Here is a 127,913-nt window from a genome sequence, read left to right as displayed (position 1 = left end):
GACATTTAACAAGTTACACACAGACATCAGCCTAACAGATCACGTACTCTGGAATATTTAGTAGGAGAGTGAGTCACCTCAGACCTTAATACAAAGTTTATATTATTCAGTTATGACAATAATTGTTCCTAATTATCTCAGGTTTCAAAAAAACTTAAATCTATGTACAGAGAACAAAGTCGTATAAAATTAGACAAATTAGACACGGGTAGGTTATTTGTACTTAATGCTGCTCCAAATGAATAATGAAACTGTTTTCTTCTTCCAATATGTTTAGTCAAGTGAGAGCTTGTATTCTAATACAGATTTCTGAACTAAATTGTTATTTAGAATGTTTCATTAAAAATCTTCTAATCTGAAACATTGAGTGAGTATGTAAATGCGAAAGGAAAAACAGGGTAATAGGAACAGGCGCCTGGGCCGGGCTCCTAAATCTCTTCCTCCCCGTCTCTGAGCATTTATTTCTCTTTGGGGCTGTCACTATGTGGTCAGTAAAGATAATCATTTGAAATTTCAAATATCCATTGAAGAAACCATAGAAGAAACTGAAGAAATAATAGGATCGCATTAGTTTGATTTTATAGAGCAGCATTTTATGCAACGGAGGTTCCAGCGAAACACCGTATATTTATATGTATTTGGTAATTCCAATCATGTGTCAGATTTTGTTAAAGTGAGGACATACATCCGCAGGAATGCCGGTGGGTTTTAGGGGAAAAGGCACTATTCTGTGATTTCTAGTACTACTACTTTTATTTTTCAAAATTTAGCAAAAACCCACTGGCTTAATTCTGACTTGGTCCCAACCTTGAGAACATAGGATTCAACTGAGCACAGAATTGTCTCAGAGACGTGATTAAGTCCTTCACATATCCATTACATTTTGGACTACAGATCTGTCAGAGCACCTCCCAAACACTGATAAAAATCACAACCTCCTTCAGTAACTATAAACTGTATTCTGGTTTCAGAAGCGAAAACCAAAACCTTTTGAGCTATATCCACGTACAGTCTACCCAGAGAAAACAACCCATTGTTCTGTCTATACAAATGAGTAATTTGACTAATTTTCCCCCCTGACTTGGCAGAATCTTTTATTGAACTGATTGAAATGACCAGATGTTTTGGCAGCTTCTGTAGACATAATCTAAGCAACTTGATAATTGACTTAAGTAAACGTATCAGGATGTGGACTGGCAATAGAATCGGGGATTCTCTTCTGTGATGACTTCAAATTCCATTTTAAAAGGCAGGCTGCTTGCGTAATTGAAACGCAGAGAATTGGCACCATATCATTCATTTACTTTAGTAATTTATAGCCCCTTTAGATCTGAGCATCCTAGCAGCTTTGGAAAGTAATGAAGGAAATGCCACAGCATTAGAGGTTTATAAAAACTGTCCTCGTGGCTGTCTGCTCAAAGTGAGGTAAAATATTTCTCTACATAAAAATCCCCAAATGGAAAAACTTAAGCAAATATTCACTTGACTCAGATGATCATTTTCTTGATGACATTTTGCATTTTCTTAAGTTTTTGAGTGTTTTACCTAAGAATATTCAATACCAGAATTTTCCATATCGTTTTTGGTTTCTGTATTTTGCTTCTAGCATATTTGCTGTGTTATTATAATTTCTGCTGATGTAAAAGCATTCTTTATAAATAGCTCACAGAGGTCAATTTTCTCTTAAAAGCCTACGATTATAAGAAATATTTCAAATTGTGGAATATTTCTTAGAAAGGGAAACAGTCTACTTTTCTTTGCACACATGAAAGCCTGCTAACCATGGCTGAGCACAAGACAGAAAGATACTACACATGTGAAACCTCAGGCTGGACGGCTCCCTCAGCTCTCTTTTCTTTTTTTCCCCCTGTGAGACTGAGGACTCCTCTTGAATTTGTTTAATAAACACGATTTTCAAGTGTCTTTCTTTTCCCTTTTTATCACTTCTTTTTGCCCTCTCTTTATTCTTTTTTTTTAAAAAAAAAAAAAAAAGAAGAAGAAAGAAAAGTTACAAAGTATGCACAGGGCGCATATGTGCAGGTATACAGAGAGAGACACACACACTCATGTAAACACATACGTCTACACTTCGACCTAAGTAGATGATTAGCACCCGTGTCCGGGAGTGTGTACAAACTTCCTCCTTCTTAGGGACTTGGAGTGCAGAGACCATTACATTCTCTGATTGGCATATTGCACCCAGTGTTCTTTGTAAATATTGTTTTGTATCAGCATAGTAACAATTATGCCAGCAGATTTCATTAATCATCCAAAGCTCTCTTTGAGTGTTGTTTTTCCTTCATGTGTTCAGAAGGCGGACTGGCTCCACAGGTCTTTCCCTGTGCTGCCTGACACGGGAGCCTTCTTGTCCTTCATAACAGGCAATGCTAATGACTGACTGCCCGCTTGTTCACTTTGAAATCCTGTCTCGCTGGATAAGGGAAGACTATACAGAAACAAAACCTAACCAAGGACTGCTTGAGGCCAAGGACAGAATGAAAATGTTTTATGAGATGATTTAATGTGCTGTCACCCAGTGGGTGCAGGATCATGGCATTTTTTTGGCAGACAGAAACTGTCAGAACTACAAATGACCCAGTCCCCTGTGAAGTGCTGGTTAGACTAATTGACACCTGCAGATGTGCTGAGTCTGTGGCTGTGGGGCCAGATGTTAAATAGCACTTAGGGACTCTCACAGCCAGGGCCATTTCCTTCAGTTAACCATAGTCCTACCCTCCTACTCCTGCCCCTCTCACTATTTCTTGGCTGATCCTGAGTTCTGAACATGGAACAAAACCCAACCTCACACACTTATGTATCAGCAGAAGCTGGCTTTGGTACTTTTTAAAATGCAGTTTTATTTTGTCATGGTTTCTGATAGCAAATTGCTTATTTTATTGAAAAAGTAAAGGTGGTGAGGAGACTGGCATTTCATAAGTTAATGTCCTGTACACAATCTCCTGTGAAATCCTCCAGCAAACCCTGAGTTGGCTGTCATTATCCACATGACATGGTTGAGGACTAGAGGTCAGGGAAGTTACCAAGTAAATGTGCTAGGAATAGAACCCAGGTTTGCCTGACTCAAAAGTTCTTTCCTGTTACCCCAGGCAGCCAGGACGCTGTTCCATTGCATTTTTATAAAAGTGCTGTTTCTCTCGTGTGGCAGCTTTCTCATTAGTGAAAGGATATCAGGTGGAAAAAAAAAGTCAAAACCAACGATGCCCCAAACATTCATATTTATTTTCACAATATCATGAGAAACTTAGGAGAGATTAACTTTTATTTTCCTGGCCATAACTGTTGGAATAGTATAAGGGCATGGAGTATTGGCAGAAATATGGCTGTTTGATGTCAGGATAGCACAAATTTAAAAGGGAGACACTCAGCAAATTTTAACCTGTATACCAAGCTTCTAATAATTTAGAAACATCGGAATGATTTATTGCATTTTTGTTCTTTGTGCAGATGTTTGGTGGTCTGTAGAAACAGCCATTGCCTTTTTTTTCTCTCAATTTAGACTTTTTCTCCAGAAAGATGTTTTGAGAAAGGATAGAAAGATCTATTCATTCCTTTCTTTGCCATGCGCAGTGGCTCACGCCTGTAATCCCAGCACTTTGGGAGGCCGAGGTGGGCCGATCACTAGGTCAGGAGTTCGAGACCAGCCTGTCCAACATGGTGAAACCCCATCTCTACTAAAAATACAAAAATTAGCCAGGCATGGTGGTGCGCACCTGTAATCCCAGCTACTCAGGAGGCTGAGGGAGGAGAATCGCTTGAACCTGGGAGGCAGAGGTTGCAGTGAGCCGAGATTGTGCCACTGCACTCCAGCTGGGCAACAGAGTGAGACTGGGTCTAAAAAAAAAAAAAAAGATCATTCAGTCCTTTCCAAGCCCATTTGTCAAGTGAATCGCATTTGTACTTTCTCTTAAAAAGATGGTTTACAGTGTATGAGAGCAGTTTTTGTAAATTAATATCATCATTAAAAACAAGCTGGCCTCCACATACACCTCCTTTAAGTTGTTATTTGAGGCTGCTGTGCTGAGCTCCACAGACAGCAGTTTTGGCATGGCCCTGGGGCCCAGGGGAATATTAACTTACAAGGCTTTCCCTATTTTGCTTTTACTTGTCTGAAAGTATTTCAAAACGTAGCGACTGAAATACAAGTTGTTAAGTACACTTTACTAGAATGTAAGAAGTATTTTACCTCCTCTCTACTCTTTGGAGAAAAATGGTTGGGGAGTGAATTAGTGTACTTATAAGACATGTCCCGGCTGCTTCTGAATATCTATATCGACACATAGCCCAAAATTACAAAAGGAGAGTTAAATTAAAAGTCAAGCCAAGATCATCTACAGTTAGATCCTAGAAGCAACTTAAGTGTCACCCTAGGATTTTTAAAAACCATTTTGTTTTATTAAACTTCGTGAGTTCTAACAGAGTGGAGATGCCTTGTGTGAGTTGAAATGATAAAGAGGAAATTCTTTGGTTTCCAGTTGACAGAAAGCAAAGAAACCAAATCTAGAGTTTCCAGTCCTAACTTTGCAAAGATGTCCTTGTCCCCTTCTCTCTGGTTGGGCTGTGTCCCTAGGAATCAGGTGCTAGAATGGGGATGTGAGTGTGAGGGGCTAGGGGTTTGGAGCTTCCCCTGAAGCTCCATGGAGGGTGTGAATTTTTATCCTTTCCATGTCTGCCTATGTGTGGCTCAGGGCATACCCGCCTGTTCCTCTGTGTGTGGTGTGTCCCCGCTCCTCCACCCCAGGGTGCAGGACAGACACTGCCTGGGTACAGTCACAGGAGGCTGGGAAGTGTCTGTGGGTCTCCAGCAGCTGGAAAAGGTTTGAGTCCCGTTGGCAGATGTTTGCTGTTCCAGCCACTTCATTAATGCTGGAAACAAAACCCCTCACCATTCTGACCAAAGCCCCACTTCATGATTGACAGCTGGGGTGTGCTTCCTCCCACAGAAGCCCTTTACAGTCTGAAAGCAGGAAAGAGGGAGAGGGAAAAAGAAAAGGGAGATGGGGGCAAAAAGGGAATTGGGCTAGATGCCATTGCTAAAAACCTGAAACGAAAGAGGCTCATTTAAAGAGAAAGACAAACTGAGTACAACTAGTTAAGATTTGATGTCCCATCTAACATACTATTTTCCCACTCATTCATTTATTCATGACACATTTACTGAGAACCCACTGTGTGCTCTATGGGTATTGGTGATACAAATGAATAATATAACATAGGGCGTAGGCCCACCTGGTCATTGCCCAGTGGGTGAAATAAACATGCAAAAGACAATACAGTATAGGATATGCCACCACAGAAGTAGGAATCGGCAGCCTTGGGGAGTGGGGAGACACTTCACAAAGGAGGTGACATTTGAGATAAGTCTCTAGGTTTTGGGGCAGACAAGGAGGGGACAGGATGTAAAGGGCATTCCAATAAAAGGGAACAAACTTGTATAAAGGCATGGATTATGAAAGCCCATCCTTGTGAAGTAGGTTTTGTGGTCACCATTTACAAATGAAAAAACGGAGGCTCAGCTTAGGGAGTAAGTGGCAGAGAGCGCAAAGCTCTAGACTCCAAGATCGGGAATCTCTCCCTCTCCACTGCACAGCGGACTTGTGCCCGCAGACCCCTTCTGAGATTTCTTGCCTCTGCAGCGCGAAATAGAAAAGATGGAAAATCCAAGGAGGTGAATTGGAATTTTTACTTCTTCACCTATTAAAACACTGCAGATTTCAAATCAAAGAACTCGTCTGCGGGAGTGTCTGGATTTTGTGAGTTTTGTGCCTGTGGCCGAGTGGAAGCGGAGAGGAGTGAGAGCGCTGGGCGACGCGGCCAGCCAAAGCGAGGCGGGTCCCTCCTGGCGCCTGGTCTTGGGCTCTGTCCCTGCAGCCTTCCGAGGGGCGGCACCGCGACCAGGAACACGCGAACGCGAGTCCAGACCAGGGTTTGGAAAGAGAGAAGAAGGAGAGGAGAAAGGAAGTTAAAAAGAGAGAGAGAAAACGAGGACGAGCGATGGGGAGAAGGGAGGGCAGAAGAGAGAAAACAGAAGCGGGAAATTCGACGGAGGAGGAGAGGCCCACACGGGCGGGGAGCAATGCGGGGAAGGGAGAAGTGGGAGGCAAGAAGAGGAGAGCAGTCAGTGGCGGCAGAAGGAAGGGGAAGAACCAGAGAGAAGAAAAGACGTTAAGGAAAAGCAGAGCAATGCAAAGTCGGGACCCCGAATAGTGCAGCATTCCGTGGGCACACGCCGGGAGGATGGAAAGTATAAGCGCGACGCGCTCGGCCCCTCGTCGGGCGTCCTGGTGCTGTCGCTCAGGTGCTGGTCCCCAGCTCCAAGCCCGCCTCGTAGTCGGCGCTGCGGGTGAGATCGCCTGCAAGCACTCAGTTTACTGGCGGCTCCCTACCAGCCGCTCACTTTCCTCGGGGCGCCTAGAGCTCCCCGCCAGGCATTGCCCTGGGAGCGAACGCTGAGCCCCTGGGCCCCAGCCCCGACTCAGCGCAGCGGTTTCCCTCTCGGCTTGCGCCCGGGAGATCCCCCTGCGTCGTGGCGTCCGACTGCGTTGCCAGGGCTGAGCGGTGAGCCGTCCCGGGTCCCGCGCTTTGACCGCGGACCAGCCTCAGGGTCCAGCCGCGGAAGCAGGTGGCGCTCCTGGGGCCAGCCTGGAGACCCCAGAGTCCGGCGGCAGGACCCCCGGCGCCACCCGGGCACCTGGCAGCAGTTCTCGCCTGCCCTTCAGCCGCCTCTGCATGGAGAAAGAGAATGAAAGAAAACAATTCTAGACAGAGGGGAGGGGAGGCCAGTTTGCAAATACTTCGGGAATGAAGTTCCTCAAAGACGCGTTGCGGGCCTTGTCTAATGCTAGGCTGTGACTTGACCTGTTAACATCTATTTTCTCACGCCTGTAATCCCAGCACTTTGGGAGACAGAAGCGGGTGAATCACGAGGTCAGGAGTTCAAGACCAGCCTCGCCAAGATGGTGAAACCTGGTCTCTACTAAAAAATACAAAAGTTAGCCGGGCGCGGTGGCAGGCGCCTGTAATCCCAGCTACTCGGGAGACTGAGGCAGGAGAATCGCTTGAACCTGGGGGGCAGAGGTTGCAATGAGGCGAGATCACGCCACTGCACTCCAGCCTGGGCGACAGAGTGAGACTCGGTCTCAAAAAAAGAAAATATCTATTTTCTCTAACAGCCTAATGATTAGTCCTCTGGGCGTGTCCCTCCCTCCGAGTTTAATCACCGGCCCAGGCGCCCACATTTACTTGCTTCCGCGGCCACCAGGGCCCCCTGGGCAAGCAGCTCCGCGGAGAGCCCGCAGGCACTCGCGGACGCTTCTAGGCTGGGGGCGGGGAGGAAATGTCACCGGCCCCAAACTCGGTCCTAGGGAAGGCCATCCGCGTCTATACTTCTCAGTGTCCCTGTCGTGCGTTTTCCTTCCAACCCCGTGCACACTCATTCCAACATAAAGTCGTGGAAACGGGCGTACACTGGGCTGTTCCCGCCGAACACCGGGCGCGAGTCAGGCTGCCGGAGGCTTCCCGGGCGCGGAGGCTCGGCGGGGTCCCCTTTACGCAGCAATTCCAATGAACAACTAAAGTCCGTACAGATTTTGATTGGAACAGACCCTAAGACTAGGAGCCTGGAAAGAAAAAGGCAAATCACTCAATAAACACCTGTCTTCGTGACTCTCTAACCCGGTCGTATCGCGAGGGATCCGGAGATTGAAAGCCCCTCTGCCGGAAGACTCGGACGCTGGGAGAAGCCCGAATGGGACAGGCTGCCCCAGTGCCCGCCGGCTCCCTAGAATCGTGCAGCTTTGGCCCTTTCCGACGAGGAAAAAATGTTTTCATAAACAGTGTTTTTAAAAACACCGCACACTTTTAAAAAGTCAGAATCTCGCTCTTGTCGCCCAGGCTGGAGTGCAGTGACGCGATCCCGGCTTACTGCAGCCGCGAAATCCTGGGCTGAAGATTTCCTCCTGCCTAAACCTCTCCAGTAGCTGGGAGTACAGGTTTCCTCTTGCCCCAGCCTTTCCAGTAGCTGGGACTGCAGGCGTGCACCACCGTGCCTGACTGTTTTTAATTTTTCTTTTGTAGAGACAGGGTCTCCCTATATTGACCAGGCTGGTCTCGAACCTCTGGCCTCAAGCTATCCTCTCACCTCGGCCTCCCAAATGTTGGGATTACAGGCGTGAGCCACCGCGCCCGGCGATAACTCACATTTTTATTAGTTTTTCTTTTCTTATCTTTTTATTTTCCTTGTCAGTTTCTTATTAGGGTAACGGACGGGGTCAGGGTCATTTATAATTTGGGATCTTGGAGCAGTCAAGTTTGCAACTTCAGCGCAAAAGTCTTACGCTCCGAGAGCGCAGGCTCAGCGCGGGCTGCGAGGCTGCGAGTGGAGGGCTTGGGAAGCCGCGATCTTCGGGTAACCGTCAACGCGGGGAAGGAGAAAGGCACGGTGGGTCCTCGGGGGCACTGGCTCTGTGGCCCGAAGTCCCGGGAGCCCAGTGAGGAGTAGACGTCTTTCGAGTAAGAGACCTGAACATGCCCTCCCGCTGGGTTGCGGACATTGGGAGCCGGGCCGGCGGGTGGCAGGACAGGCACTAAGGTGCGCCTGGGGGACACTGCCCCGGGGAGCTACCGGCCTGGGCCTTGGCCGCGGGCTGGGGCGGCGCGCGCTCCCCGCACCGCGCGCACACTCCGGCACACACACCTGGAGCGCATCCCGGGGAGGGGGGGAGGGGGAGGAGAGCCAAAGCGAGCGTCTTAAAATAGAGTCAGGCAGAGGAGCGCGAGACACCAGAGCGGGAGGCAGCGAGTGAGAGCCGCCGGGCACTAGGCGCGCAGGTCGGCGCCAGAGTGGCACGGGCGGGCGGGGGCGGGGTGGGCGCGGACGCCCCTCAGCACACACTCCGCACCCGGCCCTGCAGGAAGCTCGCGCTGATTGACAGCTGCGTTGTCCCAAAAAGGCTCAGCGAAGATGCTGATCTGCGGGTGGGTCTAGACGCGCGGCAGGCGCGCCCGCTACCCGCTCTCCTCCGCGCGCCACCCGAGCCCCGCCGCCTCCCCAGCTGCCGGGAGCGGGGCCCAGGCCCCGCAGTCGCGCCAGCCCCGCGGCCCCGGCCGGCCGGGCACTCGCAGCCGCGCTCGGGCCGGCGGTCGCTCGCCCCGGCTCACCATGCACTGCCACGCCGAGCTGAGGCTGAGCTCGCCGGGCCAGCTCAAAGCAGCCAGGCGGCGCTACAAGACTTTCATGATCGACGAGATCCTCTCCAAGGAGACCTGCGATTACTTTGAGAAACTTTCCCTCTACTCCGTGTGCCCGTCGCTGGTCGTGCGACCCAAGCCGCTGCATTCCTGTACGGGTAAGACGCTCTGGTAGGGGATAAGTGGGGTTCGGTAGCTTTCACGTCCCTGTCGGTCGCCTGTGCTTTGCGACCCGAGGGCGAGAGGAAGGGTTAAGTTAAGGGATTCTTTTCCTGCGCCTCAGCAAGCGGTGGGCATTGCAAAGGCATCTGCGACGCGGCCGGGAAGGGCCACGCAAGGTGTGGATCGCACGAGTGGAAATAAAATAAAGGCGGCAGGGCCTTAGGAGTGGGCTGCTCGCGCAACGCCTGATTGCCCTGCTCGGAGGAGAATGCTTCCTCATTCCCTGCTGAAAGTTCAAACACTTGACCAGGTTCAGCGCCTAAATCATTGTTTCAGGAAGTGGTGGTGTGAATTTCAAACTTGAGCTTGGCGGCCTTGCATCTCACCTTGAGTTAACTTGTCCAGCCTCCTACTGTCTCCACTGTGAATTTTACGAGTAAACCAGTATCCTGAGGTTCTCAACAAAATCCCGAGTTCACTGAGCTTTGCTTAAAATGATCGCCCTCTGCGAAAGTAGTTTTGAAATACATTGTCTTTGTGGCACAAGCCGAAAAGGTCACCCTCGTTTGTCTTAAGTCAAGCCGAAAAGGTCACCCTCGTTTGTCTTAAGTGACCAAAACCAACAATGATAACAATGAAAACATTACTCACACCTGGTTTTCTCTCTTCACAGGAGCCAAGAGCAATAGTAAAGATAAAGATAACTTAATACATGTATTGAAAACGTAGTAGAGTTTCTATCGAAAATAAATCCAAGGTACTTTTAAAATTTTGAATGCATTAAGAGAAGATCTAAGTTTCAAAGTATCTCGGCATTGTTGGGATTTAGGTTATGGAACATGAGTATAATACAACGAAAAAGAAATAGGAGCACTTTTTATCAGAAAAAAGTTATTGAGTGTGCTTTCCATTAAAGGTAAGCATAAAGTACTTCCAAACCAAAAGAACCTTCGAGATTATGTTAGTTGCATGAGAGGCATGAGATAAATTAAATTACACTTACAATGAAAAAACGAAGGGCCAACAGTTCTGGAAGATATTTTTTGGAACATTCGAGTTGTTAATGCTCAATGCGTGGAATCTTGTATTTTCTCTTGGTTCCATTGATAGTCCCTATGTGACAATCAGTAAACAGACGATAAATACATACAGTGAAGTTCTTTTAAAACCAAATTGTTCCTACATGTATTTGGTTGTAAAATGTGTACTGTATTCAGTTATGCCTTTTTAAAGTTAATTTGTCTGTAAGGTAGAATTAGGCCTGATATCCCGTAACAAGCCTTGTAATACTGAATTTTTAAAACCAAGAAATATATGAAACAAGGAACAAATAAGAAATTTCAGAAACAAGATAGATCTCCTGAGAATTGATATTTTTACATTTGTGTGTAGGTGGTTGTGGACCCTTGGACACATATATACTGAATGGGGGTGATAGGTTGAATATTGTTTTGAGCACAAACCATCCTTTGCTATAATAACTCAATTCCCTTTGAGGAAGAAGAGAGGATCTGTTTCAGTCATTAACATTGCGTATGGGACATTCCCAGGACAAAACAGAACAACTTCTAAGCACCTAGGTAGAGCCTAGTGCCGGCAGAATTTTCAGTGACTTCGCGCTCTGCGTTGACTTGAAGGCAGCTTTTTCTGGCTTATAGGAGTCACAGAATTGGATCATAGAAGAAAACGTGGCAGAAGAGGAGTAATAAATAGCTGCAGAGAATAGTCATTCAGTCAGAGGTGGCTGAGTAAGTGCTGTGTTTTATTGAACCTTGTGTGGGAAATAAATCAGAGGAAAATAACATGATTCATATGTAGTTTTGTGAGTGTTATAAGTGAAATGCACGTATGTCACAGACTTAAGTATCGCTCAGTCTTGTGCTTTGCAAAGTCCGCTGATGGTTCGTGGTAGAGGGTGGTTGTTGGCAATGGTTTTCTGGCCCCATTATTCCAGTACTTTCTTCTTTCAGATTGTTAGTTGAAAATGTGTAGTGATTTTGCTCTAGCTGAGAATTAAAATATAGAAACTGGGATTTGCTGGTGGAATTAAACCCATAAAAACTGGCTACAGTAGTTCATACTTTCAGATCATAAGCCTTCAGTGGGTTTACAATTACAGTTAAAGCCTTACATGTATTAGATCATGGGAATCCCATTAGTGTCTTCTCAGGGGTTTGCAAATACCATACTTTAAAAGCATTTTTGTTTTTAACAGTTAAGGTCAGGACAAAAATCTTTGATTAGATGAATGTAATCTTTTTTCTTATTAATTGAAAAAAACAACAATAAGTTGCTGGCATCCCAAAGGACACTGTAATTTTTTTCTTTTCTTTTCTTTTTTCTTTTTTTTTTTTTTTTTTTTTGCTAGATCTAAATGTTGAGCACTGGTGGTGGAAGCAATGCATAAAAAGTTAAGTGAAAGGCATACATTGGAATTGAAGTTACTGAACTTTCTCAGCCTTTCATTTGCTGATTTAAGATTTAAATAAGTATAACAGAAGTGAATTGTGTCAGGTAAAATAATGAAAACTAAGAGAAAAAAAGTCCTCAAAATTAAAAAGTTACCAGCATGTACAATAAGTACATAAAATTGGGATGGAAAGAAAACTACAGAATTAAAAAAAAAACACTGCATAATGAAACAGTTCATGCTGTGTGGATTTAGTAACCTAAAGGCCAATTTATGATACCAAATGTCAGGCAGAATAGCATGTATTCAAGCAAACTGAGAAATGGAAATAGTTTTCATCTGAGGCAGATAATCACCTGACAGGAATTTATTGTTAGACATTCTAGCCTTGATGGAATCTTCACCTTCCAAAAATTGTTGTTTAACAGACCCTTTCTTATTATAAACACAATAATTTTAGTCCTAGAAAGCTGTCTCTAAATTTCTTTCGGTTTCCTAGTACGTCTCGTAAATCATCCTAATAGACACTGCAAAAGGGAATCCCTCCCTGTAAGCCCCACCGCAGAAAGGTTTATCATTACATTTAAACTAAAATTTAAACAGCTAAGCCCAAAAGAATGCCTCCATTTGAAAACAATTGTGTCATTCAGGCCATTGGTGAGGGGTGGAATATGCTTAGAATTAAGTTAGTATATAAAAAGTTGGTTTTATTTTTAAATCTGTAAACAGTAATCCCTCCTCAGAAGGAAGTGTAATGCCAGTGAGAAATCAGCAATGAGCTCTCAAACTTCAGAGCATCGACCGTCATTACAAAGGCCAAAAAAGAGGTGCATTTTAGAATATCATAAATACGCTTAACTTTAGGATGCTTTAGTTTTTTTTCCGGTTGTGATTAATGTGTCTTGGTGGAAAAGCTCACTTGAAGAAAGCTGGGGTCGAATAGTTTGTGGAAGCATCGGCGTGGTCGTTTTTGAAGGCTCTGCCTTTCTGTCTGATCTTTAGAATCAGGCAGTTTCTAAATTTGAGGCGTGTTGAGAGTAAATGGATAACTTGCTTCACAAAAATAAGGATTGTTACAATTACCCTAAGGGTTTTCACATGAAGATACTGATAAATGAACCTATGGTACTGATTACTTTTACTACAATTTTTATACTTAGAACCTAGAATTACTTTACATTTGCACATGCATATTTGTGGGGAGGTGAGTGTAGATACTTGGACATTTTACAACCTGCGAACAGGATGAGACTTTTAATTATTCCACTAACCTGTAATCTAATTCCTTTCCCCTTCTCTGGCAGAATGGTTCTGTTGAATCTCTCACCTCTTTCTGATCTTTGGTGGTTAGACCTACAGAGCTGGAGGGGCTCATAAAATCACAGATCAATATCCTCAAGCAGAAGGTATTTTTTTGCAAAGTGCCAGGGTCACATCAGTGCTTCGGTATAGTTTCAGTCCACTCTATGCCCCTCTCCTCCTTGTCCTAGAACTCAGAAATCAGGAAGAGTTTTCCAACTTGGTTACACACCCAGGACTAACCCGTGCAGTCACACCCAGGGGACAGTCAACCAGCCAGTTAGAAGGGACATTTGGGGAAGGGTGTTTATCTTTTAGGAGGTGGCATCGAGAACATTTTATCCTTTGGTGGATCCAAGAGAAGCAAGTGCTTTGGGGTAGTGTCCTTGGGTGCATTTTTATCACAAACATTGGGTGTCATCCCAGCAAAAAATTAAATGCGGTGCAGGCATGTATAGTGTCTCGTTTGGGAGTTAGGGAGCTGGCTGGTGCTTCATGGAGTTGGCTCCGGTGACTCTCCAAATCTCAGCTTGGTCTTTTTCAGTCAGAGACCCAAACCCGTAGGATCTTGGGAACCTGAGAGTTGGACACTGGAATGTTAATGGAGAAACATAAACCAAGGTCTGGGAAAAATGATCGTTATCAACAAGCGTTTGTATTTCTGCCAGAGGCACATAAGCTTTTATTAGCAATTACTCATAACTGCTTCTCCTGTTCCCATTGTAAGGGTAAACAAATAGAGGGATGCACGGGATCTGGGACTCATCCAGGGTCAGAATATATTTGGAACTGAGCTCTTCTGGGATCCTTAGCTGTTATGTCACTACTCTTTTGTTAGAGATGCCAAGGGGTTCCTTAGGAGTCAGTTTTTTGTTTTTTGTTTTTTCAATAGCGGGATCTCGGCTCACTGCAACCTCCGCCTCCTGGGTTCAAATGATTCTCCTGCCACAGCCTCCCGAGTAGCTGGGATTACAGGCGTCCACCACCACACCCAGCTAATTTTTGTATTTTTAGTAGAGACGGGGTTTCACCATGTTGGCCAGGCTGGTCTCGAACTCCTAATCTCGTGATCCATCTGCCTCGGCCTCCCAAAGTGCTGGGATTATAGGCATGAGCCATCGCACCTGCTGTGGAATCAGTTTTAACTCATGAATAGTTCATTAGCAGTGTCTTCTCTGGCTCTGATTTTTCTCAAAGCAAATGACAAAATGATTAGAAATTTCGTTCACGGGTTGAAATGCCCCTCCAAATGTCCACTCTTCACTATCATTTAATTCAATAATTTCATTCAACAAATATTTATATTTGCTTGGTGATGGCATTGTCATGAGTCTATTATTTTGAAACTTAATCTAACTGTTGACTAGCAGTTAGGGTGTTTAAAAAAATCCCTCTCAACTGCTTGTAGAACCATTGCTAAGCCCTTCTTTGTTTGTTTTGTTTGTTTGTTGTTGTTTTTTCCTAGTGTATGTGAGAGGCAGTTCGGAATTGGGATAGGGGAACATTTAATACTTTTGCTTACCGTGTGGAATTTTCTCTTTGAACTCTACCTACAGGGTCTTATCACCAGCAAAATTGTCAAATCAACTTTGCTACATACAACTCAAGTGAAACTCTATTATGAGGCTGATTTCCTACAGATATGTTTGTTTTTTGCTGGTTGTATTTCTGGATTCAAGACTGAATTTGTGATGGAAACATGGATAGTATAAAGTTGTTAGTTTTAGGATATCCTAGAAATCAGAGTGAAAAGATTAAATGTAACATATCCCAAATATCTATATGAAAAGGAGTAAGGATTGCAAAGGATTATTTCAATTATAAAGAGAGATTAAAAGGAAAAAAAGAAGGGAAGAAGGAAAGAAAGAGTGGGTTTCTTTGAGATTCTTGAGGCTGCACAGATTCAGCCTCATAGCACGGCGTTCCTCTGAAGGGCTGTGCAGACAAAACAAAGGTGGCTTGTGAAATTCTGTCTCTCCATAGGTACTAAATGGCTAAAGTTGATTCTACTTACACGCGTGCTGGGGCCTCTTCAAGGTTGAGATCCAGAGCTTAAGCTCTGCACAGCATTTAGGCCTTCACTCTGGAAGACTGTGTAAATGTTAAACCAGAAGGAATTTTAGGTGTTATTTGCATTTTGTTTTGAGGTCAGGTAGGAGGAGCAACAGAGATGCAAAGGTAGGTACATCACATGGGCTGAGGCCTCTTCATTTGTTTTTGTTTTATTTTTTTGAGATAGGATCTTGGTCTGTTGCCCAGGCTGGAGTGCAGTGGGGCGATCTTGGCTCACTGCAACCTCTGCCTCCTGGGTTCAAGCGATCCTCCCACCTCGGCCTCCCTAGTAGCTGGGACTACAGACGTGTGCCACCACACCTGGCTAATTTTTGTATTTTTAATAGAGACGGGGTTTCACCATGTTGCACAGGCTGGTCTTGAACTTCTGACCTCAGGTGATCTGCCCGCCTTGGCCTCCTGAAGTGCTGGGATTACAGGCGTGAGCCATTGCACCCAGCCGAGGCCTCTTAATTTGTACTGAACTTGTGAACATGCATGCTGTGGAGCCTGAGGGTCTTCCTTGCCACACGTCCTGCCCATGACTGTAGCTAGCGGACTAGAGTTGGTGGGTCTATGGCTAAGCCCACTGACAAGCTCTCAGCTGGAATATGGTTAGAGGGCTGCAAGGACTTAGGTGGGATGCATAAATTAAAGCCTCATTTTGCATCCTCTGTTGGGCGTGCAGTTCTGTTTTACACTCTAGTCTTGTGGAATTGGTGTTTCTAGTGTGGCTCTAGGGATACACTCACAGCTGGATTAGCCACCTTTTACCTGAGAAATTGCTAAAGCCCACAGGTGCTCAAGGGACGGGCAAAAGACCACTGTGCTGCAGGTGGCACTTTCTCTCGGAAGCAGCACGACAATGAGAAGAAGAGAAGGACTGAGGGCATTCGCACCAAGACTGCACGTGTGGAAAAGCACGTTGGGCCTGCCTGTCGATGCCTGCCTCCATTTCAGCTGCCTGGGAGGATGGAACAGTAGTTTTCTTTCCACAGCACAGATGACAAAATCAGAATTCGCATTAGGATTTATTAGTAACGGGATTCAGACCAGGGCTTTGTAGAAACTTGGTGGCATTAACAAATACTCCCCGGGAAGACAGGTGTTTTGTTTGTTTGTTTTTTAGCCAGAAAACCTTTGCAAACTCTCAGGATTTAATTTATTTTTATTACAGCTTAATAACAGTTAGAAGAAGAAAAGTCTTGTTAAAATAAATGCTCTAAATAAAAACACAGTTAATTTTCCATTACCGTATCTAATTACTCATCATCACCAGGGCATTTTTATATGGCAATTTAACTTCTTGAAAGTGGAAACTTGGCACACATTTAAGGAAGAAAGCCATGCACCTAGATAGATATCAGAAGACGGTCTAATTATATTTGGGCTCGAGTTGAATCCTACATATGATTGTTCTGAAGAAGAGAGAAGAGAGGGCCTCTGTCCGTAGTCACTAAGGAGAGACTCTGGTTTCTTGAGTGCCAGTTGAAATTGAATACAGAGGGAGAGAATTCTGAACATTGGGTGATGTTCAACTACATCTGAAAAGGGCCCCTGCCAGTCACCAGTTGAAGCTGATTTCAGGGCTACTTGAGAGGTCTGGAGGGCAGCTCTGTAAGCTTCCTCCTGGCAGAGTGCACACAGATGACACAGCCTGCTCCATGCACAAGTCAGGTTCCATGTGCAAGCAGACATGCTTGCAGGACTCCTTTATATCGCGTCTCTCCAGCTTACCAACCTGTCCTTAGGAACATATTCTTCTGGGCATTGAGGAAAGATGAGTATTTTTTGTTTTTTGTTTTTTTGTTTGTTTGTTTTTGAGACAGAGTCTCGCTCTGTTGCCCAGGCTGGAGTGTAATGGCGCAATCTCGGCTCACTGCAGGCTCCGCCTCCCGGGTTCAAGTGATTCTCCTGCCTCAGCCTGCCGAGTAGCTGGGATTACAGGCATCCGCCACCACGCCCGGCTAATTTTTGTATTTTTAGTAGAGACGGAGTTTCACCATGTTGGCCAGGCCGGTCTCAAGTTCCTGACCTTGTGATCCACCCGCCTCGGCCTCCCAAAGTGCTGGGGGCCACCGCACCAGGCCAGATGAGTATTTTCACAATGTGCATTGAATAGGATTGGCTGCTGCCTAGGTGATGTCAGAGCACTTCTGATCTTTTTTTTTTTAAAAAAAAAACAACAACAACATATGCATTTGGTAAGTGATGTGATGATTATCCTTTGGTTTTTCTTATTCAAGGATTACTTACCATGTGGAGAAATGGAGTGGTCTTAGGCCTGATGAAATTTCATGAAATGGTGGCTCTATTTCTGTCCTGGGAGGTACCTGGTACTGGCAAGTCCCTGATGCTGATAACCTGCCAGCCTCCACTGCCCACCTCTTTCTTTCCCAGGGTCCTTTTCACTCGGTGAATTAACCATCACTGAGACTCAGGATGATGGGCTTTTCCCAAAAGAGGTCACAGTCTCGTGTGGATTGAAGGAAGTGTAACTTCCATGATTAGTTTAAGCAATATCTAGGGGAGCTGACTTTGCACAGTTCCTTAATGGTAACTTACAGACAACGGAATGCTGATACTGTATCTTCTTATCTTGAGGAAATATCATGGGCAAGAAGAGTTGCTGAGACTCCTTTTTCTGAGTCTTACAATACTTATCCAAGGGGAAAACTTGAGAGAAATGCTAGAAATACTTTATACCCTAAACCATGTTCATAGACATGGCAATAATAGTAACAGTGACTTTTTAGAAATTACCTAACATGTAATAGACACTAGACTCAGTGCTTTTTGATCAGCTTCAAAATATCCCTATGAAATAGGTTTATCATCTCCTTTGGTAATGGTAGAATCCTAGAAGCTAAGTGACTTTCCTGAAGTCACAAGATATAAAGAGAGCGCTTATGAAGCAATAAGAAAAATGGGCAAAGGCTGCAATCAGGCAATTCACAGAAAGGAAGATCTCAATGGCCAGTAAACAGGAAAGGATGCTCAACCTCGCAGATAAGTGGGAACACCCGAATTAATATGAGATACCATTTCACACTCACCGGGTAGCCCAAAATGAAAGGACAAAATCGGTTGATGACAAGGAGATGGAGCAACAGGCAACCTCCACACTCCGGCGGGAGTGTTGTATGGTACGATTACTTTGGAGAGCAATTTGGCAACACCTGGCAAAGCTGCAGACGCACATACCCTAGAGCTCAGCAGTTCCACTCCTGGGTATGTGCCTGGAGAAACCAGTGTATGACGGTAAAAAGATACCTGTAAAAATGTTCACCTGTGTGTTATGTTAGTAAAAAATCAAAAACCATTTAGCTGTCCTTTCAGAAGGAAAAAGGTTAAAATAATATATGCTATATCCATGCAATGAAATTCTATGCAGCAATTAAAATAAATGAACCAGATACACTTGTATTAATATGGATACATTTTAGGACTACGATGTTGAGAAAAAAAAGTTGTAGATTGATACGTACTGTCTGATACCATTTATTTAAATGGTTGAAAAGGCACAAACTAATACTACATATTGTTTAGAGAGGCAGGGGCATGGGAGTGGGGAGTGCTAGCCACAGGTTTTTCTTTTCCTATGTAATTTATTTATTTATTAAGACAAGCCTAATGTAAATATGGCTAAGTATTATGATGTGACGAAACTTGGGTCATGGCTACATAGAAGTTATTGACATTATTCTTTGTACTTTTCCATACATCTGAAATTTTTCATAACATAAACATTGAAAAGTGATAGCACAAGAGACCACACATGTCCACAGAACTCTTAATCTTGTGGAACTTTTGATCTTTTTCTTAATAGCTTTTCTATCCTGAAACAGTAGCTTTTAAATACAGAGCTTGTTGTACATAGTCTCACAGTGGGAAACTGAGAACACTTTATAACTAAACATATGTACAACTCACACTGAAACAACCACTGTGGCTTCTGAAAGTTGCTTTTGGATCTTACTAACCTTGCCTGGCTAGTTGAGGGTATTATTTATCACCAAGATAACTGCTGTTTCTCCAGTAATGCTTTGGCATAGAATAAATAGTCCCTGAGTTGGGTACATGCTCTTGAAGGATGACTAGTGAAGTATTTGGTCCCCCAGTCGTGCAAGAGAGAGTTGTCAGGGTTTTTCTGCTTCTTCTTACTGATGTTTAAAATCATTATAAACTGCCTCTGATTGCACCTTGCTTTTATGAGTATTTGTTGATATGACAATATACTACCCTTAGGATTTCACCAGTGGTCCTTTGCTATTGACAGTTTCATTTACAGAAATTATCTAAGGACAGCTGTGATTGAACCAAATAATCTAAAAATGTTAACATGTAGCTTCTTAGCTACATGATATTGGCATATTATCTGTCCAAGTTCTCTTTATAGTCCATAATTATGATTTGATTTTAAAACTTTGTTCAATATGTGGTATTGGGGACTGTTAGAAGGGGTGAATGTTACCATGGTGATCTCACAGCGATGTCTGTTACCAGTAATCAGTGGGCATCCTATTGTTTGGAGGAGTAAACTTGGACCACGTTTTACTCCCTAATGACAACCATAGTGGCAGAAACTTTATTCAGCCCAACACCAAAGACATTTTTCTTTTCTCAGCAAAGTAGTCCCAATTTAGAAATGTTGCTTTTAGACATTTTGGCAAAAACATGGCCTTTTGGGAGCTCTATCTTTCTGTGTCCTTCCAAAGGGAAAGTATTAGTGTGGAGGAAACAGTTTGCACAATCCAGAGTTTTCCAAGGCATTTCCGCTCCTGCGACCCCTCCTGTCTGCCTAAATAAATACACAGACAAATAAAGAAATTAAAGCTCTGGAGGGGGGCCTCACCCCACCCACAGGATCTGTGGCCAGTGTGGCCAGACTTTCTTTGGTGCTAAGAACGAGGACTGTCCCCAAACTGGACGGGATGGAAAGGATGGTGGCTCTATCAGTTTCATTACCAGGGTTCAGACTTTCGCGGGTTTCGGGACAAAGTCCTTCTGCATTTTATGATACCCAGGTAGTCGCACACTCTGGCTGGGATCAATTAAACAGACTGACACTTTTGCTTGTGCCTTACTCTTTCGACCTCCTGGAACTCTCCAGTGAAACCTTATTCCTCGTAAAACGAACTAGCCAGGCTTGGGGCTGTGAATGTAGGAAACATTATCAAGGAAGATATTCCAAAGAGCTGCCGTGGGACTACATAAGTCAGAAAAAATGCGGAGGACTTCCTCCTGCAACCCAGGAGAGTCTGTTCACTGGCCCCAAATCTGACAGATCCACTTTTGAATCCTCTGTCTGGAACTACTTGGGAAAAGACAAGCAAGGATTTAGGATATTTAGGGTAAATTTTAAACGTGTTTCACTGAAAGAGAGAGAGAGGAAGGTGTTTTAATATGGTTCCAATCTAAGACCTTTCTTTTCCATGACTAAACATTTTACTGAAATAATGGGTAAGTCACCCCAGAGGAGATATTTCAGGAAGGTGTTGGTAATATTGTTATCCCTGGATATCATGGTAACTCATTAATTAACCTCAGCACGTTAGACAGCTGTGGCTATTGGAAACCTGTTTTCAATCATCAGTTTAGAGCAAGGCATGAAGGAACATTCTATTGGGGTGCTTGCCTTTTTTTCTACTGGGAGATTGGGCCTTTGCTGGTTAGAACAATCAGCGCTAAACAGCATGTTTCATTTCTTAGGGAGCTGCTAAATAGGAGTAAAAACAATCATACATGGTAACCATGTGCCCAGCACTGTGCTAGGTGCTTGTATACATAAATGTGTTCTAGTGAAATAGTTACTATTATTACCACTGCTTTTCAGGCAGGGAAAGTGAATCTCAAGGAGGTTAAGAAATGGGAATGGGGTCACATGAATAAGTGGCAGGGTTGAGATTGGAACTTGCATCAGTCTCTTTCAGTATAGACTCCAATACTGGATACAATTATATGAAAATGTGTAAATTAGAACATGTCTGTCTCTTTACATATAGGCAACATACTATGTGTGTGTGTGTATGTGTGTGTGTAGATATAAAAAATATATATGGCAAGGTCCAATTAATGCGTCAGCTCTGTTGGAACTTATTTGGAACCTGCCAACTCTTTTACACATATTTATACTAATTTAATGTGTGCCAGTTAGTCTTTCATTTCCTGTGGTGATTGGGGTTTCTGAATGATTCCAGAGGGATTCCAAGAGGCAGTGGGGTTTGGGGGGGAAGGGAGGTGATTGGGAGATTGCAGACCTGTTGCCATCTGGCTGTGTGACTCTCCACTCCTCACTGCCCTGGGGTCTGTGTCCGTGTCTGTGTAGCATTCGCTACCACTCTCTGGGTCACGGTGCTTCCATCAGCTGTCATTCTTTGAATAAAGCTTTCCTAGGGGCATCAAGGGTGGAATTCCTACTCATTCATTCATTATAACTAGAGAGAAAGTGCTGAACAACTAAAGCCAACCAAATGCCTTGAGAGTTAACACTTCAGATATTTTTCATGGAATACTCATTAGGTTCAGTGAGAAAAAATGGCCGTTGATTGGCATCACTTAAAAGAATGAGATTACTTTTTCATGTTATGTCTGGCTGAGCTGGAGTGGATTTTGGGAATCTCTATTTTTACAAACCTTTCTGTGTGATTACAATGAAAAGTCAACTCTGGGAACCACTATAATGTAGATAACAGCTTACATATGAGATTGATGTAATTTGCACCCCATGACTCAAATGCATGAAACCATTTAGTGGAGTAATCCTGCTGTTAGGGTTTTGAGTCAGACGGTCCTCGGTTTTATTGTATTTTATTGCCTGTGTGACCTTAGGTAAATTACTTAACTTCTATGACACTCAGTTTCCTCATCTGTAAAATGAAGATAATAATATTGCATAATAGGGTTAGTTGTGGAGGTTAAATGAGATAATGTATATAAAACTCCTAGTATAGTTTGTGGTAACAAAGTGCTTAGTATTTGATAGCTTATATTAAAAATAAGTATCTTACAATAGTAACCTCATCACAGAAGTACAGCCCTTTAGGGAAAGATTACCATTATTGGTGAATTAAACTTAAGAAAAATTAAAATCTTAAAAAACCCCACTTTACTCCAGGGCATTTTTCTGGGTTACGGCAACACTAGCTGCTTTTGAGACCCCTTGCAACCTGGGTGGTCTGTGAGTTGTTTGAGTTCATGTCTTCGTGAATTAGGTATGTTTCATTCCTCCCACCTTTCTGTTTTTAATATGAATTCAGAATTTTATAAATTCATAAATGAGTGGCACAAACAGGTCAATGCTACAACATCACAAGATGTGCTTTGTTACTTTATTTATTTATTTATTTTTTACAAGAGTTGCCTAGGATTAATTGCCCCTAGGAAATGTTTCATCACGCAGCTGTAAGATTCTCGAGAACTGTCCTAGAAAAGTGGCAGAATTTCTCAACACGTTTGATTTCTTTTCTTCTTTCAAGAGTAGAGTTAGGGATAGTCTTTTCTTTTGGAAAAAAATGAAACTATTCTTTTTTTCTTATTTCCGAGCACTGAGAGAGGAAACGAACTCCATTGAGACGTTCTTTTCCAATTAGGTAGCATGGAAAAAGGTAGCAATCTGGCAACTAATCACTTTCCTAGTATATTATTGGGTCTGTGATTCAGAGTGAGTTCCAAATGAAGTGCCTTTGTGACAGCTTTTAAATTACTGGTGGGGCTAGCTTCTGAATGCATTCTAAGTGGTAATGATGGATGGCTGTCTTGTGGAGGAACTGCCTGAGGAAGAGTTCCATATGGATTTTTTTGGAATTGTGTTTCTCAGCTGATCACTGGTGTCTTATGGAGTTTAGTATCTGCTGGTGAAATACTTTAACTGATGAATCCCCTCCACAGTGTGAGAAGAATTCTGTTGATGAGGAGTTCTCACCTTCTATGGTGCAAAGGCATCGCCAGCGAACAGGGCGATGCCTCTGTCCAGCCATTTATAATGATGATTCCGACAGGCAATCTCTAGTGGCCTCATCCAGGTTCTGTGGTGGGTGGCGGCCAGGTGGGATAAGACAGGTGGATGTGTCATCACCACTGAGACGGAGTGGCATGTATTTATGAAGAGTGAGAAGGCCGACTTTGTCCCCTAGGGTCCTCAGAACCATAGAGTCTGAGTTTTCTGAATTGTTGAAACGACTCAGTCAGAGACATGGATCGTTGGCATCTTGTTGAGAATATTCTGTTCAGCCTATGGATTCAGAAAAACAAAATGCATGTGTTTGTGTTCCAGTAGGAGGGGAGCTGGCAGGAATGGGGCGGGAGTGGAAAAGGAATGTTGGCCAATGGGGAAGGGAGAGTGAGGGGTAAGGAAACAAGTTAGTCCACTGAAACAGGCATCCAAATGCTTGCTCAGCATTTGTTGTCTCCAGGAGAAAAACAAATTGAAAAATGAGAATGGAAGATTTCATTTGGAAATGGCCCTGTGAGTACGTGCTTATTTGCAGAGGCGTTCCTCATAACTGACAACAGTCAATGACTTCTGATTGGGCAATGGCTTGCCCAGCCACACAGGTAGCCCAATCATCATATGTATTAATGGTGCATTCAAAAATTTCATCATCCTGGGTCACAAAAGATCATGACGATTGTATTATAATACAATAATGGTATTCATGCAGTGGCGCACAGAAAATTGTGTGTACTTGACGCACAGGCAGCGTGGAAGCAGGATTTAAAGTAGAACTCCTGTCAGAAACCTTTCTTCCAGAGGCTCCACTGCCTCATTCTGTGATGTTTCAATACGTCAGTTTCTGCTGTTGGTAAAACACACCTTACCTCCCCAGTATGTTGAGGAGCAGTGATTGATGAAGGAGGATTAATTTGCTGCTTTTTGGGAGGGACTCCGTGCAGTCTCCAGGGAATTACGTGTATTATGGTGTTTCCAGAGAAAGCTAGACCAGGGATTGGCTAAATCTGGCCCACTACGAATTGTTCTACTGCCACAAGCTAAGGATGGTTTTCACATTTGTAAATGGAGGAAAAGAAATCAAAAGCAGAACATTTTGTGACCTGTGAAAATTATGTGAAATTCAGAGATCAGTGTCCGTACATAAAAATGTTATTGGAACACAGCACATGCACCCGTCTGCGTGTTGTCTGTGGCAACTTTCATGCTGTCACAGCGGAGGGAGAGGTTGTGACAGACACAGCATGGCCCATAAAGCCTAAAATATTGACTTGCTGGCTCTTTACAAGAAAGGTTTGCCAACCCTTCAACTAGACTGTTGGAAGCAAAGCTCCTCAGCTACGAAATAAGGTTTTTACTGATCCACAAACTATGATGTCATTCCAGGGCACAAAAATACCTCCTTTGATCCAGGGTTCTGTTGTCATCCCGTGACATGAGAAAGACCCGACAGTGGGAGTTTAGTGGGGAATTTTGCAAGGACTCTCTTAAAGTGAGATCAGCCTCTGGGCTTTAAGGATAAATTTCCAGACCTTTCTAGAAGTAACACAGGATTTTCTGCACGGAGAGGGGGGTCAAAAATATTTACAGTAAAGTGATAGAATTCAATAAAGTATTTTTGGGACTTTCTCTTTGCTGCTGCAGCCCTGACCGGTTTTCCCAGGAGGAATCTGAGGATGGCCCCTGACGAGAGGCTGGGTGTGTCAGCATCACTAGCATTTTTCAGTTTGAGATTTGGGTGACAGTTTATATGCTTCTTAATTGACTTTACCTTGCTGCCCATCCCTAGAAGTAATAGTAATGGTAATAAAAGTTACACAATCACATCGCCACAGCTCTGTCCTGAAGGGCCTGCATAGCTGGATGGAACACTTAATTGGGATGGTCCATCTGCTGGGGAAGTGCATAAGACTATGTGCCTTTGGAATTTTCAACTCTTCAGGGTCAGGAGCTGCCAGACCTCTCAAGAAGGATGAAGCACGACTCTCTCTAGTTGCTCTCTTATTTACATTGAGGCTCTTGGGTCAGGGTGAGGCTTTGCATCTCCAAGGTAGCCTTTGAGCTAATGAAACCCACTGGGGAGTGAGAGATGTGAAATTAACCTGATTTGCTGCAACTTCCTGTGCACTGTCAGGCTTACCAGCCAGTAGGCTGAAGAACCCTTGAGATCTGGCCCTTACCATAAAATGGAGAGGAGTGTGCACAAGTGCAAGGTCGATTAATGTCAGAGGAGATGACTGATATTGGTAGGTAAAATTCCACTTCCAAGAAAAGTATGTGTGGTACAGGTGACACCTGATTTTCTTACTCCAAATCACAGATGATGTTGAAAAAACAATAATAATAACAACAATACACACACATAACAGAAAACACTGGTATAATACTATGTGCCAGGAACTGCTCTGAATGCCTGATATGAATTAACATTTTTTTGTTTGATTCTTACTTTTTGAGACAGAGTCTCGCTCTGTTGCCCAGTCTGGAGTGAAGTGGTATGATCTCGGCCCACTGCAGCCTCTGCTTCCTGGGTTCAAGCAATTCTTGGGCCTCAGCCTCCTGAGTAGCTGGGATTACAGATGCGTGCCACCATGCCCAGCTAATTTTTTTGTATTTTAGTAGAGATGGGGTCTTGTCATGTTGCCCAGGCTGGTCTTGAACTCCTGGCCTCAAACTCCTGGCCTCAAGCGATCCACTCGCCTCAGCCTCCCAAAGTGCTGAGATTAGAGGTGTGAGCCACTGCGCCCGGCTAACTTATTTAATTATACCACAGTCATATGAGGAGATACTATTATTATTCTCATTTGACAGGTAAAGAAACAGATAGAAGGCCAGATATGGTGGTTCATGCCTGTAATCCTAGGACTCTGAGAGGCCAAGACAGGAGGATCATTTGAGCCCAGGAATTTGAGACGAGCCTGGGCAACATGGAGAGATCTTGTCTCTACTGAAAATGAAAATTAAAAAAAATTAGCTGAGACCAGAGGATTGCTTGAGCCCAGGAATTCAAGGCTGCAGTGAGCTATGATTGCATCACTGCATTCCAGCCTAGGCAACAGAGGAAAACCCTATATTTAAAAACAACAACAACAAAAAGAGTGGAGGAACAGAAGACAAATCCGGTCCTGACCATCCTTCGGGAACTCTGTTGTCTAATGTGGCTTAGACTCAAGAATTTCTTATCTTGAAAAGTATGGTGCTGGGTACAGAGTAGATAGATCCTCAGTAATGCTTTCTAAAAATATTAAATATTAAATATTTAATTTAAATATTTTCTGATTTTCTATTATTACTGATTTGATTTTCCTTATCTAGTTCTTTCTTTGTAGGCCATATAAAACTATCCCTAGAATGATTAGGATGTCCTTTTTTTTTTTTTTTCCTGGAGCAGTAAAGTTCCTACATAGCTGAAGTTCTAGGGAATGTATTAGTGTCCATATTTGCAAAGTGATTAATGACAGGGACACAGTTCAATATTTTATCCACAACCTTAGGAACTATTCCAGAATGGCTATGATTTAAATGAATTTTATCTTACTGTTAATATTTTTTAAAATTAAATATTGAGTAAGGAAAATGTTTATAAAATATATGTATGATAAAAAGAATAGTAATACAATGAACACTAGTGTCTACCCACCACCCAGTTAAGAAAAAGATTTCAGCTAGGCAGGGTGGCTCATGCCTATAATTTCGACACTTTGGGAGGCTGAGGCAGGAGGATTGCTTGTGGCCAGGATTGAGACCAGACTGGGCAACATAGTGAAACCTCATCCCTATAAAACATTTAAGAAATGAATTTAAATAAAAGAAAAAGAACATTTCTTCTGGGTTGCCTGGGTTCCCCTCCCTGATGCTGTCCTCATCTCTCCCCCATTAGAGGTCACCAGTATTTCAGTTCTCAGCTTTTCTCTGTAGTTTTGCCACGTGTTATCCCTAAATCATATATTGTTGAGCTTTGCTCATTTTTGAACTTTGTATAGATGGAATCACACTGTACTTTTTGTGACTTGCTTTTTCACATAGCATTGCATTTCCCAGATTCCTCTCTGCTGTTGTGTGTACCTACGGTTCACTCATTTTCATTGATAAGAGTGTCCAGTGTGTACATAAACCACACTGTGTATCTGTTCTGTTGATGGGCTTTGTGGTTGTTTTTGCTGCTTTGTACATGCTTGTTAAATTCCTTTTTAGAAAACTAATGATCAGGCAGACTCATTTAAGTGAAATAATTTTTCTATGAGAAAAATAGTTCTACAGTTTAATGAAAATTGTAGGCCGGGCGCGGTGGCTCACGCTTGTAATCCCAGCACTTTGGGAGGCCGAGGCAGGCGGATCACGAGGTCAGGAGATCGAGACCACGGTGAAACCCCGTCTCTACTAAAAAGACAAAAAAATTAGCCGGGCGTGGTGGCGGGCACCTGTAGTCCCAGCTACTGGGAGAGGCTGAGGCAGGAGAATGGCGTGAACCCGGGAGGCGGAGCTTGCAGTGAGCCGAGATTGCGCCACTGCACTCCAGCCTGGGTGACAGAGCGAGACTCTATCTCAAAAAAAAAGAAAAAGAAAATTGTAATATTTGCTCCTTGAACAAACAGATGTAGTTTTTATTTTGGGACACATGCTAACTACCTATGAAGTGGGTTTCTTTTTAGTGTCTTTTTTTTGGTTAATTTTTTTCCCCAGAGTTGAACAATGATTTATTTTAATTTCTAAACCAAATCAAGGCATTTATTGTAAAACCACTAGAAAATAAGTCTTCCTAATTTAACAGTATACGTTTTATAAATATTTTAATAAAACGAATTTCAAAACATTAAATAATTTTAGTTAGAATGTGAAGTACTTCTCTAAATTAAACATTAAAAAAGCTTTTTCATCCAGAGTAACAAAAGAATTGCATTATATAGGTAAAATGGCCTCTGCCCTACTCACATTCATTTGCAGACTGGAAAAGAAATCTTTATTTCTAACATTTTTTAGCTTCAAAGGACTTTAGAAACCTTTTGAAATAATCCGCAGAGCTGTGCAAAGGCACCGAGGTTTAGGACAGGCAGGAAGCTATAGTCCTCTCAGCATTTTTTTTTTTTTTTTTTTGACTGGAAAGAAAACCAAAGCCGAGTAATTAAATTGCTCAACCAAGATCACTCCGAGGCTTGCAATGCCTTTGAAATACAATGACTCTAAAATAGCTATATGAATCTGTAGTGCCATTTCTAAATTAGAAGCCACAAGTTGCTTTTTATAATAATATACTTTTTGCTTCTGTGCATCTTAATTTATTTCATATAATTTAAAAAACAAAGTCACTAATCAAATCCATAACGACAGTTTGGGATTTGATTTTTAAAATGCTTTTCTCCACCCTGTTGACTGCGCCGAGCCTAGAGAGTCTATTTAGTTCCCATAGGCTGGTTTCTGGGACTGACAATATTTCCATTTTCATACAACTCTGCTGTCGCCAGTGATGTTCGAGGACCAGCACTACCCTTGAAGGATCCTGCTGTTGTGTCAACAAATAATGGCACAGGCCTCTCTGACAGCTTGTCCACAAACTATCCTGAGGCTTTCCGTCTGAAGGAAGCAGCAGCTTTGCAAGAGTGATTTTAATGAGGTCGTCGGATTAGATTGAGTTAGTGGGCCGTGAGTTCCCTGCATTTAGGGTTGGGTGTGAGGCTTTTCGTGTTCTTAGAATCTCCTCCGGCCCTCCCGGTCACACCCCTCCAGTGCCACGTTCAGCCTTCTCTCTCTGCGCCCATCCTGAAATAGCCATGGTTCAACATGGAAGAAATCTGCTCCTCTAATCCCTCAGTGCTGGTCAGCTCTGCATTTGCCTAGGGGTGGGTTTGGACTGTCTTTTCCTTAAAGAGAATCTCTGCACATGTAAAATCTGTCTCAGGAAAGTAATAGGAAGGCAGCAGGACTTGGAGCCTGATGGTTTGGATTCAGCTTCCAGTTCTGCCTCTCACTGGGTGACCTGGGCAGGCTGCTCATGGTGAAATGGGTATAATAACACCCGTGCTCAGGGTTTGCTATAGAGATTGAATGAGCTCGGTCTCCTGAATCTCGTATGGACAAAAGATTTCACCTCTGAAAAATATAGAATCCTAGATGTTTCTGTCTGTTTCTACAGCAGAAAGCCAGGGAACACAATCTGCAAGAAGCTAGGGGTGTAATAATAACTACCAGATTCATCCATCAGCTGCCCTGTCTCTGTGTGCTCTGGTAGCACTGGCTTATTTAATGCATGAGATTGACTGTCTCTCCCGTGGGGCTCTGAGCTTCCTTCCAGCAAAGACTGTTCCTTCCTCTTGGAGCCCCTCCCACCAGCATGCATTTTTGCACTTAGTAGATGGTCAAAATAGTACGGTTTTGAACCTTACTAAACTGCTCGTGTTTCTTTACCGCCCTTTTCTTCTCTTACTTGACGTAGGTAATATGTTTTCTCTTACTTGACGTCTCCCGGCTTTCTCCTCACAATTGAACTTTCTCCTATTTAGGGATCGCCCTGGCCCCACACCTGTGGTTTTCTGATATTGCCACTCCTCCCCACTCACCTTCTTTTTTTTTTTGTCTAAGTATTTATAATATGCAGTTTGTCACACCTAGCTAGTAGACTATATTTTCTGCAGTGATCTCTTCCAGCTTGGGAATTCCTAATTTAAAGGATTTATTTGTAGGTAGTGAACAGTCTACTTTTTAAGAAAATTCTCTAAGTTCATATTGTCTGTACTTCATCATGAGGGACAATGGTTCATTTCAAGTTAATCTACATGACTAAAGTGTAACCCATGTGGTGGATGGGGGGACGGGGTGAGGTGGCAGCTGTTAAACAGTGCATAGCAACTCTTCACAACAGTTTAAACATGAAAAAGGAATTGGAGTAATAGAATATGCTGGAATTTGATGAGGACACTGAGAGCTACAGGACGTGGGATTTGAACTTGCAGCTGTAGACAGTGACTGTGTCTTCTAGAACCCCTGAACTCTTTGCCCCAAGATGCCCCAGAAGAAAGACTGGTGGAGTTACCAGCTCTTGGATTTTATATCCTATCTCTTCTCACACACAAATGAACTCCCATAAAGTAGAGGCTGAGTAGTTCTTTTTTTTTTTTTGAGACAGAGTCTCGCTCTGTCGCCCAGGCTGGAGTGCAGTGGCGCAATCTCGGCTCACTGCAAGCTCCGACTCCCGGGTTCACCCCATTCTCCTGCCTCAGCCTCTCCGAGTAGCTGGGACTACAGGCGCCCGCCACCACGCCCGGCTAATTTTTTTGTCTTTTTAGTAGAGACGGGGTTTCACCGTGGTCTCGATCTCTTGACCTTGTGATCCGCCCACCTCGGCCTCCCAAAGTGCTGGGATTACAAGCGTGAGCCACCGCGCCTGGCCTTTTTTTTTTTTTTTTTTTTTTTTTGAGACGGAGTCTCACTCAGTCACCCAGGCTGGAGTGCAATGGTGTGATCTCCACTCACTGCAGGTTCACGCCATTCTCCTGCCTCAGCCTCCTGAGTAGCTGGAACTACAGGCGCCCGCCACCAAACCTGGCTAATTTTTTTGTATTTTTAGCAGAGATGGGGTTTCACTGTGTTAGCCGGGATGGTCTGGATCTCCTGACTCGTGATCCACCCGTCTCGGCCTCCCAAAGTGCTGGGATTACAGGCATGAGCCACTGCGCCCAACCAAGGCAGAGTAGTTCTTGTCACCTTAGTGTCCCATAAAGCTGATGATAAGAATAACGAGAAAACCTTTAAAAACTAACAAGGCTGGGCACGGTGGCTCACACCTGTAATCCCAACACTTTGGGAGGCTGAAGCAGGAGGATTGCTCGAGCCTGGGAATTCAAGACCACTCTGGGCAACATAGTAAGACATCATCTCTACAAAAAATCAAAAGTTAGCTGGGAGTGGTGGTATGCGCCTGTAGTCCCAGCTCCTTGGGAGGCTAAGTGGGGAGGATCTCTTGAGCCTGGGAGTTCCAGGCTGCAGTGAGCTGTGGTCATGCCATTGCACTCAGCTTGGGTGACAGACGCTGTCTCCAAAAAAAAAAAAAAATTCAGAGATGAAAAGTGCTAAGAAACTGAAGTAATTAAGTTATCTAATGCATATAACTAGTATTAAGCATCTTTTCCTGAAAGAACCTGGCTTGTGCTAGTAGATATTGGAAAATGCCCTAAAAATGTTTAGAGTATCATTTAACAGTGCTGACCCATTTGAAATAAAATTATTCATGAGCTCACTTGCCTCTTTTTGTGCACAGGAAATTGTGTAGGTGGCTATGATTATTTTTATAAAAAATTGGATTCTAAACAAGTTTATCAAGTACGTAGTATCTACCTTAAAAGCTTTCACGAATTAAATTTAACCTTTAAATGATGCAGTGATCCACACCGAACTTTCTGATTAAAACAAAGGAAAGCTAACAGCACTTATCATTTCAACTAGAGTTCATTAAAAAAATAGTGGAGCATTTACCCACCAGGCACTATGTGAAGACTGCACAGATGATGGTGATGTGAGCATCAGAGCCCCTGCCCTCGTTCCTGTGGGAGGCACAGATGAGTAAATACACAGTTACCAGAATCGTATGACCAATTCCATGATGGGGGAAGGTGGGTGTGCTGAGGGACACCTAACTGAGACCGAGACTTGGCCAAGCAGTTGGCAAGGGCCCAGGGAGGGCAGCCTCTAAGTTGAGACCTACAAGATGAAAAGGAAGGCTGCGAGGAATGATCTAGCAGAGGCAGAACATGTCTAAAATGAGTTCTTTTTCTGAACACTATGTTGAATACAGCTGAACATTTTCTGATGGTTGAGGATCTCATGACCTTCAGGGTAATTGTTTTTATCACCAGTCTTTAGCGATCTAGTGCTGGGGATGTCATTGTATAAGATGTAGTAGGCTATTAATGATAACACGATCTCAACTGCATCTTTAGAAGTTGCGTTTTTAAAATGAACCTGTGTAAACTCAACCTAATACTTGTATAATGGAAGCATGATGCAGACTGTGATGGTGACTCAGGTGTTTTTGTAGTTATGTGGTTTTGGACTTACTGTTGCTCCATACATTTATAGCTGTTTTGTTTTCTTCTCTTCATCATTGCTGCCTTGGAGGGTCAGAGTATGATCCATGTCTCTTGATGAAATTAGGTAGGGCTTTGTGTTTTACCAGGAAAAGAGGCTCACTCAATTAGGCTGGGTTTACTTCTAGTTTTGTAACGTGCCCCTGGAGTGGCAAGGATGAGTTGTTTCACTTCTTTTGAACTCTGTTTCTCTTTTTGGACAGAGATATTATGCTAATTAGTGTAGTGCCTGAAGATTCTTAAATATCCAATAAGACACTTAGGAAAACACCAGATATGATTATGTGTGAACATGTGCCTATTCCAAGCACATGCTCAATAAATATTTGCTGACATAATTCTAATGGAGAGTTTAAACATTCACAGTTCATGGCAAAGCATTGGAATAGTTGCAACAGGTGAACTAACAAATAAATCTTATTGCTGTTCCCATTGGAAATTTAGAACCCCATGTTTGAGTATTTTTGATTCTGGTTCATCCATCATTTGGTTAGCTAGGTTTATCAAAATTCTGCATGGGAGGTCAGGAAATGTGTTAGCTCACTTTGTGTAGAACACAGTTCAGCATTGTTAGTAAAAGCTAAGTTTGATTTAGTTCCAATAGTTGGCTTTATAGAACCTTAGGAGAACCAACTAGCTAAGCAGGGCAGTGAGAGAAGGGATCTACGTGGCTGTGAATTTGCTTGACCTCAAAAGCCTGGGGATAACTGTGTTTTGTTCCTTTATAATACAGTTGCTCAGAGAAGGTCATGCTGTACTCTTTACCTCCATGAGCACCACTCTGGAATTGCAGTTCAACCTAGGGATATTTTCAGCAAGGGAAAAAGCATAAACACTTTTCTCAATGTTCAGGGAACATCATGACAGATTACCTATATGATGGTCACCTGGGTCAGCTCAGATTGGCCCAATGGATTAGCCTGTCAGTGGAATACTGAATTCATAATATATAGAACTTCAGTATTGTAGGCTCTCTGGGAGTGCAGTTAATTAGACAGCTTCTTACTTGGATTGCTGTTCTCATGGGAAGACCTTCATATTGACCAGTGAGGTAAAGTGGGATGACAAGTCGTCTGGAGTGTCAACAGAGCAAGTTTGACTTTAGGTTTGCTTCTGCTTTCTGCTTCTCTTGAATCTAGAGACTTTCTCTCTCTCTCTACCTCTCTGTATCTCTCTCTCTCTCTTTTTAAACAAGATGAGGTCTCACTATGTTATCCAGCCTGGTCTTGAACTCTGTGGCCCAAGCAATCCTCCTGCCTCACCCTCTCCAGCAGCTAGGATTGACGTAGGACAGGTGAGCCCCAGAACTGGGGCTTAGTCTGGGCGGGTTCTTGGCTTTGCCCAGAAAAGAATTCAGGAGTGAGCTGGTGGTGTTAGATAGCACCTTTTATTGAAGTGGCAGTGTACCGCAGCAGCAGAGGGATGGCTCTTTGCAGAGCAAGGCTACCCCGTAAGCAGTGTGCCCAGAATAGCAGCTCAGGGGCAGTTCTACAGTCACTTATACCCCCTTTTAATTATATGTAAATTAAGGGTGATTTATGCAGACATTTCTAGGAAAAGGGTAGTAACTTACAAGTCACTGGGTCATTGCCATGGAAAGGGGTGGTATCTTCTGGGTGCTGCTTGGCAATGGTAAACTGACCTGGCACACTAGTGGGCATGTCTTATGGGAAGCTGCCTCCCACCCCAGACCTGTTTTAGCTAGTCCTCAATTTGGTCTGGTGTCCAACTTCCACCTGTGGTGTCTGAGCCCTGCCTCTGGCCTCGAGTCCCACCTCCTACCTCAGGATTCCGGGTGTGCATCACCATGCCCAGCTGAGACTTGGTCTTTGATTAGAACCATAGACCTTTAGAGCCAAAGGATACTTATGACTGCTCATATAGTGAGCACCTTCATTTGGGAGAGGAGAAGCAGAAGTTTAAGTCAGCTCTGAAAACACTCATTGAGTGCTTACTTTTTGCCAGGTTGAGGGAGCAGCTATAATGATGCATTATCCTCTCAAAGAGTTACTGAGTAGTAAAGGGATACAAACATATTAGAAGTCAATTTAAATACCCTGGGCAGTGCTGTGAAGGTAATAAGCATGGCGGCACCATGGGAGCATGAAGGAAGTGGGACTTAGCCCAGTCTATGGGGGAGGCTGGGGAAGATCTTCTGGATGAGAAAACCTAAGCTGAATCTTAAAGGATAAGTGAGAGAATGAGACTTCTGGAGTGAGGCTTTGGACATTCTGAGAAGAGGGGAAAATGTGACCAAAGATAAAGTGGTTGGAAACAGATAGTATGTGTCTGGGAACTAAGGGTAGGCCAATATTAACAGAATGTAAAGTATACATTCTATGCTCAAGAAGGCTTGTGCCATGGAGATTTTATTCTGTAGGCTCTGGGGAATCACCGAATGGGTTCAAGCAAGAGAGTAACATAATTGGATTTGGGTTTGGGGAGAATCATTGTGGAGGATGACTTTGACAGGGATAAGACTGAAGGCGGGAGAGCCTGTTGGGAGGCTCCTGCCATCATCCAGGCAAGAGATGACCCAGGGCGGTGGCAGGAGTGGGTCAAGGATGGAGCAGAGGGACTCCCAGCATATAATGGTCCGGAGAGAATTAGGTGTCTAAGCAAAAGCCTACCCAGAGAGATAAAGAAAGATTAGAGAAGAGAGTCAAGAAGAGAATTTCCAGAGGAACAAGTGATCAGTTGTGTTAAAGGCAGCTGAGGGATCCAATGGGATAAAGACTGCAAAGTGGTCAGAGCCATGCTCCTTAAAATGTGGTTCATGGGCCAGCAGCCCCAGTGATATCTGGGAACTTGTTAGCAGTGCAAGCTCTTGCTCTGCACTAAGAAACATATTCTGGATATAAAAATGGTTGTTGACGACCTTGGCATTACCACCTTCATTGGCATGGTTGAGACAGAATCAACATTGCAGTAAACTTAGGAGTTAATGGGAAATGAGACGGTGGAAATTATATAGTCTTGCAAGAAACTTGGCTAAGGTAGGAAAGAGGGAAATAGAGATGGATATAAGTTAAGACATCGTTTTAGTATGGCAGAGACTTGAGCACCTTTTTTTTTTTTGCTTAAAGCAAAGTATAGACAGTTTGAGGTTTACGAGGAAGTTGGATAATGGATGTTAGTGAGTCCTGGAGGAAACCAGAGGGGTTGGAAAATAGGTAAAGTGGCTTTATTTCTTTAAATTTTTGTTTTAAATTTTACACTTCAATAATTTAATCATGCAATTTTGTGGTTGGAAAGAGGTTGTAGTGACTATAAATTGACATAGGATATGTAGAGACAAGATCAGAAAGAGCAACTAACTCCAGCCTGCAGTTTATACACAGAGGTTTCTGCAAGTTGATCCATTTGGCCAAAATTGTCCATAGCACTTGTAGGTAGAGACTTGTGATAAGTGGATCAAGCACTCAAAGAAGCCGGGCCTGGTGGCTCACATCTGTAATTCCAGCACTTTGGGAGACTGAGACGGGCAGATCACTTGAGGTCAGGAGTTGGAGACCAGCCTGGCCAACATGGTGAAACTCTGTCTCTACTAAAAATACAAAAATTAGCCGGGTGTGGTGGCGGGCGCCTATAATTCCAGCTGCTTCAGAGGCTGAGGTGAGAGAATCGCTTGAACCCAGAAGGCAGAGGTTGTAGTGAGCCAAGATCGCACCATTGCACTACAGCCTGGGCAACAGAGCAAGACTCTGTCTCAGAAAAAAAAAAAGCATTCAAAGAAATGAAGGCCAACTTCCAGAACATGTGGTTGACAGTGTTTTTTTTTTTTTCAGGTAAAATAAATATGCAAAGACATAAATATCCTTACACAGAAGTGTATGAACAAATATAAATCATCATAGTGTATGGGATGAGGTGAAATGACTGCCGTTTTAGAGGTGTGAAGCTTGGCTTTCCGTCCAACTGTGTGTATTAGGGTTTCTTTAAGAGGCATCGCTGTATACCAGTAGAAGCCTGCAGCTCTGGGGACGCAGACCTCTTGAATTCTCAGTCCCTTTTTTTTTTTTTTTTTTTTATTATACTTTAGGTTTTAGGGTACATGTGCACAATGTGCAGGTTTGTTACATATGAAGAATTCTCAGTCCCTTACTTCTTAGCATGTTAGCTTGGGCACATTGCTAACACTAACAGTGTCTAACACTCTGAGCATTTGTTTCCTCATTCCAAAAAAAGGGCATACTGACTACACAGGATTGTTATGGTGATTAAAAGACAAAGTGTACATGTAAACTGTCAGGGGCACCACACCATTATAGGCCTGATAAGCATCCAACAGCTGTTTGAATGCATAAATGAGTGAGTGAATGTAAAAATCAGTGCATGACTAGACAGGCCGTTTAATATTGAAATGTCACTGTTTCCCCATCTGTAAAAGAAAGGGCTAATAATGGTGCCCTTTCATTTATAGGATTTTATACAGAGAAAAATGAGCTATTCATGAAAACACTGTTAATGAAATTTAACGTTTCAGAAATTAAAGCAATCAATCCACTATTTTGTAAATAGTGGGGAGACTTCAGTGGTCAGAGGATTAACTGGTTGGTTAACTCGCTTTGTCTCAGGTTCCCAGCAGATCCTCTAAAGGAGCAATCAGTGAATTAATCACTCAGTCAACAACTGCTAATTGAATGCCTAAACTATGGAAGATGGCATTGTAGACACAGAGGGAGATCCAAACCAAACAAACAACAGCGCAAACCCCAGGAGTCCTCGTCCTCAAGGAGCTTAAAGTCTATCAGAACTTAAGACATTCCAGGAAGGAAGTGATTCAGGCCAAGTGAGGAGCCAAACAGCACACAGTGAAGAAAGTATTCAGAGATGGAGAATGGTATTTGCAAATCAACTCTATATGCAAATGCATATTTGGAGAAGTAGGCATGTAATAAGACCAGGTGGAATGCTAATGGTGTCCTTGAAAGAATGCTCAGCTGTGTCCTTGTGTTGCAATGGCCTCACCTGCGACTCTGCTGCTTTACAGAGCTCCCAGCTCAAATGGGTTTTTCCAGCCTCTTTGGGTTTCCCAGTCAGGTGGCCACTGTCAGCCATTTACTTAGAAATTGTTTCTTCTACTCCACTCCTTCTTGCTTACAAAATAGGTGGTGGAAGAAATTGAAGTGGATATATTAGGGCAGTGTTGCAAACTTAATTTTTATCATGGGAATGAGATGGCCTTGCCCTAGATCATATTTAAAGGCTTGTGTGAAATCTAGATGTCTCTGGATGTTATTCCTAGTTCCTCCAGGAGGCTGCTACTGGTTTCTCAGCCTTCAGGAGAGGCAGCCTTTACTCTTGCACCACCACTTCCCAACATGCCATAGGCCACAGTCCCCACTTGGCACTCTGGCAGTGTTTCCCCAGCTAGAGGTGGTGGTGCCCTGCTTCCCCACATGACTGTCCATTTTATGTTTGCCATACAACTGGCTGGCATTTCCTGCTATAGATTTTATGTGGAATTGCCAGTGCCTGGATGGGAAAACAGTAACTTAGCCCTCATCCTGCTTCTTGCTGAAATAGTCTTTCGTTGCTTTCATTACAATTGGAGTTTGGATCACATGGCAAATTATATTTTTAAAATATTTTTTAGAGACAGGATCTCATTCCATTGCCCAGGCTGGAGTACAGTGGTGTGATCATAGCTTACTGCAGTCTTGAACTCCCGGGCTCAAGTGATCCTCCTGCCTTAGCCTCCTGAGTAGACAGATGGGACTACAGATGTGTGCCGCCATGCCCAGCTAATTTTTAAAATTTATCTCAGAGACAGGGTCTTGCTATGTTGCCTAGGCTAACTAGTACTTTTCTGAAAGGCACAGAAAGGTCAGCAGGTATAAAAGGACACCTCCAGAATAAGGGTTTGGAGTCCTGCACTGGAAACCCACTCTATTGAATGATTCTATCCAAGATTTCATGAAAAATAATCCAGTATCTATATTGTCCTGAAATTTTCAACAAGGAGCACTGTGGAGACCCATACCTACACACATTGCTGCACAGCCATTTTGGTCACGGTTCTGAATGACGTTGCCACGTCCTGAAGAAAACCCCAGTCAGCTTGGAGAGGGCAGCAAGGGAGGCTGCAGGCTGACGGGGTGAACAGCGCACCATCCACAGATTACAAAGGCATGCCTGTCTCATGCACCAACCAAAACGATGGTGGGAATCAGTATCACTCCATGTGACACTTATCACCTTGCTTTGGGTGATTAGAACCAATTAAGAGGGTGACACATAGCAGAGGTGGAGAAAGAAAACACAAGGGCATCAGTTTTTTCCCTTTTGCCGAAGAGAGGAAGCAAGCGTCTGCCATCTGCCCACTTCCTAAGTCTGCTTTCAAATTGCTGGATAACCTTTGGTTTGTCAGTTGACCTTTCTGGGCTTTTCCCTGCCTCCCACTTGGTTCATAAAACAACAGTGATGTTACCTGTCCTGTGAGAGTAATGTTGTCTTAATAAGCCTGGTGGGAAATTCTTTTCTCTTCTGAGAGCCTTGCTCTTATTTCATGTTTCATTCCCAGGAAGACACAAAGCCTGTCCATTTGGTGTGAGCAGTGAATGGAGGGTTCCGACAGGTGCCCTTGCAAGCTTCCTGGTGGAGGAGCCATTCCGAGGGCATCAGTCTTGTTTTGATCTTTGCTCAGATGGAAGGCTTGAATGGAGCACTCTCTCAGCCTGGTTAGGGGGCTCTTTGATCTTGCTGTGCCTAATAGGCAGAACTCTCTTCTCTTTTTCCTCTGAGGACAAAAATAAACAGAGACGCTGAGTTTGCGAACAGCTGCATAAACAATGCAATTTGGAAGTATGCAAAAAATATGTGGGTTATATATACATCCATATGTATAGCCCCTTGATCCGACTTCTGCATCCTTGTGACCACCGCTTGATCTGAGAGACTCTTCCATCTGATGCAATGAAATCCAGTCCCTTTTAATGCTCTGAGGGATTTAAGGCCTCAGAGCATTTGGACAGAAGCATTTCTTTCCTCTGGATATGGCTCAATTCTGGGATATCCCGACTACAGTACAATAAAATAACTCTCCTCAATGTGCCAAGAGTAGGCTACTCACACTCTTGAGGGTAGTTGACTTGGGTTAATTTTCTAGAAGGGGTGATGGTAGAGTTTGCAAGTCTGAAACCAAACTCATCACCTTTCTGCTACTGCTGCCTCCTAGGGAACCCTTTCTTTCGACATCCATTCCTATTTATTTAATGGGACCCCCATTTATCCCCTCACATAGGCATGGGACTCCAAGTACCCTTTATTTATCTCCTTCACTCCTTACCTCTGATTAGTCTTTATAAACTGTATAGTTCTTTTTTGTCTATTTCTTCATTGACAATTTTAGTTCAGGCCATTATTACCAGCACTAGTATTGTGGCAGTTCCATAACTGATAATATAACTTTACGCTTTAAGATGATAGATAAAATGTGATTGTTTCGGGAATACAGATGACAGAACAGAGAGTGCTGACATATCCTTTAGGCTCTCGGGAGAACACAGAAGAAATGATGGCTTGCAATAGGCAAAAATGGTTTAAAGTTTAGAAATTCTATTTTGCATTCTGACCCTAGTCTCCACGTCATGCATGGTTTTGTATTTGTGCCTCTGTTGCGATGTCCCCTCTCCCTAGAATGCTTGCAGTTCTTCCTTCTACCAATCAGAGTTCTCTCTGTTACTCAGAGTCCACCTCATATAACATCTCCTTCCCTGACCACTCCAGGCAGAAGTATTTGCTCTTGCTGCTAATTTCTAGAACGCTTATATTCTTTAGTCCACATGTAAGTGATTGTCTTGCTTTATAGGTACCTATGTATGTTACTTATCTATCTCATTACTAGATTATGAATTCCTGGACAAAGAGGTTTTTTTCTTAAACGTATTTGTTACCTACCGAGCATAGCACAGTGCCTTGCCTATGGTAACTCTAAATCAATATTTAAAAAATAATAAATGGATGGTACTAAATCATGATAAACACACATTCATCTGAAATTCCTTGTGCCCATTATTTTAAACAAACATTTAAGGAGCTCTTCGTTCATAAAAGTCACACAAATCTCATTTAATTCTTACAGTAATCCTATGGCAAGGTTATTACTTTTGTCTTTATTACTTTTGTCTTCATTTTCACAGTTTAGAAAAATGGCTTAAAGAGACTAATTCCTTCAGGGCTACCCAACTTGGTAGTAGCAGAGTCTAAACACGAATTCAGGTCTACCCGACACCAGAGTGCACACTCATATTCCCGGGCTGTATTGTTCCTTGGGTGACCTATGTAGAGATACAAGGTGAATAAGGCACAGTTCCAGCTTCTAAGGAGCCTCCAGCTAGTGGGGAGACAGATGTGCAAGCAACAGTTGTATTGCAGTAACATAGCTAGTGTAGGAGAGGTGGCTGCCGTGACAGTGCTTGGGGAGGTGGAGGAGGGAGGACACTGCAGGCACCTCCCAAGGCTCTGCTGTCTGAGAAGAGACCCTGAAGGAGGTGGACCCCCAGTCCTGGGCTAACCAGCCTCAATGGTGATTGAGTTCATAACTGCCTCTTTAGTTCAGCTGAGCCTGCATGTCATGGCAAACTAGGACATCGACCCTCAGGTTTTGGGTTCACATAAAATAATTGATGATGATGATGTTGATGATGACAGAATGGGAGCAAAGGGACCAATGGAGTAATTAAAGAACCAGTTTTATAGGAATATTTTAAAAATCAGGTTAAAAAAATGCAACTGTGACTTTCTTTTGTTTTCAAGTATCCAACCCATGGAGTTGGAAGCAGTTAGTGGGCAGCTAATTAATAAAGCTGACAGTGGTCTACTTTATATCCTACTACAGGAAGGATATTCTAGGATATGTTGGGCACACACCTCTGCTCTTGCGTATATTCCAGTATAGACTGTAAGTCCTACAGCTTGCTGGATGGGACCTCAGAAGTCACTTGTTTAACCTCCCGCATGCTGCAGAGCCTTCACCCACAGAGCCTCCACCCACAGAGCTTACAGAGCCTCCACCCACAGAGCTTACAGAGCCTCCACCCACAGAGCTTACAGAGCCTTCACCCACGGAGCCTACAGAGCCTTCACCCACAGAGCTTACAGAGCCTCCACCCACAGAGCCTACAGAGCCTCCATGGTGGTCTCAGCCTCTCCATGGTGGTCTCAGCCTCTGCTTGAATACGGCTGGTGGAGAGGACAGCTTCCTATAACGCTACTCAGTCACATCAGACCAAACTCCTACATCTTCATGTAACACATTTGAGAAACCCAAGTTGAGCACCTGTTTTGTGTATGACGCTATTTACTAGGGATACAAGTTGAAGAAGACACAGCTTTCCCCCACTAGAGGCTCGTTTAGTTCTATTAGCGATTCCTTAGATGACATTATTTCCAAACCCATCCCTGTTCTCAATGCCCTCTTCTGCAGTTACATGTCATTTAAAACCTGACTTCAAAATTGGACGTAGCACTTTATGCACAGTCTATGTTTTCCACTTCTGTTGGGACTTGAGCTAGGATCAGCCCAAATCCCATGTTTTACTCATCCCCACTTCACAGACAGCTGTGAAATCCGATGTTTTTCATATTATACTCATTAGTGGATAATACAGTTCAGTAAACTTTGAGTACCTGCTAAATATTCAGCACTCTACTAAATGTTGTTCCGAAAATATGGTTCTGGACTAAGATGCAGTTTTTGGATTCAAGTTCAGTCCAGTAGGAAAGACATGCATAAACAGAAATTATCCATAGAGTGTGGTAGGGGTGTGATAAAAATGCATGCAAGATGCTCGTCAAACACGGAGGAAAGGCTCTTACCCCTCACTTGCACTGGAGGAGGGTGTGGATGGGGTCAGAGAAGCACCCTGGAGGATTTGGCGCCTCTGTTAAAGGATGGAGCACAGGCCAGGCGCAGTGGCTCACACCTGTAATCCCAGCACTTTGGGAGGCCAAGGCGGGCTGATCACGAGGTCAGGAGATTGAGACAGAGCAAGACTCTGTCTCAAAAAAAAAAAAGGTTGGAGCACAAATGAAAGCTAAGCAGGTGAAGAAGGAGAAGCGGGTAAACAGAACAACCTTTGCAGGAGTATGGCATGAAAAGGCCTGGGGCGTTTGGGGCACTGACAGAAGGACTAGAACAATACATTCAGTGATTAGAGAAGAAGCTAAAGAGATTGGATTCCCGAAAGTCACTGGAAGATATATCCGGTTCTGTTGATGTTAGTCCATTTTAAGCTTTAAAAATCCCGATGATGTCATGCAATACATTACTTTTTTTGTGACATGAGATTTGATAGAATACCTTTTTTGTTTCTAGACACATTTTAGTAAAAATATTGAAAAAGGAATAATAAAACAAGGACCACAGCCCCTCACAGGCCCTAGAAGATAGCCATGAATCAACCCGCACATGGATGCTTAGTTCACAGTGTGTCGGTTTTGTTCCTGCATGACCTGGCCCTGCCTGCCTCTTCCCTGTACTTCATCCACATCCTCTTTGCTGTTCCTAGAACGTAAGCTTTTCCGTGTTTCTGGTTCTTAACCTATGTTGTTCCACTGTCTGGAACAGTCTTTCTCTGGCTGGTGCTTTTCAGCCTTTGGATTTCTTCTGAAATGTCTCCTCTTTGGAGACTATCTCAGCCTCCCCACCCTCAACCTCACCCAGACATGCTCCATCACTGAACCCTGTTTATTCCTTTCATGGTACAGTATTTACCCCAAGTCGTGATTAAATATCTGTTTCTATACTTCTTTATTGGATTATTTGTTTGTCTTTCTCTCTCTAGACTGCAAGCTCCTTGAGCAGACCATGTTTATTTTGTCTACCACAGGTGCTCAATAAATATTTTGACTATTTATTACATGAGAAGGTTTCCATGCAAATACCCATTGAATACGATTGAACTTGAACCCTAAGAGATGGGCTGTGACCTTTGTTGCCCCCAAACTAATCAAAAGGGAGTGGCATTCACCATCCAGAATCTAGAATAACTTAGACCTTGTGGGCCGGGAGATACCCATATGATCATAGAAGAGCTCTCAGAGAAATCATGGAAGTTTTGGGCAATCTCTCTCTCCCTTTGCAAATTGACTTTTCAAAACCGAAGTATAATGGAGTAACTTGCCCACCTCTCAAATGTCAGCATGCTCCGAAATTTCATGTCCTCTCAGGGGAGAGATTCATGTTTTCCATCCCACCCACCATTCTCTGCCTTGTGTTTAAGGAAGTGAGAGATAGTCTATCTACTAGTCTAGGATGCTACTAAAAAGTAAAGCAACTAAGTATTTGCTTTGAGTGAATTCTTCAGTCTGTTGTTTTTAAGGGCTCAAGCACAATTTTTAAACGGCCTGTTCTAGGATCTCTACCATCCCCCACCACATACACATTCCCCTCACCCTCCAGGGGCTTGGTAACCAAGCTGACTAAACCATAGGCTTGTTTCTCTTTTATGAAACAGGAGCATCTTTTAGATGACGTGGTGAAAAGTGAATATATTTGATGGGATAATTGCTGTCCATTCACCATTTTTAGGATTGATAACTTTGGAAGAGCTGGTAAAGGTTAAGTTCTGCCTTAGAGAGACTTTTACCAGTAACTGTTCTTTTATTGTGCTTTTATTGTGATATCAAAAGTGCACGTGGCCTGGTTTGATTTTTTCCCCTCTTTGGAAACTTTTAGAACTTGATTTCCATCCTGTTTTCTGAAACCTTAAAATGATCTGCATTTTGGTGAGTCTTTTTTCATTCATTGTTAAGTTGGCCGATTCATCTTATTCACCTGCAGTTAAGAAATATTCTATTATAGTCTTTCATTTATAATTTCCTCCATCATTTTTTCTTGGAATTTCTACCAATTGGATATTACAAGTCCTAGGTTGATCCACTAATTTTCTTGTCTTTCTCTTCCCATTTCTCTACTTTGTATTCTGACTCTGTGTCCTATCTTAGAACCTTAACTTAACTTACGTGGGCCTTAATAGCCTCATCTGTAAAATGGAATTATTGATGGTACCTTTTTACAAAGATCAAATGTCAATGTACATTTACAAATGAATAGAAAATGTTTATGGAACAGTACCTAGTATTGTTGTTAATATTACTTTCTACAGATTTGTCTTTGCTCTACTATTGTTAATATTATATTCTATATCCTTGTGTTTTAATCTATTTTTTATTTTTTCATCAATTTGATCTTCCAGCTGTCTTCTACTTTGAAAATTCAGCTATCATATTTTTATTTTCCAAAAGTACTTTCTTGTTCTCGAATTGTTTCCTTTTTGAAATCACATACTATTTCCTGGGTACAGTATTTTTTTCTCATCTCTCTGAGGATGTTAATGATAGCTTTCTTTATAAGTTTTTCTTCTACCCCCTGAATTGCCTCTGATTATGCCAGTTTCCTTTTTTCCACCTGTTTGTTTGATTTCTGTCTTTCATGTTTGAGGCTTTCCTCAGATGTTTAGTGACTTGGGCCATCTCTTTATCTGCAGGAATGAAGCTCTGAGACACTGAGTGGGAGGGGTGTGTGGGGCTGTGTGTGTGCATGAATGAATATGTGCACTCCCTGTGGGCCAGCAGGCCTCCCTGTAGGGTCCAGGCAGAGAGCAAGCTGTTAGTTGGAAGCCTATAAACACCAGTGCAGTAGGTCATTTGCAGTGGCCATTTGGTTCCACTGGAGAAGAATCCCCCAGTTTTCTGGCAGCATGTGGGGTGAAGATACATGTCTGCTTCTGGGATTGAGAGGGCTGAGTCACAGCAGGGTTCACCCCACAGTTCTGCACACAGCCATCCATTAAACTCTCCACCCTCTGCTGTGCCTGACTCTGCCTGGTCCAGAGCCTCTTCAGATCCTGAACTATTGAAATCATGTTCTCCTCACAGTGTACACTGTGCAGCCACAGTATAGCCAAGCCCAAATTATAACAAGATTCTTTCCAAGTACATTCTTAGACAGGCTTGAAATAGGTCTGTAATACACAGATGTCCCAGTCTCTCTGTTGGTGCTATGGTGACACTCTATGTGGAGCGGAGTGTCTAAAGAATAGCAGAGTGGGCCGGGCCCGGTGGCTCACGCCTGTAATCCCAGCACTTTGGGAAGCCAAGGTGGGTGGATCACGAGGTCAAGAGTTCGAGACCATCCTGGCTAATATGGCGAAACCCCATCTCTACTAAAAATACAAAAAATTAGCCGGACTTGGTGGCAAGTGCCTGTAGTCCCAGCTACTCAGGAGGCTGAGGCAGGAGAATGGTGTGAACCCAAGAGGCGGAGCTTGCAGTGAGCTGAGATCGTGCCACTGCACTCCAGCCTGGGCGACAGAGTGAGACTCTGTCTCCAAAAAAAAAAAAAAAAAAGAATTAAAAGAATAGCAGAGTGGATATTACTGAGAATAATATGGACATGAAGAAGTTATGCTCAGCAAATAGCACTTTCAGGGGAGCTTTGCTTACATGGCAATTCTGTAAGTGAATTGCGGGCTCATGGACTGGATGGTATCAGGAAGAAAATAGTAAGAATCGGGATGAAGCCCACGTAAAGGAAAGTTTAGAGAAAAAGGGTTTACATACCCAAAGACAGAAGCGCTGAGAGCCTTCATTATAGTCTGCAACTTGCCAATTAGGAAGTCAACAAGAATTTGTTGACTTTTGATATGTGCTGAGTGCTGAGTTACTTCTCAGCTCTGGCTACACAACAGAATCACCAGGCCCTGCCATAGGCCAATTAAATTAGAATCTCTGCGGGTGGAGCCTCAGCATTAATATTTTTTAAAAGCTCACAAGGTCTTTTGAATTGCAGCTGGGATTGAGACTCATAGGAATGGCGCCTCTCTGGAAGAGCATCAGATATAAAATAGGACTCCCGTCCTTTTGAGGAACTCGGTTGGAGCTTGAAATTTAACACGCAAAATTTAAGCAACATATAAAGTGTTTATAAGTGCCAAAGAAGTAGTTTATGGCCGGGCACGGTGGCTCACACCTGTAATCCCAGCACTTTGGGAGGCCGAGGCAGGCAGATCACAAAGTCAGGAGATTGAGACCATCCTGGCTAACATGGTGAAACCGCATCTCTACTAAAAACACAAAAAATTAGCCGGGCATGGTGGCAGGTGACTGTAGTCCCAGTTACGGGGGAGGCTGAGGCAGGAGAATGGCGTGAACCTGGGAGGCAGAGCTTGCAGTGAGCCAAGATCGCGTCACTGCACTCCAGCCTGGGCTACAGGGCAAGAATCCGTCTCAAAAACAAACAAAAAAAAGGTAGTTTATAAAATATAGGTAGATGATTTTGAATAGGGAGTTACTTTGGTACTTGGAATGTTTATGATTCAAGACAGGCAAGACCCCCAAATTGGGACTTAGCCTGGAAGGGTTCTCGGCTTTGCCTAGGAAAGAATTCAAGGGCAAGGCAGTGGTATTAAACAGCAACGATGATTGAAACAGCAGTGTACAGCAGCAACAGAGGTCCTGCTCCTTGCAGAGCAGGCAGTGTGCCCAAATCAGCAGCTCAAAGGCAGTCTGCACTCACATCGATACCCACTTTTAATTATATGCAAATTAAGGGACAATTTATGCAGAAATTTCTAGGAAGAGGGTGGGAACTTCCGGGTCATCTGGTCATTGCTGTGGAAAGGGGTGGTAACTTCTAGCTGTTGCCATGGCAATGGAAAACTGATGTGGCACACACTGGTGGGTGTGTCTTATGGAAAGCTGCTTCTGTCTCGGCCCTGTAGCAGCTAGTCCTCACTTTGGTCCGGTGTCCAATTCCCACCTCTTACCTCAGTTAGGGACTATTAATTGAGTGCCAATTATATGTCTGGCCCTAAAATAAGTGAAGAGGTTCAGAGGAGAATAATACACAGTATATGTTCTCAAGAAACTTTTATTTTGGGTAGAGGAAAACCAAACTATAAAGCTTAAAAAGAACCAGAGAGCTATTTGATGCTAAATTATGTTTGGAAACTTAAGTGCAGTAGGAGTTTGAATTCTTAGGTATGTTTGGAAAAAGTTTCTAGTTGTAGGTAGAATTTGAGTTTTGCCTTAAAGAACTGCAAAGAATTCATTTAATTTAGTAATTTAAAAAGTGAATAATGAGTACATGCTACTTCCCAGGCACCGTGCTAAGCATTTACATGAATTATCTCATTCTCACAATATATTTTTGAGCTATGCATTATTATTATCTCTGTTCTACAGGTAGAAAAACCAAGGCTTATCAAACTTAAAGAAATTTGTCAAAAGCCACGCAAGTTAAGTGGTGGAGCCAAACTCAAAAGCCGGGCCGTATGGCTCGTGAGCTGGGCTTGTAACCACTATCTGTAGGACCAGAGTCGGCAGCAGAGAGAGGCCAGAGCGTGGCAAATGTATTTCTTGAATATTGAGTAAGTGGCAGGTTATGCTGAGTAGATACTTGGTTGGTAAGGTGAATTGGGGCCCAGTTCAATTTGTCAGGGGTTTTGACTACCGTTTCGTGGAATTTAACTTTATTTTCTGGACCCTGGAGAGTTCAGAAGGTTTTTGAGGCGGGGAATACAATGTTGGAAAGCATTTTCTAGGAAACCATAAAGACCAGAGACAGGGGAACCAGGTAAAAAAATATCTCAGTGGTCAAGGCATGAAGCTTAGGGGCCTGAGAGAGGCGGGTGGAACGGAAAATGGTGGGAAAGGTGTCGTCGGCACCTTGGAGAAGAATGTTCTGTATTTCTAGAGACAGCAGGGATGTGAGAATGGACAGTAGGCCGGCCGCAGTGGCTCACGCCTGTAATCCCAGCACTTTGGGAGGCCGAGGCAGGCGGATCACGAGGTCAGGAGATCGAGACCATCGTGGCTAACACGGTGAAACGCCGTCTCTACTAAAATACAAAAAAAAAAAAAATTAGCCGGGCATGGTGGTGGGTGCCTGTAGGCCCAGCTACTGGGGAGGCTGAGGCAGGAGAATGGCGTGAACTCGGGAGGCGGAGCTTGCAGTGAGCCGAGATCACACCACTGCACTCCAGCCTGGGTGACAGAGCGAGACTCCGTCTCAAAAAAAAAAAAAAAAAGACAGAATGGACAGTCATACCGCAGGGGTTATTTAGGTTTGATATCAGTTTGAACTTCCTTACCTTACAGTGACGAAGGGAGGTTTTGGAGTTTAGAATGTATTAATACATTCTTCAGAGACTTTTAAGGAAAAGGCAAATTGTGATTTTTTTCTGACATGGTTTAACTTCTATCTACATTAGTTCTAGGCTTGTAAGTATTGTATGACCTTTGACTCAATTCAGTTCTGGATATAATTTAATTTAGGCCCTGTGACTAAGCTGTTTTAGATGGCTTATCTAAGAGCTACTGAGATAAAGGATTTACATAAGTACAGTCTTTCATTCTAATGTTGGACTCTGGTAATACTTCTCAGTATGCCAGTAAACCTTATTTCCCGTTCCCCTGCCTTCTTTCCTTTAGCATTAATGATAGCCACTAGGTTGGGTGCAGCTCTCAAGGCCGTTCTCTACTGGATGAGGTTTTCTCCGAGTCTGAGATGAGAAACTTCCATAAATCCTTTCCCTAGACTTCCATAACACTATGGCTACACCCAACCCATGTCCTCAAATCGCATATTAGCACGGCATGCAAATGACGGCAGTGGGGAGAAACAGGGAGTGAATCAGAGCCTGTTGATGGCTCTGTTGTGATTGCAGCCATGGGTTTGCTTAAGAAAGATACCGTGCCTTCATTGTGACTGGCATCAAAGGTATGTGAAGATACTACCTAAGCTAGGTGTGAGAAGCCCAAATACATTATTACTAATGATTTTCATAAGGGCTAAAGCGTTTAGGCCAAAAATAATTAAAGAGAACAATAGTGCTGTCAATAAAACTCCTAAATAATGAGATAGTAATTAATGGATGCATGGCCTCATTGTTCTTTTTTGCTCTAGGCATTAAGCATCTCATTTTAAAAGTCATGGTAAGTAATGCAATATTGCTCATTTATATTTTTATTTAGTACTGTTAATTTAATTTTAATTTATTTCACTTTTTATTTAATCTTAAATCTTTTATTTTAATATAAAAATTGGAATGATCCTCTCCTTTCCCCCATTATAAATTTTCCAAGCAAGAGTGGTTTTGGTGCTTTGGAACTTTCTCAGTTAACTCCCTATGTTAGGTCCTGTAATCAGGCTCTTACTACATGTTTTGATGGTGTTATTGATGATAATGATGAGTTTCAGGTGTGTTTTTGTTGCCTAATAATACAGATTCTTTGGTGTTTTCTATGACTCCATTGTACGGGGTCAGCCTGGCCATTTCTCCTCATGGTTCTTTCCCCCTTTAAGCCCCAGAAGCCATCAGGAAAAGCCTTTCACCTTATTTTTTCAGCAAAGCCTGCAGGATGCCTTGGGGGATACTCTTACAGGACTATTCCAGGCAGCAAGCTTTCTTCATACAGTGGTTCAGAGATTTTGGGTAAGCAATAAGGATTGTTCTGCTGGGCCCACTGGTCATAACTTGGCTATTAAATGTGTCTCCCATTACTCTTGATATGTCTCCCTTCTCCCCAGGAAACATCAGATGCTTGCAAACCATTTTCCAAACCACAGAGCACTGGGCCCTGGAAGCTTTCTTTGGCCCCTTCTTAAGACTAGATTGCTCAAAGAGTTGTAGGCCAAGGAATGAATGTATCCTGTGTTGCACAAAATACATTTAGATATTTATCAGGACTTAATTTAATGAACTTTTCTTCCCTTGCACCAACTTTCCTTTGTATCCCTCCTCCTGAAGAAAAGGTGCCAACATTCCACTTTAAGTCTAAGCTGAAGTCATAGATGATCCTAAGTGTTTTAGAAGTAAATTGGTGACTTAAGTCCCACTAATTTTCCTCTATCTTCCAAACGACACTGTTTCCTGAGGCTTCTGATGGGATATGACATGACTAGGGCTTTTAGCCCCCTTCTTAGGCTCCTTAGAGTCCATGCTGAGAATGACTCAGCCAATTTCAGAGATATAGATTCCTTTTGAAGACCCCTGTTTCATCTTTGACTTTTATAGGAAGGATTGGATTGGATGGGCTGGCTCTTCTCTGTGTGGGAACTTAAAAGGCAAGGCCTTCGAACTTGGCCTTCAGGTGTGTTCAGGGCCAGGGACTGGTACACAGAGGAAGTCTGGATGTGCTTTTTAAATTTTAGCACTGTGACTTGAGTTTTGCCATTCCATCTTGTAGTGTTTGGGAATTGTGTCGTAGATTGTTTACCTAGCCTTGACACTCAGTGGTTGTTGAGGAGTGAGTAGGGTGTGGTTAGGGGGCGGAGGCAGGAATGTTGGTTGAGAAAGACTACCAAAATGTTAGTGTGTTGAGAAGTAAGAGGAACAGTGCTTGGGCATGGAAAAGTTTGGCATGACAGCTTCTTCCTACAGAAACTTTCCCAGAAATTTCTCAGGAGGAAGGAGTTGGCTCAGAGTTTCCAATGGATTATCTTTGGCTATGATGCCCAAAGAATCTTGACACTAAGGATTTATAGCTTTTACTAGTTCTGAATACTAAGAAATAGTAGAGTCCATTAAAAATGCTTGGAGTTTGTTGATATGTTGGGGGCTGGTCATTTCCTCCTTGAACTCTGATCTGCTAGAAGCTCTAATGAGTAATGAATGGGCTAATGAGTTGTCACCTTTAGTTTATATTTAAATACTACCTTAGAGATGTGAAAACCTGAACCTGACTCTAATAGCTTCATTATGGACCCACAAATGTAACCGACTAGATGGATGGTTTCCACTGAGATTTTGGCCTGGTGTAATTTGGCTGCTGCTTGAGGCTATTTTTGGAGGCTTTTGGAGTATCGTAGGAGTACATCTATCCAGTGTCTTTATTTTTTTTTTAATATTTATTTATTTATTTATTTTTGAGACAGAGCCTCGCTCTGTTGCCCAGGCTGGAGTGCAGTGGCGCGATCTCAGCTCACTGCAAGCTCCGCCTCTCGGGTTCACGCCATTCTCCTGCCTCAGCCTCCCGAGTAGCTGGGACTACAGGCGCCCGCCACCACACCCGGCTAATTTTTTGTATTTTTAGTAGAGATGGGGTTTCACCATGTTAGCCAGGATGGTCTCGATCTCCTGACCTCATGATCCACCCACCTGGGCCTCTCAAAGTGCTGGGACTACAGGCATGAGCCACCGCGCCTGGCCCAGTGTCTTTATTTTTATTTTAAAAGATATTACAGCACTCCTGTCTTCTGCCAGTGCTTTGCTAAGTTGTGGGATAATAAAATGGACACAGCTAGATGGGAAGGGTCACTGCTCTGCCCTGACTCAGCTCCATTCCCCAGGACAGGGAGGCCACGTCCCCGCAATATTTCTTATCTCCTGCTCTCAGCTGCGCGGTGAAGAGGGAAGGCAGATCTTTCCTGAAAGGATCAGGTGGCAGCTGGATGGAGAGTGGTGGGCTTGGGTCACTAGAAGAGAGCTGGGGCCCAGTGAAAGGAACGCGTGCCTGCAGGGCAAACTGCATTTTAAACTCTTCTCTTTCAGGGCCTAAAAGTTGCTTTTGTCAAAAATCCTCTTTTCTGTGCCAAACCTGAATAGCAGAGATGAAAGCAGACTGCAGCTGTTGGAGGGGTGTGGGTCTGCTGCAGAATCAGAGTCTGTGTTGGTTGTTATACTTGGTGTGGGAATTGGGTTCTCCGATGCTGACTGCAAGAGAGGAGATGTTTGGCGAAGGACTGTGCCAGTCCAGAGTTCCTGTGTCAGATAATAACAGTAGCCTCCATTTGTATGGCCTTTGCAGTTTATAATAGTGCCTATAAAATAAAATATGTCAACTATTACATTGTCATTTTCATAAGTTCCTGTTTTCTGATGCAGTTTCAAAACCTTGTTCTGATACCCATCTTATTAAGTAGGCAGAAGAGATCTTACATTTTAAAAATAGATACTTTAAAATTCTGTGCTTCAAAATAATCTTGGTAAAATTCGACACTGCAGTTTATTGACCTTATTTTTCTTTGTGTAGAAAGAATGATGATTTTTGACCCTGTAATCCTGAGCTTAGAATCCAGGGAGAAGAGGGAGCATTTATTTGTTTTTGCACTTTGTTTTGTACCACATTTGGTAGCTTGTTACCAGCCGAGGAAGTAAATTGACTAATTAGGGGAAACCCAAAGCACTATTGATATCGATCTCTAGGCGTAATGGTTGCAAGTTCTATAAAAAGGCCTCTCTGCTTCTCATGTGGTCAATAAGGAAATGGCTCATGGAAAATGAGAAAATACCTGAACAGCTGGCTGCCAATCTGAGTTCTCTGCCCACGGGTGTGGCTTGGCTCAGTTCTTTGGACTTGGTAATGGGGTCATTATTTCTGTATTCGACGGATTTCAGAATGTCATGTTATTTCAGCCCAAGTGGTTTCCCAGGAAACACAACTATTTGCCCTCTTCTTCCCAGCACTGAAACTAGAGTGCCTTCTTTCTCCCAGTCGGGGAGAAACCTCTCCAAATGGGGCTTCCTTTATCTTGTAGAAGTTGCTTAGTTTTTCTGTATGTGGGAACATACATAGCTTTTTTTGGTGTATACATTTCTACAGTTTGAAATTTTCCACATTGAAACATTTTGTTTCCTATTGGGAAGAAGTTGATGTGATCTCTATCACAAATGAAAACATATCCTTTATACTGCCTTTTTCTTTTGGGAATTGTGCACCCTGTCATGAGAATTATGGGGACCTATGCTCATGTAGTATAACCAACACCTGGCATAGCTCATTAATGCACCCTACAAGATTTTAACTATGTTGGAATGCACATCAACTGCCTGGAAGACAGAATGTCAGAAAGAAAAGTCTCTGGTAAGTTGTACAGAAAGTCCTCAAACAACATCGTTTCATTCAAGTTGTTTCATTATAATGTTGATGAAAAAAATTAATCTTGGCCTGGCCACTGTCCATGTGGAGTTTGCACGTTCTCTCCATGTCTGCGTGGGTTTTCTCTGGGTCCTTCAGTTTCCTCCCACATCCCAAAGCTGCGCACATGAGGTGAACAGGCGTGTGCCTACATGGTCCCGGTGTGAGTGAGCGTGGGTGTACATGTGAGTGCTCCCTGCAATGGGGGGTGTCCCGTCCACGGCCGGCCCCCGCCTGGCACCCTGAGCTGCTGAGACAGCCTCTGGCCACCTGCGCCCCTGAACTGGAATAACTGGGTAAATACTTATCCCACTTGATTTTATTACTCATTCTTCAATGTTTATATAGTTCATATTTATTTCAGTGTTTAATATTAGAAATGTCTTGGCCTTTGTTTAGAAGTTTGATGTTTTTGTTGCTAGAAACGTGCTGTAGGAACTTCACTCGTTTATATCAATTAGCCTGTGGGAAAATTGGTTTCTTATATTGGTTCCGCTTAAAGCCAAAGTTTCCAAGAACCTTTCTGTAATATTAAGTGAGGACTTTATTTTAGAATTTTGGGAGGTAGCATGATACATACTTAAAGGAGGATGGCCATGAATCAAACAGACTTCTGTTCAAATCTCAGATGTGTGACCTCATGATTGGATAATTTCTGTGTGGAGTGAAAGATGTATGTGCGAAGTCCAGCCCCTAGTGGTGCTCCGTGAGCTTTCCTTCCTTTTGTCCCTCTGTCCTTGGCCTTGAGACTTGTGGGGGAATCTAAAAGACGCCAGGCTGATTTAGCGTCTTGTCGAGCCTCTCTGCTTGTGGGCGGTTGACTCTTCCTGAGGCCCTCACCACAGGTGCAGCATTACTAGCAATATTATTATTACTATTATTGTTTTTGAGATGGAGTCTCACTCTGTCGTCTAGGCTGGAGGGCAGTGGCACAATCTCGGCTCACTGCAGCCTCTGTCTCCCGGGTTCAAGCAATTCTCATGCCTCGGCCTCCCAAGTAGCTGAGATTACATGCATTAGCCACCACGTCTGGCTAATTTTTGCATTTTTAGTAGAAATGAGGTCTCGCCATGTTGGCCAGGTTGTTCTCTAACTTCTGACCTCAGGTGATCCACCCACCTCGGCCTCTCAAAAGTGCTGGGATTACAGGTGTGAGCTACTGCAACCGGCCTATCAATATTATTTTTTAGTGAAAAAATCAGTGTCAGTGCTGTGGGCCTTTGGGTTGTAATGCAATCCAAGGTCTACTGTTCCTTTCCCCCTCTCCTCCTAAACATATATTAGCCAAATTTGGGGAAATTTTCCAAGCAGAAGCTTTTTGGATTGGCTGTTAATACATCACATCGTTAGCTGTGAATCTCAGGTACACTCAAGCTCTCCCAAAAATAGGCCACATGAAGGAGGAAAATAAGAACCCAAGGTCATGCAAGCACTCAGTATTTGGTGGCTGTTGCCCAGAAAGGCAATACAGTGATGTGAACAGAACACTCGTTCTCTCCTCTGGAGGCCTGAGCTCTGTTTCTAGTTCAGACCTCAGCTTTCTTCTATGTGACTTTGTTTAATGCCCTCTGCCTCATCCATCAAAGACTGGATTAGAAAAAATAACCTCTGTTCTGTTATTTAGTGTGTTGTTAGCTATAAATCACCTAATTGCAAAGTCTTAATTGTGCATGGTGCAAATATAGTCTTTTGCCTTTCGTAGTTACAGTCTAGATCACCCATGGGAATATCAGGTAAGTAAATAGTTTATAGTTTATCACTTCACTTCCTCGTGAACTGAGATGATTGAGCAGAGCTGGAGAAGTTTATACGCATGCATTAATGTTTTGTTCTTTGCACACGTATTCAACTAATATTCGTTCAGTTGATATCCTGTGCAAAGTACAGGAAGAACACTGTGGGAGATAGAAGTAAAAGGCAAAGACTTTAAATGGGGCTGAGAAATATTAGACAGACATATTGTTTCCTAGTGTAATATTAGTCCTAAAATCATTGTACCTTGGTACCAAAAAGGGACCTTCAACATCATCTCATTCCCTCATTTACAGATGAGGAATATTCGAGCAAGAAAGACCTCACTGTGGCCCAGAGGCTGAGCAAGTTTAATGAGGTTGTCAAGGCCAGAGTTCAACCTTCATAGACAGGATTTGGCTCCGTGCAAGGGAAGAGAAAGGCCTTCTTGCTGTAGGGAGCAACTGTCTTTGGTCCTGGTAGCCAGTTGGATACCATGGTCTGCGAACTGACGTGCATTGTGTTGCAAAATCTTATTGCTGTTATTCCTATGGTTACCCCTTATTATAGTAGTGTCTTCAAGGGCAAGACTCAAACATGAGTAAATATTGATGTCTCATGTAAAAATTTTCCCTCAACTGTTTGGGGATACACCGGCTGCCATTTATTCTTAACAGCTTAAATAAAAGAGAAAGGGAGAGGAACTCTCATTCTATCCAACAAGATCCTTCCATCAAACACAGAGCTTCCCTTTCCTCCTTACTTCAACAGGTAGATTCCTTCAAAGTTGGAATCCTTTTTGCAACATAGTTTTATGACCCCTGTGTGCATTAGATGCATAATCACTACGGATACACATCTATCAGAAATTAATAGAATACCAAAAAGAGAAAATCAATGGGATTCCGTAGAAGTCATACAGCTGGCTGTGTGAGATGGAAGTGTCCTGACGGAAATGCCTGTATGATGCCAGTCATCATAGCAATGGGAAATCTTCTGATTACTGACTATATTTTGGGGGCCTTGCCAGACACTGGTTTGTTTGCAGGTGCTCCAGTTTAATGACTTGCCTTCATGTTCCGGCAAAGAGCTCTTCCTGCTTGTCCTTACTCTGCGGAACCAATTCCAACATCAGAAGTTGAAATGAGGCACAAATGCCTTTTCCTCTATTTTCTCTACTACTCAGGTTTTTGGTTTTACTTTTTTTTTTTTTGGACAGTTATAATTTGGCAAATTTGTATACTTTTATACCGGCATATCTTAAACTTTTACCTGTTGCTTTATATCATTCAGTTTGGATCACATTGGAATCTCAGCTAACCTCATTCTTAGAATGTCAGTTAAATGCCACTCTTTCATGAGAATCCTGACAGCCTATACTTGGTTACATCTTCCTGAATACTCTTTTCTTCCCTATAGAGATGGGGTCTTGCTATGTTGGCCAGGCTGGCCTTGAATGCCTGGCTTCAAATCATCTCCTGCCTCATCTTTCCCAAGTGCTAGTGTTACAGACATGAGCTACTGTGCCCAGCCCCTAAATACTCTTTATAGCACCTGACCTACTACTTTTTAAATCATCTGCCATCCTGGCTAGACCCTACGCTGGACAAGGAGCTGGTCTGTCTTTTATGCATTTATTTAATTAAATTTTCTTCCTTTTCTTTTTTTTAGAGATAGAGTCTCACTCTTGACACCCAGGCTGCAGTGCAATGGTGCAATCATAGCTCACTGTCTCCTCCAACTCCTGGGTTCAAGTGATCCTCCTGCCTCAGCCCCCCAAGTAGCTAGGACTACAGGCACACACCACCACACCTGGCTAATTTTTAAAATTTCCATTGAGATGGGATCTCGCTATGTTGCCTAGGTTGATCTCGAATTCCTGGCTTCAAACAATCCTCCTGCCTCAGCCTCCCAAAGTGCTGGGATTACAGGCGTGAGCCATCGTGCCCAGCCAGGACATGGTCTTCTCGTGTATTGTTTTATCCCCAGTTGGTGTGTAGACCTCTTGTGTCTACAGTAGGGATTCCACAATTTACGTAGTTAAATTGGATTTTATTCTCTTTCTTTTTTTTTTTTTGAGATGGAGTTTCGCTCTTTTCGCCCGGACTGGAGTGCAGTGGCACCATCTCGGCTCACGGAAACCTCTACCTCCTGGGTTCAAGTGATTCTCCTGCCTCAGCCTCCCAAGTCGCTGGGATTACAGGTGCCCATCACCACGCCTAGCTTATTTTGTATTTTTAATAGAGACGGGGTTTCACCATGTTGGCCAGGCTGGTCTCGAACTCCTGACCTCAGATGATCCACATGCCTTGGCCTCCCAAAGTGCTGGGATTACAGGCATGAGCCACCCTGCCCGGCCAGATTTTATTCTCTTTTATCTCCCTTTGTTTTTAATTATTTGCAGCTAAGGCAAGCCATAGAGAGATTTAAGTCAGGATTAGAATGTGTAGGGAGAAGAATGAAATCAGATTGGATTTTTTTTTTTTTTTTTCCCCAAGACGGAGTCTTGCTCTGTCACCCAGGCTGGAGTATAATGGCGTGATCTCAGCTCACTGCAACCTCCACCTCCTGGATTCAAGCAGTTCTCCTGCCTCAGGCTCCCGAGTAGCTGGGATTACAGGCACCTGCCACCACGCCCAGCTAATTTTTGTATATTTAGGAGAGACAGGGTTTCACCACGTTGGCCAAGCTGGTCTCGAACTCCTGACCTCTTGATCCACCCACCTCGGCCTCCCAAAGTGCTGGGATTACAGGCTTGAGCCACCACACCCGGCCCAGATTGGATTTTTAAAATTACATATTTTTTTGCATAAAATATTCTGAGTTTGGCAGATGTATTCTTCTGGGTAATCAGGAACTTGCCTGTGGACCCAGGGGGCCCCATGCAGAAAGGTAATCTCCAGTGGCTTTTTCTGGTAACTGGGTCCAGTGCCCTGACATTATGCACATCTCCCCAGCATGCCTGGTGGAGATTCCTAAACCAGGACTATAGTCCACTTCCAGGGCCATAGTCAGAGAAGGGGAGAAAGTTTCAAAACTTTTGTGAAAAGGTTAATGAGTAACCTTGTTGAATGTTTATCATTCTTGAAATTCTCTTTGGCCATTTTTACTGGTCCTGTACCCTCTGGCTTGTGCTGCTGCCTCTTACGCTGTATAATGCCTGTCTCTTCTGTTGATGATTTCCTTTTCCAGCCCTGTTGATGAAGAGGTACTCCAAGGTCCAGTCCTTCATCCTCTGTTTCTCTTTTTTTTTTTTTTTTTTTTTGTTGAGATGGAGTCTCGCTCTGCCACCCAGGCTGGAGTGTAGTTGGCTCACTGCAACCTCCACCTCCTGGGTTCAAGTGATTCTCCTGCCTCAGCCTCCCGAGTAGCTGGGACTACAGGGGCCCACCACCATGCCTGGCTAATTTTTGTATTTTTAATAGAGACAGGGTTTCACTATATTGGCGAGGCTGGTCTCGAACTCTGACCTTGTGATCCTCCCACCTCGGCCTCCCAAGGTGTTGGGATTACAGGCGTGAGCCACCAAGCCCAGTCCATTCTCTTGTTTCTTAAATCTTTCTTCCTGGGAGATGAATTCTGCTTTCAACTCTTCAACTTTGGTTTTGAGTGAATTTATGCATTCATCTCAGAGCCCTTCTGGGGAGCATCAGCTTGTAACTGTCTCAGACACTTGGATGTGTGATTGTCACTTCAAACTGTAAGCCTCGTGTTTTCTCCCAGAACATTCCCACATTGCAGACATCAGATTTCTCTCAATGGCCCTAAATCCAGCACTCACCGCGAGCATCTTGAGTCTTCCCCTTCTTGTGTGTCTGCCTGTCTTCTCCCCACCCTGCAGGTTGTTTCCAGATACTATTGGATTTTCCTCGACAGTGCCTCTGGAATCCATCCCTTCCTTCCCCTCTTGGAACTCGGTTCCTGCTCTTTTCACAGCTCAGCCTGTCAGCAGGCACTGTGCTCTCTAGAACCCAGCAGTCTGCCCTGAATTCCTACACTTCCTACACCACTCAGGCTTTGCCACATGCTTCTTCATTTCCCTCTTTACCTTTAAATAATTAGTTTTTTTTGAGGGCAGAGATCAGGAATTGCTTCTCTTCCTGTCTCTACCAGTCAGCACAGAGCTGAGTAGCTGTTCAACAGAGTTCCCTAATGATAATTACAGTGAACTAGAGGATTCCTCCCAGGAAACTTTGTGTGTGGACTTTGCCTCCGTGAATGCCAGGACGTCAGCTAGAAATGATTGAGCACAAGCTATGAGGCAGAGGGATGGATGAGGTTAGCACAACAAAGCAGTGTTGTGACTTCTTAGTGAATAGAGACATCTTTACAATATGGAACATTCATTGGGTCTGCTAAGTTGGGTGTTTGAAAAAAATCAGTGCCTTTTTTGGAATAGTTCTTCATTGTCTTTCATACTCATTTGCAATGTTATCCCCCAGCAAGCTTGTAGAGAAGTATTAGTATTGCCTTTTTATAGAAGAGAAAACAGAAGCTTTGAAACATGACCAAGGTCATAGAGCCCAAAGGTGTCAGAACCACATCTCTAGCCCTGATATCCTGATTCCAGGTAAAATCAATTCAACAAAGCATGGAGTTAAGCACCAGGAAGATGGAGTTTCAAATTTTTTTCCTAAAGAAGTTTTCAATCTCGTGAGAAACAGATGGGTAAACAACTTAACTCCTAATTCAAGGTTTTAATTAAGTAAGAGTGAATCAGGACACAAACAGAATGTGTGGGTGCATGAAGGTAGGAGTGAGTGATTCTGTCTTTGTACTAAACAGCAGCTGTTCCTGGCAGCTTTCCGTCAGGGAGTGCTTGTGAAGCGTGGATGAAAGCAGGTGTGAGTGTATATGGAAAACAGCATGGCCGGGAGGAGAAAGACCACGCCATGCCCATGTGCTCATTGGCCAACGGAGGTGAAGGGTGGCGGAGGCTGCGGGCCGGATGATGACCGAATTAGGTGATGTGACATTTTAGGCAGCATGAGAAAGTCTAGAAACCTCCCTGTTGGGCTGGCTTAATTGATCTCACTTAGCTCCCAGCATTGCTGAGTGGTTTTATGGGTGTCTACAGTTCTAGTGATATTGCAGGGATAAGGTGATAAGACTTGGCTTGTCTCTGCAAAATGAAGAATCTGAAAAGGTGTGAAGCAATCAGCCTTCCAAGGTCTCTCTGATGTCCTTTGCTTATTTTCCAAACTTTCTTCATTTTTCTAAATCTCCTCAATCTTTTCTCCCCACTCCGCCTCTCTGCCCTTTATTTTTAAACCTTTGTAACCTTCTTAAGTTTTTATTTAACTGGAGGGTTATTCCAGAGTCTCTATCATGGTAGTCTAATGTGGATTTTAGAATAAATTTATTCCATGTTTCTAATTCATTTACATTTAACTCACAAAATACCCTTCCTCCTTTTTTTTTTTTTAATGAGGTAGTTAATGGCCAAGATATTTTGTCAGCCTTTGAGTTGGCCTCTTAAAACATTTTCTGTTTTCTTCAGTCACACAAAACCGGAATCTGTAGACAGTGCATCTGTTTCATTCACTCTTACTGGACTAGAAACTTGGTGAACCACAGTTAAAAGGCTATTCAGAATCTCTTTGTATTTCCTGCCTCCCTCTGTCCTCCTCTCTCCTGGGCTTACACATTATACGTATGGGGACACGGTCATGGAACTTTCACATCTGGTGACCACCAACACTCAGCTCGCTCTCAGCATAAGACAGGGCAAAGTAACTTACTTTAACCACCCTGTATCTGTTCTCCCTGCTGTTTTTTGTTTTTGTTTTGTTTTGTTTTGTTTTGGTTTGTTTTGTTTTGTTTTTTGAGAAAGAGTCTCACTCTGTTGCCCAGGCTGGAGTGCAGTGGCACAATCTCGGCTCACTGCAACCTCCATCTCCCGGGTTAAAGCGATTCACCTGCCTCAGCCTCACAAGTAGCTGGGATTACAGGTGTGCACCACCATGTTGGTGCACCATCAGACTGGTCTCGAACTCCTGACCTCAGGTGATCCACCCGCCTCGGCCTCCCAAAGTGCTGGGATTATAGGCGTGAGCCACTGCACCCGGCCCCGCCGCCTGCAGTTTTTAGAAATTGGCTTTGGTTCTGTCTTGTGACCCCCAACTCCATCCTTCCTTGCCTGTTACTAACCTTGAGAAGGGCCGTGCCTTGGGACCCTCAAACTTTTCTGTGGATTTTTTTTTTTTTTAACAGCTCTACTAAACCCAAGTAACTATTTGGGGAGTGTTGGTAGTTTTAGGAAGATGTCCGGCCAGGTGAGCCCTTCCGCTGACTTCTCTGAGCTCCCTGGTTGCTATCAGTCTGGGTACATGGCTGCAAGGGCATTGGAAGACTTCCATTGAGCAAAGAGAAACTGGTCGACTCTGCTATTGCTGAATCTTGCTTTGCATGTGAATGCACAGATGATAAGAAGATACGTATGCATGCTTCACAAGTAGGTGTGCTTTCTTTGGCTTTCTTGGATAAGAATATTAATCTACTGTAATTTGGCTCAATCACCTGAGCATTACGAAAACTAAGTGAAGGGAGGGAAAGAAAGGGAACCAAGTGCCCCCTGGGCACTTCAGATACATTAATGCTGTTAATCCTCACAATAATCTAGGAGGGAGAACTGTTATTGGCCTAACTTTATAGGACATTGAAACCAAGAAAGTTTTGGTAACCTGCTCAGGGTCACTGTGTGAGTCAGGAATAAAGGCCTTATTTTTTCCACTACTCCAAATTACCAGCCAGTTGGTAGGAATGGGAGCTTAGGGGAATACTTCGGTGTGGGTGATGTTATGTTTTTTTTTTCTAGGAAACTCAGCTATAGCTGCCCAGTTGTCCATGGCGTCCGTCTTCCAGGTTATCTGCATATTTCTGGACCAGTGTCTTTGTGTGTGTGTTTATGTCCCTCTGAAGCTTTCTGTGTATATATAGGTCACCCATTCCTGCAACGTAGAGCAGTCAAGCAGGCAGCTTAGAAATTCTTATCCATTCGGACCTTTGGCCCTCGCTTGTGTAAACCGGAAATGTGGGTGTGGAGAGTCAATCTGGGGACTAGAACGTTGGAAGAATGGAAGAGAAGCCCACAGGAGGTGTGTGAGAGCAGAAACCGTACTTGGGGGATTTTGCTCTGAGGTTCAAGTATGGCTGTAGCTGCAGGGACCTGGCTTCTGCCATGAAGGAGGACTTAGATGGAGGAGCTGTGCCAGGAACCAGCAACCCTGGAGTGGGTACATGCCTGGCCCAAGCATGTTCACATGCACGAGTTCACTGACAGCTTTCAGAACCAGCATGACTGAAAATACTCTGTTTAGCCTACCAAGTGTTCCGCATCTCCCCAAGCTCCCTGGATGTCTCCGGCATCCGCCAACCACTCATGTACTCAGGTTTTCCAGAACCCAAAAACAGATTCTCAAAAAGGCCGAACATTTGGCAGGGAAGTATTTCTAGGTAAATGATACACACAGTTATGTGACCTCCATCCCAGAGGGAAACATTGGTTAGGGAGATTGGTTGAAGAAAAACAACTATTAGAAAATGTGTTCAATGGGGTCATGTTTACACTCCTTCTGTCAACTAAAACTGTGTGTTTAAACAATGTCTTTGGTTTATTACAGTCATCACATTCTCAGTAGCAGATAATGTGCTTGAATTTCACAAGTGTATGTAAATGATCTAGGGTAGCAGGGCAGCTGTCCCCAGTCAACGTTTTCACATTGTGATAATTCTCAGGAAAGAGACATACTTAAGAGTTGTACGTTATCTGTCTTCTCAGTAACCAAAGTGTCTCCTAATATATGCATTAATTTATAATTTGGCACTGTTTTTAAAACCTGGGTTTGATTTTTAGTCAAAATACAGATTTATGGTGGGATTTATTTCACAGTACTTTTTTGCAAGAGTAGGAAATGTTGGAATGCAAGCGCTTGGTGAAATTAAAGCTCTGGGTCAATGCTACTTTGTTGGAAATCAAGTCATATATTAAAATTAGAAAAGACAGCGAGCAGCTGGCTCAAGTATATTTTGTCTCACTTTTCTGCTCCCCATGGGTTTGCTTTTCAGGAGATCCAGTGGTTTGTAGCACACACATTACCCACCAACTCCCATTCCAGCCGTGCCTGTTCTTCAGAACTTTAGAGACATAGCAAATACCAAGAGCTCAAGACAGTGCCTCATCGCGATTCTATTTATTGACAATGGTGATCCTTTTAAGATCCTGAAATGTTTCTCAGCATCACAGCAGCTTTGTGTGTGCACCTCCAACTTCAGGGGGGTGCTCTCAGCCAGTGGAGGAGAGTACACTCTTAGAGCGGAATTTGCATCGGAACATTGGGTCAAGATTGCTGAAACAATGGACTTTGGTGATTAGGATGTTGCTTTAAGTCGATTGCTGAAACAATGGACTTTGGTGATTAGGATGTTGCTTTAAGTCACTATTATTTATCAGAAGTTGTGTTTTTGTTTTTTTTCCATGAAGATTTTTCATTAGGTTTAAGCTTTATGGAACCAAATTGCCCAGATCTCTAGAAGTCATTTTTAAATAACCAGCAATGGCTTTTCAGCCTACTAAAGGACAGGATCATCAGTAGAATCATTTCTATAAATTAATCTATAAGGTTACAGTAACTCTAATCAAGTTTTTAATGGGACTTTCTTTAGAGTCTAACAAGTTGATTTCTAAAGTTCAACTGGAGGCCGGGCACGGTGGCTTACACTTGTAATCCCAGCACGTTGGGAGGCTGAGGTGGAAGGATCACTTGAGGTCAAGAGTTTGCGACCAGCGTGGGCAACACAGGGAGACCCTGCCTCTAAAAAAAAAAAATTAGCAGAGTGTGGTAGCACGTGCCTGTAGTCCTAGCTACTTGGGAGGCTGAGACAGGAGGATCGTTTGAACCTAGGAGTTCAAGGTTACAGTGACCTACGATTGCACCACTGTACCCCAGCCTGGGTGGCAGAGGGAGACCCTGTCTCTAAGGAAAAAAAAACGAAAGTTCAACTGGAAAAATAAATTAATGTCAATAGCCAAGAAAATTCTGTAAGAAAAATAAAGAGGCGACTCATTCTACCAGATAAGAAAACTCCCTAAAAACCCACAGTCATTAAAGTGGAGTGATCCTATAATAGGATCATGTATTAGTTCAGTAGAACAGAACAGAATCTGGGAATAGACCCATGTATACATAATATAACCCAACTATTTCTAGGGCCCCATATGGCCTAGTGGATGTAAATCAGAAATATGACTATGGCAGCCTTGAATATGAAGATCTTTATTTTACTTGTTCTTAAAGGAGTATATTCATGGATTTCACAAAGTATACTCCCTAAAATATTTTCCAGAAATCTTGTCTAAATAGCCTTCACTCTCCTGCAAGGTGCAAACTCACGGCAGCCTCTATAAATGTGTCCCCATCTCTCGTGGTTTTCTAACTTTCTCTTCCCCCACCATTCCCTGCCCCCCCCATACACTGTGTTCCCAATTTGCGACCACCTCCACAGAGGGCAGCCCTTGGGAAGGGTAGTTTTTTCCCTGGTTTGGCTGCTTTTCTGGAGAGCGGGAGATTCCCGGAATTCTGCTGATGGAAATTCCCCAGCAGACTCCCAGAATTCTGATGAGCAAAAATTCCCAACTTCATTTCTTTGGGAATTTACTATATCTTAACCCTGCCATTTTAAGTCACTGAACTAGTCAATATATGGTGTTAGGGTTTTTGGCTATCCATTCAGAAAAAATAATGTGACACATTTATATTTTGTAAAATAAGCATTTTGTAACTATAGATTTCAATAGATTAACATACATATTACTGGATTTAGGTCATATATATACGTACGTAGGAACAATTCTGTAAGTTTATCTCTAAGATACGGGATTGAAAGTAGTGAGGGGAGTCTTCTACTTTATGTAGTTTTGAATTGTTTTAAATTTATTTTGTAGCAAATGTGCATAACATTTTAATTTCTTTTGAAATTTCCTTTTAATTTATATTTAGTAAAAATTCATTATTTTGGTAGAAAAACAAGTTTTGACAAATACAAAAAATTATATAACCACCACCGTGGTTAAGATACAAAACAATCTTAGCACCTCCCCTCGCATTTCCTCCATCCCCAGCCAGTTCTCCTGCGCTTCCCCTTTGTGGTTAAGCTCTTCCCCAACCCTTAACCTCTGGCAGTCTATTCTCTATTCCTAGTTATGCCTTTCCCTTAATGTCCTATAATAGAATCACATAGCCTTTTGAGTCTGGCCTCTTTCACTTAAGCATAGTCATTTGAGATTCATCCACTATTTATCAATAGTTTTTTGTTTTGTTTTGTTTTGTTTTGTTTTGTTTTGTTTTTTGAGACAGAGTCTTGCTCTGTCGCCCAGGCTGGAGTACAGTGGTGTGATCTCTGCTCACTGCAACCTTCACTTCCCGGGTTCCAGCGATTCTCATGCCTCAGCCTCCTGAGTAGCTCGTATTATAAGCATGCACCACCATGCCCGACTAACTTTTGTATTTTTAGTAGAGACAGGGTTTTGCCATGTTGGCCAGGCTGGTCTGAAAGTCCTGGACTCAAGAGATCTACCGCCTCAGCCTCCCAGTGTGAATCAGTCATTTTATTGCTTTATATTTCTGAGTAGTATTTCGTTGTGTGTCTGTACCAGTTTTTGTTGATCCATCCCCAAATGAGGGACATTTGGATTGTTTCCAGTTTTTGATAATTACTAATAATTCTGCTGTAAACATCTGTATACAGGGTTTTGTGTTTTCTTTTCACTTGGGTTAATATGTAGGGGGGCGCGTTTTGCTAGGTCATATGGTAACTGTTTGTTTAACTTTATAAGAAACTACTAATTCTCTTTCCAAAGAGGCTGTACCATTTTGCATTCTCACCAGCAATGAAGGATAGTTCCAGTTGTTCCACATCCTCACCAGCACTTGATATTGTAAATTCATTAAAAACATCAATCCTTCTAGCAGCTGTGTAGCAGTATCTCTCTGTGGTTTTTAATTTGCATTTCCTTCATTCGCATCTTTTCATGTGCTAATTTGCCATATATAGAACCTCTTTGGTAAAGTGTCTTTTCAAAACTTTGGCACATTGTTTTTTTTAACTCTCAGACTTTGAGAGTTCTTTATATATTCCAGGTAAAAATCATTTGTCAGGTGTGAGATTTGTCAGGTCTCACAGTGTGCAGCTTTTTTTATTTTCTTAACAGTGTCTTTTACAGAGCAAAAATTGTTGATTTTGATGAAGACCAGTTTTTTGCCTTTTTATTTTATGCATCATGCTTTTGGTATCATGGCTAAGAATTCTCTACCTAACCCAACATCACAGAGATTTTTCTCTAATGTTTCTTTCTAAAAATTTTATAGGTTTGTGTTTCTACTGAAGGACTATGATCCATTTTGAGTGAATTTTTAAAACAATTTTTGAGGTCAAAGCTCTTTTTATTTTATTTATTTTTATTTTTATTTTTTGCATCTGGATGTCCAATTGCTCCAGCACCGTTTTTTAAAAGCAATTATTTTTAAAAAATTTTTATTTTATTTATTTATTTACTTTTTGAAATGGAGTGTTATGAGTGCAGTGGCGTGATCTCAGCTCACTGCAACCTCCGCCTCCCGGGTTCAAGGGATTCTTATGCCTCAGCCTCCCAAGTAGCTGGGATTACAGGTGTGTGCCACCACGCCCAGCTAATTTTTGTATTTCTAGTAAAGATGGGGTTTTGTCATATTGGCCAGGCTGGTCTCAAACTCCTGACCTCAAGTAATCTGCCCACCTCAGCCTCCCAAAGTTCTGGGATTACAAGTGTGAGCCACCACACCCAGCCTCATTTGTTGAAAAGACTATTATTTCTCCACATTAAATGATGTTTCTTTTAAAATAATGAATATGATTCAAGAACCCAAACATCTTTTGACATAAAGGGAGAAAATTCTCTAGACCTTTGGATTCCGAACGGGCTAAAGAGCCCCCCTTTCCCAGGAGAACACCGACAGTGTTTGTTTTACTAGAAGTGTCATAAAACTAAACGTATTTTATACTCAATTTCTGGGATTTCTAGACTGATTTTCTTTGCCTAGCTTTTAGAAGAAGTTTTAACCACTCCTTGGGATCAAGGGTCAATGAAAGATTATTCTTTTTGACAAACTGAACATAAAATTAAACTTTAGAATGGGAATGAAACTTATAACCCATTTAATGTAACTTTCCTTTTTAAAAAATTAAAAAAAAAAGATACGCACCTGTGCAAAATGCGAACAGTGCAGAAGTATCATCTAGATTTGGGGATGCTGAGGGACATGGGCTTTCCTACTGCTTCTCTGTCCACTCCTCAGTGTCTTTGGCCGGCTCCCCTTCCTCTCTGTGACCTCAGATGTTGGCGTGCCCCAGAGTTCAGCCCTTGTGTTTCTTCGCTTTTTTATTCCACTCACTCCCTTGGTGATCTCACTCAATCCCATGGTCCAATATGCCACATCGGCTCCCAGGAGTTGTGTCTCTAACCCAACCTCTTTCTGACTGAGTCCTCAACACGTGCAAGATGTTTAATAGCAACTTGTCTAACACAGAAATCGTGGTTTTCTCACTCAATCCTGCTTTTTGCCCAGTCTTTCCCATCTTGGTAAAGGGCACCATCCTTCCTCCAGTTGCTAAGACCAAAACGTCAGGCCTCTCCTGGCAACTCTCTCTCTCATACCTGACATTCAGTCCTTCCACAAGTCCTCTCAACCTTAGCTATAAAATGCACCCCCTCTCACTGCTGTAGCTGCTGCCTCTGGTCTAGAAGAATACAGCCTGGCCTCCTCACTGGTTTCTCTGCTCCCACCCTGGCCCCTGCAGTCCAACCTCCTTAGGGATGGTTAAAGACATCAGTCAGATCATGTCCTCCCTCAGCTCACATCTTACCAATGGCTTTTTTAAAAATCACATTTTGAATAAAACCCAAGTGATTTGCTCTGACCTACAAGGCCCTGTATAATCTGGCTCCAACAGCTCTCTTCCCATTTTTCTCTCCTGTGACTTCCGCCCTTGCCTGCTCTGCCTTTCTGCTGGTCTTTCAACCCATGCTCATTCGGCCTTTAGGGCTTTGCCTGTGCTGGTTCTGGGGCTGGGGTGCTTGTCCCGTGACTTCTCCAGGCCCTCCTCTGCATGGGGGCACTTATATGCAGAAGGGTCATCTTCCCACCGTGGCCTTCCCTGACTCCTCATCCCCAATACCTGCCCTCTGCCCCACCTGCCCCATCTTCACACTTTGCTGTATTTTTCATCATAGTTTATCACTACCTGGCACTATTTACATATTTACTTGTTTATTTGTTTGCTGTCTGCCTCCCCAAATGGATGTAAGCTCCATGAAGGTGGGACTTTATAGTATTTGTTGCTATCTCCCCAGCTTCCAGAGCAGAGTGTAGCCCATAGTAGATGCTCAGTAAATATTCATGGCTGGATTGAATGCAGGATTAGATGCAAATGTGTAGATTCCTTTTCACCCTGTTTTATTCCAAGCCTTTCCCCAGAGGTTATCACTGTTAATAGTTTGATAACTAGCTTTCTAGACTTTTAAAAATACATTTATAAAGGCAGACAAAAAAAAAATCATAGTTTTAAAGAATAATACAAATGATTTTACATCATATTTTTCTCAATAATATATTAGGTATTTTCTCGTATTAGTTTATATATAGTTTATCCATCTATTCATCTCTTTTTCTCATCAGTTTATATCTTTTTTTTTTTAAGAGAGAGAATCTCCGACTGGGCACGGTGGCTCACACCTATAATCCCAACATTTTGGGAGGCTGAAATGGGAGGATTGCTTGAGGCCAAGAGTTCAAAACCAGCCTGGGCAACAGAGACCCTGTCTCTACTTTAAAACAAACAAAACAAAACAAAAAAGTAAGTAAAAAAAAAAAAAAAAAAGTGGAGACATGGTCTCACTCTGTTGCCCAGGCTGGTCTTGAACTGCTGGCTTCAAGCAGTCCTCCAGCCTCAGCCTGCCAAAGTGCTGGGATTATAGGCATGAGCCACCACACCTGGCCTAGATAGTACTTTTTAATGGTTACTTTGTAGTTCATACTATGGATGTACCACAATTTATTTAATTATTTTCCTGTTGAGAGATATTAATATATAGGTTATTTCCCCCTCTCATGATTATAAGCAAGGCTGCAGTGAATATGCTTGTACATAAATCTTTGTACGCGCAGACCTCAAATTGTGAAATTCCCTGTCAGTGACTTGGTAGATGCTGCTTAATTTGTCCTCAAGGATTATACTGTTTTACACTCCCACCAACAATATATGAATGCCTATTTCCCCATATGCTTGCCAGTGCTAGATATTACCACACTTTCAAAATATTATTCAATGTTGGTTAAAAAAATGTTTAACTCTCTTACAAAAGAGAAAGGTGATACAAAGCCTTACTTAGAGGTGGATTGTTAGCCATTTCCTATAATGATAAGCTTCTTCGTTTCTAGATTACACATTAGCCTGCTAAAGAAAGATAGTCTCTTTTGAAAGAAGTGACAGACGTAAAGGAGTAAGGTGATTTGAGATGAGAAACATCTTATGCCTTTTTAAGAAGCTTCCAACTTCTTTTTCAAGAAGTATCATTTCAGGATGTGTGCTGTGAGATCCAAACCACAGGCCCACACACCCTCATTTTCTTGCTCTAAAATATCATTCCCAGGTGATGCTTTTCTTCTTAGAAAGAATCCACAGCACAAAACGTCAAGTGTTGGAGTTGGCTGGAGAGTTAATGGCAGTTGTAGCAAGTGGTGATTTATTGTTACTTAACCACTTTGTGGTTTCTGCTGGGCCTTGCTAGAAGTGTACTCAAAGAACAAGAGAAGTTATTTGTTTTAACAACTGTGACTAGGGGCCAAACAAAGGCATGGGAAGGAATAAGAAGAGAAATGCCAACCCAGAGAAGAGAGCTGGAGCACAGGTAGTACCTGGATGCTTCTGTGATGTTAGTCGGTTTCAACTCAGAACTAGTGTGAATGTTGGTTGGCTCAGATGCTGGCTGTGTCCTTGAAGTCACTTTTCAGGGCTGGACTGAGTCCCAAAGGGCAGCCCCTGGGTCTTCTCCATTTTCATCAGATATCAGATGGGGAGGATGAGAGGTCCTTTTGTGGCATGAGTATATTAGAGCTTGAAGGATTCTTTGGAATCAGCTACTTTTCTTACTCACCTTATGGATGATGAAACTGAGAGATAAAATGATTCACATAGGTAATGATCCAGACATTTTAAGCTCCATGTTGAATAATCAAAGGAAAAAGCTCTTTACTTGAACTTTACAGATTTAACAGATTGTTGGACAGAAAAGGACTCTTGCCTTCAAATTCCTAATGCAGGAGTGGCATATAACTGGTATGTATGCCACCATACCCTGCCCTGGCCACATGCCCGTAGCAGACATTGTTAATCGACCCCAGCACCCTTTCCTCAGCGAAGCGCTGGCCAGCCTGAGAATCCTCCTTAACATAGTGCTGGAGGCGCCAGTCATACCGATCTGACCTTTCATGTTATTTAAAATCTGTTTGTCTCCCTCTTCTAAATGATGTATCCACGTGATTCATGATGTGCTGATAGCATGGGACTTCAAGCCAGAAGAACTTGGTTTGACTCCTCCATCTGCTTCTTCCTAGTTACGTTATCTTAGGCAACTCACTTAACCTTCCTGGGGCAATTTACTCCCTCTGAGATGAGAAAGTTGAATTAAATAATCCGAAAGCATCCTTTCAAGCTCTGAAAAATGCTATGATTCAAGGTACACAGACTTCTCAGGAAGAATTCATAGCTACAAGCATGTCTTTTTATAAAGACCACAGGTGGTTCTCAGGAAGTTTGCATATTACAAATCTATTTCGGGTTTCTGAAATATGTGTCTCTAGCTTTTCCTGACTACTTCTTTTCATCTGCCTGGTCCCATGGACCAAGAATTTAGGGATTCCGAAGGGAGAGAGAGGGGAAGGGTCTGCTTAAAACCAGAGGACTTGCAGGAACCTCTTCTGGGCCGTGGGCTTCATCCTCCCACACTGAGCAGAGCAGATCTCTGTGCCTGCCCTGCAGCTGTAGGTCTTGATTACTTCTCCTTCCCCTTCCTCCATCTGTACCTCCTTAAGGGCAGGGCCCTCCCTGTCAGACAGACCTCAGCCAGTGGCCCTCCGCAGGTCCTGGCCTGCTTCCCCACACCGTTCCCTGTGGTGACCTGCCTCCCTGCTTCTTTTCCAGGCTCCCCTTCCCTGCGGGCATATCCGCTCCTCTCGGTGATCACCCGCCAGCCCACCGTCATCTCCCACCTGGTCCCCGCCGCCCCGGGAATCACCCAGGCACTGTCCTGCCACCCGGTCACCGAGGCGGTCTCTGCTGAGGCCCCAGGGGGCGAGACCCTAGCCAGCAGCGAGTCAGAGACGGAACAGCCCACGCCCCGACAGAAGAAGCCCCGCCGGAGTCGCACCATCTTCACCGAGCTGCAGCTCATGGGCCTGGAGAAGAAATTCCAGAAGCAGAAGTATTTGTCTACCCCAGACAGGTGAGGACACAGGGAAGGGACTCTCCGCGGTGAAGGCCCTTGAGAACGGGAGACTTGCTCACATTGTGGGCCGTGGAGCCAGAGCACTGTTACAGTGAGGCAGGACACTGTGGCAGGAATCCACTCCTTGGCTCAAGTCATCTCAACCTTGGTTAACAGAACCCAGCCCACATGAATCCACCACACGGTCCCTGGAGCCTGCCTGTGGCTGAACTTACACTCACCACTCTGTCTCCATATTTGAACTTAACTATTTCAGTATCATAAACAAGGTTAAGTTTAGCAAATGGTTGCTCAGGCGGTCAGCTGGGAAACAGGCTTGGTTTTTAAGCCACTCACTCTTAGGATTGGAGGCAGCAGGACTAGATTTGGAATTGGGATTCATGATCTTCTCAATCTTCTCCACGGCCTCCAGCTGATTCCCCACTGACTCAGTTTGCTGGCCTGGCTATTGCTTGGGAAGGGCTGGAGTGATCCAGTTGAGGAGGTCAGACATTTTGGTGAATTTGCTGGATGTCAAGTCAGAACCATTTGACTGAGACCCAGGAGGACCTGGCTGAGAGCCCCTTCTTTGAACCCGTCTGAGATCCATGTTGGGGAGGCTGTGACCCTTGCTTTCTTGGAGGCCTCAATGCCTCACCTCCTTTTCTTTAATTTACTATTTTAACTGAAACATATGCCAGAGTGTGTGTCTGGGCCGGGTATTGTGGCCCACACCTGTAATCTCAGCAGTTTGGGAGGCTGAGGCAGTAGGATCGTTTGAGGCTAGGAGTTTGAGACCAGCCTGGGCAACGTTGTGAGACCCCGTCTCTACAAAAATTAAAATATGAGCCAGGTGTGATGGCATGCACCTGTAGTCCCAGCCACTCAAGAGGCTAAGATGGGAGGATCACTTGAACCCAGGAGTTTGAGACTGCAGTGAGGTAAGATTGCATCAGCTTGCATCGCTGCACTCTAGGTGAGACTGTTTCCTAAAAAAAAATAAAAAAACAAAAAAATAGCTAGGTGTGTTGGCTCATGCCTGTAATCCCAGCATTTTGGGAGGCCGAGGCAGGTGGATCATGAGGTCAGGAGTTCAGGACCAGCCTGGCCAAGATGGTGTGAAACCCCGTCTCTACTAAAAATACAAAAATTAGCTGGGCGTGGTGGCAGGTACCTGTAATCCCAGCTACTTGGGAGGCTGAGACAGAGAATTGCTTGAACCCAGGAGGTGGAGGTTGCAGTGAGCCAAAATCATGCCACTACACTCCAGCCTGGGCAACAGAGCGAGACTCAGTCTCAAAAAAAAAAAAAAAATGTGTATCTCAGTGTCTCATCTTGTTCTTTCCAACTGACTCTGGAGATGGCTGAGCTAATAATGTGCAATCCTATTTACTGGGGAGATTTTTCAGGTCCTTTTTCCTCTTCTTTTGCCTGTTGCCTTGGCCATATCAGCTTGGACACCAGTCCTATCAAAAAGTAGAGGAAGGAACCTCAAATGAATGTCTTAAGCTGTGTAGTAGCTCTTTGATACAAATTTAAGTGACAGAGGAGTCTGCATATCGCCGACTAAAAGGGAATTTAGCTTCTGATTCTGTTAATGAGGCACCATCAGCTGTTTGGTAAGGGTCTTCTGGGTGCCACTGGAGCACTGTGGCAGGGATTACGGGTCCAGAAAGCAGTCGAGAGAGTCCTGTTGTGACAGAAAGGGATCATGGGGAAGGAACGACTACAGGAACAAAGACGCAGCAAGCCAGGCGCTGGTGCCTGCGCGGTGCTGAGTGCAGTAGGAACACAGGATATTGCTGAGCGTGGGAGACGGGGTTAGGGAAGGCTTCTCAGAGGAGGTAACATTTAAGAAGAGCTTTGATTCCAGGAGGGACAGGGCGTCCCACACTGAGGGGTTGGCACACACAAGGCAAAGAAGCATGTCTCGCCGGGTATGTGGAGGAAACTGCAAGTAGCCAGGACATCTCCAGCTTAAAAGGTGTGAACAGGCAAATGGTGGACCTCGTATGCCTGGCTGAAATGTGAACTTGGTTGTTTAAGCAGTTGGCACTGCCTTTGTGAGCTGGAGGTGACATGATCAGACTTACATTTTAGAACTGTCTCTGAGGTGGCACCATAAATGATGGATGAGAGAGGCCAGACACGGAGCGGGGACCAGTTAGGAGAGGATCCGGTGATCATCACTGAAGACTTGAATTAAAGGGTGGCAGTGGGAACAGAGAGGCAAGAACAGAGAGGAGGACAATTTTTTTTATTATTATACTTCAAGTTCTGGGATACATGTGCAGAACGTGCAGGTTTGTTACATAGATGTACACGTTCCATGGTGCTTTACTGCACCCATCAACCCATCATCTACATTAGGTATTTCTCCTAATGCCATCTCTCCCCTATCCCCCCACCCCCAAACAGGCCCTGGTGTGTGAGGTTCCCCTCCCTGTGTCCATGTGTGAGAAGAGGACAATCTTGAAGAGAGAATTGGCAGAATCAACATTGCGGGAGGAAGCAAGAAGGAAATTGAGAATTCTGTGGTTTCTGGACTGGGCCAGCAGGTGGATAGGGACACCATGAACTGAAGCTGGAAGACAGAGGACAGAGTAGACGTAGGTGGGGAAAGGTTGCGTTCTGTTCTAGACCTGTGCATTTGGAGTGTCTTTGGGCAGATGAAGGAGGCAGGTCTGTGAACCAGAGGTTAATAGATGGGATCTCCAGGTGTGACATGGCTGTTTCCACTTCCCTAGCGTATAATTGAGAGCCTCATGAACTTGTGCACCCAGTGGAGTGGGCACCTTTGTCTATGGTAGCACGGTGGTATGTCAAACGGGCTTCAGCAGGCATGGCTAACATTTTAGGCTGATTTTTCAGAAGTCAGAGAATTTTTTTTTTTTTCAGAAATATTAGTTCTTCTTAAATCTCCTGGGGCTCCCTGATACCTGCCCAGGCATCGCTCAGGTCACCTACACAGGATTGACTCGCTTGTCTAGGAGGACACCATTGGCTGGCATGGAAGCTGCCATCTTCACCCGCCCTCTCAGATGTTCCTCGCCTCCCTACGTGACCAGGGCCATGAGCACTCCCTCCTCCCACAGCTCTCACCCTCCTCCTCTGTGTTTGTTTCTCCAGTTTCCTAGGTGACCCCATTTAAGCGAATATGCAAGGAAGTGAGAATTTGTAACGGTGGCAGGTAATGAGAGAAAGCTGATGACAGTGAAGCATGTTTCTGTAGCCAGAGTGAGTCAGGGCTGCATTTTTCCCAAGTGAGCTAACACTGTTGGCTAATGCAGTTGCAGAGCTGTGAACTGAGCCTTCCATTGACTAATGCACCTGATGGCCTCAGGTGAACTGGGCTCGGGAAGGCACCGCCAGCCAGAACCACGGAGGACCCATCTCCAGGGAGGCCTTTGAGACCAGAAGTCTGTGGGGTGGCCCCCTGGGTTCTTGGTTCTCAATGAGTGACTGCTTGGGAAGCAGTGCTTCATTTGTGGGAAGAGCCAAGTGCTGTTGGCACTGGGAATTTATTGGCTTTAGCCTGTTAATCGCTTTCAATAAAACTGCCAGCTTCTAGTAGCCCTTCTACAGGGATTACCAGATGGATGTGAGTACTGATTTAAGACCACTGCCAGGGTCGCCTGAAGGAACACTCTGTGTATTACTGGGGCTTTAAATTATGCAGCCTGGTCAGAGCAGGGCAACTGGGCAGCTGCACCTGAGACTGTCAGGGCCGGTCCCTGTGGGCCTCCCTGATGGTTAGATCTCCCCAGGTAGAGAGCTGCAGCTGAAAACCCACACCTGAGGCTCCCCATGGAGCAGGCAAGTGAGACTGACTGTGGGCCCGAGATTCACAGACGGCAATCCTCAGAAACCTAGGGCCTTTCAAAAAGTGGGGGTCGCTGCCCAAGCTCTGTCAAGGGTGGTTGTCCCAAGTTGCTGCATTCAAAGTCCACACTGCTTTGCTGAGCAGGGCTGGCGTGGCAGTGAGGCAGCTCATGTTGACTTAAGGAGGTGGCTCTCCAGTTGGTGCTGAGGTAGACCTGGGGTTCTGATCCTATTAGGTCAATGGTTGTTGTCTCAAGGACTGATGTCGGAAGTCTGACTGCAGACTTCCCTTTCTCATTCTACTTGTCCCACCTGGTTGTTTGCTGCTTCCTGGGATGAAGCATCCCTGTGATTCCCTTTGACAGGTTCAACTTGTGCAGATACATTGTGAGTGGGTGTGAGCCCCAGTGCAGGAGCTGGCGTACAGGTCGGACATCGTGGGTTTGAATCCTGCCCCACTTCTTAACTCTACGATCATCTGCCAGAGGTCGGTAAAGGTTTTCTGGGCAGAGCCAGACAGTAAATACTTTACACTTTGTGGGCCATATGGTCTGTGACAACTACCTAATTCTGATATTGTGGCACAGAAGTAATATTTATTTATTTATTTATTTATTTAATTAGACAAAGTCTCACTCCATTGCCTAGGCTGCAGTGCAGTGGCGCGATCTCGGCTCACTACAACCTCCACCTCCCAGGTTCAAGCACTTCTCTTGCCTCAGCCTCCTGAGTAGCTGGGACTACAGGTGCGCCACCACACCCAGCTAATTTTTGTATTTTTAGTAGAGACGGGGTCTCACCATGTTGGCCAGGCTGGTCTCCAACTCCTGACCTCAGGTGATCCACCCGCCTCGGCCTCCCAAAGTGCTGGGATTACAGGCATGAGCCACTGTGCCTGGCCTGTTACAACAAAACTTTATTTACACAACCAGGTAGCAGACAGGATTTGGCCACAGTTGCTGAGAGAGTCTGATCTCTCCAAGCCTCAAATCTCTTATCTGTAAAATGGGAATAATTATACTACTTCACTGTGTTGTGAATGGGATAGATAAGACAGCATGTCAGGGGCTTACCATGTAGCCTGGGATGCCGTGGTGCTCAGGAAATGGTGGGTGTGTTAGATTTAGCCCCAGAAATGGCTTTGACTTTTAGGACTTTTCAGAAGACTACAGAGAAGTACAGCACCATGATTAGCAGTAGAATGGAAAACAGGAAGGGCTGTGGATTTAATGTTTCTTTTGGAATCTTTATAATATTTATTTATAATTTTAATTGTTATAACAATTTAGGACAGCTACAGCGATTGAATCAATCCATTAAGAAGTATTTTTTGAGCACCGGTTCTGGATTTAGCAGTGTGATGGGCACTTTCATAGGTAGAAAAGAAGTGCAAGGTATACGCTGCCCTGGCTGCTGAGTTAGGGAGGCAGAAATAACACAGTCGGAGTGATTAGAGAACAGCGGGAAACGAGGGACCATCTCGGTGACTGCTGGCCTGTGGGAAGGTGCAGAGGAGACGAGCTATGGGAGCCAGGAGAATCACCTGCCAGAGATGGAACTGGGGCTAGGTCTGGAATGATGAGTGGATTCCCATCAGCAACATCTGGTTTTGCCTTTTGTTTCCAGTTTGGACGATGGGCCAGAGGGTCAGAGTGAATGCTCTTGTCAAGCCAGGAAAAGGACTGTGTGATGAAGGCCCAGGCATCCTTCTCAGGTCCCTTGCAGACCATGAATGTTTCAGGATGGGGACTGGCCCAGGTGTCCTCAGGCACGGGCATCTGTTTCTCAGTTTCTCAGCTTCCCAGAGTTTCCTCTGTTGGATTCTTGGAAGGAAAGAAAAGGGCTTTGGGGAAGGCCTTGTTTAATGGGCAAGGTCCGAGCCTTGGTAGCCAGTGCTGGAGCCTGTCTGGAGCCTGTCAGCAGGATCCCATCTCTCCCGCTCCTCCCCATCCTGCTCACCTTTCCTTTGTATCTTGTGCCCTCCAGGTTGGACTTGGCCCAGTCTCTGGGACTCACTCAGCTGCAGGTGAAGACTTGGTATCAGAATCGCAGGATGAAATGGAAGAAAATGGTAAGAAAGGAGTGACTAACCATGATCCCATCTTGATGGGAAGGACTTTTACTCCAGGGCTGTTGGGAGGGAGGCTGGACCATGTGGCAGTTTGGGCTGCAGAGATTGGAAGGCCTTCTATGCTGCTGGCTTGCGGGGAAGCTGTTGGATCTGTAGGTTGAGCTATTCGTCTTGACCTGGATTTCCTAAACAGAGGGATATTCTTTTTCTGTTTCCTTAGAAATCAAAGGAAAAAAAGCTTACAGGCTTTTAACTTGCTAGTTTTTTTTAATTATTATACTTAAGTTCTAGGGTACATGTGCAGAATGTGCAGTTTTGTTACGTAGGTATACATATGCCATGGTGTTTTGCTGCACCCATCAACCCGTCATCTACATTAGATATTTCTCGTAACTTGCTAGTTTTAACCCTACCTGCTAGCCTTTTCAAACAACTTCCTTCTTCCTCCCACCAAGAGCTAAAAATAGAAGTCGGTACTCTTTGTTTATAATGACATAGAGGATGCATCTGTTCTTTTGGCTGTGCATCCTCTAACACAGTGATCCTCAAACTGGTGGGCCTCAGAGTCCCCTGGGTAGCAGGTTAAATGCAGAACTCTAGGCCCCCTCCCAGATTCTGGTCCCAGAGATCTGGGCCAAGGCTGGGAATGTGCGTGTTAACAAGACCCCTGGTTATTCTGAAGTGCCTGGTATCATGAGCACAGTTTCCATCATCCTGCTCTAGTGCCTAGCTAATGAATATTTCCATCTTTGATTTTTAAGTATTAGAATATATACATCCCTACATTGTGAGGAACTCAATTTCATTATCATTTATTTTTTTTCATTTAAAAAAGCACTATTAAATCAAAATTTTCCAAAGCAGTAAGACAGAGATCCCAGTTATGTGTTCAAACACATGGATATTGCATGAGTCAGCAAATATATATTTTGTGTCTCTTGTGAGCCATTCCTTGTCCTAGGCACTATAAGAAGTAATGAAATAAAATATCACCCTTGCCTTCATGGAATTTATGATCTAGTCAGAGAAACAAGGCCCAGGAGGTAGCTGCCAAGCATGTTATAATTAAGTGCTGGTTGTTACGGATTTATAAGCCCATGGGAGTTCAGAAGACAGGTAATGGAGAAGGTGGCCGGGAGAAGTTGAAATTGAAGGAGGCGGCCGGGCACAGTGGCTCACGCCTGTAATCCCATCAGTTTGGGAGGCCGAGGTGGGTGGATCGCATGAGGTCAGGAGTTTGAAACCAGCCTGGCAAACGTGGTGAAATCCCACCTCTACTAAAAATACAAAATTAGCTGGGCCCGGTGGCAGGCGCCTATAATCCCAGTAACTTGGGAGGCTGAGGCCAGAGAATCACTTGAATCCAGGAGGCAGAGGTCGCAGTGAGCCAAGATCACACCATTGCACTCCAGTCTGGGCGATGGAGCAAGACTCCATCTCAAAAAATAAAAATAAAATAAATAAATAATAAAAATAAAATAAAAAACCAAGAAATTGAAGGAAGAATGGATTTGGTTAGATAGTCTTCCAAAAACTCTACAGTGCTAAGCACACATGGACACCCTTTGGGGGAGTGGTCTCTAAAGTACTAGACTTGGGAGTGAGAAGCACCAGGCTGTGTTCCCATGCCTGCCCTTCCCAGGCTGATTTTGGGCAAGTCCCTTCACTGCTTTCTGTGCAAGATCCACCCACCACCCACCTCCTTCCTCGTCAATCATCAGCATTGAAATCAATGCCTCCTAAGTAGCAGAGGCATTGTTTAAATTGGTTATCAGTAATCTTTTCATGAGTCAGATGATTAAGGAATCGACAGGCAGCCTCCTCTGCCAGCACCGCCCAGTGCCTGTGGGACAATGCGTGTGCCTTCGTCTCTGACGTCACTTGTTTTTCACCAGCAACAGCGTTGCTGGCACGGTTGTGGGCCAGTTATTGATGGGTATCAATGCCATGTAAACCAAAATGGAAGTAACTTAGCAGATTTAACCTCAGAACATTCTGCAAGCCAGTCACCTTCAGGTCCCTTTAGGAGCCAAGAGGCCCAAGCTCTCAGTTCACTTTTGAGATAATTCATTGAGCATTTAACACTCATCGGGCCATGGAGATGCAAAGATAAGACATGAGTCTCTCCACCAGAAAATAACATTATAAAAAGGTGCTCAGTCAAGTGCAGGAGACAGACCTGCGAACTGGTATTATTATTACACAGAGCAGTCAGGGCAGCAGCAGGGAGATTTGTAGGATCAGCGCAGAGAGTGGAATAGCAAGGCTGTGTTGTGATCCTGATTGCTTCATCTAGTTTCCCAGTAAAACTCTTTCAAGGCTATCTGTTTAGGTACTAGGGAGGAAAAGAAAAAGATAATTGGGTAATAAAGATGTCTCAAGGCTAGTAACCTAATTGGAACTGGAAAAAGATTAGCAGTTGATTCTCAGACTTATTCACATGGCTGCCAAGGGTAACCTTGCCAGAACCAAGATAGCGTCTCTGACGAGTTCTGACCGGTCAGCATTGGTAACCTATAGCGGGTTGGGTAAATTTAATCTTGCACATTAACATGGGATGCTCACCCTCTATTCCATGGCTGTTGGCTTTAGTTCCCGCAGGACCCACAGTGTTTTGCAACAGGCTGAAAGAGCCTCATTATTCGGTGGTCTCTTTGAGCTCTAAAATGCAATTCTGTTCTGTGAGAGGATCCAAACAGATACCTCCTTTCTCTCCTAGTCACAGAATTGGGTGGGCCCCACACTATTCACGGTCATTATCTTTCTCATGAAAAGTCCCCAAATAGTTAACAACTCCATGAATTATTACCAGTAGCTCTCTGTGTAATCTTGGGCAGGTTACTTAACCTCTGTGTGCCTGTTTCCTCTCCAGTAAAAGGCCTAACACATACCTTTTAGGGTTGTGTTATTAACTGAGCTAATCTCTGTAAAACACGTAAATAGGACCTGCCATATAGGATACAGCCAAGAGATGTTATTGCCATTATTATCATTATTAGTATTTTTATTACCTATCCACAAAATCCGTGTCTTCAGAGAATCCAAATATTTGGAGGCCAGGATACATAAGCCAAAAGTGAATTCTGTGAGTTTCAGGGACTCAGTGCAGCCCTGAGTGTTTGTCCTTTCTCAGTCCCTGCTCCCCAGTCATCTCCCAGTCAGCGCCTTCGCATGTGGGACCCTGCTTGAGGTCTGGTGGAACATCACATCTTCAGGCTGAGAAAGTCAGCTAATGCGAGCAGCAGTGTCTGGGAGGAGATTCATGCTGGGGAATCCAAACTTGTTTTTCAGCTTCATGGAAACAGTCATCAGTTATGTGGCCCTCGCTGCCCTATAAAGCTGCAGAGAGAGACAGAGAAAAAGGAACAAAGATCACCCCCACTAATAAGTCTACTGCCTGGAGTCTGCTGGGAGGTTGGGTAATTGCAAATAAATACCAGACATAGAACAGTGGCCCATTTTACATATCCCTCGCACATTATGCTGAATGCAATACTGCTAAGACTGTTAGATTCAAATGGTCAGGAGGTTTGTGTTCAAATCCCAGCTCTGCCCTTGGCTTGCTCTTTGATACTGACAAACTCTGTCAGCTCAGTTTCCTATCTGAAAAGTAGAGAGAAGGAGGGAGTTCATTCCTGCACTGACATTCCCTGCCCCCTACCCAGGCTGCTTAGAGGGAAGCAAAAGGCCCGGTCTTAACACCTTCAGTAACGGAAGGTCTGAATACCTCGTTGCAGAGTTTGGAGGAGGGCCGTCACCAGGCACGGCTAATAAAATTGGATGGTGTGCTGGGTGTTCTTCTGGGAGGCAGAAGGAGGCATGTGACCTCTTAGACAAGGAGCTTTTTGGCTTCTCTGGACCAACGGGACTAAACTGGCTCTAAGAATAAATGGGGAGAGGGCTCCTGGGAGGAGGGCCACAGGGTGCATGTGAATGGGCAGCTCCTGATGGAGAGTGGTTCTCAGATAATTGCATGTCTCAGGTGTGCTGGAAGGCAAGGGGCCAGAGGTTGAGTGCAGAAAGCAGCCAAGAGAGTAGTTATCTCCCAATTATTGCTTGTGCTGGAATGTTTTATTCCATTTAGAAAATGGTCTAATTGTTTTGGGGATTTTTTTTTTTCAGGCAGTAGGAAAACAGCCAGGTGGGGTCCGTCCAAACCGTGTGGGTGGTGTTCTCTAATTGCTGGGCTGGACTTTCTTTTGCCAATTAGGTGGCTTCCACAGACCTGCCCTTTTCTAGTTTGATTACTACGTGGAGCAACTTACTTTTGTATAACCTCTTTCATACTGAGTGGATCTGCTTTCAACATGTAAATTCCATCTTGGCACAATTGGGTGCTTTCAAAAGTCTGCACTCAGACTGAAATCAAAATCAGATAATGACTTATGTGAAAAGAAATACAGGGAATGTCTTCTCCCCAGGGGTGGTTTCTGTCAGCATCTCTACCTCGTTAAAGCTCCCCTTAATATCTGTGTGTTAGCTCTTCATGTGGAAAGGACAGTGGTTGAGCAGATTTTTAGCTAAAAGGAGGTGTTTACTGAGAACTTCTTGGTTTTCTTCCTTCATACACAAAAATTAACTCAAAATGAATCATCTTCTAAATGGTGAGAGTGAAAACTATAAAACTTAGAATATGAGTAAGTATTCATGACCTTGGATTAGACAAAACCTTCTTAGATATGACAGCAAAAGCACAAGCAACAGAAGAAAACATAAATTGGGCTTCATCGAAATTTAAAAATTTTGTGCTGTGAAGGACATCATTAGAAAAATGAGAAGACAGCCCACAGAACGGGAGAAGCTTGCATCTGATAAGGGACATGGATCCAGAATATTTAAAGAACTCTTACAACTCAATAATAAAAAGACAACCAAATTTAGAAATGGGCAAAAGATTTGAATAGACAATTTCTCCAATGAAGATATACAGCTAGCCAATAAGCACTATGAAAAGATGCTAAACTTCATTAGTCATCAGGGAAATGCAAAGCAGAACCACAATGAGATACCACTTCCCACCCTCTAGGATGGCTGTGGTCAAACAGACATCAACAAGTGGTGAGGATGTGGAGAACTGGAACCCTCTTATGCAGCTGGCTGGAACGTAAAATAGTGCTTTGGAAAACAGTCCTCAAAATGTGAAACATAGAGTTGCCAAATGATCCAGCAATTCAATTTCACTTCTTTCCCATGTTCATAAGAGCTTCATTCACAGTAGCAAGCAACCCACGTGTCCATCAACTGATGAGTGAATGAACATAGTATATCCATAAAATGGATTATGTACTGACAAATGCTACAACATGGATGAACATTGAGAACATTATGCTGAGTGAAAGAAGCCAGTCACAAAAGTGCACATATTATATGATTCTGTTTATATAAAATGTCCCAAAATAGGCACATCTGTAGAGACAGAAAGCAGACTAGTGGTTGCCTAGGGCTGTGGGCAGATCGGGTAGGGGCTGGGGGAAAATAGGGACTGACTGCTAATACTATGGGGTTTCTTTTTGGGGTGATAGAAGTGTTCGAAAATTGCCTTGCGATGATAGTTGTACAATTCTGTGACTATCCTAAAAATCACTGAATAGTGCACTTTAAATGGATTTGGTATGTGAATTATATCTCAAAGCTGTATAAAAAATAAGTTTTATGGTTTCATCCTTAAAATTAGCACCTGGAGGTTCTCTGCTGCTCTTGAAGGAAAGAGGAACAGTCAGTAAATATTTAGGGACTGCATAGAAGTTAGCTGGAAGTTTGATTCTTGGAGCATGGAGTAATGGAGAGAAGCAGGGTTTGTCTTCAAGAAGCTTATATACAAATATAGAAGATATGATTAAGTTAGGTTTATAAATAGCAAAAATATCTCCCACCCCTAATCATCTGTGCTAATCCAGGTCCTCTGGAAGCCCTTCTCACTAACTGCCCAGAAAATCAACGACTATGCCAAGCCAGTGGAGGAAGGAGTGTCTATTACATTCCAAAGTAAAATATAAATATTTTTTAAATTATCCCTGTCTACCTCCTGGGACTCTTGTGTGGGTCACAAATTGGGATAATAAGGGTGACAGCCCTTTGAAGTCAGCCAAGGCCATTTAGGGTCCAGTTATTTGGCTTGCTTTATATCTTTCCTCGACTCTACGGAAAGGTTTGTTGAGAAAGCCTAGTTCATTTGGTAACAGTTGTCAAACACCTGCTATGTGCAGGGGCCGAGTGAGAGGGGCAGCAGGTAAACATGCAGTGACCACAGTTTCTGAAAAGTGCTCTGGCCAGGACACTACCAGGACACTAGAGGCTGCTCCTAAGGCACATAGCAGAGGGCATTTAACCTAGACCTGGGGGATCAGGAAGGCTTCCAGGGGAACTTAGCCAGGAGAAGGAGGGTGGATGGTATATATATTATATTCTGGGCAAAGGAAACCTACCATTCAGGTGCAGTTCTGGTCCTTTCATACATATTATCTGTTGGTCACCCTCACTGTCACCCTGTAATACAAGGTATTATTATTCCCATTTTACAGATTAGAAAACGGACACTCAGGGCCTTTAAAGGACTTCCCAAAGACAAAGATGATAAGTGGCAGAGTTGGAATTTAACTCAGTTTTTCTACTATCAAAGCCAAAATGCTTTTTAAATGCTGCTGTACTACTTCTTCAAACACTAGACTACATGTTTTATAAACATTTTTTTCTGATTACAGAAATACTTATTTTTGATCATTGTTGAAAGTTTAGAAAATATAGAAGAAACGTAAAGATTAAAAATGATCCATGATCCTGCAAACAAGGTGGTGTATAGGTTGTCTAGCCTCCAAATTGGATTATGCTAAGAATCTGGTTTTTTACAAAACTATATTAATAATATTTTCCATGTTATTAAACATTCTCCTATATAGTAATTGTAATGGTTGTCAAGTATTCTGTCTTTGGGATTTACTATAATTCTACCCAATTACATAGCTAAACTTTTAGGATATCACCCCCCTCCAGCTTTTGCTGTTATCACCAATATTGTGATGAATATTTTTGCAGATCAATCTTTGCCTCAGTCTTAGATAATTTTTTAGAATTTAGCCTAAGGAATTTCTGTATCAAAAAGCTATGCACATTTTAAGGCTTTTGATCTGAACTCTCAGATTGTCTTGAAAAGGTTGTAACAATCACACTTTCACACTGTGTGTTTTTTTCCTGCTTGCTACAAATACTGTTGTCTTTTTAGCTTGTCAACTTGACAGTTACTGCATTAACATTTTGATTTTCATTTCTTTCCTTATTGTTGAAGTTGAATTCTGAAACTGCTTATGATTACTGTATTAAATGCCAAAATATGTAATATTGACCAAAAGTGCATTGAGCATCTAAAGAATGGAGGTGTCTTTGTAGACCAGAGGTGATGGGTTGAGAATATAGTTTACCAAATCCTGCAATTTCACTGCCAGAACAGATGGTTTAGATTCAATGTGAGGTTATACTGGGAGTGGAAAGGCAGAGGGAAGGAGTTATTTCTTAGATTTAATAACGATTTCTTACTCACGTAGGTTCTTAAAGGTGGACAGGAAGCACCCACAAAACCCAAAGGTCGACCCAAGAAGAACTCCATCCCCACATCAGAAGAGATTGAAGCTGAAGAGAAGATGAACAGCCAGGCCCAGGGTCAGGAGCGGCTGGAGCCCTCTCAGGGGCAGGAGGAGCTCTGTGAAACACAGGAACCGAAAGCACGTGATGTCCCCTTAGAGATGGCAGAGCCACCAGACCCGCCCCAGGAGTTGCCAGTACCCTCTTCGGAACCCCCACCATTAAGCTAAAGTAAAACCCTTTTGAGGGAAGAGGGAGACTGGGAGAAGGGAAAAGAGAGAAGGCAGGGAGAGTAGGGAGAGAAAACCTTCCAGCAGCCCAGTAAACTGGGGGAGAAGAGACTACCTGTCTCCCTCCCTCCCACAGTTCCCATTGGCCTTGTCATCGCAAGCATTTGACAAAGACCTGTCTTGGGCCTTTCTCTTCCTGAAAGGCTGCTTTAGCCGTGGATGCCCTTGATTAAGGGAGAGAGCGCCTAGGAGCTGCCTTCCCCAGCTAGGGTGACGGCTGTAGGGTTGGGTCTGTGTTGCAAGCCCTATACCCCAGCATGCAGTGGAGAGTGCTTAGCTCTCTCCCTCCCGACCTCTGGGCAGCCAGTCATCAAAGCAGACAGACGTGGCGGCATGTGGGCAGCATGCCCAGGTTCCTTGCTGACTCAGCACTTATTTCTGTAGTTTTAAAAAAGAATTTAATGTTTTTGGTTGTATTTTTTTGGGGGGTGAGGGTGGGCAAAAACATGGGGGGAGTTCTGAGTTAGAAATGTTTCTGAATCAAGTTTGTTTGAAGACACGTGTGCCTTTGTACCCATTATAAAAGATGGTCATAAGACCCGAGAACTGGTAAGCTTTTTTTTTTTTTGCTTCATTTACCTATTTATGCCTAGTGTTCCATTATTGGAACGCTAAGCTTGTGGGAGTTATTTCTATCCTACTGCTCAAGGTCATCGCCAAGATCTGATTTTTCATAAAAAACATTTGTGACCTTCGGCATAAATGGGTTAAGTTTCCATCCCTGAAGCTGCAATGCAGATATGTTCAGATAACTTTTATTTTTTAATTAAAAATAAATCTTTCGAAAGGACTGTTTTGTGTCTTCTGAGGAGTGTATCTAACCCTTCCTGAATGTGTCCTATGGGAAGAGAGACCCCGAGAGTGAACCAGACTCAGGGGGGCCACCTTTTCCCCGTCTATAAAACAAAGGATTGGGCAAGGCCATTGGTGTCCAAGTGCTGAGAACTGTGGGAGCAGAACCGAGCCTCTGGGATGAGGACAGGGCAGAGTAGCTGGGCTCTCCCCTCCACCTGTCCCCTCCACCTGTCCCCACCGCCTTCTGCCAGAGCAGCGCCCTTCTCAGCCGCTTCACATTTGGGGCGTCCAACGGTCTTACTTTTTTAAAGAAATGTATATGCTTCAAAAGTCAAAACTATAAAAAAGAAGTCGGGCCGGGAGCAGTGGCTCACGCCTGTAATCCCAGCACTTTGGGAGGCCCAGGCAGATGAATCACCTGAGGTCAGGGGTTCGAGACCAGCCTGACCAACATGGAGAAACCCTGTCTCTACTAAAAATACAAAATTAGCCAGGTGTGGTGGTGCATGCCTGTAATCCCAGCTACTCGGGAGGCTGAGGCAGGAGAATCGCTTGAACCTGGAAGGCGGAGGTTGCAGTGAGCCAAGATCGTGCCACTGCACTCCAGCCTGGGCAACAAGAGTGGAACTCCATCTCCAAAAAAAAAAAAAAAAAAAAAAAAAAAAAAAAAAAAAACGAAAAAAAAAAAACTTGCTTCCACCCTGCCCTCTCCTCCCCTGAATCCCCGGTAGGTAATTATTTTTATTGGTTTCTTGTTCATCTTTCCAGGCTTTCTTGACTAAGTGTTCATTTGGATGATGGGCTGTGCAACTTTTAACAAAGGAAAATCTGATAACTACTTGACTAGATGTGCCGGGTGATTTTAAATTTAAAAATGGTGTTCCACGTTAATTTAAGACCAAAAAGAAGGAGGCTCTAGACTGCCTACCAGGAGGACTCTGCCTCCGTTTTTCTTTTGTCCGATTCCCATGCATTCTGGCCCAGAGCCTGATCTCACAGGGGTCACCTTTATGATCACTGCCCCGGCATGCTCACCTGTGATGCCTTACAGGGCCGAGTGCCCATTTAGTGGACTCTCAGTTACTAATTACACAGCAACTCTGCCCAGTTGCAGGCTTGGAGAATACCCCAACTGACTTTCAACAGTGGCCTCAACAAGGAAGCCAAACCTGTTACTAGTTCTGTAAAACAATCACATAATTCATTTCAAAGTTAAACAGGAAAGGTCCGCGTGTTTTCCCTCACCTGGCAGGCCGCCTGCTTTTCTCCATTAACAATCAGAAAGTGACTGCAATTTTGACTTTGCCAAGGCAGTGCCTCATCCCCTTTGTTACTGAGATCAACAGAGAAGGCAGTCTTTTTCTTAACTCTTGTGAATAGACAAAGGAGGGGAGGATTTGGCTTCTGAGAACCAGTTTGAGCAGACCACACCTAGCTGCCTGTGCGAGGTTGCTTGCACCAAGCGGGCAGAATGCTGTCTCCTCCACCTCTAGCCCACCCCATGATACAGTTTTATGATCTGCCTACCAGGTGGTGTCACAGTGAGACAAAGAATGTGCACAATGGCCAAAGTAAGCCGGTGGGTCAGTGTTAGTTCTGTCTCAATCCTAAGGAAGTGTTCTGTCCCATTCGCGCTACCCCAGAGAGGCCTCCTGTCTGGATGCTGGCTTCCCAGGATGGTGTTCCATCTCTTGTCCTGGGCTCCCATGACGTCCTGTCCTTTTTTTTAAGTTCAGGGGTACATCTGCAGGTTTGTTACATCGGTAGGTTTGTGTCATGGGGGTTCGTTGTACAGATGATTTCATCACCCAGGTATTTCAGCCTAGTACCCATTAGTTCTTTTTCCTGATCCCCTCCCTCCTCCCAGCCTCCTCCCTCTGGTAGGCGCCAGTGTATTTTTTTCCCCCTCTATGTGTCCATGTGTTTTCATGATGTCCTCTTCTGAGGTGCCTGACAGTGACTGTCACTGCACAATATGCGTGTCCGTATGCAGTGGTATTCCTGAGTGCTGGGTTCTGGGCGCTATTTCTGACCTCCGACTCTCACCCCTTGGCATGTGACCTGTGCCTTTGTGTCTTGCCCGTAGGGGTTGAATTCACTGGTGAGTGTAAGACCTCTGATGGTCTTTCCTTGTGTTTTGGAGGATCCAAGCACAAGCCCTTGGCTTGTCTTCCAGGCTCAGTTACGCATGGCTTTGCCTGGTGACCCAGAGAGGCCAGGCTGGGCCTTTTAAAATGTTATTTTTTTAATTGACAAATAAAAATTGTGTATATTTATGGTGTATAACATGATGTTTTGAAACATGTATGCATTGTGGAAAGGCTAAATCAAGCCAATTAACATATGCATGACCTCACATATTTATCTATGGTGAGAGCACTTAAAATCTATTCTCTCAGCAACTTTCATGTATACAGTACATAATTAACAGCAGTCAGCATGTTGTACAATACGCCTCTTGAACTTATTTCTCCTAACTGAAATTTTGTACCCTTTGACCAACATCTCTCCAACCTCCCCCTACCCCCTACCGCTGGCAATCACCGTTTTACTCTTTGCTTCTATGAGTTCGACTTTTTTAGGTTCCACATGAAAGTAACCTAAACCCCCATCGATGATAGATTGGATGAGGAAAATGTGTTACATATACACCATAGAATATTATGCAGCCATGAAAAAGAATGAGATCATGTCCTTTGCAGGGACATGGATGGAGCTGGATGGAGGCCATTATCCTCAGCAAACGAATGCAGGAACAGAAAACCAATTACCACATGTTCTCACTTATAAGTGGGAGCTGAATGATGAGAACACATGGACATATGGCGGAGAACACCACACACTGGAGCCTTTCAGAGGGTGGAGGGTGGGAGGAGGGAGAAGATCAGGAAAAACAACTAATGGGCACTAGGCTTAATACCTGGGTGATGAAATAATCTGTACAACAAACGCTCATGATGTAAGTTTACCTCTGTAACAAACCCACGCTTATACCTGGAGCTTAAAAGTTAAAAATAAAGTGACAATATGTGATATTTGTCTGTGTCTGGCTTATTTCCCTTAACATAATGTCCTCCAGGTCATCGTGCCACCACAAATGACAGGATTCTCTTCTCTTTAAAGGCTGAGTAATATTCCATTGTGTATATAGACCACATTTTTTCTCTCCATTCATCTTGTGATGGACACTTAGGCTGTTTCCATAGCTTGGCTATCGTGAATGCGGCTGCAGCAAACGTGGGGGTGCAAGTATCTCTAACACGCTGATTTAATTTCCTTTGGTGTACACCCAGGAGTGGGATTCTGGGTCATATGGTAGTTCACTTTTAATTTGTTGAGGAAAGGGCTGGCCTTTTGGATGTGAATAGGGACCCTGCTGTCTGAGCCCTGTTTAAGAGCCAAGCCCTGCTCCTCCAACTTCATCCTTCCCTTTTTTTCCCCAGTTCCCAAGGCTTGTGACTGGCATCCAGAAACCAGCTTCACAGCTTTGCTCTGAAGCACGTTGAGTTGGAGGCGGTCCCGTGTGGGTCTGGAGCAGGGCTACGCAGCGATCTCCAGCGATCTCCAGCATGGAGTGCACTTTCCTCTCTCACCTTCTTTATCTGGGTGTCTCAATTTTTGCTTTCCCACGGCCATTTACCTTTCCAGGCCTTGCCAAACAAAAGCATCCTCTCCCTTTTCCCGCATCCACGACGGTGGCCCCTGCAAGTTCAGGCTGTTACGAAACACCCTGCTGCTGTTTGAAGTTTTCCAGAAAAAGGAGAGAGCCATGACAAGTCCTCAGGCATCTGACGTGGAGAAGCTGACCTCTTAGGGACTTTAGCTCTCTCCTCTAGAAGTGTCTCTCCTCTAGGAGGCTTGGATTGCACTTACACAAGCACACTGCCCTTCTGCTGCCCCCTTGGGCTTTGAAATGGGCTGTTTCCTCCACTTTTATACAAACCCATTAATCACAGAGAGCTTAATGTCTTTCCTGGGGTCCTATGGTTACTCAGGAGCCTTGCTGGGAACTAAAGTCCCAGGCCAGACTCCCTGCAGTGGGTCTTTGCCATTAGCACGCCTTCCCTCCTCCTGGAAACGCTGCAGTGGAAAAGCTCCCTGCACTCAGTTTTCTTCCCAGTGCAGGGATTTGGAGGTAGGGGATTCCTGCCTCTGCCTCCGCGGTGTGCATCTTAACTGCTAAAAAGTGAAGAATTCCTGGAGCAGGTCCCAGACTCCAAGTCTGCGTGTCTGGGTTCCCGTTCTGGATCACTGTGCCCTTGGTTTGCTTACACAGGGTCTGCAAAGGTTTGCTAAGACACAACAGCAGCCGTATTTTTATTTTATTTTTTTTTTTTGAGACAAGAGTCTCACTGTTGCCCAGGCTGGAATGCAGTGGCATGATCTTGGCTCACTGTAACCTCTGCCTCCCGGGTTCAAGCGATTCTCCTGCCTCTGCCTCCCGGGTTCAAGCGATTCTCCTGCCTCTGCCTCCCGAGTAGCTGGGATTATAGGTGCATGCCACCACTCCCGGCTAATTTTTATATTTTTAGTAGAGACAGGGTTTCACCATGTTGGCCAGGCTGGTCTCTAACTCATGACCTCAAGTGATCTGCCTGCCTCAGCCTCCCAAAGCGCTGAGATTACAGGCGTGAGCCACTGCGCCCAACCCCAGCAGCCCTACCTTGACAGCCAGTAACCACATGGGGCTCATGCTATGAGCCATGAGCCCTCAAACTCGTCTGAACAGATCTATCCAAAACCAGCCTTTCTGAGGCTGGCTTAAGGTTTCTCTGAGTCTGGCCAGTTCTAGAACTGTCTTGAAGAGGGGATATGAGGGCACTGTGAGCCTTTTCTCCCATCCACAGAGTGCTTAGAGTTCAGCCGCCCTTCTCATGACCCTTGAACTTTATTCCACCTCAGCCTTGCCCCACGCCCCTGGGCTGGGTCTGGCTTAGAACTGGACTGGAGGCTATGAAGCTCTGTCCTCCTCAGAAATAGTTTTGTTAGCCTTGTCTAGTGTTGTCTGCTCAGCAGAAAGTGAGCAGGGATTTAGCAGTCACCTGGCTGACAGTCTGCATTAAGGGCCATCCCAAGGGCTTCCCCCCCCACTCTCTCCCACCCGGATCAATGCTAGCTGGTATTCGGATCATCTGGCAGTTTTCCATAGGTGCTACCTAAATCTTCCCCCGCATTATATTTGAAAGGAACCTTTGAGGGGCAGGTAGTGTTGGGGTTAAAGCACTAAAACTTGTTTCTCAGGATTTCTACGCATTTAATTGCCTGTGTTTGCCTACAGCTGTGAGTGTCTCTGTTGCTCTTTGTGTAAACATCTCCTCTTCCAGTCCCCTCCCACTCTCCACGTGGTAGCCCTTGTTAGTGCTGTGTCCCTTCCAGGCACAGCGGTATCTCTCCTCCTCTTTTGACTCTGCCCTAGTGTGCCCTGTGGTCAAGGGTCCTTTCTTCTGGCCACCTGGCTCGCCTCTTTCTTAGGCTTCTCAGCTTAATGGTTTGAAGTCACCTTTCTCTATAAGTGTTTTTAATTAACCTCACCCTTTTCTCCAGTCTATTCTGTTAACTCCTGCCTCATCGCTTCCTCTTAATGCACCGTTTGTAATGATCACTGTGGTCCTGACATATTTCCAGGGGACGTGGATTAGTTTTGTTTCCCGACTAGAGTGTAAATTCCTCGAGGCGTTTTTTCAGTTTGTAGGTTCTCAGTTCCTTTTGCTGTGCTGAAGTCTCCAAAGCCCAAAGACAGGACTTCAAGGATCTGGATTCTCGTGGTCTCCAGCCGACTTCTGTCTTGGAGGCTTCTCCAGGAACTCAGCTTTCAGGATTGGAGCCAAAATCTCAGAATAAGCAGCAGCGAGAGACAGCCTTTCCATTTTGCAGAGCGGTAAACTGGAAGAGACGGCAGCGACTCGAGAGAGGGCCTCGAGGCCAACCAGGGCCAGAGCCGGTGCAGCCCCTGCCCTTAGAAAGCGGTGCCTGGGACTTCCTACCACCAGAAGCACGTTAGCCACCATCCATGCCAACAACTATTTCTTCAACATTTATTTTGTGCCTAGCCCTGTGCTAATACTATGGGAAGAAGGTGGGTGGGAGGGGGAGAAGGGGCAAAGTAACCTGTTCCTGCCCTCAAATACACTAAAATCTTGGTGGAGAAACTTATAATCTAGTGAATTTGGGGGTGGGGCCAGGGATTCCAGCCAAGGTTTTATAATATTTACGCCTCCCCTTACGCTGCACGATGGCGTTCTTTCTGGGCAAGAAAGGTGATTCATGGAAGATGCATTCCTAAGCACGTCCTCACCAGGCTAAGACACTAAGAGAGGGTTCATGCCTTAGGTAGGCCTCTTGTGCCCCTGGGAGGGTGATTAACACTGGAATAAGAGGTGTTTGCTAAATTCACCTGAATATGCCTCTAATCCCAGATTGTCAACCAAATCCTGGGTGGAGAATGGTTTGGGACAAGCAGGCAGGTCCAGATAATACTGTCTGTAATCTGGGCACCGATCCCGAGGAAAGTGGTTGCCACCAGCCTGGTTTCCCTGCCTTGCACTTTGCCTTTGCCTTACCCATGGGCAGTGGATGGGGCAGCCTTCCTGCTTCCTTTCCCACTCTGCTTGCACTCCATCCAGGTGTGCTGTGGCGCCGGCCTCCACCTGCTGCTCTGTGCTGTCAGCCTCTGGCATCTGCAGGTCAGCCATGGCCAGGAGGGGCCGGGGCGGAAACCGCCTGCCGAGGGGGGCTGTGTAAATCACCATGACAGGCTCCTTTTATGCCTGCCGGCCTGGCCTCCTTTCTTTCCCAAACCCTCTTCCTTTCTGTTTATTTTTGTTGCGGATTTATTAGACACACAGTTAAGTGCCCATTTAGCTCTGCAAACTGTCATCATGCCTGCTTCATGAATAAGATCATTCACTGACAAAAGCCTTTAAACATTTTTTTTAAAGAGGGTGGGGGAGGCATGGGGGACAGGAGAGGAGGAGGAAATAGTGCCCCAGGTTAGTGAGGAGGCCAAGAACAACCGAAACCCAAGCAGCGGCCTCTCCTGTAGCTCAAGAATGTAACAAGGGCCCTCACAGTTGCCCTGAATTTACCCTGTTTGTCAAGACATGTATCATCGCTCCTGCAGGATTCTGAGGTCTAGAGTTCTTCTTTGTCTGGGCTGCCAGACAGCAGACAGTGTGGGGCGGGCTCAGTGGCTGCTGTGCACCTGCTCAAAATGGTTCCCAAGAACCTCCAGGCATGTCAGGCCCAATCTGTGCCCCTTTGGGATCCTCAGTCAATTTCCTCAATCCAAACTCTCTTGGTTTTCCCAGGGCTTCCCTCCTTCTGGTGGCGTCTCTTCCCAAGCACCTGGCTCCTTAAACACACAAATTGCTCAGCTGAAAGTAGCAAGAGCCCTAAGTGTGGTGGCTCATGCCTGTAATGCCAACACTTTGGGAGGCTGAGGTGGGAGGATTGCTTGAGCCCAGGAGGTTGAGGCTGCAGTGTGCTGTGATCATGTCACTGCGCTCCAGCCTGGGCAACAGTGCAACCTTGCCACACACAAAAAAGGTAGCTGGAGCCTGGTCCAGTGTCATTTTAACGCATGCAGACTATACATCAGGCACCACAACAAGGAGGTTGTTTACATCATCACATTTCATCACCTCAGCAGCCCTTGCAGTAGGTCCTATTACTGTCCCCATTTCAGAGGTGGGGAGACTGAGCCTTAATGTGGCTAGGTAACTTGCAGAGTTATCAACACAGCTGGGAGGTTTTTTATTCTTATATTGGGCCTGTGCTTACCTTTAAGGAGTCTGAGTTGGCCAAGTCTGATCTCAGAGTGCCGAGGCAGGCTCACCCTGCACCCCCCAGCATGGGTGGGCGCCCCTGCCCCTACGCTGCTGTAATGGGGCCATCTCTCACAGCCTACTCTCACTGTTCAGGGTGCAGTCGTCCCCTTGAGTATGAATGATCAAGCCCTCCATCCACTCACCTGTACTAGCAACAAGTCCAGGTCACCTGCCACCTCTTTGGTTGTGTATCAGGGGCTCAGGAACATTTGAGGGCATTGGAGTGTGTTGGCATGTGCACTGACCTTGGGAGGGGTGCCAGCCTCTGGAGGAACTTGGAGGGTGAGCCCCCATCTGAAGCACAGTAACAGGACAGCATCCTCACTGTGGTGCAGCAAGCCTCGCTAGGGGACATGGCTTCCCACATCAGAGCGGGGGGCACAAGTGGAAGTTGAACCTCGGTAGACGCTCCTGGAATGCTGAGTCCTCTGTCCAAGCTGCAGATGTGGACACTGCCCCTTCTCAGCCATTGTCGCAGTGACTTCTGGGGTCTCACGAGCCTTGGAGCCCTGGCTCTGGCCCCAGGATCACTTGGCTTCTGCTCCTTAGAAGCCTGGAGCTACTCTTCCTTTCGCTGCTCCCCCATCTCCTTTTCTTCTCTGGTTTCTCTTTTGGCATTTCTTTTTATTTGCAGTGTGTTTTCAATGCAAATAAAGTCCATAATATGAAAGAGTTACTATGAACAGAGCATAATTACACACATACAATGAACAGTCAAAACAGATGTTCCACATGCAAATATGAAGCAAGAAGGAGTGTTCATTCACCCATACAGAAGCTTGGGATGTGTTGGAGCTGGTTGTTTTGTATTGCTTTCTAAGGATGGCAAATATTTGCTTTTGTTATCAAAGCTACTATGCTTGCTGGGCCCTGGAACACCAGTGAGTGGTCATGGGAATCAGAGACTTCAATGGGTGCATATTTCTAAAGGCTTCTGCCCTCGGAGGCAGCTGTAAAAAACTTTCCAGAATTGAGCCAGTTCTAGACTTAGTGGCAGGATCTGACTATTTAAAGCACCAGCTGATATACAGTGCTCCAAAGACAGCTAACTTTATTCATAAAGGTGAAAAAAAAGTATTTATAGACATAGCATACCAGAATTTTTGGGAGGTGAGTTTCCAATGTTCAATTTACTTTATTTTTGACTTTTTGAAAATTAAATAAATCTTTTACAATTTTACATATATTTTACATATGTTGAAATAAAAAGCACTAATTTAAAGTTATTTGGGGTCATATTCCTGTAGCTAAAAGAATCCAGCCCTCTTTCGGTGAATGGGGATGTGTGAAAGGAAATATCTAACTTTTGACCTTTTTAACACATAAACCAGATTTAATAACTAGCCTTAGACTTTGAGTAGCTTCCAATCCATCATTGCCCTGGCACATGTCAATTACTTATAGCAAGTTAAATGCAAAACCCTAGAAAAGACAATTTAGTTCCCAAAAGAACAGTAAAGGCTTAGCAATGGAAAACTTTAGAGCACATCAGCACTAAATGAGCATTGCTGAAACAATATGAAACATGGAAACTTTTCATATTATCTAAGACTTTTATAAAGCCTTATAGATTTCATAAGCCAAAGTGAAAACTGAATCTCCATTCCACATCCTATTCTTTTACTCTAGATCAAAGCAAGACTTCTTATTTTTATTCCCAAGACAGAGCATTTAGATGTCCAAATTTCCTGAGCTATATTTAATAAATTTACATGTCCCTTCAGTCTTGTATGAAAAATTCCATTTGCCTGATTTATCATTGGCATCCACCATCCAATTAAATCCCTCTGATATTCTTCAAACCAATCACATTTGGGATTCTCAATATTTTCCTAATCATATTTATGTCAATAAAATTAAAGGGTGTGACGCCTCCATCTTTGTTCTTTTTGCTCAGGATTCCTTTGGCTACCCAGGCTCTTTTTCAGTAGCAAACGACTATTAGGATTGTTTTTTCCATTTCTGTGAAAAATTTCATCAGTATTTTGGGGAAGAATCTATAGATTGCTTTGGGTACTGTGGTCATTTTAATTACATTAATTCTTCTGATCCATCAGCATGGGATGTCTTTCCATTTGTTTGTGTTCTCTTCAATTTCTTTCATCAATGTCTTGTAGTTTTCCTTATAGAGATTTTTTTTTGCCTCCTTAAATTTATTCCAAGGTATTTTATTTTATTTTTTGATAGCCATTATAAGTATTGTAAGTGGGACTGCCTTCCTAATTTCTTTTTCAACTAGTTCATTATTGGTGTATAGAAATACTACAGATTTTTATAAGTGAATTTTATATCTTGCAACTTTACTGAATCTGTTGATCAGTTATAAGAGGTTTTTGGTGAAGTCTTCAGGTTTTTCTAAATGTAAGATCATGTCATCTGCAAAGATGGACAGTTGCCTTTTATTTCTTTCTCTCATCTGATTGCTCTGGCTAAGATTTCAAGTACTTTGTTAAATAGTAGTGGTGAAAGTAGGCATCCCTGTCTTGTACAAGTTCTGAGAGGAAAGGCTTTCAGCTTTTCCCATTCACTATGTTGTTTGCTATGGGTTTGTCATATATGGCCTTTATTATGTTAAGGTATATTCCTTCTATGCCTAGTTCATTGGGTTTTTCTCATAAAGTGATGTTTAATTTTATCCAGTGTTTTTCTGCATATATTGAGGTGATCATAGAGTTTTTGTCCTTCATTCTATTGGTGATGTATAACATTTATTATTTACATATGTTGAACCATCCATGCATTCCTGGTATAAATCACACTTCATCATGGTGTATTATCTTTCAATGTGCTGTTGGATTTGGTTTGCTAGTACTTTGTTGAGAATTTTTGTATCTGTTTCCAACAGGGATACTGGCCTGTAGTTTTTCTTTTGTTTTGTTTTGTTTTGTTCTTGTGTCTCATCTGGTTTTGGTATCGGGTAATACTGGCCTTGTAGCATGACTTGGGGAGAATTTCCTGCTCTTTAATTTTTTGGAGTAGTTTGAAGAGAATTGGTGTTCTTTATATGTTTGGTAATTTGGCATTAAATTCATCTGGTCCTGAGCTTTTCTTTAGAGGGAGGCCTTTTTATTACTGATTCAATCATTACTCATTTGTTCAGGTTTTCTATTTCGTTCTGATTCAATCTTGGTAGGTTGTATATGGCCAGGAATTTATTTATTTCCTCTAGGTTTTCCAGTTTGTTAGTTTGTAGTTGTTCATAATAGTCTCTGATGATCCTTTATATTTCTGTAGTATCAGTTGTAATGTCTCTTTTTTCATTTCTAATTTTGTTTATCTGGGTCTTCTCTCTTGGTTAGCCTACCTAGTGGTTTGTTGATTTTGTCTTTTCAAAAAGGAATCCTGAGCAAAAAGAATAAAACTGAACACATCACACTACCTAACTTCAAAATATGTTACCAGACTATAGTAACCACAAAGCATGGTATTGGTATAATAACAGACACATAAACCAATGGAACAGAATAAAGAACTCAGAAATAAATCCACACATTTACAGCCAACTGATTTTTTTACAAAGGCACCAAGAACATGTATTGGGGAAAGGACATCCTTTTCAATAAATAAATAGTGCTGGGAAAACTAGATATCCATACACAGAAGAATGAAACTAGACTCCTATCTCTCATAATATACAAAAAACAATTCAAAATGGATTAAAGACTTAAATTTAAGATCTGAAACTATAACACTACTAGAAGAAAGCATAGGGAAAACGCTCCAGGACACTGGTCTGGGCAAAGATTTTTATGACTAAGATCTAAAAGCACAGGCAACAAAAATAAAAATAGACGAATTTGACTATATTAAACTAAAATCTTCTACACAGCAAAGGAAACAATCAATGGATTGAATAGGCAACCTATTGAATGGGAGAAAATATTTGCAAACTATTCATCCAGCAAGGGACTAATATCCAGAATATACAAAGAACTCAAGCAACTCAAGAGCCAAAACCAAATAATCCCATTTAAAAGTGGGCAAAGTAGCTAAATAGATATTTCTCAAAAGAAACAAATGGCTAATAGGTACATGAAAAAATCCTCAACATCACTAATCATTAGTGAAATGCAAATCAAAACCACAATAAGATATCATCTTAATCCAGTTAGAATAATTATTATCAAAAAGACAAAAACTAATAGATGTTGACAAAGATGCTGAGAAAAGGGAACTCTTTTACACTACTGATGGGAATGAAAATGAGTATAGCTCTTATGGAAAATAGTACAGAGATTTCTCAAAAAAAACAAAAAAGTAGAACTACTATATGATCCAGCAATTCCACTACCAAGTATCTATCAAAAAGAAAAGAAATCAGTATATCAAAATGATACCTGCACTCCCATGTTTATTGCAGCAGTATACACAACAGCAAAGATGTGGAATCAACCTAAGTGCCCATAGATGGATGAATAGATAAAGAAAATGTGGTACATATACGCAATGGAATACTATTTGGCTATAAAAAGGAATAAAATCCTGTCATTTGCAGCAACATGGATGGAACTGGAGGTCCTTATGTAAAGTGAAATAAACCAGGAACAAAAGGACAAACATTGCATGTTCTCACTTACATGTGGTAACTAAAAGAATTGATCTCATAAACGTAGAAAGTAGAATGATTGTTACCGGAGGTGGGGATAGGTATGTGTGGGCAGGATGGGTGAGAGAGGTTGGGTAATCAGAACTAACATATACTTAGAAGGAATAATTTCTAATGCTCAGTAGCAAAGTAGGATGACTATAGTTAACAAGAATGTATTTTATATTTCAAAATAGCTAGAAGAGAGGACTTAAAGTGTTTTCAACACAGAGAAATGATAAATACATGAGGTGATAGGTATCCTAAATACCCTAACTTGATCATTACACATCATGTACTCCAGAAATTTATACAAATACTATGTAATAATTTAAAAAAATAAACATTGTAAAAAGGTAAAATTTAAAAAAATTAAGGAGTAAAATTTAATAGATTTGGTAAGAACATTTTGAATCTTGATTTCTTTTATTGCCATTCTGGACTTCAAGAAGTAGCCTTCCCAGTTTTGGAAAATGGGCTAGTGAAGCATGATGGCTTTTGGCCGGGGCCAAGGATTTAGCCTGAGCTTATGAGCTGCTATTTCCCTTAAGTCTGTTTTTATCCACAGGTTTCTCTTCCATGTCTTTCCCCAACCTTGTAATATTTTTTGGAAATCGAATATATTGTTCCCATGAAATTTTAAGTCATTGATATCAGAATGAACCCATGATGTATCTTACATTTTTAAAAAGTGTTTTCTAGCATGGTTCGCTCAGTGGCAATGAAAACTCCTGGCACCTAGATGATAGTCTCTAAATTCTACTTCCCACTAAAAAGAACCAAGACTTCTTATAGGAATGGATCATCCAGATCTGGGGCAGGCCTTGTGTAAGTTTCTCTTGGAATACCTTATCATGCCAGAAAGCAGTGAAGCTATCAAACGCTACTAGGTCATGTCAAAAGGATGTAGGGAACAGAGGAACTAACCTGAAGAGGCTTCCGTCAACTTAAAGTGGAACAATGCAAGTATCAGTAAGAATAATAATTGTAATGGATTGTAGCATATCAAATATGTAAAAATCCATATGTTCAGAATTTTAAAAATAAAACTAAATCCTTATCTTCAGAGGGAAGCTGGGAAACCAACTCATGATTTTGAAAACTAGTAAATAAAGGTGGGAAACTCGTCAGAAGCAAAACAGAGTTGCTTACCTCAAACCATAACACAGTGAAGCCAAGAGGCCATGAAGAAGGGGGAGGGCTCACACACAATTGCCTGATAATAGAAACTATCCCAGGAGACTTTGCTGAACTGCAATCCTCTTGCTGAAGGCCATTTAGAAAAAGACACCAGCCCAGCAACTGCCTGTTAAACCTTGGACAGATGCCACCCTTGTTATTAATCGTAGCCAAGGATAATTGTTTCAAAACAATGTATGTAACCCTCCTCACTTTGCCTTTAAAAGTCTGCCCTACCCAGCCTCTCCAGATATGCCTATGATCCATTATGGCTTGTGTATCCAAACTGTAATCCTCATCACTCCCAAACAAACTTGTATGTTTTTGGAGAGCCTCTCTCTCTGTCATTAATTTAGGTTGACAAAGGGAAAGCATCAAGCATATATTCTATATAACCTGTGCCTGCAGGTAACTAAATAGTTGATGAGGGGAAGTTTCTCTTTATAGAAGACAATAAGTGAACAAGAAATTACTGATTTAGAATGCTACCGCTAGGAAACTTACTGAATTAACGAGTCTAGGTGATGTCAGACATCATGTACATCCCAATAAAAGTACACACCACTAACCACAAAGGAATCTTGCAAAAAAAAAAAAAAAAAAAAAAAAAAAAAAAAAAAAAAAATCAAACCTGGGGGTTTCCAGGGCAAGATGGCCTAATACGAACAGCTCTGGTCTGCAGCTCACAGCGAGACCAGTGGAGAAGGCGGGTGATTTCCGCATTTCCAACAGAGGTACCTGGCTCATCTCACTGGGACTGGTTAGACAGTGGGTGCAGCCCACAGAGGGCAAGCAGAAGCAGGGTAGGGCGTTGTTTCATCTGAGAAGTGCAAGGGGTCAGGGAAATCCTTCCTCTAACCAAGAGAACCCATGAGGGACTCTGCTGTGAGGGACGGTGCTATCCGGCCCAGATGCTATGCTTTTCCCACGGTCTTTGCAACCCACAAACTAGGAGATTCCCTTGGGTGCCTATACCTCAAGGGCCCTGGGTTTCAAGCACAAAACTGGGTAGCCATTTGGGCAGACACTGAACTAGCTGCAGCACGGTTATTTTGTACCCCAGTGGTGCCTGGAACACCAGCGAGAGAGAACCATTCACTCCCCTGGAAAGGGAGCTGAAGCCAGGGAGCCAAGTGGTTTTGCTCAGTGGATCCCACCCCCATGGAGCCCAGCAAGTTAAGACCCACTGGCTTGAAATTCTTGTTGCCAGCACAGCAGTCTGAAGTCGACGTGGAACACTTGAGCTTGGTTGGGGGAAGGGGTGTCTGCCATTACTGAGGCTTGAGTAGGCAGTTTTCCCCTCACAGTGTAAACAAAGCCCCACCAGGAAGTTCAGACTGAGTGGAACCCACCACAGTATGGTAAAGCCACTGTAGCCAGACTGCCTCTCTAGATTCCTTCTCTCTGGGCAGGGCATCTCTGAAAGAAAGACAGCAGCCCCAGTCATGGGCTTATAGATAAAACTGCCATCTTCCTGAGTCCTGAGACAGAGCACCTGGAGGAAGGGGCAGCTGTGGGCACAGCTTCAACAGACTTAAATGTTCCTGCCTGCCAGCTATGAAGAGAGCAGCAGATCTCCCAGGACAGTGCTAGAGCTCTGCTAAGGGACAGACTGCCTCCTCAAGTGGGTCCCTGACCTCTGTGCCTCCTGACCTCCCAACAGGGGTCAACAGACACCTTATACAGGAGAGCTCTGGCTGGCATCTGGCAGGTACCCCTCTGCAAAGAAGCTTCCAGAGGAAGGAGCAGGCAGCAATCTTTGCTGTTCTGCAGCCTCTGCTGGTGATACCTTTGCAAACAGGGTCTGGAGTGGACCCCCAGCAAACTCCAGCAGACCTGCAGAACAGAGGCCTGACTGTCAGAAGGAAAACTAACAAACAGAAAGCAATAGCATCAACATCAACAAAAAGGATGACCATGCAAAAACTCCATCAGAAGGTCACCAATAGCAAAGACCAAAGGTAGATAAATCCACAAAAAGGCTTTGTGGAAAGCTACTTTGAGGAAAAAGTAGCTCAAAAAGGCTGAAAATTCCCAAGACCAGAATGCCTCTTCTCATCCAAAGGATCACAACTCCTTGCCAGCAAAAGAACAAAACTGGACAGAGAATAAGTTTGACGAACTGACAGAAGTAGGCTTCAGAAGATGGGTAATAACAAACTCCTTCAAGCTAAAGGAGCATGTTGTAACCTGATGCAAGGAAAATAAGAACGTTAATAAAAGGTTAGAGGAATTGCTAACTAGAATAACAATTTTAGAGAAGAACATAAATGACTGATGGAGATGAATAACACACCGCAAGAACTTCGTGAAGCATACACAAGTATCAATAGCCGGATGGATCAAGCAGAAGAAAAAATATCAGAGATTGAAGATCAACTTAATGAAATAAAGCATGAAGACAAGATTAGAGAAAAAAGAACAAAAAGGAACAAACAAAGCCTCCAAGACATATGGGACTATGTGAAAAGACCAAACCTACGTTTGATTGGTGTACCTGAAGTGACAGGGAGAACGGAGCCAAGTTGGAAAACACACTTCAGAATATTATCTGGGAGAACTTCCCCAACCTAACAAGAAAGGCCAACATTCAAATTTAAGAAATACAGAGAACACTACAAAGATACTCCTCAAAAAGAACAACCTCAAGTCACAAAATCATCAGATACACCAAGGTTGAAATGAAGAAAAAAATGTTAAGGACAGCCAGAGAGAAAGGTCAGGTTACCCACGAAGGGAAGCCCATCAGGAAGTGGATTTCTCAGCAGAAATCCTATAAGCCAGAAGAGAGTGGGGGCCAATATTCGACATTCTTAAAGAAAATAATTTTCAACTCACAATTTCGTATCTAGCCAAACTAAGCTTTGTAAGTGAAGGAGACATAAAATCCTTTACAGACAAGGAAATGCTGAGGGATTTTGTCAACAACAGGCCTGCCTTACAAGAGCTCCTGAAGGAAGCACTACATACGGAAAGGAAAAACTGGTACCAGCCACTGCAAAAAAACAAACCAAAAGGTAAAGGCCACTGACACTATGAATAAACTGCATCAACTAATGGGCAAAATAACCAGTTAGCATCATAATGACGGGATCAGTTTCACACATAACAATATTAACCTTAAATGTAAATGGGCTAAATGCCCCAATTAAAAGGCAAAGACTTACAAATTGGATAGAGTCAAGACCCATTGGTGTGCTGCATTCAGGAGACCCATCTCACCTGCAAAGACACACATAGGCTTAAAAAGAAGGGATGAAGGAAGATTTACCAAGCAAATGGAAAGCAAAAAAAAGCAGGGGTTGCAATCCTAGTCTCTGATTAAACAGACTTTAAACCAACCAAGATCAAAAAAGACAAACAAGGGCATTACATAATGGTAAAGGGATCAATGCAAGAAGAAAAGCTAACTATCCTAAATATATATGCACCAAATACAGGAGCACCCAGATTCATAAAGCAAATTCTTACAGACATACAAAGAGACTTAGACTCCCACACAATAACAGTGAGAGACTTTAACACCCCATTGTCAATATTAGACAGATCAATGAGACAGAAAGTTAACAAGGATATTCAGAACTTGAACTCAGGTCTGGACCAAGCAGACCTAATAGACATCTACAAAACTCTCCACCCCAAATCAACAGAATATACATTCTTCTCAGCACCACATAGCACCTATCCCATAATTTCCCACATAATTGGAAGGAAAACACTCCTCGGCAAATGCAAAAGAACGGAAATCTTAACAAACAGTCTCTCAGACCACAGTGTAATCACATTATAACTCAGGATTAACAAACTTACTTAAAATTGCACAACTACACAGTAACTGAACAACCTGCTCCTGAATGACTACTGGATAAATAAGGAAATTAAGGCAAAAATAAATAAGTTCTTTGAAACCAACGAGAACAAAGACACAACATACCAGAATCTCTGGGACACAGCTAAAGCAGTGTGTAGAGGGAAATTTATAGCACTAAATGCCCACAGGAGAAAGCAGGAGAGATCTAAAATCTACACCCTAACATCACAATTAAAAGAACTAGAGAAGCAAGAGCAAACAAATTCAAAAGCTAGCAGAAGACAAGAAATAACTAAGATCAGAGCAGAACCAAAGGAGACAGAGACACGAAAAACCCTTCAAAAAATCAATGAATCAAACGCCACATGTTCTCACTCATAGGTGGGAATTGAACAATGAGAACACTTGGACACAGGATGGGGAACATCACACACCGGGGCCTGTCGTGGGGTGGGGGGAGGGGCGAGGGATAGCATTAGAAGATATACCTAATGTAAATGATGAGTTAATGGGTGCAGCACACCAACATGGCACATGTATACATATGTAATAAACCTGCACGTTGCGCACATGTACCCTAGAACTTAAAGTATAATTAAAAAAAAAATCAATGAATCCAGGAGCTGTTTTTTTGAAAACATTAATAAAATACCATTAGCCAGACTAATAAAGAAGAAAAGAGAGAAGAATCAAATAGACACAATAAAAAAATGAGGAAGGGGCAATCACCACTGATTCTACAGAAATAGAAACTACCATCAGAGAATACTATAAACATCTCTACGAAAATAAACTGGAAATCTAGAAGAAATGGATAAGTTCCTGGACACATACACCTTCCCAAGACTAAACCAGGAAGAAGTCGAATCCCTGAATAGACTAATAACAAGTTCTGAATTTGAGGTAGTAATTAATAGCCTACCAACCAAAAAAGCCCAGGACGAGATAGATTCATGGCTGAATTCTACCAGAGGTACAAAGAGGACTTCTGAAACCATTCCAAATAATAGGAAAAGAGGGACTCCTCCCTAACTCATTTTATGAGGCCAGCATCATCCTGATACCAAAACCTCGCAGAGACATGACAAAAAAAAAAATTTCAGGCCAATATCCCTGATGAACATTGATGCAAAAACCCTCAATAAAATACTGGCAAACTGAATCCAGCAGCACATTAAAAAGCTTATCCACCATCAAGTCGGCTTCATCCCTGGGATGCAAGCCTGGTTCAACATAGGCAAATCAATAAACACAATCCATCACATAAACAGAACCAATGACAAAAAACACATGATTATCTCAATAGATGCAGAAAAGGCCTTCAATAAAATTCAATACCCCTTCATGCTAAGAACACTCAATTAATTAGGTATTGACGGAACGTATCTCAAAATAATAAGAGCCATTCATGACAAACCCATAGCTGATATCATATTGAATGGGCAAAAGCTGGAAGTATTCCCTTTGAAAACCAGCACAAGACGTGGATGCCCTCTCTCACCACTCCTATTCAACATGGTATTGGAAGTTCTGGCCAGGGCAATCAGGCAAGAGAAAGAAATAGAGGATATTCAAATAGGAAGAGAGGAAGTCAAATTGTCTGTTTGCAGATGACATGATTGTATATTTAGAAAACCCCATCGTCTCAGCCCCAAAACTCCTTAAGCTGATAAGCAGCTTCAGCAAAGTCTCAGGATACAAATTCAATGTGCAAAAATCACAAGAATTCCTATACACCAATAATAGACAGAAAGCCAAATCATGAGTGAACTCACATTCACAACTGCTACAAAGAGAATAAAATACCTAGGAATACAACTTACAAGGGATGTGAAGGACCTCTTCAAGGAGAACTACAAACCACTATTCAAGGAAATAAGAGAGGACACAAACAAATGGAAAAAAATTTCATGCTAATGGATAGGAAGAATCAACATCATGAAAATGGCCAAACTGCCCAAAGTAATTTATACATTCAATGCTATTCCCATCGAGCTACCATTGACTTTCCTCACAGAATTAGAAAATACTACTCTAAATTTCATATGAAACCAAAAAAAGAGCCCAGATAGCCAAGACAATCCTAAGCAAAAAGAACAAAGCTGGAGGCATCACACTACCTGACTTCAAACTATACTACAATGCTACAGTAACCAAAATAGCATGGTACTGGTACCAAAACAGATATATAGACCAATGGAACAGAACAGAGGCCTCAGAAATAACACCACACATCTACAACCCTCTGATCTTTGACAAACCTGACAAAAAGAAGCAATGGGGAAAGGTTTCCCTATTTAATAAATGGTGTTGGGAAAACTGGTTAGCCATATGCAGAAAACTGAAACTGGACCCCTTCCCTTACACCTTATACAAAAATTAACTCAAGGTGGATTAAAAAGTAAGACCTAAAACCATAAAAAGCCTAGAAGAATACCTAGGCAATACCATTCAGGACATAGGCATGGGCAAAGACTTCATGACTAAAACACCAAAAGCAATTGCAACAAATGCCAAAATTGGCAAATGGGATCTAAACTAAAGAGCTTCTGCACAGCAAAAGAAACTATCATCAGAGTGAAGAAGCAACCTACAGAATGGGAGAAAATTTTTGCGATCTATCCATCTAGCAAAGAGCTAATATCCACAATCTAAAGGAACTTAAACTTACAAGAAAAACACAAACAACCCCATCAAAAAGTGGGTGAAGGAGGCTGGGCACGGTGTCTCATGCCTGTAATCCCAGCACTTTGGGAGGCTGAGATGGGTGGATCACTAGGTCAGGAGTTCAACACCAGCCTGGCCAATATAGTGAAACCCTGTCTCTACTAAAAATACAAAAAACTAGCTGGGCATGGTGGCAGGTGCCTGTAATCCTAGCTACTCGGGAGGCTGAGGCAGGAGAATTGCTTGAACCTTGGAGGAGGAGGTTGAAGTGAGCCAAGATGGTGCCACTGCACACCAGCCCAGGTAACAGTGTGAGACTCCATCTCGAAAAAAAAAAAAAAAAGTGGGTGAAGGATATGAACAGACACTTTTCAAAAGAACACATTTATGCAGCCAACAAACATGAAAAAAAGCTCATCATCACTGGTCATTAGAGAAATGCAAATGAAAACCACAATGAGATACCATCTCATGCCAGTTAGAATGGCGATCATTAAAAAGTCTGGAAACAACAGGTGCTGGTGAGGATGTGGAGAAATAGGAACACTTTTACACTGCTGGTGGGAGTGTAAATTAGTTCAACCATTGTAGAAGACAGCGTGGCAATTCCTCAATTATCTAGAACCAAAACTACCATTTGATGCAGCAATCCCATTGCTGGGTATATACCCAAAGGATTATAAATCATTCTATTATAAAGACACATGTGCACATATGTTTACTGCAGCACTATTCACAATAGCAAAGACTTGTTACCAGCTCAAATGCCCATCAATGTTAGACTGGATAAAGAAAATGTGGCATATATACACCACGGAATATTATGCAGCCATAAAAAGGAATGAGTTCATGTCCTTTGCAGGGACATGGATGAAGCTGGAAACCATCATTCTCAGCAAACTAGCACAGGAACAGAAAACCAAACACCGCATGTTTTCACTCATAAGTGGGAACTGAACAATGAGAACACATGGACACAGGGTGGGGAACATCACACACTGGGGCCTGTCGGTGGGTGGGAGGTTAGGGGAGGGACAGCATTAGGAGAAATACCTAATGTAGATGACAGGCCGATGGGTGCAGCAAACCACCATGGCATGTGTATACCTATGTAATAAACCTGCACATTCTGCACATGTACCCCAGAACTTAAAGTATAATAAAAAATAAAAACAAAAACAAAATTCAGACATCTAAGCCTCCTCCTCCAACAATTTTAATCTGGACAGTGAGGGTAACTGGCTGTTTCACCTGCTTTTACCATGCTCCTCAGTGATTTCAGAGCCTGTCTAAAGTTGAAGACAGTCATTCCTTCCTGCCTTCAATCACTCGACATATATTACTGAACTTCTGTTTACAGCACAGAAGAGTGAATGAGGCAGACACGATCCCTGCCCTGCAGAGCTTTCACCCTGGTCAGGGAGACAGACTAACCAGTGCTTTAAGTTCATAGAAAAGTGAAAAGCCTCCTCAACCTGGAGTTTCAGAAACTCCCTTCAGAATAATCAGGGAGAGGGAGTCTTAGGCCAAGCCAGTTGCAATTCTAAGGTGTAAGGACCATCTCCAGGCCAGTGGAATCTCCATTTTCCAGCTCTCTGCTAGTCTCCCGCTGGTTTGGGGCTGTGATTTGAATCTATTCTTTTAATACACAGGGCTCTGATTTTTTCTTTCTGCTTTGCTGTTTCATTTGATCTCCATTTCAAATCTGCCTTAAGCCTGCGAGTATCATGGTATAATTTGAAAGAATTCCACAGGGGGGTGGGAGGAAGGAAATAGTGAAATGGCTCTCAGTAAATTCCTAAGAAATATAAAATTCAAAATTGAAAAGGCCTCATTTCTCCTCCTGCAACTGTGTTCACTTCTATGGCTCTTTGATAGTCCTTATGATCTTATCCCTTTTCTTTCAGTTCTGAACAAACCAGGTAAAAAGACACACCACAAAACTTTATGAGGGCCTCATGAAGGTGGTCTGTAAGCTGATGACAGTACCTGGTTAAGTTTCTGAAGTCCTTGCTGTACCCAGTCTACCCTGAGGCTTGGGTCTCTGTAGAGGCCAACTTTGAAAGTGACCGACTGCCCCTTCTTAATGTGTATTTTAGTTATAGTGATCTCTAGTTCTCACCCAACATTAGGACAGGAAGAAACTGCCGAAGATCATTTCATTTGACTTCTTCATTTTGACAGATGTGGACAGTGAGGCCAGAGAGATAAAGAGTGACCTTACTTTACTGAATATGTTTCCTCAAGACCTGTATGCAATCAACTTCTTCTCAGTTAAGTATTATTTTTCTCTTGACTTTAGAGTGTTAGGGTTATCTTATCCTTTTATATTAGTGTACAACCCCTAAGCAGTAACGACACTTACGGTGGCCCAAGGGTCATGGGAGCCTGGCTGTACCTGGTTACCTCCGTAACATCTGTAGTGCTCTTCCAGCCATTAGTTGGAAAGGACAACCCCAAGGAGGGCAGCCAGTGCAGGTGCAGGACACACTACGCTTGCTGCTTGCTATTCACTTATGGTACATACACAGTCAGTCGGGGAGTGAAGGGAGGAAGCTTTTTGTTCCTCTTTTCAAGCTTTGCTGTTTCCATAACAAACAAACAACATCAGGGAATTCTGTCTTTGCTGCTACCTCACTCACTCACTCACCAAGTAGCCTTCCAAAAACAACTGGCTTTTCTTCCATACAGTCTCCTCATTTAACCCTTTCTCCATCTTCTACATGACTGCTATCACCTCCTTTTCACAAAATCTCAATTTCCTGTTAGGTCTACTTTGAAAGCCATCTCCCCTTGGCTCATACTATGTCTTTCTCTTGCCTCAGCATTCCCTCGCTTTCTGTAGGAACCGAATTAACCATTTATCAATATATGTACATGTTATGCCTCTTCTTCCTCCCGCTTCTAATTTCTTCACCTTTCCAGAAGGTTTATATCTGAGCCTCGTTTATTCCATCCATGTCTTTCTGATTCCTAGATACAGAAAAACAAACTGTTATAGCTGGAAGGGAGCAAAGAGATTAGTGGGCCCAACCCTCTTCGTTTACAAACGAGGAATCTGAGGCCCCAAAATAGTTCATAACATATCAGGCACAATTGTAGGCAGGTGATTGGTGAAAGCAGGACTAACATTCTGGTGCGTATCTTGACTGTCACTCTGCCCCAGGCTTCTTTTTTGCCCTACCATGACTGGACTTAGAATGAATGTCCCATTTATTTATTCATTGTTCATTCTCCTGCCTCAGCCTCCCTAGTAGCTGGGACTGCAGGTGCACGCCACCATGTCCGGCTGATTTTTTTTGTATTTTTAGTAGAGACAGGGTTTCACCATGCTGGCCAGGCTGGTCTCAAATGAGTAGGAGTGATTTTTAACATTCATCTTTGTTTTCCAAGAGCCTATCTTGGGGCCTGGAAATGTTGAATGAACATTTTGTTTTAGTTACAATATGTTGCAAAAATCTTTTTTCCAGTGTGTGGCATTTCTTTTTCACTTTGTGTTTTAAAAGTTCTCTATATCTTCTTCTATAAATTTTAAATGTTTCCTTTGAAAAAATTAATATCTCTGAATTCTACTTTTTTTGTATCGTGTGAGGTAGGGATACATTTTCTCTGCCATATGGATAGGTACCATTCGTTAAATACCCAATCCATTTTTCATAGATTTGGAATGACACCTCTGTCACATACCAAGCTTCTATATATATTTAGGGCTGTGGGCGGCCTCTCTGTTCACTTCATTTGTCTTTTGTCTATTCTGGTGAATAAATACCATGCTTATTTTATTATCTGCTTTTCTAGTGAGTCTGTCTGGTGAGATTAATTCTTCTTCATGCCTCTTAATCTACATAATTGTTTTGGATATTTTTAAATATGAAATTTAGATTAGCTGAACAAGTTACATGGGGAAAAAAAACCCTGTTGGTAATTTGACTGAAATTACATTAAATTTGTACATTAATTTGGGGGAATATAGGCTTCTTTTTAAGTTCCTTTTAATAATTTAAAAATATTTTCTCTCCAAATGCCTTGTATATCACTGTTAGAATTATTCCTAAGTACCTTATATTGTTGATATTGTTTCTCAAAACTTCTTTTTAAAATTATATTTTCTATTTTAAAATTGTTGGCCTATTAGAACACTGATGAGTTTTGTGTATTGATTTTATATACAACTTTCTTAAGTTGTCTTATCAGAATTGCAGATACTCTCAGGCAGTTTGGGTAAACAATTATATCCTCTGTGAACAATGACAATTTTCTTTTATGCTTTCCAATTTCCTCCCTCCCTCCTTTCCTTCCTTCTTTTGTATTAGTGAAAAGGATAAGATCTCAGTGGAATGTGGTATTAAAGTCGTGATATCAGGAATTCTTGCTTTATTCCTGACTTTAAAAAGAATACTTCTAACTTTTTAGCATTAAGTATGCTGGTGTTTGTAGGTTTTTGGCATATGTGCTTTAGCAGATTGAAAGATTGTGTTCTGTCCTTATTTGCTTAGAATTTGTAGTTTTTGCAACCATGCATGGATGCTGTATTTTATCAAATACTTCTGAGTGTGATCATATGACTTTATGACTTTTCCCATTTCATCTGTTAATATTTTCTAATATTAAACCATTCTTGCATTCCAGAAATTAACCTACTCGATATGATTTTCACATACATTGATAGATTGGATTTGATAACATCTTATTTGGAATTTTGTATTCATGAGTGACATGTATAACATGAGCTTACATATCTTTTTCTTTTTTTTTTTTTTTTTTTTTTTTTTTTTTTTTTTTTTTGAGACAAAGTCTTGCTCTGTCCCCCAGGCTGGAGTGCAATGGTGCAATCTCGGCTCACTTCAACCTCTGCCTGACCTGGTTCAAGTGATTCCCCTGCCTCAGCTTCCTGAGTAGCTGGGATTACAGATGTGCACCACCACACCCAGCTAATATTTTGTATTTTTAGTAGAGACGGGGTTTTATCATGTTGGCCACGCTGGTCTCTAACTCCTGGCCTCAAGTGGTCCCCCTGCCTCAGGCTCCCAAAGTGTTGGGATTTCAGGCATGAGCCACAGCACCCAGCCAAGCTTACGTATCTTTTTGAATTATTGCTATTTTTTGGAATCGAGGTTATATTAGCCTCAGAAACAGTTACATCTCCTTCCCACTTTTTCTCCTCTTCAGAAATTTTTATGTAAGATAGAGATTATTTCTAGAATATTTGGAAAGCTTTCGTGCGTAAAATCTAATCACTGAATCAATTTTGACAACTATAGGTTGATTCATATTCTCTGTCTTTTCTTGAGATAGTTTTTATCATCCCATTTCCCTAGGGAATTTTCCAATTTGGCTAAGATTTTTTTTTAACTTGTTGGTGTAAAGTTTCCACAACACATTCCTAAAATTTTTTAAATGTTTATTTGTAGTTTTTTTACATTTAAATCCTGATATTGCTTACGTATTTAAATTTTTTATAGCATCAATTTCTGCTCTGACCTTTACTATAATTCTTTTTCTCTCCTGTATATGCCTATGTGTATGCAGCATCCTTTGTACCATTTCTAACTTTTTGTCTATTTAGCTTTTTAGTGTCTAGAATGTCTTTCACTTAAATATATGCATGTTAGGCTACGAATTTCCTTCTAAGTACTGTTTTATCAGCATCCTATAAGTTTTAAAATATGCTAGTTTTTATTAGTTTTAAATATTTTATAATTTCAATCTTTATTTCACCTTTGACATGAATTATTCAGAAGTACGTTTGAAATATTAAACAAATACTTCTAGTTATGTTATCAATTTCAAAGAAATACTGATCAGATAAGATTTTCATAACATCAATTCTTTGGATACTTGTTGATATTTGCTCTATAGCATACGGGTGGTCAATTTTTAGAAATATTTTGTGTGTAATTAATAAGAAGGTATTTGTCTAATTGTTAGGTGCTATTTCTTACATGTCTAACTTGTTAATTTTGTTATCCTAAACTTCTCAAATTGTAAAAAATTTTTTTCTACTTGATCTCAGTACAGCTATGTTAAAATCTCCCACTGTGTCTGGGAATATCTCTATTAACACTTGTAATTCTGTCATTTTTAAAAATGCATTTGAAACACATTGTGATGAGCCAAATTGTGTTCTCCCCAAGTTCATAAGTTGAAATCCTAATCCCCAGTACCTCAGAATGTGACTGTATTGGAAATAGGGCCTTTAAAGAGGTAATTAACTTAAAATAAGGTTAATTACATTTGGCTGAAAAATAGATACCAGGTAAATAAAATAAGATCATTAGGGTGAGCCTTAATATGACTGTTGTCTTCATAAGAAGAGGAAATTGGGATGCAGACACACACATAGAGGGAAGACCATGTGAATACACAGGGAAAAGAGTCATCTACAAGCCAAGGAGAGAGGTCTCAAAGGAAACCAAACCTGCTGATACCTTCATCTCAGACTTCTAACTTCAAGAACTGCGAGAAATTAAGTTCCTGTCGTTTAAGCCTCCCAGTCTGTAACACTTTGTTTTGGAAGCCCTAGAAAACTAATACACACGTTGTTAGACTCATAGAAGCTCAGAATTGTTAGACTTTATTTCGGAACAGTTGCTTTTTCATTCTTAAGCCCTTACCTCTTTCATCCCTTATTTTTTTTTTTACAGAAAGTTCATTTTTTGCAATACATATTTGTAAATACATATTACTATAGTGACATATTTATACAAGCTTATTTTAGTATTTACCTAATATTTTTCAGCCAAATGTTAATTTTAATGTTTGTATCTTTGTGATTCTGATGTGCTCATATATATATAATATATACAAGAATATAAATGTATATAAAAATATATATTTGGATTTTTGAAATTATATATTCTTATATATTTATATGTATAATTGTAAAAATCCAAACTGATAGAAATCTACACTTAAATGAGCATATATTTTTCAGCCAACTTTAAATTTAGTCTTCCTCTGGCCTTATGTTTCAGGTAGGTTTGTTAAAAAGAATATATATACAGGCATAATAAGCATATATGCCTATTAGGCCTATTACAAATAGGAAACTTGTACATTAATACAAATTTAACCATTTTACATTTATTGTGATTACAAATATATTTCAAGGTATTTCTCACATGTTTGTCATATTTTTTATGCATTTGCTTCTTTCCCTCTTCCCTTTTTCTGAGCTCTGTTAAATTGATCTAATTTTATCTGCATCCGGCCCCTACAGTCTCTGTTTCGCTGCAATGTGTACCTTGACACGAGACCTCCTTTTCTTTCTTAAATAGTGAATTGTGTGAACCAATGATGATAGTGTGTTCTTAACCAAGTATTATTACTAACCAAGCTATGTGCATAAAATAAAATGTAACATGTAAACTATAAAATATAATAAACACCCATGAATTCACCACCTAGCCTGAGTAGATTTTGTCCGCTGTGTGTTCCTCCCCTATTCTAATTTCTCTTCCTCCTCCCTACCCTCTTCCAGAGATTACTATCGTGAGTCTTATGTTTATCATTCCTTTTCTTCAAAAAATGCATAAACATATATGCCTAAGCATATAATTAAATTTTGCTTTATTTGAGCTTTATTAAAGTTATATCATACTCTCTATAGGCCAAATGAAAAGGGGCTTGCCTTTTCATTCAATATATTTTTTCTATGTTGAATGAACATTTTGTAGTGCTTAACTGTAATTCAATTATTTTCACTACTACATGTGAATATACTATTATCTTCTATCCATTCTCTTGCTAGTGGATATCTGGGCTGTTTTCAGTCTTGTCTGTTCTGCCTCTCATTCCTAAGGCCTCTGCTCTGGACCACCACAATGCAGAAATACAGTACTCAAATTTTAAGAAGGCCTGAGACCAGGGAAAGGAAAGAAAGTCAATGGAAGGCAAAGTTCTTCTGTCCAAGTGTCAAAGAAGTTGTGCACATTACTTCCACTTACATTTGACTGATGCAAACTTAGTCATACTGCCATAACTGGCTGCAAGGGAGGCGGGGAAGGGTGGTCACTGAGAGGCTACACACCCAAAAACTCTATTAATGTGAAAGAAGTGTAGAAGGAATTTTGAAAAAAAACTACCACTCTCATCTTCCTGACACCAAAGACTTTGCTCTTCACATTTACATACGACAGTTTCTTGACTATACAGAGCATTGAATAACCTAGGAACTATGTGTATTGGTTGGTTGGTTGACCTGACATAGTTGCCAACGAATTGACTCAAGCTTCTGCAGAACACCTCAGAGAATTAACATAATTCTATTTGTCCAAAGTTTGTATACTGTTTTGCCCAGTGAATCCATTTTTGCTTTGATTTTGCTGTGAGGGTGTCAACCAACCCATAGGTCTTTTTCCAAATGGAAATGGAGGACGTCAAATCAGAAAATGATCTGTCAAGACATTTTACCTAACCACAATTTCCATTCTGAAAAATTCTAGCCAGTCCCAAGGAACCTGTCCCCTCCCCATCCATATTCATAGAAAGATGGCAGTTTTAAAATATGAGGAATGAAAAATATGATGAGGAAATTTAAGATATTTAGCTTGAAAAAGGAAAGACAGTGGGTGGGAGCATGACAGTTGTCTTCCAATGTCTGAACAGCTGTCAGGTTAAAAACAAAATCTGAACGTTTTCTGCGTATTTCTAGAGAGCAAATCTGGGCTTGATATGTGGAAGGGAAATGGATGCTCATGAATTAGTGAATTTATTATGAAGAAGTGAATTAGTCAGGGTAGGTCAACTTGCATAATAAACCTTTTAATTTCAGTATCCTGATGATAAATATATGTTTTATTTCTTGTTATGGCAATAGTTCAGTGGGCTATCCCTGGCTAGGCTGCTACTGCAGCTCTCCTCCCGTGGAGTTGCAGGGACCCAGGCTCCTTCCCTTTAGCAGGCTGTATCCCCAAGGGCTCCAGAGTCCTCTAGGAAGAAGTGTAGCTGTGGAGGATAACAGGTTTAATGGACCAGGCTTGGAAGGGATGTGTGTCAGTTCTAACCACATTCTATGGGCTAGAACACAATTGTGAGGTCAACCCCCAGTTGCAAGGGAGATTGCAAAATGTAGTTGAGCTGTGTGCCAAAGAATGAGAGGAAATCTATTCATTCTGTTTCTACCCAATCTCTGCCATGAACTGCCCTTACAGACACCAAATACTGTTTTATTCTTCTTCCCACACATAGAATATACTTCCTGCTTTTCAAGGAAAATAGCCACAAGTCTGGCCCAGACTTACTAGATCGTGTCTAGCTCAAATCCAGTGTTTCTGAGTATTGCATAGACCTCTCTGTCAGATTCGGTTGATGCTTCCTGGGGTGTGAAAACCTATGAACTAAAAAGACAAGTTGTCTGCCCACTCGCAATACCCCAACATTCACACACACACCTAACAGACTGGGATGGAGCAGTGGCTGGATAACCTCAGTAGGTCATCCTATTTACAAAGAGAAGAACAGGGGACACATAGCAATCTTTGGTCTATAGTATTTGTAAAAGCATATTGGGCAGGCCTTACAAAATCCCCCTATTAAGGCGGGGAAGAGGGTGAGAGAAAAATTTTTTGATTAGACCTTGATTCTACTAAGGGAGAGACCCTCTTGTCCATTATTCTCTATAGTCCTTGAATCCATTCACTGTAAGGTTCTTCCATCTTTATTTGACTATATTGAAGTGAGTATTTTGGAGTATGCCTCTTTGGGGGCCAAACAACCTTAGTAGCTAATCCATGCTTATGTAAGTTTTGGGGCCCAAGGATTATTTTGATGCTTGAACAGTTAAAAATGTTTTAGGGCCAGGCGCAGTGGCTCACGCCTGTAATCCCAGCACTTTGGGAGGCCGAGGCGGGCGGATCATGAGGTCAGGAGATCGAGAGCATCCTGGCTAACACGGTGAAACCCCCCGCCTCTACTAAAAATACAAAAAATTAGCCAGGTGTGGTGGCGGGAGCCTGTAGTCTCAGCTACTTGGGAGGCTGAGGCAGGAAAATGGCATGAACCCGGGAGGCAGAACTTGCAGTGGGCCGAGATCGCTCCACTGCACTCCAGCCTGGGCCACAGAGCGAGACTCCATCTCAAAATGAATGAATGAATGAATAAATAAATACATAAATACATAAAAATGTTTTAGTATGGGGTTGTGGGGTTTCTTTTGGTAATACAATTGTCTTAAAATTTTACTGGGATTCTGATCTGTTTGCTTCCAGTTAGTTCCATGTACAAGTAACTATACCTTAATTTCTTTCCCAAGCACAATTCTCAAACTTCATATGTTTCTTTGCTTCCTCACCAAGCTTATTGTTCCTTTGAAGCTAGCCAAGCTAATAGGTTTGGGTGGGAAGGCCACACTCCTAATCTCATCTTTACTGGAAGGCCTTTTTTTTTTTTTTTTTCTGACTCATCTCCTTCTTGTATATGTACCCATTGCAGCCAATAGTAGCCAATACACGCTGACACTAGAATTATTTCCAACCCTTGCCCTAGGGCCTGCCTTCCACATTATTGTAGGCAATACTTTTACCAAATATTTTGCCACTGCAAATACCTTTCCCAGCAGTAGTTTTGCTGCCCATCATCTTACTGCTAAGCCCATGTCACATATTTTAGTCCTTTTTTTTTTTTTTTTGAGATGGTGGTACTCTATTTCAAGGCGCCAAGTTTCGTGCACGTCGAAGCACACTAACTGCTCCAAGAGACAACCTTCAAATTCCTGTCCCTTAACACAGTGAAATCTGTATCTTGCTCCTGTAATAGTCCATTCTGTATATTCCTAGTCAGGCAGTTCTTCTATGTGGTTTTCTTCCATGCTCTGCCATCCCAATCCTCTCTGAATGCTCTGCGTACAGCTGGCAGGTGAGGGCAGAGGATGCAGTGGAGGACATGTTGAGGGGAGCTTAGTGTCCATGCCTGCAAGTGGGATACATTCTAGAACTTACTCGCATGTCACATCTAATTGATGGAAACATGGGAAATGTCATCTAAGCTGTGTTCGCAGGAACGGGAAATAGGTTTGCTGAGCAGTTAGCCAGTCTCTGCCAAATCAAGGATGCTTTCTTACCAATTCTAGCTATCTGAAAACGAGGGCATGCTGTCACTGAAACTTCTCAGGGCCCAACAACTGTCCATTTGGTATCCACCCTGTATTGGGTAGAAAGTTAGATTAAATTATCTTTGAGGTCCCTTCCAGCTTCATTATCAGAGAAGACTAAAAGTTAACTAATAGCCACATGGAGAAAAGATAATTAACATGTTCATAGATACTGATCCTGTTTACCTTTTTTTTTTTTTTAAATACAGAGTGTTGGTCTGCTGCCCAGGCTGGAGTGCAGTGGCATGAAATGGCTCACTGCAGCCTTGACCTCCTTGGCTCAAGCAACCCTCCCACCTCAGTCTCCTGAGCAGCTGGGACTATGGGAGTACACCTCCATGCCTAATTTTGTTTATGTTTTGTAGAAACCAGGGTCTTACCATGTTGCTCAGGGTCTCGCCATGTTGAACCCCTGGGCTCAAGCAACCCTCCCACCTCAGCCTCTCAGCGTGTTTAGATTACAGGCGTGAGCCACCGCACCTAGCATATTCTTTTTTTTAATGGAGCTTTTACTGTACTATGGTTTTATTTTCCCTCAGTTTTATTAAGGTATAATTGATAAGTAAAAATTGTATTTATTTAGAGTGTACAACTTGATGTTTTAAGATATACATATTTATACATATACGGTGAAATAATTAAATCAAGCTAATTAACATATCTATCACCTCACATACCTCACATACTTTAGCCTTTTTTGTGGTGAGAACATTTAAGATCTACTCTGTTAGCAATTTTCAAGTATTTCAATTATTATTAATCATAGTCAGCATATTGTACAATAGATCTCCAGAACTTATTCCTCCTGTCTAACTGACACTTTGTACCTTTGACTAACATCTCTTCACCTCCCTGCTCCCACCTCCTGGCCCTCAGCAACCACCATTCTGCCCTCTGCTTCTATCTGTTCAACTTTTCAGATTCCACGTATAAATGAGAAAATGCATTACATGCGTCTCTGTGCCTGGCTTATTTCATGTAGCAAAAATAGCCTCCAAGTTCATTCATGTTGTAAATTACAGAATTTCTTTCTTTTCAAAAGCTGGATTGTAGTCCATTTATCCTTCAGTAGACACTTAGCTTGATTCCATACCTTGGCTATTATGAACAATGCTGCAATGAACACGGGAGTTCAGATATCTCTTTGACATACTGATCGCATTTCTTTGGATATCTATACCCAAAAGTGGGATTACTGGGTCATATGGTAATTCTATTTTTAAGTTTTTGAGGAACCTCCATGCTATTTTCCACAACTGCTGTATTAATTTGCATTCCCACCAACAGTGTGCAAGGGTTCCCTTTTCTCCCCATCCTCACCAATACTCATCTTTCATCTTTTTAATAATACACTTTTTTTTTTCTTTTTTTGAGACAGAGTCTCACTCTGTCGCCCAGGCTGGGGTACAGTGGTGCGATCTTGGCTCACTGCAAGCCCCACCTCCCGGGTTCACGCCATTCTCCTGCCTCAGCCTCCCGAGTACCTGGGACTACAGGTGCCTGCCACCACGCCTGGCTAATTTTTTGTATTTTTAGTAGAGATGGGGTTTCACCGTGTTAGCCAGGATGGTCTCAATCTCCTGATCTCATGATCCGCCTGCCTCAGCCTCCCAAAGTGCTGGGATTACAGGCGTGAGCCACCATGCCCAGCCTTGATAATAGACATTTTAACAGATATCTTATTGTGGTTTAATTTGCCTTTCCCTGATGATTAGTGATTTTTTTCATATGCCTGTTGGCCATTTGTATGTCTTCCTTAGAAAAATGTCTTTTCAATTCCTTTGCCCATTATTTAATTGTAGTATTTGTTTTGTTGATATTGAACGCTTTCTAACACATTCTTTTTACATACTTCTATCCTTTTACCAGACTGAGAGCTCCTTGAGAAAAGAACTATGTCTTACTCATGTTAAGCTGTAGTGTGTAATGTACTGTATGGCTGGCACAACTAGAAGTTTAATAAATATCTGCTGGATGACTGAAAGAATTACTGTTCTTCACAATTTAGATGGCCCTCTCCCAGCCCTGTGTGATTTAGGACAAGCCCCTTCTGCAGAGAAGGAGAGAAAGTTAGGGGGGGTTCTCATCCCAGCTCCTGTTCCAGGGGCTTCAGGGCAAGAGTGCCCACCCCCACTCCATCCCACCTCCTTCCCCCTCAGATCCCTGACAATATTTTGGGTATTAACCTCTTATCAGATGTATGGTTTGCCAATATTTTTTTACCATTCTGTAAGTTGTCTGCTCACCCTGTTGTTTCCTTTGCTGTGTATAAGTTTTAAGTTTCATACAATCCCATTTATCTATTTTTGCTTTTGTTGTCTGTGCTTTTGGGGTCATATCCAAAAAATCATAGCCCAAACCAATGTCAAGAAGCTTTTCCCCTATGTTTTCTTCCAGTAGTTTTGCAGTTTCAGGTCTTATATTTAAGGCTTTAATCCATCTTTTTTATGTGCTGTGAGAAAGGGTTCAATATCATATTTCTGCATGTGGGTATGCAGTTTTCCTATACAACTTATTGAGGAAATTGTCTTTTTCCCGTTGTGTGTTCTTGGTGCCTTTGTAAAGATCAATTGACCATAAACGTGTGGATTTATTTATAGGCTCTCTGATCTATTCCATTGGTGTAGACGCTTCTTTTTATGTCAGGACCATACTGTTTTGATTATTGTATTTCTGTAGTATATTGTGAAATCACATAGTGTGATGCTTCCAGCTTTGTTCTTTTTCCTCAAGATTATTTTGGCTATTTGTGGTATTTTGTCATTCCATATGAATTTTAGGATTTTAAAATTTCTATATAAAATGTCGTTGGAATTTTGATAGGGATTGCATGAATATGCAGATAGCTTTGGGTAATATCGATATTTTTACAATATTTTTCTAATCCATGAACATGGGATATCTTTCCATGTATTTTTGTCTTCTTCCATTTTTTTAGATTAATGTTTTATATGTTCAGTGTACAGAGCTTTCACATCCATAAACTTATTCCCAAGTATTTTGGGGGTTTTTTTTGGATGCTCTTATAAATGGAATTATTTTCTTTATTTCTTTTTTAGATAGTTTATTGTTAGTATATGGAAATTCTACTGGCTTTTTTGCATTAATTTTGTATCCTGCAACTTTATTAAATTTGTTTTATTCTTAAGATCTTCTATTCATAAGGTCAATTAGTTACCTAAGTTAGGCTCTCACTGTAATTAGAGACAATAACAAATGTTTGGGGAGCTTTTTGAATGCAGACAAACTCGAGAAAATGTGAGTACATTTTTGTTTATTATTATCTATAATTAGGCCAAAATATTTACTTAAGTGACTAATTGCCTCTGGGAATGAAAGTATAAACTAAAGCACAGTGATTACATTTGCTAACTGCCAGGCTTTGCTGAATCTTTAGCCATTATATTACTATTATCTTTATGAGTGGAACCTGCCTTAATATAGCAGTCTTTATATTAACCTGTAATTACAAAATGTAAGGGGTCTCACAAATTGAAAGATCATCTTTCACCACCTAAAGATTCAAAGGGCTTCTCTTATTTAAGGGAAGGTTTTATCACTATGGTCTTCACTCTTACTTCTCATTAGTAAACTTTTGCATGGAAAAAGTTGGTTATTAAAGACTCAGTCAGCCATAAAGAGTGCAAGAAAATTCTGCAAAAAGAAGTGGAAATACTTATTACAATTTGTATAGTGTTTTACACTATATATTTTATATAAATTATATATCATTTATATATTATGTTACATAATTTATATAGTATGTATACTTAAAAATATAAAGTATTATTTATGCTATATATATGTAATTAATATACAAAGATATATTTTATATAATTATAAATATATATAATTATAATATATAACATATATCTACATTATATCTAATACATCTAAATTATGAAGAACAGTAATTCTTTCAGTCATCCAGCAGATATTTATTAAACTTCTAGTTGTGCCAGCCATACAGTACATTAGACACTACAGCTTAACATGAGCAAGACATAGTTCTTTTCTCAAGGAGCTCTCGGTCTGGTAAAAGGATAGAAGTATGTAAAAAAATGTGTTAGATATCACTACACAGTAGAATAGGGCATGAAGGGCAAAGTGCTGATGTCTAACTAGGGGATCCCAAGGTTGGGGTCAGAACAGGTTTATAGAAAGGGTAGTGGTTGAGCAGAGTCACTTGTTTAATTACAACAACATCTCTGAGAGGCAGATGTTATTCCAACCATTCACACGAAGAAACTGAGGCTCAGTGAAGCCAAGTGACTCATCCTTGCAGAGTTAGACATGGAACTTCCCCCAACCTCCTAGACCCTACCTCTGTGTCTTTCTGCTCTACTACACTTATACCATACATAAACCTTACACAGGTTGCTCAATTATAGGTACACAGCAGAATTACAGAGCCCAGTTTTAGAGTTTGGTTGATAAAGCAGATCTCTGCTTTTAGTTTCCCCTCATCATCAGGTTAGTTAAGTTCTTTCTCAGGACAAAGCAAATTAAGTTGTCTTTTGAGAAGACAGACTGTGTTTTGGCTGGTAATACTCATCTAGGCCACCCCCTACATTCACAATTGGCTCCTTCTCCTCCCCTTCTTGGGTATTTTCATTCCAGGGACTCAGTTGGGGTTCCACCTTCCTGGTGAAGTTCTCCCCCAGACCCCTGTTCCTAACAGCCAACTCTTCCTCCCACCTTCTTAGCACACCTTAAAATGATTTTGAATTGTTCTTCACTGGATAACTGTTACCCTGTTCCCCCACCCCTCCCAGGCTGTTGGACCCTCAGGGAGGGACTACCCTATTCTCCAGTGCCAGGTCCAGGGCTGAGTCCATATACAGGACTCAAAGTAATACTTAAGGGGTGACAGCTTTATCCAGGAGACATAAAGAGCAATTTCCTTTTCCTCTGATGCTTTATAGTATCCTTACTGAACAAAAAAATGAAGTGGCAGCCTACAGTGAGCTCAATTGTGTGTGTGTGTGTGTGTGCGCACATGCACATGTTAATCTTATTGATTGTGAAATACAAAAGTCTAGAAGGTGGTTCCTAAGTCTGCAGGACATAAGAACAATTTGGGGCAATCAAAATACAGATTCATGGGCCTTATCCCAGAACTAAGGAAGTGGGAGATCCCAAGAACCCAGGGAATCTATGTTTTTAACAAACACCTGCTGATTATTCTGATGGTGGACTGAATTTAAATTATGCTTCAAACAATCAGGAGCATTTGGGGTAGATAACAATTGCGGGGAGGTGGTGGCAAAAAGAGGCTCTGTGAGCATGAACATTGTGAGCAAAGTGGAGCAATGGAAATGGAGAAACAAGCTTTAGGAATGGCGAGTGAACCTAATGGGATAAACAACTCACAAAAGGGAGTCAAGGGGGTTCTAGTCAGGAAGGTAGATGGTGGCTAAATTGTGACAAATTTCAACCTTGTGCTGAAAATAGTAGGCCCTCCAGCAGAAGACGGGACAAAAGAAAGAGAATTACTGACATCCTAATATGCAACAATCACCGTCTTTGGGCAGAACAAATAATGTCCCACTTAAATATGTATTATTTAGAATGATGTAGATGCTGCTTGGATTAATAAGACATGACTTAATATAAAAGATTTCCTGAGTTATAAGTAGCTTTTGGTTATTTTCATAACCAAAAGTACAATTTCTGTCATGATTATAAAAGTACAATTTCTATTATGTGGGAGGCTCTGAATGTTTTTAACCAAAAGGTTGAGAAACACCCTTGGAAGCAGAGGGAGTCCCTGAGCAGGAGAATAATGGGTCTTTGGGGCGCACGGAGGAAGGGCGCTGTGGAAGGTGGAGACACCAGAGATGAGGCTGTTCAAACAGCCCCAGAATGAGGTAATGAGGACCTGGGTGGAGGTGGACAGCAATGGGTTTGGTGTCAGCATCGTATTTTGTGGTCTGCCTATGAGTCAGTTGCTCCCTGCTCTCCTTTGTCACGTCTGCCCTTTAAAGACCTGTCCAAGCCCCCATGTCTGGGTTGAGTTATATGCCCCAGATGCAGGGGCTGTGCCTCCTGCTTCTTTTTCCCAGAGTCCTGGTGGAGCAAGTGGTAAAAAGGGATTTGATGGATGTGTCTTGCTAATAATGATCTTTCCACATACCCCTACTGGCTTGAAAAGACTTCCGAATCCAGAGATCTTTTTCTCTGGGCAAAATTATAGTCCTGAATGAATGATGGCAGAAAAATTGGCAAAGAACAGCCTACTAATAGCTCTGAGAGAGATCAGATTTAAAGAGGCAGCAATCCTTTAATCCCAGGTGATATTGCTTCCGCTGCAAACCCTGGGGTCCTCATCACCACATAGATGAGCCCTGGCTGCAGTCCTCAGCCACCTGATCCCCAGAAGGAGCAGAGAACATTAGCTATTCCAAAAGTGGGCATGATGGGCTGGCTACTGGGGGGTCAGGTGGGGCTGGTTACTGTAATTTTAGCCACAGCCGGCCTCTGTCTTTTCTGGGAGCAATTGATGTGACCAAGATGCAGAGAACCCTAATCCTATCTTGGCACAGAGGCAGCCTGACATTCGCCAGGGCGCTCCTACCCAGAAATTCTGCTTTATAAATAGAGGAACAAGTATGCAATATTGTAGCAAGGGTCACTCAGGTATATTGCATGGTGACAGAGTGATGGAATTTCCAGGAGGGAGGGGCACTCCTGGCACCACATCTAGTCTTCCTGTCTCAGGCAAGACTGCTTTGCAGCCTACTTTGGCTTCTTTTCATATCCCTCACATTTCCATTTAAGCAGAGAAAAGTAAATCCAAATGGAGGCTTTTACTGATCTTCAAAGTTCAGAGATTTGGAGCAACTAAAATTGTGCATCTCTGTGTATACATACAAGTGTATCAAATTATAAATGTGCACTATGGGTAACAGTGGCTAAAAATTCCACAACTTTAAACTTCTTACATTTTGGTAATTTTCCATATTTTGAAATCTGTCTTCCCAATGTAGAAGCCAGAAGATGCATAACGGCAGACCTCATGGAGCTAGGTACAGTTAAATGATCCAAATTCTGGCCATCAAACACACCCTCCTGAGACGTGGATTTGGAAACAAGCAATATGACGAAACAGCTTCATGTGAGTGATCTCAAGTCTTCAAGCAGGTGTGGTAGCAGAGGTCTCTGGATCTTTGGGAGTGGCAGAGGTGGAGTTTCTCATATCCAGTAAACTGTTATGAGACCACATAGTTGGACACTGTTTCTGGCTGTTTACCTTCAGAGTTTGGCTCTTCTGGCCTCCAGGAGATTCTAGGAGTTACTTAATATTCTTAAATCTTTTTTTTTTTTTTTTTTTGCTTAAATTGTCAGAATAGATTCTGCTGATTGCATCTAAAGACCCTGACAGATGTACTGATTGGTACTTAGAATGGTTACTAGCAACAGATCCCCAATAAAATGGGGACTTGGTGGTTGGTTATCCGACACGGTTGAGTTTGAAGGCAAGGTCATGTTTAGTTAGTTAGTACTGAAGGATGGGATTCTGGCAGCCCATGACAGAGAGTGATGAAATAATTACTTACATTGTCACCTGATCTACCTATTTAAGGCTTTGGTGGCCTCCAGGACACGGGAGGGGCTGAGGAATGCAAGTAGTATGGACTGAACTTGCTGCTTCTAACTCAGGTGGGGGCTTTAAAGAAAGAAAATGATAAATCAGAAGTTAAAACTTTAAGTTTATTAGACTATCCTACAAACAGATAGTTTCTATGCTATCTTTTGCAGCCATAGGGCTGATGTAGCTGAAAAATCAAACTCACAGTGGGATGCTGAACTATGAAATAGGTTGAATTCATAGCCTTAAGAGGATTCTTATGTGGAAGTTAGGGTACTGACTGAGAAAGAGTGAAACATGGAGAATCAGTATGGGGACTTTTTTTTTTTTTTTTTTTTGAGACAGAGTCTTGCACTGTCATCCAGGCTGGAGTGCAGTGGTGCAATCTCTGCTCACTGCAACCTCTGCCTCAAGGGTTCAAGCGATTCTCCTGCCTCAGCCTCCCGAGTAGCTGGGATTACAGGTGCACGCCACCACACTCGGCTAATTTTTGTATTTTTAGTAGAGACGAGGTTTCACAATGGTGGCCAGGATGGTCTCAATCTCTTGATCTCATGATCCGCCCACCTCAGCCTCCCAAAGTGCTGGGATTACAGGCGTGAGCCACTGACGTCTGGCCAGTATGGGGACATTTAAGAGCATGTCAATTTCCAAAGTCTCAGCAGGAGAAACCCTTCCTTCCTTCTTTATTAAGGCTTTTCCTGCCCTGATTTATATCTGAAATTACCTTGCTAAAGGACATTATCTTAGTAGTAGAAATTAATATTTTCCTCATATACTGTTACCCACTTCTCATTGCCTCATACCTGTGACTAAAGTCAGATTGCAAGATATGACCAAAGACAATTACAATGTCATTCTGGCAAAGTGAAGCAAAATAACAAGATTTTGCTAATTTATATAGTCAAAAACTTGGAAATACGCATTTTAATAAATGATAGGCTACATGAGAGTGGATCTAAACAATTTCAGATGGGATCAAATTCATTATTATGAGTTCACTTAGTGAAGATTTTGGATCTCCACTAGTGCACTAGCTCAAACAGTTGGGGGTAATTCTAATGATTTCTTGTTTGGTTGGCTAAAACTTAGTCTCAGCAGAGATCTATACCAAATGGAAGTTGAGATGCTATACAGTGTTAGAGAAAATGTAGAGACGAAGAAATTCCAAGACTTTAGAAAGAAAAAGAATGTTGCAGTGAATTTAATATGTGGTCCATTCACATAACCAATAAATATGTCCTTGAGACAGCCCAAAATATACCCCATTTTCCAAAGCCCTAAGATATGACATTAGTGAAGGGAGCACCAATGGATCGGTGTTGTATTGTAGCAGCTATTTTCTGTAGACTGGGGATGCATGTGGAAGATGTTACCATTGAAATTATCTCTCTGATTGAATAAGGATGATGAAGGTATTATGGTAGCAGAGGTCAAGTAGCAGAATTTATCCAACAGAAGCAAGGTTGGCATATGTATCAGTCAAGGATCAATGGCAGATAATAAGGACATTAATGTCTGGTCAAGATGGAATAGCAGGGACTAAATTTACCCTCTCACCTAAAATATCGAAAAAACAAAACAGAATATAAGAAACAATGGTTTTAAAAATGAAAATCTGGTAATAAAGAGATGTATTCCCCAAGAGATAAGAAATAAATGAGGGGCCCCTATGATTGTACCAACTTACAGTCTAGAGAGAGTTTCTGGGGAACTCTCACTTGGTTCAGGGAGGAGGAACCCAAGCAGTGTTTGGTGACATCCCTAAGTTGAGGAGATGAAGACAGAGGTGTAGGGAGAACATGAAAATTCAAGTTTGTAAAGCAAAAGACCAAGAAGAAAGAGGTGCACGCAGTGAAAGACCTCTGCATATCTACAAAGGATCCCTCTTGAGTCCTTGCCAGAGAAAAGATTAGTAAATGCATGTGAGGAAGCTACCCAAGGAGAGGGAAAGAATCACATCAAAGGATTAGAGTGAACAATGTTTGGAGCTCACACAAGGCTGACAATAGCTCCTATTCTCATCTTCCAGAGTGTAAAATTTCATCATTCACGAAACATCGGATGGAATATTCAGAAGGGCTTTGCTTCAACAGTGGAGAAAATTTAGTCCTAAATTAAATGCTGCTCTGATGTCATCAAACTAAATGTAAAAGCAAGACTCAAAAGAATAAGAATGTTTACAAGCAATTTAACTGAATTCCAGAACAAAGCCTAGAATATTTACTGGACTATAAAAATGTTCAGCACCAAATAAAGTAAAATATACAACATCTAACAGTCAAAACTTACCTGACATACACATGAGCAGTAAAATATGACTTGTGATATGAAAAAAAAATCAGTTAAATGGGAGGACTTCCAAGATGGCCAAATAGGAACAGCTCTAGTCTGCAGCTCCCAGCAAGATCGATGCAGAAAACAGGTGATTTCTGCATTTCCAACTGAAGTACATGATTCATCTCATTGGGACTGGTTGGACAGTGGGTGCAGCCCACGGAGGGCAAGCTGAAGCAGGGAGGGGCATCACCTCACCTGGGAAGCACAAGGGGTCAGGGTATTTCCCTTTCCTAGCCACAGGAAGCCATGACAGACTGTACCTGGAATACACTCCTGACCAAATACTGCACTTTTCCCATAGTCTTAGCAATGGGCAGACCAGGAGATACCCTCCCCTGCCTAGCTTGGTGAGTCCCATGCCCACAGAGCCTTGCTCACTGCTAGCGCAGCAGTCTGAGATCTACCTGTGAGGCTGCAGCCCGGCAGGGGAGAGGGGCGTCTGCCATTGCTGAGGCTTGAATAACTCAGGCTTGAGTAGCTCAGAGTGTAAACAAAGGGGCCAGGAAGCACGAACTAGGTGGAGCCCACCACAACTCACCAAGGCCTACTGCCTCTATAGATTCCTCCTCTCGGGGCGGGGTATAGTAGAACAAAAGGCAGCAGACAGCTTCTGCAGACTTAAATGTCCCTGTCTGACAGCACTGAAGAGAGCAGTGGTTCTCTCAGCATGGCGTTCGAGCTCCGAGAACAGACAGACTGCCTCCTCAAGTGGGTCCCTGACCCCCGTGTAGCCTGACTGGGAAACACCTCCCAGTAGGGGCTGAAAGACACCGCAAACAGGTGAGTGCCCCTCTGGGATGAAACTTCCAGAAGAAGGATCAGGCAGCAGTATTTGCTGTTCTGTAGCCTCCACTGGTGATACCCAGGCAAACAGGGTCTGAAGTGGACCTCCAGCAAACTCCAACAGACCTGCAGCTGAGGGGTCTGACTGTTAGAAGGAAAACTAACAAACAGAAAGAAATAGCATCAACATCAACAAAAAGATCATCCACACCA

General features: G+C 42.8%; 1 protein-coding gene across 1 annotated transcript; it reads left to right on the top strand.

Annotated features, from left to right (window-relative positions):
* The first annotated feature begins 8,990 nt into the window (after positions 1–8,990).
* Positions 8,991–85,824, top strand: BARX2 (BARX homeobox 2). The gene is made up of 4 exons (XM_030829333.1): positions 8,991–9,365; positions 70,994–71,294; positions 77,085–77,169; positions 84,708–85,824. The coding sequence occupies exons 1-4, from the start codon at positions 9,179–9,181 to the stop codon at positions 84,972–84,974; spliced, it is 840 nt and encodes a 279-aa protein (XP_030685193.1). The 5' UTR covers positions 8,991–9,178; the 3' UTR covers positions 84,975–85,824.
* Positions 85,825–127,913: the final 42,089 nt, after the last annotated feature.

The sequence above is a fragment of the Nomascus leucogenys genome, chromosome 15 (assembly GCF_006542625.1).
Source record: "Nomascus leucogenys isolate Asia chromosome 15, Asia_NLE_v1, whole genome shotgun sequence".
Lineage (NCBI taxonomy): Eukaryota > Metazoa > Chordata > Mammalia > Primates > Hylobatidae > Nomascus > Nomascus leucogenys.
This window is presented reverse-complemented; position numbering and strand designations above follow the sequence as displayed.

Excerpts from the sequence above, each read along its gene's own strand:
- BARX2 (XM_030829333.1), top strand. The coding sequence starts at position 9,179 with ATGCACTGCCACGCCGAGCTGAGGCTGAGCTCGCCGGGCCAGCTCAAA. Across the intron at positions 9,366-70,993 it reads GCCGCTGCATTCCTGTACGG|GCTCCCCTTCCCTGCGGGCA; the intron begins GTAAGACGCTCT and ends CTTCTTTTCCAG. Across the intron at positions 71,295-77,084 it reads TATTTGTCTACCCCAGACAG|GTTGGACTTGGCCCAGTCTC; the intron begins GTGAGGACACAG and ends TGTGCCCTCCAG.